This window comes from Euleptes europaea, chromosome 2 (genome assembly GCF_029931775.1).
Source record: "Euleptes europaea isolate rEulEur1 chromosome 2, rEulEur1.hap1, whole genome shotgun sequence".
In the NCBI taxonomy this organism is placed as follows: domain Eukaryota; kingdom Metazoa; phylum Chordata; class Lepidosauria; order Squamata; family Sphaerodactylidae; genus Euleptes; species Euleptes europaea.
Window position 1 is genome coordinate 110890379 of NC_079313.1, and position 144179 is coordinate 111034557.

Below are 144179 nucleotides of genomic sequence, written 5' to 3' on the forward strand. Positions count from 1 at the left end.
GACCAAATCTAAAATAGGTTCTACCTCATTCCTTGCCTAGTTCCCTTTTGGTTTAGATGTCTCACTGTACAATCATAAGCAGATATAGATGCATCTTTCTAAATTCTAAGCCCTTTCAATGGACTTACAAGGATGTATCTCTTTTTAGGATTGCATCGGTATGCACTTAGTAGCATCTTTAGTGTTTGGGATGAGGTCACTCATATCCCCAACCTTATGCCACAATGTATTTGTTCATCATTTTGCTGTTTTTACTACAACAGAGTATTATGCCTATCCTTCAGGAATTCATATTTCTTTCCTTTTCACCATTTTTAAATAATGAGATTTTGACACTGAAGACAGTGTTTGGGGAGGGGCTGTGGCTCAGTGGTAGAGCCTCTGCTTTGCATGCAGAAAGTCCCAGGTTCAATCCCCGGCATCTCCAGTTCAAGGGACTAGGCAAGTAGGTGATGTGAAATACCTCTGCCTGAGACCCTGGAAAGCCACTGTCAGTCTGAGTAGATGATACTGACTTTGATGGACTAAGGATCTGATCCAATATAAGTCAGCTTCATGTGTTCAAGACATTTTAGTGAGCGCATGGAATCTCAGATGATATTCTGAAACAAAATGGGTTATGTTTCAGGGACACTATGATGGAAGTGGCTTTGGGTGGCCAACCTCTAGCATGGATTCCATGGGGGAGACAGACAATAGGACAGAAACATGGGAACTGTGGGCCTGATAGTAGCTACAGCTTACAACCATCATATAAATACATGAAGCTGCCTCGTACTGAGTCAGACCATTGGTCTATCAGGCTCAGTGTTGTTTACTCTGATTGGCAGTGGCTCTCCAGGATGTCTTCCAAATCCCTAAGGTGATGCCAGAAACTGAATCTGTGACCTTTTGTGCACAAGGCAGATGCTCACCCATAGAACTGCAGCACTTCTGCCACTTCTGCCAAACTGACCTTTCTGTTTGTTTCTCTAGTTGCTGGTGTAATACAGAAGCAAAACCAACCAAAAAATGGGGGGGGGGGCCTGCATATGTGCCAAGGATTCTTCTGGATAGCCCTATCACATATGGTAGACTTGACCTTTGATACACTTGCCAAAATATTGGGCACAGCTTATTTTATTTATTTATTTGCAAAAATGTGTATAATGCCTTTCTGCCCAACCAGGACCACCAAGACAGCTATCAGAGAAAACAAAACAGTAGAAAAATATTTAACACCAATACTAAAATGCATGTGAAAAGCACATCAAACAGTAATTAAAACATAGGGCAGGAAGGAGGGAACATTGAGGAAATTCCAGGAAAAATGAAAGAAAGTCTTCTCCCACTGGCAGAAGATAGTGACAGAAAGGGAGAGACATAAAATACACAGGGCCCTTTTCTAATCCAAGCCAACTGAAGGAGAATGGATTGGGGGGCGGGAAGCACCTCCTACTCAGACACCCCACCCCTATTCAGGGCTGCCTAGAGCCACCATGGGCCCCTGGACAAAGATTCCATCTGGGCCCTTCATATGACCCTGATCCAAACCAAGTATCATAACCAAACAAATCACTTGGCTGGCTGTTCCAATGTGTGTGTGTGTGTGTTAAGTGCCATCAAGTTTCTTCCAACTCATGGTGACCCTATGAATCAATGTCGTCCAAAATGTCCTATCTTTGACAGCCTTGCTCAGATCTTGCAAATTGAGGGCTGTGGCTTCCTTTATAGGCCTTCCATCTCTTGTTGGGTCTTCCTCTTTTCCTGCTGGAGAGCCGCTGCCGGTCAGAGTAGACAATACCTTGATGGACCAAGGGTCTGATTCAGTATAAGGTAGCTTCATGTGTTCATAATGACCTTCTTAGTAGGCTTCATCCTGGCATTGACTGTAGCTTGTCCTGGCTGGTCTTGCCTTGCTCCAATGCTGGCTTAACTGATGGATTTAGTGGGGGGGGGGGGTTGCAATTACAGGGATGCATTACTTACATTTTTCTTCCATTGTAGTGCCCACTCCTTGGCCTGGAAAATAGGACTCAGTAGCACTCTCTACGATTGTTCTCTTTCAGCAACATGATGATTTCTCCACAGTTCCCCAGATGTCTACTAATACGGCCACATTTCTATCTGGAATTCATTGCTGTCTGATGACTAGATTGGGGGATCTGGATTCAGTTAGGGAACTTATGGATGGCTTATGGCAAGTGTCCACATGTCCCTGTGTTTTCCCGTCTCTAAAAAAATGGAAACTATGGAGACAAAATCTCTTAAAACGATTGTAAGGGGGAAATGAGATAAACAATGTTTTGAACATAAGTAATCATTAGGGAGAAAGAGACAGGTTTTTCATGTTATAAAGAAAAAAATTAAAATGTCCATCACACAGCAAAACCTTGAAATCTCATGTTATTATAGTACTTTATTATTTTATTATTGTGTTTATCTTGATCAGTGTTTCCCCAACACATACATTCTTGCTGTTGCCTGGCTCTCACCAGGGAAAAGACTGCAAGATGACATATACACTGTGTTGCATATGCACAACATAATTCTGAGTTCAGTCTATTCAACAAGTTACTTTATGATGGGCAAGGGAAGAAGTCAGCCTGGTGTAGTGGTTAAGCAGCCAGCATGGTGTAGTGGTTGGGAGCGGTGGACTCTAAGCTGGAGAACCGGGTTTGCTTCCCCACTCTTCCACATGAAGCCTGTTGGGCGACCTTGGGTCAGTCACAGTTCTCTCAGAACTCTCTCAGTCCCACCTACCTCACAAGGTATCTGTTGTGGGGAGAGTAAGGGATTGTGGTTGTAAGCTACTTTGAGACTCCTTATGGTAGAGAAAAGTGGGGTATAAAAACCAACTCTTCTTCCAAAAGTTGGAAGCGAAGTGTGAGTTGATGAGTTACAGCAGCTCTTCAAAAGATTAACCTCACCGAACGTCATGGAAGAGTCCTAACAATCCAAAAGGGACTGCCTGCCTGCCTTGAACAAGTCTCTGGAGAGGTAACATATACATTTTCTAAATATATAAATAAGATCTGATCTTCAGGGTCAGGTAAGCAGTATCACAGTAATATCCGCAGTGATGCAGAATACAGTAGAGTCATAGTCCTAGAGTAGGAAGGAGTATTATAGACCAGGGCAGAAAACCCAGTACTGGTGCATTCCTGACAGATGGCTGTCCAGTCTCTTCTTGAAGACCTCCAGCAAGATAAAGCCTGCCCACCTTCAGGTAATTGATTTCATTGTTGAATTGCCCCTACCATTAGGAAATTGATCCCCACGTTCAACCAAACTCTACCCACCTATAAATAAAGCCCATTAGCACTAATCTTGCCCTCTGGAGCAGCAGAGAATGATTCTTTGCCCTCTTCCGTGTGACGGTCCTTCGGGTATTTGAAGTCTCCCTTCAGTCATGTCTTCTCCAGGCTTGTGGCCATGATGAAGGTCTGTAAGGATAAACCTTCTGGGATTTCACATCCAAGCACTAGGAAAAGAGGTGAAGTGGTTATGATTGGACAACAGAACTGGATGGAGGAATAAGACACTTGTATCACTGGTAGCAGTCCCACCAAAAATAAACACATAGAACAAGGTTCTTTCTCTGCTTCCCCCCCCCCCCCCCGCTCATCTTTCACTTTGTCATTCAATTCCCTATTGGCCAGATGCAGTCTGTTTCGTTCTCTTTTTCCATTACACACTTGACTGAGCGGAGGATGAAAAAGGCCCCCGGATTCCAGTGAGAAGGTAATTAATTGACTTTCTGCGCTCGTTGCTATGCGGCAAAGGTTGAAGCCGCAGCGGCTACAGTTCATTTTCAATCCTGGAAAATTAGCCCTGAATGGCATCATTATGGAGATGATCACCTGCCCACCGCAAGAGCTGTGATGTCGACCCTGGGTGGTCTCGGGCAAGGCTACTAGACGGGAGATTTGCAAGCCGCTCACACAAATGCCTTCAGACTGCCAATCAGGCACCAGTGAGTCATCGCAGCCTTTCTCTTTTCTGTAAGCTCTCTTTTCCTCCCACTTGATTCTCCGTAAGGCTGCTGGCTGTGTGCAAACAGGCATGCCCTGTGCATACATGGGTGCATGCACTCACATGCACATATGAATTCCAAATCCACAATTTACTGTCCTCATGCCCCCCCCAATCCAACCATTTTCAAATGAAATAATGTTGGCATCGCCAAACATAGATCACATCATGGCACCAAGCGCCTCTGTGTTCATCTCCCTTCTTATGTTATTGTTTGTAGAATGAGAGTCACTGAATTCCAGCACAAATCCATTGGGCAGGTGATATTTGGGACCTGGCAGGGAGCAGCTGCACAGAAGAGGGGAAAAGCAATGGGCAGGGAAAGGGTTAAGCACCCACTCTCCCTGTGACATAGAATCATAGAGTTGGAAGAGGCCATTCAGGCCATCATCTTAATGGCTTAATGCAGGATCAGCCTAGAGCATCCCTGACAAGTGCTTGTCCAGCCTCTGCTTAAAGGCTGCCAGGGAGGGGGAGCTCACCACCTCCCTAGGTAGTTGATTCCACTGTCGAACAACTCTTACTGTAAAAACAAAAAAAATTCCTAATATCCAGCCTGTACATTTCTGTCAGCAATTTAAGCCCATTATTGAAAGTCCTATCCTCTGCTGCCCACAGGAACAGCTCCCTGCCCTCCTCTAAGTGACAGCCCTTCAAATACTTAAAGAGAGCAATCATGTCCCCCTCAACCTCCTCTTCTCCAGACTAAACGTTCCCAACTCCCTCAGCCTTTCCTCACAGGGCTTGGTCTCCAGTGTCACTTCTTCACTCAAAATAACACACAGGCATATGTACTGAACCTTCTTCTGCCCTGTTGTTGGCCCTCGAAACTTTTTGGCCACTGTGTAAGACAGTATGCTGGATCAGATGGATCACTTGTCTGATCCAGCAGGGCTCTTCTTCTTTGCTTAGGTTTTTGTATTTATAAAACAAATGGCGTTGGGCTTCTGCCTTATGCTATTGCATGTAAAGCCTAGTTGGGCCCATGATTTGGGACCATTTGTATTTTCAACTTGTCTTGGCTGAGTGCTGATCTTAAGAGCCAGCTGACCCACAAAGCCCACCCTGAAAACATCTGCCATATGTACTTCCTTGGTTCAAGTCACCACGTTAAAAATAAGCAAGTGTTCCTAATAAAACACACAAAGATGTGGTGGAAGATATCCCAGTTGTTCCCAGGACATGGTATGTGAAGAAAGGGAGGTGAAAACGTAACAGATAAAACAACAACAAAATGCTTTGTAGTCTAGCATCCTGTTTCACACAAGGGTCAGCCAAAGGCAGTAACTCTTCTCTGCTGTGTGCTCTATCCTCTTGTTCATCTCCATCACCGGTACCTGGAGGATTACTGCCTCTGAACATGGAGGTTCCCTTTAAGTATAATACCCAAGAACTGTTAATAATATAGCCTCTGTGAGTTTGGCTACTGCCATCTAAGCCAGTGGCCACCATCACAGTGAATTATGTGGATCAATTATGCGCTTTGTGAAGAAGTGCTTTCTCTTATCTATCCAGAATCTACTACCCATCTACTTTACCAGGTGACTTCAAATTCTAGTCTTATGAAAGAGGGAGAAAAAATGTTTCTCTATCTGCTTTTCCCACACCATGTCTGATTTTATAAACCTCTGTTCATCCCCACTTAGCCATCTTTCTTCTAAACTAAACCAAACCAAGCCCCAAAGCCCCAAACTCTTCAGCCTTTTGCAGAGGAGAAGCTGTTCTCTAAGATGCTTGAAGATCCCATTGCAGCAACTGCTAATAAATGGAGGATAAAGAGATCCAACGGAAGGAAAGCAGCATGGTATACCCCGATCTTGTCTGATCTCAGAAGCTAAGCAGGGTCAACCCTGCGTAGTATTTGGTTGGGAGACCACCAAGGAAAGTCTAGGGTCTCTACCCAGAGGAAGGCACTGGCAAACCACCTCTGTTAGTCTTTTGCCTTGGAAACCCCATAAGGGGTCGCCATAAGTTGGCTTCAACTTGATGGCACTTTACACACACACACACACACACACACAAAGAGGTCAAAGGGTTACTTGGCAGAGAATGGGAGGGAGGGCAAAGTGTGAAACAAAATTGTAATATAATAGACCCTGCCATAGGGCCTCGACATTAAACAGAGAAATCCAGTAACCATTAGGAATGCCGGAACACCCACCAGTTCGGAATGCATCCTGTTCACGGGTCATGAACAGGGACCTGATTTTTCAATGACTGGTTATATAGTTCATTGATCTGTTCCTTATTATTTGACGGGTTGCTGGACTTAATACTTCACTGTATTCCTTCCTTAGTCAGCGCAATTGATTTTCTCTGCATTCACATTCTCACACTGCCTGATCAAGTTTTTCTAATTCCTCATCCTTGCTGCATAAGTGCTCCGCTCTGCAATTGTCTACTCTTTAAGATCGCTCAGAAACCATATAAATCAGTCATGAATAAATGTTGTGTTACCCTTTGGTGTTTGTCTAAGTAGTCCCAAGTAATCAGTTTGAATCAGCAACCTCTGTGTGCACGCACAGTTTTGCAAGAACCTGATGCAAACCAGTTCAGCAGGCATTCACTGCTGTTCGACATGAAGTGAACACACCAGTCGTGATCGAGTCGTGTCTGATCAACCCCTCTGAACATGGTAAATTTGACTGCCAAACATGTTCATGGCGAAATTCACAGCATCCCTAGTAACGATGAATCTCCTAACTATGTTAATATAGTAATAGTGGGTATGTCCTTGAAGAAGAGATAAAGACAGAGTCCTTGAAGAAGACAGACCTGTAGGACACTGAATCTTTGACCACTCAACGAGAATCTAAAGACCGCGTAGTTTAACCCATTGCTATGAAGTAGGGCCATCAATATCATAAATTCCAAGTGATCTCCAACATGGTGCTGAAAAGTGCCGTGGCATCTGCCAATGTCTTTCCTGGCATCTGATTGCTTCTTGAATCTTGGGGATAATTGAAAGGATCTTGATCATTCCCTACCAACTAGCTGCCCAGCTAAACGTTAAGCACATCCTGGGCAGGTGCAGGTGACAGCCTGCACACTCTTAGGCAATATTTTGGTGGGTCTTAATAAATGATACTACATGGCTTTTGTTTTTGGATTTTGCTTTGAATTGACACACATCCTTTGTTAAACTAGAATTAGAGAGTTATTTTTATTATTTATTTTATTCAACTTATACCCCACACTTCCCTAACACAAGTCATGCTCAGGACGGCTTCCAACCATGAACCCATACAATATTTACATATCGGACACATTGACAATAATAACACATTATCTATTCCATTATCTTCTGGTGCCCCTATAGTTGTATTCAGGCATGGCTGGAGAAAAGATAAAAATGTGGGACCCAGGCTAAGGAAAAAAGAAGGGGGAGGCAAGGAGGGAGGCCAGCTAAATATATAGACTGTCACTGCCCTCAACCATAGGCCAGCAGATCATCTCCGTCTTGCAGGCCCTGAGGAACATCTTGCAGGGCCCTGGTCTCACTAGACAGACAGTTTCACTAGGCTAGGGGCAGAGCCGAAAAAGCCCTGGCCCTGGTCAAGGATAGCCGGATAGCTCTGGGACCAGGAACCATCAGGCAGCTTCTTCCTGACAGCATAACAGTAATTGGGAAGTATACCAGGAAAGGCAGTCCTGTGGCTCAAGGGTCCCATCGTTTCGAGGGTCCCAGACCATTTAGGGCTTTAAAAGTCAATACAAAGGCCTTGAACCTGATCCAGTACTCAATCTGGAGCAAGTGCAGCTGGCAGAGCACAGATGTTACGTGAGCTCTCCATGGGGTCCCCACACCACTGGAGGACCTACACCACTGCATTCTGGACTAATTGTAAATTTCTGGCACTGCCTCAAGGGAAGCCCTGCATAGAGCAAGTTACAGTAGTCTAACTGGAGGTGACCATTGTGTGGATCACTGCAGCTAGGTCCAAGTGGGTCAGATAAGGGGCCAAGTGCTGGATCTGGCAAAGGTGGAAAAATGCTGTCTTGGCAGCATTTGTGATCTGGGCCTCGAAAGACAGGGAGGCATCCAGAATCACACCCAGACTCCTGACCAAGAAGGCAGGTGTTAGCACAACTCCATCAAGGATTGGAAGCTCCTCGATCTGGACCACCTCCATGCAGCCACAGGACCTCTGTCTTTGCTGGGTTCAATTTCAAGTGACTCTGTTGTAACCACCTTCCCATGGCACCCAGGCAATTGGCCACATTTTCTGTGACAGTGCCCAGCCATTCGTCCATCAACAGAGACAGCTGGGTGTCATCAACATACTGGTGACATCCCAGCCCAAACCTCCTAACCAGCTGGTAAAAAAAAATATTGGGGCGAGGATTACCCCTTGCAGGACCCCACACACCAAAAGGTATTGTGGTGAAATGCTCTCCCCTAGTGATACCCTCTGTCACCCACCTGGAATTAAACAGGTATAGAATCAGTGCTGAACAAAAATCCCAGAGCAGTAAAGTTCATCCCATGGCCTGACAGCCCTGATTTCTTAGTGGGGGAAGAAAGCTTAATTTCAGCTACTACTCCTCATCTCCGAAATAGGCCATCAGTGCTGACCTGTGCTGTTCAAAATGGCCCGCTGTTTGACACAGAGTTCATAGCATGAACGTGGCGGCAATCATTCCATATGGAAGCCCAGATGTTAGACCCATGATACAATTGTGCACCTAAAGCTCAAAGCAGGCGTTCGCTAGAAGAACTGTCAAGAATGTTGGCATCCCAGTCAGGAAAAGGTTGACTTTGTTTGGACAGATGTTAGATGAAAAATCCAAGGCTTTTATTTAGCCATATTCACTGGGATAATGGCTTTTCAGAGTGCTGCCAGTTGGGGAATTTGTTATAGCCCCTCCGGGCAATCTGCTGTTCCCTTCCAACCCTTTCTCACCTTCTTTATGATTTCTCACTTCCCTGAAGTGCAAAGCCGCCAGCTCCATCACAGCGTAATGCACTATTTGCTGAAGAAGGTCAGTTGGAGAATAAATATTTGCCCCTCCTGTGTCTGTGTCAGGGTTTTATAAGAATTAAAGTTTTATTTCACAATCTAAATCTACAACAGCCACGAGGGAGGGGTGGGGGATGACTGTCTTGTTAGAGTTGGACAATTGCCTTCTTTTTCTAATTGCACGTCACTGTCAAAACTTTGCTATTTATACAAGGATAGACACATAAGTGTGATAACTTGCTTGAACACTGGCGGACATCCAGAAGTATTATTCATAGTTTATCATTCATTGCTATCACTGCTGTCTAACACTTTGCTTCTGGAAATAATGGCCATGAGAAATCAATATTTGCTTTTTGAAAGTACTTCCAGCATGGTGTAGTGGTTAAGAGTGGTGGACTCTAATCTGAAGAACTGGGTTTGATTCCCCACTCCTACACATGAAGAAGAAGAAGAGTTGGTTTTTATATGCCGACTTTCTCTACCACTTAAGGGAGACTCAAACTGGCTTACAATCACCTTCTCTTCCCCTCCCCACAACAGACACCCTGTGAGGTAGGTGGGGCTGAGAGAGCTCTAACAGAGCTGTAACTTGGCCAAGGTCACCTTGGCTTCGTGTGTAGGAGTGGGGAAACAAATCCACTTCACCAGATTAGCCTCCGCTGCTCATGTGGAGGAGTGGGGAATCAAGCCTGGTTCTCCAGATCAAACTCCACCGCTCCAAGCCACCACTCTTAACCACTACACCATGCTAGCGGACTCTAATCTGAAGAACTAGGTTCATTTCCCCACTCCTCCACATGAGTGGCAGACTGTAATCTGGAGAACCGGGTTGGTTTCCCCACTCCTCCACATGCAGCCTGCAGGGGGACTTTGGGCTAGTCACAGTTCTCTTAGAGCTCTCTCAGCCCCACCCACCTCACAAGGTGTCTGTTGTGGAGAGAGGAAGGGAAGGAGGTTGTAAACTGGTTTGATTCTTCTTAAAAGGTAGAGAAAGTTGGCATATAAAAACTAACTCTTCTTCTTTTGGGGGAGGTAGTTGTGAAATTCCTGCATTGTGCAGGGGGTCGGACTAGAGGACCCTGGTGGTCCCTTCCAACTCTATGATTCTATGATTCTTCTTCCCCCAAAATTAAATCACAAAGAGGGTTCTATTTAACATGTAAGAAAAAAGGAGATCAGTAGATCAATCTGTGTTGCTGCACACAATGCACTGAATCAGAAACCAAAGCCGTATAACATCCCACTGCCTTTTATTAGGACCAAACAAAATAACACCGAGAAGTATGTAAATTTTTGAGCTCTCTAGAATTCTTAATCAGGCTGGATTAAGAGTGGGGAGAGAATGTTTCAGGACCGGTTCACAAGTTACAAAGTCTATGTGGCCTGCCTTGAGGATTTTGTGCACTGAGAGTTCCGTGTCTTCCAGGTGCTGGAGGAGCATATTCTGATTGACACACATGGAGAAGGGGCTTCAGCCTTCCCCCCGCCCCCCGTGCCATTTTCACAAACTGAAACAGCCCTGAGGAACTTCTGCTCGCTCCATTTGGGAAGTTAAGTGCAGTCAGTACTGTTGTTGTTGTTGTTAATCCAGGCGATTGTACTGTCATGCCTTTTCCTCCCCTGTTTTTGATACGATACTAAAAAAGAAAGCTCAGATGCAATGTCCCTTTGGAGAAAGGAACGATTGACACGTGTCGCTCTCCGCGGCAACCAAGATGGCACATTTTGTTCTGAAGCTGATATGATGCATGCTTCTTATTGTGACGAACTGCCAGACATACAGAAGCAAAGGGGCTGTGCGATGATGTAGATTGCAAGTCACGAGCGGCTGAGAGCCAAGGGGAATAATTTCCTTGCCCGTATCTCTTTGCTTTATGCAACTCAGACCGTCGTCGCTGTTTTATTGAGCTCTGGAAGCTCCCAGAAGGACCCAGCACTGTCATCATCATAGATAAGAAACACCATCAAACCAGCCCTTTTGTGAGGTTGCTTTTCTTCACCTCTCTGCACAACCAATAGCCACTGCCTATGACCACAAGAGCTGGAAGTAAATCCAGCAACAGAAATCAGGGTTCGGAATATGGAAAGTAATCATGGGAAGGATTTCCCTCCCTGGAATTTTAGAAAGAATTTTTACAAAGAGTCCCTGTTATCATAGCAGGATACTTGCTAAGGCAGTAATGGTGTACAGCGGTTATATATTCAGATACAGTTATAAGAAACGGATATTGACAGCCATGAGAATTTTGCTGGTGCAACGCTGGAGGCAAAGAAATTGTGACAGCAAGGTATCAAAATGTACCAAATATAGAAGCATAGCAAAATAAAGTATGGCATATGCCAGAACAAGGGTTCTGGCAGGAATACACTGGACAAACTACATCATTATCAGTGCTACAACAGTTACACCGGTTGTCTCGGCTACTTGAATGTTGTGAATGTTTTAAATGGCTAATAATTGGATTTCAGTTTCGTTAGTATGTGGTAAAGTATTGCATGGTTTTCTTTGCTGTAAGCCACTTCAAGATCTATTATGCTGGAAATGTGACTTAGGCGCTTTCACACATGCCGAATAAGGCACTTTCATTCCACTTTCAATGCACTTTAACGATCATTTGCAAGTGGATTTTGCCATTTCACACAGTAAAATCAAGCTACAAAGTGCATTGAAAGTGGATTGAAAGTGCATTATTCAGCACGTGTAAAAGCGCCCTTAGACTTGTCCTGTGTAAATGAAAGTAATAAAACCATTCAGATAGAAATTAAGCCTCACGTTACAAGGGAGCCTGGTGGCCACTCGAGGTGATAGAATTCAGGGTGTTCAGAGGGCCAGAATATACAATACGCATAGATGGAATCTTCCAATAAGCATGTAGTTAATGCCACAACTATCAGCAGTGATCACTGTCCTGTTTGTCCACTTTCAGTTCCATGGTGGAAGAAATGGTGGCATAGAAATGCAACAAACCAATCTGTCCAAACTGTTCATGCAACTTCCCTGAGCAGCCTTATTCTCACTATAATTTCAGATGCGATGGCCACATGCCATGGGTTTTCAGTGAAGCACAGCATGCTGGCTCCCCTGCTAAGAATAGTTCACCTGTTCAAAAACAATAACAACGACAGATGTTCCCATTTGTTCTATTTTGGCAGGAGCAATGAGTCACAGCCTGTCAGCACTCTGCAGCAGAGACTTTCTGATCTCCTAGTGGATTGTAGATTACCCTGATGCAGTGTGGGGATTGGAATGTGGGCCACCAACGGCAACATTCATACATATGTGGAGGCCTTCAATGAACCTTCTCTATTGCCCAAATCCTCACCTGCATCATCAGCATTATGCACCAATCAGTTTTATCCTTTGAACTAGATGCCAATGCTCTGACTGCTAGTGATTTTCATGAGCTCTCTGGATCTAATCTCCCATTGTTTTTCTTCCTCAACATAAACTTTCTGGATGATTTGCTCGCCTACTAATATCTTCAGCTGGGTGAAGATCGATGCAATAACGCTGTCTCACTGGGAGACGGCAGGAGGTAGCTTTTCATGTTCTTTGACCTCAAGTCAACGCCATTTGCTGCCTATCTGACTAGCTAGTGAAGCAGAAAATGCACATCGTACTGCAGAGTTAAGGGGCATGGTTTGAAAAATACACCAGGTCCCAACAGAGCATATAAAATTAGCCTTTTCTACATTGGTGAGGGTGAGGTTTGCTGATGGTGTGTGTGTGTGCTTATGCACTAGTAGATTTTTTAAAATGACAGAGCACACTCAAATGACACACCTGTACCCATGCAAATCAAACACACACATATATACATATAAAAACAGGGTCCCTTCTTTTGTGACGTCACTGAAGTATGGGCCAGAATACAACCTATCTGATTTGTGATATCTGAGTTATGAATGGACCGCAATCCCCCAAAGTTCTTTGTGGTTTAGAACTGAAAAAGAAATTCCATATGTACATTGTCATTATCTGATTTGTGATATCTGGGTTATGAATGGACCACAATCCCCCAAAGTTCTTTTGTGGTTTAGAATTTAAGAGATTCCATATGCACATTGTCATTATTTCTTCAGCAGCTCTGGCATCAGCTGCTTCTTTGGGACATGTGTAAAAGTTCCTGAATATCAGACCCTTTACCATCACTATCCTTTACCCTTCCGAGAAAGCCTTATAGGTACGAGGCAATGTAGAAATGACCTAAGTATAAATAAATAAGTAAATTCTACCATATAAGCTAATGGAGACCATCTACCACCATCCCTTGAAACTCTGAAAAATCTGCAAAGAAATCAGCATAGATCTGGTCTGAATTTTAAATAATTTTAATGAAGTGTCTTTGTTACAATGGAATTTGTTATAGAACAAACAGAGACAAAACATATAATGGCTAAACCTGTGACAAAAAAAGGTTGTTACCCCAGGGAGACATTTCTTTGCCACCATGACATCAAGTTCTCTATTTTTATTTTCTAGTAAAATGCAGACATCCAAGTGCAAAATACACATACCTTTTATGAAGTATGACAATTCATTCACAAGAATCAACTTAAATCAGCAATTGCAATCTTACAGCTGTCCTAAACAGTACACAAAATATAGTGGAAGACTGAGGTAGTAGAATTCTTGAAGGGGGTCATATTTTTTAATCGTTCCCTCATTTCAAAACTCCTTAAGGAGTAAATCAACACATCCAATGGAGAGGTTCAGCATAGCCCTTTCTTGGAAATATTGATCTACAACATGCTGAGAAGTTTTCATCAGGAAAAGCCATGAAAAGTATGACATCCCCTCTATCTGCTACTTGAACTGAGACATTTCAGGATCCTACCAACTCAAGTCCACCCTCTCATTCTGAACAATGTGGGAGAAGGAGCAGGAACAATGACCTGTGTGGTTCCTTGTGCATTCTGGGACATGGTCAAAAGACAGTCGCTCGGCACATCCATGAGTTTAATAAGTGTACCCTGAGAATGACAACTCTGCTTAACCTCTATTTTCACCATCAAGAAGGAGTGAGAAATGCTCTGCACGTTGGAAGCAACCTCACTTCTTTTTTTCTCACAGCAAAAAAGACTAAATATTTTCTCTGTCAGCCGTGATTTTTTTTAAAGCATGGCAGACATGTACAGAGTCACACAGGCATATATTGAATTTTATCTGGTATTTGTAAGATGCAGCCACTGGATTATATGAAATTGTTCACCCCCAAATGGGCTTGTAGACTATTTTCCACCTTGTGAGATTTGAACAGAGAGCTTTTTGGTTCACAGCCCAGTCATTTAGTCAGTATGCTACAGTTAGTAAATGAAGAAAGGCCCGAGAAGCCCTGTAATAGATTGTGAAAAGCTACACTAATGTGTAAGGCTGTAATCCTAAAACATGCAAGCATTTATCTGTACAGAGCCTGAGTACAGAGCCTAACAATTCAATTAGTTTGAGGAAAAAATTAAATTTGGATGCATCCACAAAAGAAGATTTTTTTTTTGTTCTGAATGAAGTAATATAGAATAAATGCAATGTGGTGAGCCATAAACATAAATTATAATTTCCAGTCTAAACTTTAAGAATGACTCAAGATCAATCCACCTACCCTTTCATTTAATATTTTTATTATAAATGTTTTACTAAATACGTTAAATACATCTAAGCTAAATGACCTATTTCGCAGGATGGCATTTTCACATTTGACCTGTGTGTTTTGCTAATATTCAGCACCAAGGACAGTTCACAACACCAAAATACTGCAGCAGCACAAAAAACAGTTCAATGAACTTCCCAATTAAAACGTGTTAAACCTATGAAGATCCCTCAAAGAACCATCACCACAATGCATGGAGATGAGGTACCAACTTGGCAATTACTTAACACTTATTTCCTACAACATGTTCCTAAGTGATGATAAACAGCCACAACAGACTTTGTAAATGGCTTGTAAAGTGATGTTTAAAAGCTTTCTGTCTTTCATCCTTCTTAGGACAATGACTTTTAAACATCCAAAAGGACCTTCTTCTTTTTTATAAATATTTTTTATTGATTTTTGAAATTATATGGGTATACAGGAAGGGAAAAAGGGTAAGGGAAGGCATTAACAAAAGGACCTTCTGAAGGTTTCTTTGGATTTTAATTTGACATGGTAATTAGCTGGTATCCATAGGGTGGGGTCTGATGACACATAACCTCTTGTTCAATATTAATGTTAACAATTAAGAAATGAAAAGAGCTAATTGCCTAGCCCCCAGACTTTTAATGAAGAGTCACTGTTCATAGCAAAATTTGGACAAGGAAATTGAAGACCAATCACTATGGGCCCAGACTCAGTTCTTGTCACATGAATGGCTTACTACTAGCTTTCAAGACTCCAGTTACAGTAGCAAGAGCCCAAAAGGAGGACTTGCACTGACCGCCAGCATGGTGTAGTGGTTAAGAGTGGTGGACTCCAATCTGGAGAGCTGGGTTTGATTCCCCACTCCACCACAAGAAGCCAGCTGGGTGACCTTGGGCTAGTCACAGTTCTCTCAGAACTCTCTCAGCCCCATCTACCTCACAAGGTGCCCGCTGTGTGTACATGTGTGTGTGTGTGGGGGGGTGATAGTAAGCTGCTTTGAGACTCCTTAAGGTAGAGAAAAGCGGGGTATAAAAACCAACGCTTCTTCTTTAAGTGGATTTATCTGCACCAGCAGCAATGCAAGTCAGTTTGTATCCTGAAGGCATGTACTCTGCTACATTTATCCAACTATCCTACACAGTTATGGATACTGTGGACTGTCAAAAAAACAAATCAGTGAGTTATAGATCAAATCAAGCCTGAACTGACCCTAGAAGCTAAAATGACTAAAATGAGGCTGTCATACTTTGATCACATTATGAGAAGACAATACTGGAAAAGACAATCATGCTAGGAAAAGTTGAAGGCAGCAGGAAACGAGAAAGACCCAACAAGAGATGGACTGACTCTATAAAGGAAGCCACAGCCCTCAGTTTGCAAGACCTCAGCAAGGCTGTTAAGGATAGGACGTTTTGGAGGACATTGATTCATAGGTTGCCATGAGTCAGAAGCGACTTGACAGCACTTAATACCCACACACACATCCTACATAACTCCAACCGAAACATACACAGGGAAAGCAAGAAGCGTCCAGAAACCAAAAGACACCCCCCCAGAGTGAAATTGACCCTCTGGCTATTTATATGCCTCCCTTCTCAACGATCTTAGTGATAAAAGGAAGAGTTAAGTGGCTTTATCTATATTCAGTGCATTGGTCCTTCAGGGACACTTGACTGTGATTGCATCATTTTCAGTGTCAGCCTTGATAACACACTGGTTGTGTTTCTTTCTGACTCTTTTCCTTGCCTCCAGTGGCAGAAGGAATTCCCTAGGTAGCCTGAGCCGTTAATTCAAACTGACCGACTTACCACAGCAGTCCATGCTGCTTCTTTATGCATCTAGCTGTAGTGCATTACACAACAAATTAACATTCTAATTGCCTTTTAACTATTTATCAATGGGGGGGAGACCACAGGCAAGAAAGCACCAGGAGAAAAATATCCCAGACTGTTGTGCCCAGTCTATATCTCTTTCTATTTATATCCAGCCATTGAGCTATGCTAACAGTCTTTTGCAAGTCATTGACATTGGCTTATACTTGGATGTTGAAAACTCTAAGTCACAATCTAGTGGGCACTTTTATTGTGCTAGAGGTGTTAAGGAAATAGAATAATCTCTTTGACTAGAATCAATGAGAGCCAGTATGGTATACTGGTAAGAGAGTTGACTAAGGTATGGCAGGTAAAGGTCCCTGGCGCAAACACCGGGTCATTCTTGACCCATGGGGTGACGTAACATCCCAATGTTTTCAAGGCAGACTTTGTTTTTGGGGTGGTTTGCCAGTGCCTTCCCCGGTCATCTTCCCTTTACCCCCAGCAAGCTGGGTACTCATTTTACCGACCTCAGAAGGATGGAAGGCTGAGTCAACCTGGAGCCGGCTACCTGAAACCAACTTCCGTTGGGATTGAACTCAGGTTGTGAGCAAAGTTTGGATTGCAATACTGCAGTTTACCACTCTACGCCACGGGGCAGACCCAGGTTCAAATCCCAGCTCTGCCTTGGAAGCTGACTGGGTGACCTTCAGCCAGTCACACACTCCCAGCTTAACCTACCTCACAAGGTTGTTGTCAGGATAAAATGGGAGAGAAGAGAACAATGTAAGCTTTTTTTGGGATCCCACTGGTGAGAAAGGTGGAGTATAAATGAAGTAAATATATCCTGGCTTTGAGTGACCTATATTTATCTCTTGGCTGAGCCCCACTGATTTCAGCAGGTGGACTTGAGAAAATCATTATGCCCCAATGCAGCAAAAGGAGGTGTTGTGCATATTAAGTACCATCAAGTCGCTTCCAACTTATGGCGACCCTATGAATTAAAGTCCTCCAAAATGTCCTATCATTAACAGCCTTCCTCAGGACTTGCAAACTGAGGGCTGTGGCTTCCTTGATTAAGTCAACCCATCCCATATTGGGTCTTCCTCTTTTCCTGCATGGTTGTCTTTTCTAGTTTTGTCTTCTCATAATGTGATCAAAGTACGACAGCCTCAGTTTAATCATTTTCGCTTCTAGGGACAGCTCAGGCTCGATTTGAACTAGAACTCACTGATTTGTCTTTTTTGGTGGTCCATAGTATCTGTAAAACTCTCCTCCAACACCACATTTCAGAGGAATCTACTTTCTTCCTGTCAGTTTTCATTGTTCAACGTTTACACTCATACTTAGTAATGGGGAATACTATGGCATTAATTAACTTGATCTTGGTGGCCCGTGACACATCCTTACACTTAAGAATCTTTTCTAGCTTCTTCATAGCTGCCCTCCCCAGTCTCAATATAAAAGGAAGTGTTACCATGGAATAATGTGTACATCTACTGTAGTGTATACCTAACTTATGTATGAGATCTCTGAACCTATGAATACCCATGCAGGTATGGAAATGATGACTTAGAAAGGAAGAGGAGACAGTTCTGAAATTGACTCAGTTGGATTGGTTACATATATAGTTTTAAAGATAGAAAAGAGAGAGTTTTAATAGCAATGCACATAAATAAACAGCCCAGACTGAAAATATCAAAGACACGTAACCGGAGCCACTTGCCCCAGAGGACACTTGCTGTGGGGAGAAGGAATTGAAATTATCCTCCCCGTGTGCAGTTGCATGTGAAATGTCCACAAGGGGGGGAGTGGGAGACAGGGAATGGATAGAGAAGCCACCAAAGCTGGAGCCATTGGCATGGGAATTTGGGGAGAGAGAACAGAGTCAGCTGGGAGACAGAAGGAAGGATGTAAGGACTACAGGCTGCTCTAGAATCTTTAGAGGGAATGTCTTGGGAAGAAGGAGATGCCGAGGATTGAACCTGGGACCTTCTGTATGCCAAGCAGATGCTCTACTACTGAGCCACTGGCAGGAGGTTTTTGGGGCGGAGCCTGAGGAGGGCGGAGTTTGGGAGGGGAGGGACTTCAATGCCATAGAGCCCAATCACCAAAGAGGCCATTTTCTCCAGGGGGACTGATCTCTATCGGCTGGAGATGAGTTGTAACAGCAGGAGATCTCCAGTTGGTACCTGAAGGTTGGCAACCCTACTCGGCACTCAGGTCTGCTAGTGTAAGGATGGAGGCCTTTCTTGGGGTCCAGTGACCTAACTGGGTGGGGGAGGTGACAGTCTTCCTTTTAGGCCCAATTTCATGGTTTTTTGGTCCTGTGGTTTGAGAGGAAGTGTTGGGGTTGCACCACTGAGGGCCGGGCCCCATCTATGACAGGAGATAGCCTAATCTTTTGTTATTTAACTCCGGCAACAACTTGAATGTCTCACTAGTCCACAGGCACCAGTCATCATAACTCTTTCTTTATCCTCCGGTGTGCAAAGTGGGAAACATAAGCAAAAAATGGGCAAATTGCTAGGAACGGAAGGGATTCACTACAGGGCATCCTTGATTCTTCATATGTAAAATGGGAACAATATCAGTCTGTCTCACAGGGATGCTATGAAATCGGAAGCATAAGAATACGCTATTGCTAGTACTGGCCTTCAGGGCATCTTGTCGGGTATCCATCTTGAAGGAAACAATTAATTGACATTAGGCCTACCCAGGGCTTTATTGCAAATTCAAACAAAATGACCAATATAAATGATTCAATAAAGAATTTTAATTTGGTCATCTAAAATCACGATGGCAAAGAGGACCGATTCACTTCAGCCTTGCAAAGAGAAGATTAACCGAGGAGGAAAAACTCATTTATCAAAATAAACGTACGCTGCAGCTGCTATCCACATCTCCATATTGCCATTCCAGGAGGGGCCTATTTCTTCATCCACACTGAACCGCAGCGCAGTCAACAGAATTTTCAGACACACACATTCAAAGCAGGTCAGAAACGTATTATGCAGAATGAGGTGGCAGAATTCCAGACTGGAGCGCTTGGTGATTGTGTATATTTGGGAAGTTCCACCCTGAGTAAAAAACCTCCCTACATGTAGTAACCTAGAACACATCTGATAGCACACTCATATGCTAGTGCAATACATTCTGGGAGCTTGCTTGTTTAGGGATGTCAGCCTTATGACATCACACCTGAATTGGTGCAGACCAAAATGCAGCCCTCAGGTTAACAAAAGATACATAAAAGATATCACCTCAGGGAAACAAAAGATACACAGGAGATCCATAACTGGATATTCACGCTAGTTTTGAAATAGAAATAGTAGCCATGTAGGACCCTAATTCAAACTGGAGCGGCACTGGAGGGAGATGGGGGTTCCACCCCATATGGTTTCCCAATTTTTGTGTTACTTGCCTTGATAATAACACCACAAATAATAAGATTGATTTCATCTGGAGAAACCATGCATAGATTGAAGAGTTAAAGCCCTTCTCCTCCCCGCCCCACAGCCTGATCTGAATTGGAGCCCCACACAGCTACTACAGAAATAAAAACACTAGGAAGATCTAGTTATGGATCTTTCAGCATCTCCTCTGGTTTGACTTCTGGTCCACCTTCTCATTTCACATAATTTGTAGAATTGCTTTGTGACTGAGGGCTGGTTTCCACACTATCTTACCTGTGTGGCAGGAAGCTCTCATGTAATGCCTCTGCCCTCTCCTTCATCACTGCAATGCCTTGTGGAACTCGCCTTATGGACCATCCAACGATGTACAGTTTCCATGCCAACAATGGATGTTCTTGGAGTTCTGTTCCTCCAAGTACAGAAGCATGGTCCTAAGCATCCTGCTGGCAAGCTGTTATAGAAGTTTTAGAGACATTAATGAGAAACACCTCATAGAAGCTTTGACACGTGGCTCACATTGTACTGGTTCAAACCTCACTGAAAGTGAAGGGATGGTTTGCTATTGTGCTAAATAAATTGTATCATGGCTCTCTGGCTTTATCAGGAGGCCTGCAATGGTATGGTAATATTGAAACTCCTACGGATGGATGGATGGATGGATGGATGGATGGATGGATGGATGGATGGATGGATGGATGGATGGATGGATGGATGGATAGATGGATAGATGGATAGATAGATAGATAGATAGATAGATAGATAGATAGATAGATAGATAGATAGATAGATAGATAGATAGAAACTCGTAGGAAAATTCCATTCTAAATTCTTTTTTTCAGAATCTGAAGCTGATTTCTATGAAAGGATAAGAACTGATGATGAAACATGTTGAATAACTTTATGTATTTCCTTGTTACTGCTTGCAGACCTTGTTGCTGAATTGTATGTGTATATGTGTGTATGTTCACTGCAGTTCATATTGTTGACCTTTGTTCCCATCTCATACAAAGGCCCACATCTTTCCACAGATTATCACTCAGTGTCTTCTCTCACAGGAGGTTTGACATCCTCGTTTCATGATTTTATATTCCTGATTATCTTTTGTTTTCTAAAAGATCAACGGCTGAGGGGTATGAATGTGAAGATTCTGAATAAATACTAGTTTGGTTGCAATCATACTTGAAAGAAGCAATGGAGCACTTCTATATTTATCCCTGTATACCTTGCTTAAGTAATAAAATGTAAAGTTTGTAAAATAAGTGCTCTTTGAGACCCCCCAAATCTTTTATAACAAAATGAATCATCAGATACTTTGTGCCCCATGCCTGAGGATTTTTGCATCGGTGTCATTCACTTCTGTATGTACACTCTAACTTCGGGACAGAACATAAGAAAAGAGTAGAACTTGCACCAAAGTTAGGGCTGTTCATTTGAAAAGAAATGCATAAATAAAAACGTGTGTCTTTGTCTGGTTACTGTTTTTAAAAGGTTTAAAATAAACCAATACATTATTTGTTAAATAAAATGAGATGGGCAGCAAGCACCCTAAAATAACTATTGATTAAGAGATTTCATCTAAGCCAGCCATTTAACAGCTATACAAGCATACCTGAAGAAATTGCGGGTTCCAGACCATGCAATAAAGCAAATATCATAATAAAGCGAGTCGCATAATTGTTTTCAGTTTCCCAGTGCATATAAAAGTTATGTTTACACTATACTGTAGTCTATTAAGTGTGCAATAGCATTTTGTCTTTAAAAAACAATACACTGTAATAATAATGAAAAAGTCTGAAATATTGCAAGAATTACCAAAATGTGACAGAGTCATGAAGTGAGCACATGCTGTTGGAAAAATGGCGCCGATAGACTTGCTCAAAAATGCAATATCCGCATGGCGCAATAAAGTGAAGCACAATACAATGAGGTATGGCTGTATTCCCATGGGGGACATACAGAGGTTCCTGCCTTGGTGCTTGCGCTGCTGTATGGAATGGGGTGCCCATAGAGTTCCACAGGGCTACGCCTGCCTTTTTGCAGATGTAACTCGGCGCCTGCAAAAAAAGGGCATTCGCAGGCCGAAAGGGCTTAGGGAGCTGACCAGTGTCAGCTCTGCCCCCGGGAATGCCCCCTTTGACACTGGTGCAAGTCCCTGCACTGGGAAAACACTGCTGGTGAGGCTGCGCCAGTGTCCGTGGCTCATGCTGCAGTATGGCTCCCTAGAGCCAGTGTGAGTGCCCCTGCGCTGGTGTTAGCACCACTTTAGCCAGCATAAGTGTCACTAACACTAACGCCAGCGCAGAGGTGACGGTGACACCGATCCCCTTCTCTCCCCCCCATCACGTTAGGATTGCTCTGTAAATGCCTAAACGCAAAAAATAAATGGGGCTTTCAATACGCAGATTTACTAAGCATGGCTTATCTGAGCAATTAGATTAAGAAGGAATTAACTGCCTCTCCACGCTACTATATATTGTTGGGTCCTGCGAAGTATCTCTTAAAATCTTTGCCTCAGCAGCTCTTATGGCTGGCTTCCTTGCTGTTATTGTCATTCCCACCCCCCAGGTAAGAATCAGAAGGTTGTGTACCCATTTTCATTGGTGGGCCTGCCTTAGAGTTAAGTTCCAAGGAAAGTCTGCCATGACCCAATGTTAAGGGCCCCTTGAAATCACTGGGAAATATCGTTGCGCAGGAAAACTTTTGGAGGCTACAGTGATGGTATTCTAAAGCTATTTGTATTTTTTAATGTCCATTACGTTTTGTGGCATTTACAATTTAATATGGGGGCTTTAGGTTTAACTTCCAATCTGGGAGGAGGAGGAGGAGGAAAAGGAAAAGAGAAAGAGAAAGAGAGTTGGTTTTTATATGCCGACTTTCTCTACCACTTAAGGAAGAATCAAACCAGCTTACAATCAACTTCCCTTCCACACAACAGACACCCTGTGAGGTAGGTGGCGCTGAGAGTGTGTGACTAGCCCAAGGTCACCCAGCTGTGTAGGAGTTGGGAAAGAAATCCAGTTCACCAGATTAGCCTCTGCCGCTCGTGTGGAGGAGTGGGGAATCAAACCCGCTTCTCCAGATCAGACTCCACTGCTCCAAACCACTGCTCTTAACCACTACACCATGCTGGCTCTCCGTGATGAAAAGTATATTTTCTTACCCTTGCAAAGGATGCTTCTAAATAAAGGGGTTTCTAATCCACTTTAGTGGGGGCAAGTGCAGAAGCCAGGAAGCAGAATTCCTTCTGTTAATCAACACAGAGTCCAAGTCTACGGTCTTCTGTCTGTAGCACAAGGCTAATGCAGGACTTAAAGGACTCCAAATCCTTCCCTCCCCATCTCCCCGAATTAACATCCAGTCTACATGTATCAAACAAGCAGCAGCCACTGGCTCCCCAGTGTATCTAATATTCCCATAGGCCTCTTTGTGTTTCCCTCCCTCCACAGGCACATGCTGTCTGATGAATAGAGGGGTATTTTGTAGTCATTAAATTTTCACTTTATTTTTAAACAGACACGCTGCCGTTTGAAATGCTCCCTGGTGAGAGAGGAGATTGGTAGCTCTGTGGATGCAAAAAAAAAAAAAGCAGAGAAAGGGAGGGGAACTTGATGCGAGATGGAAGGCAGGCAATTAAGTACAATTATTTTAAAAGCGCTGGGTAGAAAGGGGAGCCCGCCTATTGAAAGCTCACCACTGTCACTTTGCAAAGGGGAAGGGGGGGTTAGAAAGCATAGCTAATAACCTCAATTACAGCCTGCGTCCTCCCAAGACGGTTCGTTCTTGGCACCTCTGTTTGTTTGGCTCTCCAAACGCGGAGGCAAAGAAAGACTGCTTCATCGGCATATGTCGCCCAGGCAGCAGCAAAGTCAACAGACCAGGCTGGAGTGCAGGCAAATACCAAGGTCTCCTCTCCCCGAAAGCCGAGGCTTCCCAAACATGCTTGAGGTTCTGGCAGTCTAAATGGCAACCTTAAGGCTCCCAACTGTTCCAGTTTTGTTGCCAGGGGCCAGCCGGACGCAGCTGAGCCTGTGGAAGTGCAGCATTGCGCTCTTGACAACCACAAAACGTGAATCCATATTTACAAGGCAATACACGTTCTAAAAACAATGTGGCATAGTGGTTACAGTCGTCTACAGTCTGTAAGGTTGCCAACCTCCAGGTGGAGGCTGGAGATCTCCTGCTATTACAACTGAGCCGATAGAGATCAGTTCACCTGGAGAAAATGGCCGCTTTGGCAATTGGACTCTATGGCATTGAAGTCCCTCCCCAAACCCTGCCCTCCTCAGGCTCTGCCCCCAAAACCTCCAGGTATTTCCCAACCCAGAGCTGGCAACCCTAACAATCTGGGAGAACAAGGTACAAATTCCCCTTTATCACTGGTTGATGGTATACTCATTCGTACAACATTAGAAATACATTACAAGACTTCTGTGTGAGCCAATTCAAATGGTAAAATATCCATGGTATACAACAATAAGTGACAACAGGCTACACAATATATATGGTTATTGTTTTATAAAGGTAAAGGTCCCCTGTGCAAGCACTGGGTCATTCCTGACCCATGGGGTGACGTCACATCCTGACGTTTACTAGGCAGACTTTGTTTATGGGGTGGTTTGCCAGTGCCTTCCCCAGTCATCTTCCCTTTACCCCCAGCAAGCTGGGTACTCATTTCACCGACCTCGGAAAGATGGAAGGCTGAGTCAACCTTGAGCCGGCTACCTGAAACCGACTTCCGTTGGGATCAAACTCAGGTTGTGAGCAGAGCTTGGACTGCAGTACTGCAGCTTACCACTCTGCGCCACAGGGCGCCTTACTGCTTTATAGCTCACCTTTTATATGTATTTCCAAATGTGTCTGTATAATTGTGTATGTGACCACTGAAGGCGGCCATACAGGCCGAAATGCGTCTGGTTATTTATTGGTCATTTACCGGTACATTGGTTTTTATCATCAACAATGTTGGAAAGTTAGTAATTATATATTCTTTTAATTGATTAGTGTACACCGTAAATTAAATACTATTATTTTGTTATAACTTTCAGCTTCTTTTTTTAGTTCAGGTTGAGTTTTTTCTTTTTCTTCCCTTTTCATTTGTTCCACAAATCCCCCCTCTCCCAGGGAAGCTGAGTTCATTTTAAGCTGGTCACTCGCTCTCAGCCTACCCTACCTCACAAGGTTGTTGTTATTGTTGTAAAGATAAAGCAAAGGAGGAGCAGATGATGTTGTAAGCCACTTTAGGACAGCTCTGAGAAGTGAAGCAGAGTATAAATATAAAAAAAAAACAAATAAATATTCTGGGTCTGCTCAGATGTTTTGGCAGTGGGAAGTGATGGAATGTAGAGTCATCAGTAAGGTTGCTGGGTGACAATCCAGACAGCCATCATTATGCCAGGGTTGCTCTGCCTTCATATAGATTTGACCCCACAACCAGAGGAGACAGAAGAGGCCACAAGAACCCAACCAACCAAAGTCACTGGGTTTTCCTCCAACTTCGGATTCTACAGGCTGTACCTCCTTCTGCCAGAAGCACAACCCAAATGTCTGGCATGTGAGCAACTCTAAACTGGCAGCTGTGCTACATTCTACATTCGCCCGCACATACAGGCTTGAACTATGCAAAACTGTGTACATTAGAGCATTGGAAGTCCCAGCTTTCCAAACATAACCGACTTGGCCATTAGCCTATCGGAGTTCATTAAGCCAGAGCGGACGTGTGGGACAGCATAAAGAACTAACAGCTTATGGATAAACTGCAGGGAAGGCAGAGGAACACTATTACTCTTGCAAGATAACAGTGTCTTCTGCTGCCATCATACTTAACAGGTTTCTCCTGCAAGGCAAATCAGAGAAAAGTAAGGCCTCTCCATGGGTGCAGATTTACTCTGGAATCTGGCTGCAAACTCTGTACCAGAAGAAGGTTAAGCCTAATGGGGATACTGGGGGGGGGATTCACTGAGCAAATACTTACTGTGAAACACTGAGTTCATTTAAGAGCCTGCTATTTGTTTATTGTCCCTGATTCCCCTCCTTAATTAAATTACTGGTTTATTCAGGATGAGGGTTATATGTCAGTCATATCCCAGAGGTTGCAGAAGGTGGGAGATATTAAGCGAATTCACACAGGCTGTTAGCAGAGCCACAGTGCTGAAGAACCAGAAGCTGACTGAATCTGGTTCAAGTGGAATGGGAGCATTAGAGTGCAATCCTAAACTGAGTTAACCTTGATGGATTTTCAAGGAGCCCCATGGCGCAGAGTGGTAAGCTGCAGTACTGCAGTCCAAGCTCTGCTCACAACCTGAGTTCGATCCCGACGGAAGTTGGTTTCAGGTAGCCGGCTCAGGGTTGACTCAGCCTTCCATCCTTCCAAGGTCGGTAAAATGAGTACCCAGCTTTCTGGGGGTAAAGGGAAGATGATTGGGGAAGGCATTGGCAAACCACCCTGCAAACCAAGTCTGCCTAGGAAACATCGGGATGTGACGCCACCCTATGGGTCAGGAATGACCCGGTGCTTGCACAAGGGACCTTTACCTTTACCTCAGTTTAGGATTACATGGCTAGAGTTGTATATTATCATATATGGGTAGGGGTTTCCATGTTCCTGGACTTAAATAATAACAAGGAATGGAAAGGAATTGTTGAATTGTTTCAGACTCCCACCAGTCACACAGTAATTTCTTGCACAGACATACACAATTTCCCCCTTGCATTACTCAATACAACACAAAGTGTACCTTGACAGGGACCCCTAAACTGAGAGAACCACATTCAATAATGATCAGTAAATAATTAGAAGTTCCTGTAAGATCCACGTAGCGTCACTGTATGAAACACTGGGTTGGATCCAGAAGTTCTGGTGCTGGTTTTTTGTGTGGTTTGCCTCTATTCTAGCCTAGCTGACAGAGATACCTGGAAACCATAGTTCAACCCAATCTTAGTTCTGGGCATGCTCGAAAATTCCCTTTGTTTTAGCAGCACATGGTCATCGCTGTCATTGAAAAAGGAGCTACTGTCTGAGATGGCGCCATGTCTGAAGCACTTAGCTAAGGAAGATGAAGGAACCACCTTTCTATCCCTTTCATTCTTCCCCCTCCCCAATGGTAAAGAACTTGCCTTCCCTGTTCTCCTTTGGTCACTTGACCATTTGTTTTCCAAGTCTCTGTAGTTGAAGTGTGACTTTCACTACTCCTTTTGTTCCTTCTTAGGCTGGTTTATCTGCATGTCTAAAGAGCTAGTTAGCTCTTCTGCTAGAAGATGAGTTATTCCCCCCTTCCCATTTAGCCAGGGGAAAAGGGCATTTAGAAACCTCTGAGCACAGGTAAAATACAGAAAAGTTTAGAGTAAACTTTGATGGGAATTCTGTGGTGAAGGACATTTCTTCACAGGTTCCTAGAGAGGTTTTATTCCTCTGTCCCATCAAAGATTGGTCTCTCCTGTGTGTGTACATTTGTGAAAGGATGGACAGATGCAATATTTCTCCAAGGGGCATTGGTGGTTCTTAGCAGCCCTAAGAATGCCCTTCCTCTTGACCATGTTACAATTGGTGTCTCATGGAAGCCCCAAACCTGATTTTTCTTAAGTAGAATAACAGGCACAATGCTTATGGTAAATATCAGGGAGTTGCATTAATCTGCAAAAATTAAACTGCCTAGGCAGACATGGTTTTGATTAGAACCATGAAGGGAGAGGGGATTTAATCCTCATATCCCCACATGCTTTTGCTAAATGTAACTACAACACTGCCCAGAATCATCTGTAGTGTTTAGGGCAGGGGTATCATGCATAAGGCCCGCAGGCCGGATCCAGCCCCTTGAGAGTTCTTATCTAGCCCACAAGCCAGCCAAGGAAGCCACCTCCCTCAGTCCCAATCTGGGCTGGTGAGGCATGGCCCTGCCCAGCCAAGTGACATTTAAGTCAAATCCACTGGCAGGAGGTTTTTGGGGGTGAAGCCTGAGGAGGATGGGGTTTGGGGAGGGACTTTAATGCCATAGAGTCCAATTGCCAAAGCAGCCATTTTCTCCAGGTGATCTCTATCGGCTGGAGATCAGTTGAAATAGCAGGAGATCTCCAGCTAGTATCTGGAGGATGGCAACCGTACATATCCTGCCCTCATAACAATTGAATTCAACACCCCTGGTTTAGGGGTTCCATCTGCAGCAAAGTTAGGATGGAAATAAGTGGCTGAAAGTAGGTAGTGTCAGGTGATTTGAGAAACTGGCCAAAATAAAACTCTCCTGTGATGATTTGGGAGTAAAATCCTTCCCTACCCTGATTGTAAAGTTGTACAGCTACTAGGCTAAAAAAATAAACAAGAAAAGCAGGAATGGTTTTAAAATCCTAACTTTTTAGAAAACAACAACAACACCATGAATATATCCAAAGACATTGTTTGCAAGTCAGTCTAGAATTCTATCTGAAATCTTTATGGTAACATGGATGCAGCCATTGTTAATGTTTCTCAAAGGGCTTACAGATCCTTCACCGATTAACGATTGATACTGACCTTTCTATGCTACTGAAAGATAAGCCCAAATCACCACTTCTGCAGGCCCCTGATAGCAGCAATTCCCAAAGCAAGACATTGGGCCTGCAGGGAGGGGGAACAGTCAAGACTTCCATCTGCTATTATGAAAATGTGAATGCAAAAATGACATCTAAGCTGATCCAGGTACAAAGCTGGTATACCTTTTAATGGCCACATTAAAAGGTATACCTTTTAATGGCCACATTTTCCAGATGTTCCTAACTGGACAGCCTCTGTTTTCTAGTTCCTGTTCTCAGTAAATCACTCTCCCAGTTTGAGGAAAACTTTGGAAAGATATTTAATATTATTTGTGCATAATGTCAGGCATAGGCCTGAGAATGGTATGCTGTGGTTACACCAGGTGCCGGCCAAGGCCGGCTCCCAGATTGTTTTGGCTTTCTCCAGTGGGAACTCTTCCAGAGCTCCTGACAACTCTAGGGAGGGAGGTTGCCATGGTACCCAGACTTATAACCTGTTTGCCCATCTATTTATGCCATGTATGAACTTATGATCTTTACTAGTATTCTCTTGACTCCTGGCTTCTGCTACCTGTAGATTTTCTAATAAATCAGCTTTCTTTGGACTGCCTGTCTGCTGAAGTCTGTTTATGGGATTATCACGGGACTAGAACTCACACATACACACACGCTACAGAGTCCAGTAGCTTCTCCTAACATAGGGTTACCAACATGCCTCGAGAAAAATGTCCTGTCTCTTTAATAGAAGTTGAAGATTTTCATGGCATGGAGGTAAATTAACATCACCTAGTAAATAATATCCCATTAAGCATCTGTTAAAGAGACAGGGTATTTTTGTCCATGACTGTTGGCAATCCTACCTAAAAAGCCTGTCCCAATAGCAAATGTTGCTGAATGTTTGAGCAGCAGTTATTACAATACAACCAGATATATCCTATAGATCATTACCATGGCTTCCGTGCAGTGGGGAGCAGTTGCTGGTCTTGACTAAAAAGATAATGGAAGATGCTTCTTCAGGCCAGAATATGGGCAGGGCTGGTTTTTCAGTCAAACACCAGGTCCTACAAAGTAGGATATCCAGAATCTCAGAAGCGCCTCGGAGAGGGACACAGATGCTACAAAATATTACTGCCTCTAGTAGATTATAAACAGTTTAATTCTTACCAACATATATGTGTTGGGATCCAGGGGAAGAAGCATGTAAAGAATGGCAAAAAATATCCAGCCAAGGGCAGAAATGAACCTAAAATGCAAAGATGGAGCATATTGGTTGAGGGCCAGCATATGTATGAGAAACTTGTAATCACTATTTAAAAAAAAAATTTTTGTTATGATTAAAAATTGCAAGAATGTACTAACACAGGTTTTATGTAATTTTTGAAAGATGTGTGAGTTACGAGATAATTTGTTAGTCAAGAAAGATCACATACAAGGAGCTTCCTCCAAGAAAAAGCTGATAATTCAGCCTCTCATATTTATAGCAACATCTCCAGTAATGAGTACCCAGCTTACTAGGGGTAAAGTGTAGACGACTTGGCAAGGCAATGGCAAACCACCCCTTAAACATAGTCTGCCTACTAAACGTTGGGATGTAATATCACCCCATGGGTCAGTAATGGGCCAGTGTCTCTTGTGTGATAGTTGAGGTACCCTACTTTCCTTTTATCACAACCACACCTACTTCATTCGTCAGTGCAAGATGAGACCCACAGGTGAACTGCCTCAGCTGGAGCAGCGATTTGCCTCACCTAAGAATCTTCTGAGAAACAGACGTTTTAATTTGTGACTTTATTTCTTTCAATTAAGAAGATTGTTTCTTTCTTTTTTAAGAACAGGAACATTTCTGCTTTAAAGACATCATCAGTGATAGCTGATTCTGTGCCACACCACCCAATGTGATAATGGTCCAGGCAGAACCCACTGCACCCGTGATTCCCCCCTTTGCTGCCTGGAAAAAAAAATCTTGCTCTCACACACCTTGCCCTTGCTTTTTTCTGTCAGAGCATTTAGCATTGTCACCTTTTAAATGGGTATTTCTGCACCACAGGCAGAAATTCAATACAAGTATCTTTCCCCTTCACTGCATCACCTTGCTGGAAAAAGCATCATCTGCTCAGAACCTCTGTCCATTTAAAAAAAAATGCTATCCTAAAAGCATTGCAGGGACATCAGAGTGATGCAGGCTCTCAGTGGGGGGTGCTTAAGAGCCATTTCTTATGATACCTTTGAAGCTTCTTATCAAGTTACTCTCCCATACAGAGTTAGGACTGTCGTGTTTTTGTCTTTTCCAGTGGTCCAGCTGGTGTCCATTTCCATAAATGGAAGCCCTGCTCTGTGTTACCTTGACTTCATCCACTCCAAATTTTGTCAGACTATTTGCAAAGAAAACAGCCTCCACAGTTTGAGCTTTTAAAAATTATCTTCATCACCCAGGGAAAATTAATTATCTGCAGACTACTAACATGGGGTTCCAGAGCTGTCCATGAAGTCAGAATGAAGTCATAGGGAGAGGACCGGAGCAGCAAAGATGGAAACCCCACTGCCAGACCAATAGAAATTTTATTCAGCTAAGATACTCCCTGGCCTTCCCTTGGGATTATTTTCTCATATACTTTTAAACAGTCTATTTTCACAAACACAAGGTCTAGAAACTTGGATTTGCCAAATAAAAGAAGAATTTTGAGAAAGCTGAATATTAATTCCAGACACCTGGTGGGTTTTTCCCCTGAATTGGTATAGCAGAATTGCTAGATATACCCAGCCAGCTTGCGTGGTAACAACCTTCCTAAAACCAGACAGCTAGAGTAAGCAAGCAAAAGAGCATTTCCAGTCTTTTTTTAGCCCCCACCACTCACTCCACTTGCAATCTCTGCCATTCTCTTCCCTCACCCATTATCTCTAATCAGAAGAATAATGGAGGTTCCATTTAAGCTCTGTCCTGCCTTTCCTTCCCTCTTGCTCACAACGCAGTAATTTTTCTTGTAATAAACAATTTTCCCCTGCGCTTTTTTTCAGCATCGATCTCTCCTGGATGTTCAAAGAGTCCTTTTGGAAAATAATTTTTGTGCATTATTATGTGGAAGCCCCCGGCTGGTAATGAAGTTTTTTTTTTTTTTTTTTAAAGCCAGGGTTCTTAACCAGAGCATTAAACTGTGCAAGGCCATAATCGGGGACTGATGGGTTTCTTTGTTCTCTTTCAGATGCAGGCACTGGCAAATGATGGTAATCATTTGCAGCTATTTGTTGTCACAATTCCTTGTCTGTCCTGGAAAGGCACACCATTGTATATACTGGACTAGGTTTTAAACCCATGACCCACACATCCCCGATCCATTGCTGGCCAATATACACACTCACCAAGAAAACTGAGGACCTACAGTGGTTACGTGAATGTTAAAGCTACATTGAATATTCTCTAGCTTTGATTTGCAGATTATTCTGGTTGTGAGGAACTACTTCAGAAAAAAAGGGGGGCTTTTTTCAATATTTTGCAGAATTCTTTGTTTTGGTTTCTGCTTCTTCAATGACATTTCCTGCCTCCGTTCCGACATGGACTCTGCACTAGCGGTGACAGGGTCAGATGGCCCCAGGGTGCCAACTTGTCCATTTGTGTGGGGTACCTTTTAGATGGTTAAGTTTGAGGATGTGGACAGTATTCTTGGAAGTTTGAGACCTTCCACCTGCTTATTTGACCCTTGCCCCTCCTGGCTGATTAAATCTACCAGAGAGGAAGCTTGGACCTTGGTCCAGAAGAGAGTAAAGCCTCCCAGAGAGATGGGGTTGAAGCAGGAAGTGGTGTGTTTACTCATAAAGAAACTTGCCCCGGAGAGTTGAATAACTACCACCCACTCTCAGATGTATTATTCTTGAGCAAGGTGATTGAACAAGCAATGGCTAGACAACTTCAGCGATACCTGAATGAGACAGATTGTTTGGATCCATTCCAGTCTGGTTTCAGGCCTGGTTATGGGACTGAACTGGCCATAGTCGCCCTGGTGGATGACATGTACCAAGAGATGGACATGGGGCGTGTGATCCTGTTAATTCTCCTGGACCTCCCAGTGGCTTTAGATTCCATTGATCATGGTATCCCTCTGGATCACCTTTACAGACTGGGACTGAGAGGCACTGTTTTGCAGTGGTTTCAGTCCTACCTCAAAAGTAGGCATTAGAGTGTGGTGCTGGCAGTCCACTGCTTGGCCCCTTGGCCTTTGAGACCTTGCAATGTTCCATTTTATCCTCCATGTTTTTTAACATCTATGTTAAGCAGCTGGGAGAAGTCACCTGGAGATTTGGGCCAAGTTGCCACCAATATGTGAATGATATTCAGCTCTGTCTTATGCTTCCAGTAGATCCCAGAGAGGTCTGGGTGAATTTTAACTTGGCATAAGCAGAGCCATCTGTATTGTCTGCAAGGTTTCTCTGGCTGAAAATGAGCCTTTGTAGCCTGACAAGTTTTTATGCTGGCTTTGCAATTCTAAAAGGACTATTGTCAAAGAAAACAAGGCCTCCATCCTTGGGCACTGATAAGATGGTGCAGCGTAGAATTTTGAGTTACCCTTCCTGTAGCCACAAGAAGCTAGAAAGGGGCACCCAGCTGGTAAGAACCTAAAATGAAACATTGGCAAAAAGTCCCTTGGTAAGGATAGAAAAATAATAAAAAGTCAGTCTTGTAAATAGGACATGATATATTTCATATAAGTGTATCCCCATTAAATTTTGTGGGATCATACACACACAAACCAGGGAACTGCAAAATGAAAGCCACCATTTAATTTCACATTCTTTGTAAAACACTTCTTTTCTGGAAGAATACATTTCAAAATTAAATATTCAGATTAAGATTATCCTCTCACAAACAGTGATCTGAATTATTACTCTATGTTCCATTTCACTCCTCGCTTACTGCCTTTGATTGATTATTTGTATTGGCTGGGTTATAAACAAGTTGCACATCACTCCTCAAATGGAAAGGCTGTTTTGATTCAGAGAACATTATATTATTTGGGTCTGGTGATTGATTGAATTTTGTGAGAATGACTTAAACGCAAGTCCATCTCAGCTCACACAATATGTATCTGTTGAACATAATCATTCATCAGAGTAACCCTCTATATCCTGTATTCAATCATCCCCATATTTTCTCCTGATATTATTAGTATTATTACTATTAGCCTGGAGGGCTGTAGTTTCATTGGTTCGGTCTGAATTAACCATGTGCATCAATCTTGAAAGCACACAGATTATGAGTTTAAAACCTGGACTCACCTCAAGTCTAATTTGGGTCCTATAGGATTATTAAAACAGAAGGAGGATATTTTTTGTTAAACGGTCAATATGATTTTCATGCAAGCTTTGTGGCATTAATATTTTAAGAGACTGTGAAGCTGAGGTTCCCCCCCCCCCTGATTAGAAGAGAAAGTCTTAGGATGATACATCAAAAGGGAAAAGTTCTTTTTCCTAAGATGCTTCTGGTTTGCCCAGTTCCTCAATGTCCCAGGCCCAAGTCATTTTAATCCTACCCTTCCTCCAAGTATTTTAGGACAAAATCTGTGAGACCGGTTAGGCTGAGAGGGTGTGACTGGCATTCATGACCAGCAATACATAAGTGGAGTTTTAACAGAAGGAGGCTCTCATTACATGATACATGTAACACAGGTTGGGTCAGGGGTTCCCCACTCATGTTATATATGTTGACCAGAGATTCACCTTAAATATTGCCTGAGGGCCCAATTCTGCTGTGGAACATGATGCGACAGGAGGAGGGGAAGGGATGGGGTGGAAGGCTGAAGCCCACACCATAACAGAATTGGGCCCCAAGCAATTTTTAAGGTGAGTCCCCAGTCACATACGTAACACAAGTGGAAGCCTGATTGTAACAAATTGTTTATACCCCATAAGAACTATAACAATGTTGTTGAACACAGGCTGAAGATTGAGCTTTGTTCCCAAAGCCAGGAGATTTGTGCTTTCAGGAGGCTTTTTTCTTCTTCTTTAAATTTATTGGAGAACAACAATAACAATAAACAATAACAGCAACTAAAAGAAGCAGAGGGGGGGGGAAAGGCGATCTTCATGATTTAAAATACAATATATCTATATACACACTAAAATAACAATAGGATTCCTATGCTACACCTTATTTCTTTGTCTTCATATTCATCGTTCCGTCCTGACTGAGCACAACTCATTCCCCTTTCTCGCCCTTATTTATAAAATTCCCTATTTCATTTATAATTTGTGACCATAACTCACCTAAACTTATTGTATCTCTATTTTTCTGAAATGTTGTTAGCTTAATTAAAACATATACCATATTTCTTTAACCTGGAATTGACATAAGAGTTTCCAGCAACTCCTAGAGCTACCCTTTATCACCTCTGGGTTTTCCCCAGAAGTGATGCAGCACTGCAGATGATGTTGCTGCTTATTTGTATTTTTATTTGCAGACTACATACATAAGCACATGGTTATTTCCCTTCAGTATGATACTTCCTTTCCTTTTGTCAGATAACTGACAGCATTGACTTATAAAAGCTTATGCCCCGGCAAAAAAATCAGCTACTGGATTCTTACATGGCTACCCACCTGAAACTCTTTCAGTTATAAATACTATCACTAGGACAGCCTTTGGTTCTGCTGAGCAGGTGATTGTGAATCCCCAAGGACATCTGACTTTCACAGGCCTGTCCTACATCACTTCTTTACTATCCCCTTACTCTTTTTCAAGCCAAATCAGAAATAACAACCAGCCCACACCTGTGACCCCTCCTGGTGTCCTATTTATCTACTCATACAGTTACTAGCCATTCTGCAAGAAATCTCCCTGGAACATGTCCTGCCTATATATTTTTGCTTCCTGAATTTTGCTGAAACTTAATTCAGCTCCACAAATCCACTTTCAGAGGAATTGCTTTCCACCTTATTTAATGAATGATATCACCCCTATGGAAACTCATCATGAGCCATAGTCCATGATATTTTTGGGGAGGCTGGGCTGTTATTTCTTTAGCCATAGCAGTGGTGTTCATAATGGCGCTAACACAAGTGGGAGACCTGAGCTACAGCATTGTCAGCTAGTTCCTTGGTAGAAATATGGTAGTCATGTCCTGCTCCCCCCTCTGGATTCCTTTCAAATTCCCTGAAAACACATTATTCTGGCCATTCCCTGCAGTGACCATAGGGTTGCCAACCTCCAGGTACTAGCTGTAGATCTCCTGCTATTGCAACTGATCTCCAGCTGATAGAGATCTGTTCACCTGGAGAAAATGGCTGCTTTGGCAATTGGACCCTATGGTATTGAAAGTCCCTCCCCTCCCCAACCCCGCCCTCCTCAGGCTCTGCCCCAAAAACCTCCCCTGCCCGTGGCAAAGAGGGACCTGGCAACCCTAAGTGATTATTATGTCCTTCCGCAATGCTTATCATTATCATAAATGTCATCTAGGGTATGAAATGCTTTCCATGCCTGATTAGTACGAAATATTCTCCAATAAGAGAACAGAGCTTCTGTATTCTCTGAAACTTGCCTTTGAACAAGACACTGGCCCTTTAACTCATACGTGGTTAAAAGAAAACAACTCAGCAACAATCCCCTGATGTGGCAGTTGGAGGGTATCCCTTCATGCTGTGCTGTGCTCCAGCGTTTTAAATATAGCCACGATGCCCTGCAGCCTCACTCATCTAGCGATGACTCACAGGACGCGTTGACTGCAGAGACACCCTCCAGGACCAAGGAGAAGGCAAGGAGGGTAGATATGTTCCTTGCTCATGTATTCCATCACAGTTGAAAAGACATCCGTGAGAAGATTTTATTTTATTTTATTTTGCGGACAAACTGCAACAATAACCTTGGCTATATTTGAAGGTCTCCTGCAACAGTCCTATTGAAACAAATTCCCATTTGTTTCAATGGGGCTGGAGAAGGAGAACTTCCCAAGGGACTGCCATATGTATACTGGTTAAAAAACCCCAAAACACCTCCCTGTTCATGCAGAAAAATTAAAAAGCATGCCTGGAGTGATGCATGAAAGCAAGAGGGGCTAAATCCAAGGTGAATTATTTTTTTCCATCTCATTAGCCTACCAGCTGTAGCCCTTTCATATGGACGCAGATAGATGCCAAAAGTTCTGATTTATTCAGTCATGGAGATCATAGTGCTTAATGACGGCACAAGCAGACAGTCGGAAACAAAGATTTGTCCTTTTTTTTGGGGGGGTACTCCTTTTTAAAAGCCAGGCCAACCCCTATTCTATTTATTTACACTTTATCTTCTTTGTACCCAGCAGTTCAAAAAGGCTAGCAAGATTTATATTAACAAAGCATGCCATGCCATTTCCCAAAAACAACAAACTGAAAATCTAATGCATTTTTGAAACAGTGCTTCCCCTAAAAGAATCCTGTCCTCATTCTTAGCCACTAATTGGATCCAAAGGATTTAAAAAAAAAAACTCTTATGTTGCTTCCGGAAGATCCCCAAACTTGGACACAGTGGAAGATAGTGGTGGACCCTTAGGGAATCCTCTGTACATACATATATTTAATCTCAGAGTAAGAGCCAAATGAGAGTGTGAGCTCAGATGTTAAGCCTTTCCCAACACATATCTTGTCCCCACAATCAGGGCAAATGGGAGGCAAGAAGCTCACCCCTTTTAATGTTTTATAAGTTTTGCAACCAGTTTTTGTGCCCATTACGTGTCATCATTTTTCTATTTTATTATGGCTGGGGGCCTCAGCCTGGAAGTAGCCCAGGCTTCTCTGGATCTCTTAGAAGGTCTGCCCAGAACAAGGTAAAAGCATCTGGTGGGATGAGTTTTGATGAGGCAAGTTGGGGAATGAGGTAGGGCTGTTGAAAAAAAAATTCGGTATAGTTCAGATTCGGCAGAATTCGGCCCATTTTGATTCAGGATATGCTGAAGTCCAAACTCCCCCGATTCGGATCCATGGAATTTGGCACCTAGTTCGAGAGAAAATTCGGCTGAATAAAAAACGCATCCGCGCCTTTCTGCGGCTCCGGGAGGGCATTTTTGGGGGTAGAGGTCTCAAACTTTCAGGATAGCTTGAGGGGACGCTTCTTGCAAGAACGCCCAAGTTTTGTAAAGATTGGGTAAGGGGGTCCTGAGATATGGGGCCTGGAAGAGGTTGCCCCCCCAAAAAAAACTGCCCATAGTGACAGGAATAAAGCCACTTAAAGCACATTGGGGCTTTTCCGCGGCTCCGAGGGGGCATTTTTGGGGGTGGAGGTCTCAAACTTTCAGGGTAGCTTCAGATAAGCCTTCTTGCAAGAACACCCAAGTTTTGTAAAGATTGGGTCAGGGGGTCTCGAGATATGGGGCCCGAAAGGGGTCCCCCCCTTAATGTGCATTTTTATTCCATTTACAGCACACATTCGAGCCACTCTGTGGCTGCAGGGGGCGCATTTTTGGGGGTGCAGCCCCCAAACTTTCAGCGTAGGTTCAGATGAGGCTTCTTGCAAGAACTTCCAAGTTTTGTAAAGATGGGATCAGGGGGTCCAGAGATATGGGTTTTCCCCCTTTTCCCTATTGGGATGAATGGGATCAGCTGATCCTATGCATCTAGAGAGCGGCAAATCCAAGGCAAAACCTCCCGTGCTAACCATTGCAATGCAAAGCAACACGCGAGCGACCAGGGAAAGGAACAGAGGCGCACTAGGCTAGCTATAGCAAAAAGGGGAAAAGGAGCAGGTGACTTGGACCGTGAAAATGTATTGTGAAAGTCAGATTTTGCAAAAACATTTTTGAGTGAGCAGCAAAACAGACAGTGCAAAAAAAAAACCCAGAGTTTGTATTTTCTGCCCTGCTCCTTCTTCTCATGGTGGAGGGACGCTCCCCCACCAAACTCAAGCAAGTCTCACCAGCACCACCCCCCACCTCTCCAACCAATACGGCGCCACGGTGCACCCCCCAAACGGGGAAAAAATCCAAGATGCAGGGGATCTCACGCAAGCCGCCCCATTGCACTCAACCCCAGGCTAGAGGCAAAAACAGTGAAAAACACCAAGGAGGAGGCGAGGCCTGGGTGCCGAGCGGAGAGAGACTCGCTAGCCGCTGCACAGACTCAACTTTAAACTTTAAAAAAGTAGTACACACACTCCCACAGAGGTGAGCGGTCACACACCCCTTGGCAGAATGGGCGAAAGCCTCCTTTGGCTTCGCCCCCCCACAGAAACTGCCCCCCCCACACAGACTCTGCTTCCCCCCCCCCACATACACACGGGAAAAAATTATAGATTAAAGCCCCAAAAGGGGTCTTACTGTGGATGTCTTCTGTTCCATCAGGAGGGACTGGGTAATCCAATACGATTCCATTTAAGCTCGGGAGGTTTTGCCTTGGATTTGCCACTCTCTAGATGCATAGGATCGGCTGATCCCATTCATACCAATAGGGAAAGGGGGAAACCCATATCTCTGGACCCCCTGATCCCATCTTTACAAAACTTGGGGGTTCTTGCAAGAAGCCTCATCTGAAGCTACGCTGAAAGTTTGGGGGCTGCACCCCCAAAAATACACCCCCTGCAGCCACGGAATGGTTTGAATGTGTGCTGTAAATGGAATAAAAATGCACATTAAGGGGGGACCCCTTTTGGGCCCCATATCTCGGGACCCCAACCCAATCTTTACAAAACTTGGGGGTTCTTGCAAGAAGCCTCATCTGAAGCTACGCTGAAAGTTTGGGGGCTGTATCCCCAAAAATGCGCCCCCTGCAGCCACGGAAAGGCGCGAATGTGCACACGCACCCCCCCACTTGGGGATTTCTCTCTCACACAAACAGATACTCTCTTTCTCTCCCCAGGCCACGCAGCAGCTGGGCTCACGTGCTCAGTCGCGACTGATTGGCCAGAAGAAGACCCTGCTTGGCCACCAATTGCCCGGGGGAGAATGCTGCTTACTAACTGACGGTTATGCTGCTGTGCCGAACCCCAAATTTGCCGAATTTATTCACTGAACACCCCGAACTCACGAATTCGGGTCCCCGTTTTCCAGCCTTTTTTGAGTTCGGTTCCATCCGAACTAAAAACCGCCGAATCGGGGGAAATTCGGCTGTTTTTCGGTTCGGGACGAACCGAATCGACTGCCCTAGAATGAGGGAGGGTTCCATAAGCCACACCCCTTTTGCTCTTTCACACTGTTGACAAGTTACAGTGGACACATGTACTGTACTGTATACACTTGATTTTTCTTAAAATGTGTTTTGTGTAATTCTCATGTTACATTCAACAGCTGATCATGTGTTTGACAGTGTACATTTATCCAGGTACTGGTCACCAGTTTCATTTGTAAAGAGAACATATGTTGGATCTTCCTTACAAATAGATATATGCATATCCATGCAGGATGTATGTGCATTCACTGTAACCCATGAGCAGGGCTTTTACCATACCTGTCCCTAACTGACTGTAGCCATGAGTGAGTGAGGCAAATTTTACCAGGCCCTCTGCTGAACATCTTCTGTGTGTGTGAAAAGTTCCGTCAAATGGCAGCCCTTTGGGGTTTTCATGGCAAGAGACTAACAGAGGTGGTTTTGCCAGTGCCTTCCTCTGCACAGCAACCCTGGTATTCTTTGGTGGTCTCCCATCCAAATACTAACCAGGGCTGACCCTGCTTAGCTTCTGAGATCTGACGAGATCAGGCTAGCCTGGGCCATCCAGGTCAGGGCATCTGCTGAACATCTTAGTATGCACAAAACACTGGAGAGATCTTCCTCCATACGACCTAGTCCAGAGTATTTTCACAAAAGTGTAGTTTCATGGATATTTTGCAAGAATACTGATAATTTTCCTGCAAACTCTGCTGCAAGGATATTACATTTTCCCACATTCAAATGACGGTGTTTTAGTGGTAGGGAAATGCAACTCTTCCCTTTATGCAGCTCTTCATTTTGTGATCTTTTTAAAAGTTCTTTTTTTCTGAAGAGAGAGTTCCTTTAGTGGTTGGGTGCATTCTTCTTGAGTCCTTACAGCACCCCAGAAGGTTATTCCATCCTCTGGCAGAAATGCCATTTCATGAATATTTGCAATTTACATTTCATTCTTTGCAGGCTCTGCAAGCTCTCAGAAGATAAAATAAAAAATTCTACTAAAACTCACACACTTGTAAATCAGCAACAGGTTGTTTTCAAATTATCACACATTATTGAGCATCAAAATCTGAATACTTACTGCAAAAAAAATTCAACTCAGAACTTGAGGTATTTGCATCTATATCCATTCCTAATCTCCAAATGAATATCTTTGATTATTCAGGCTAAATCTTCTACCCATGTATTCTTTTCCTAGTTAGTGAAATGAACAAACTTGCATGGTAAACTGAAACCTTGGTTCTTTCCCTGAAAACCCAACAATGCGTACAAAACCTTCCATCAAATAAATATATTTATTATTGACCCGTCAGACTTTGGAAATGTAGCTCAAAATAAATGAGTCTGAATGCCTCTGACTCCAGAGTTATTATTAAACTGTTTGGCATTGAGGAAATTGCTTTTCATAAACATCCTGGGCTCTTCCTGTTTTTTTAAAATGTCTGATACACACAGAATCATAGTTAATGTGTATGAATCCACAAACTGCATCACTAATGAGACAGGGAAATCTATCATTTCTGGGAAATGAAATACTGGAGGAGAGAAGGGGACTAAAGACATGGCACTCTGCTTTTAGATTCCGCTTCAAATGTGGCATTAATTCTAATGCAATTTTGAGTCTGACTTCTGCCCAATTCTGAAAGCTTGAGATAGGTCACATGGGTTTCTTTCCTAAAGAAAAAAACCCACAACAATCCCCTTCCTTTGCTGTTTAGCGATAGCGACTAAATGCATGTTCAAAGAGCTCACATTGCCAAAGCATGTAAGGAAAGCAGAGAGGGGCTAGATTGTGGACGCCAGACTATATAGGGCCAAAAGCATGTGGTCACTATATCCATCCATAGGTTCTAAGGGAAAACAGTAGCATGTCTGGAACATCTGGGACCCCATTTGGGGATGGGGTCCTGGCTCAGTGACAGCAAATGCAGAGAATGCACCCTTTCCCCTATACTATTGAATTGATGGGGGGCCTGGCTTTGACATGATGCCTATGTTTTTCTATGAGTGCCGCTTGTTGTTTTAACTGTATTTCAATTGTTAAATTCCTTATTACTATTATTAGTATGTAGTCTGTGAGATTGTATTGTACTTATATTGTTTTATTGTATCTTACATGTTAATGAGCCGCCCTGAGCCCGGCCTTGGCTGGGGAGTGCGGGTGGGATACAAAACTAAATAAATAAATGTCCCAGGTTCCATCTCTGGCATCACCAGCTTAAAAAGATCAGGTAGTAGGTGACGTGAAAGACCTCTACCTCAGACCCTGGAGAGTTGCCACCAATCAGACTGGATAATACTGACCTTGATAGATCAACTGTCTGACTTAGTATTTGGCAGCTTCCTGTGTTCACCTTATAAAGGTCTGGTGCGCACATGCTGCAAATAATACTATGGAACACCCCCATTTTGACTGTAAAAAGGGAACTGTTAAAAATAATGCCCCTCTGTCTTAAAAACTTTCTCTGTGCGTGTGTGTTAAGTGCTGTCAAGTCGCTTCCGACGCATGGCGACCCTATGAATCAATGTCCTCCCAAATGTCCTAACATTAACAGCCTTGCTCAGCAAATACACAAACTAGGGAGGTTTTAGGCTGATTCTTTGCCTTTTAACGCCGGTTTACTATTTTGTAGGAGTGTTTTTCTTTCTTTTTTTAAGGATCCAAAAAGCCTTTAGCCTGAACTGGTACAGGACATTCTGTTACCTTATTTTGCAGCACATATAGAACACGCTAGGTAACAGCACTATAAAACATAGCCTGAATAAGAAAAGAAAAATCACCAGCCTTGTCTTCAGCCTCAGGAGCACAGCACCCACTTTAGACAATGGCTAGTACAAACTGGAAGAATAGTACTGAAAGAGGACAGAAAGAGATAGGTGTGAAGTACTAGCAGTACAATATGAAATTCTGGAAAACTATTTCTCCACATTTGCTGAGCTCAGCATTCCAGGTTGAACACAGTCAAATTTGAAATCTAATTTTAACACTAGAGTGGCCAACCTCCAGGTACTAGCTGGAGATCTCCTGCTATTACAACTGATCTCCAGCCAATAGAGATCAGTTCACCTGGAGGAAATGGCTGCTTTGGCAATTGAACACTATGGCATTGAAGTCCCTCCCCTCCTCAAATCCCGCCCTGCTCAGGCTCCACCCCAAAAATCTCCAGGTATTTCCCAGCCCAGAACTGGCAACCCTATTTAACACTGCTGAAGGCAAGCCCCCGGCTCCATAGTCGTACCTGGAGGCACTCCCAGCTTCGGAAAATAGCAGATGGTCTTGTCATGTTGACTGTTTTTTGTTTGTTTGTTTTGAGGTGTTGTTATGTACTGGTTTTATGCTTAAGACCTTTGGTCATAATAAGCTTAATAATAAAGAAAAGGAAAACAGCAGGTAATTAATAGACTGAAATCATTGCATCAGAAAAAAAGAGGGAGTTTTCCAGGTAGAGGGATTTTTAAAGCAGGGGCTATAAGCTCAGTGGTAAAGTGCTTACTTTGCAATGCTCTGAAGGACCTCTGCCAGTCGGAGCAGACAACACTGTTGACCTTGGTATGAGGTAGTTTCAATTGCTCGTATATACTTTAGCATCAGGGAATATCTGCAAAGTATAGTGAAGTCCTATATAAATTGTGCCAATTCCTATGGTCACTTTCAGTATAAAATGCAAATGCCAGACTGTGGGATACTAGTTATCCCTTTCTTCGGGTAAATACATCCCTCTGGCACAGACATATACACACATTTCTAGTTTAGCTTGGGAAAGCAATCTTCAACTAAAAGACTTTAGACATTCACAGAGGATAGGCTACTGGCCATGATAGAAAACGGAAGCCTCATACTGAGAATATATATACTTAATACCCCATTTTTTTCTACTACTAGTAAAATGGATACTAGTCATTATACATACCTATTCTTTCCAGGATCAGAGAAACATGCCTATTATATCAGGTGCTTTGAAACACTGGCAGGATGGTGCTGCTGCAGTTGTCTTGTTTGTGGACTTCCTAGAGGCACCTGGTTGGACCACTGTGTGAACAGACTGCTGGACTTGATGGGCCTTGGTCTGATCCAGCATGACCTTTCTTATCTTCTCCCCAGTTGGGACCCAGAGCAGCTTACAACATCATCCTCCACTCCTCCATTTTATCTAACCACCACCCTGTGAGGCAGGTTAGGCTGAGAGAGTCTGGCCAGCCCAAGGTCACCCAGCAAGCTTCCATGGTAGAGAGAACATTTGAATCTGCATCTCCCAGATCCTAGTTCAATACTCTTAACCACTACACCTCCAAATACCTGAAGGGGACAGAGCACAGACGGGGCTGTTCATAACCTACTTGCAAGTTGGACTACACAGAACTTTGGTTGGGCCCATCATTACCTTCTTTATTAGTCTCAAAGAGCCCAAGGCCAGGGACGTCAAGCTGAGAAGATGTATCCAGTTAGCAGTGTTTTACGTAAAGGCCTAGGGCTGGGTTAGATTTAGGGTTGCCAACCTCCAGGTACTAACTGGAGATCTTCCACTATTACAACTGATCTCCAGCCGATAGGTATCAGTTAACCTGGAGAAAATGGCTGTTTTGGCAATTGGACTCTATGGCATTGAAGTCCCTCCCCTCCCCAAACCACGCCCTAAAACCTCCCGCCGGTGGCAAAGAGGGACCGGGCAACCCTAGCTAGATTTGATCGTGTAAACAAACAGAGAGTGGTCCCAGTCTCTCTTTCTGTGGACCAAATATGGTCTCTGAAAGATATTTAAGGTGACACACCTATATGAGTACACAAAAATGTTTTTGGGGGAAAGCAGAATATTCTGTTCCACTTTATGATCTAAATGTAGAAATGCAGCCAAGATTGCGCAACAGGGTTTCCCTAAACCTGCCTTCCCAAAATGTTCAAAGGGAATGATATCATTTCTAGCAGGCATCAGACAGGGGATCAGTTAGTAAGCATATAAGGATGTGAGGTTAAAAATAGCACCAAAATAGTCCAAGACAGATTGGGGGAGGGCTTACTGAATTTCAAAAGATACTGATGCGTGTTAACAGCTAGGATTTTAAGCAAAAGAAGCCCAGAGCCTGTGGCATCGTATGTTGAAAAGATAAAACCGATCAATCTGTAACTATGGATAAACTCTTATTTGCATTGCGGCTCAATTGAAGAAAATTATGAGTATTTTCCTCATTCCTCCCAGAAAAAAAAAAAGGGAGATGTAGCCCAATCTGGGTTGCTAGGCAACTGAGGCCTGCACATGGCTGATAACACTCAAGGCATTATTTGTCTGCCTGACTGCACCCAGTCAGAACAAAGGCCAGCTAATGAAGCTTTCAAACGCTGTTGGCTCTCGCCTTTGACGGCTCAACACCGGTTCCCCTTGCATTTATGCGACAGTTACAGCAGCCATGCAACTTCCCCCTCCAAAACACAAATGCCTCCCACGTTTGGGCAGAAAAAGCCCAATGGCAAGTGACAGACAAACAAGATTGTACATGAGCAGCAAAATGTCTGACGGATTCACAGTAGCAGGTTTCCAAAATGGAGGGCAGCTGGGATGAGACGGAGAAAAACACACGTGGCCAAAGAAGGCACAGAGCTGTACATGGAATCGGTCCTTTAAATCCAACAACGATCCTTGCTTCCTTTTTACCCCAGAACAGGAATTTGTTCATCAAAGTCAATGAATTATATATTCTTAATTCCATATATTCTCAATGCCAGATTATAGAAGTTCATGACAGAAATGTGGTCTACTTAAGGGAAAGAAATATATTTTTTTTCTGGATTTTGCCTGTTTTCAAATTTAAGTTGAAAACTTTACGTATAGTCTTCTAAATGGTGACTCCCCTCAGCCCAACTGTAGGGTTGCCAACCTCCAGGTACTAGACAAAACTAACAGTAAAGGGCCCCGAGGTACTATGACAATCAGTTCAAACAAACCTTTGAGCCCTTTACTGTTAGTTTTGTCTAGCATTCATTGTACAGTATTGGTGAATATTTTGCTTAACCTCCAGGTACTAGCTCGAGATCTCCTGCTATTACAGTGGATCTCCAGCCAATAGAGATGTTTACCTGGAGAAAATGGCCACTTTGTCAATTGGACTCTATGGAAGCCCCTCCCCTCCCCAAACCCTACTCTCCTCAGACTCCGCCGGTGGCAAAGGGGGACCTGGCCATCCTACCCAATCAGCAATGGTGTGCTACTGAACCAAAAGTGTGACATTACTGCTGTGATGGTATAAATTCACCACATTGGTTATTTTTGTGCCTGCCAAGCCAAATAAGTTTTGGAAAGCAATTGCAGCTGACCCAACAGTTGTAAATTTAGAGTGGGCTTGCTTTGTAGCTTATTTGATCAATCAGTGAAACACTGGAAGGTCACGTTTTGCCATCTTCCCAATTAGGGTTGCCAACCTCCAGGTGGTGGCTGGAGTTCCCCCACTATTACAACTGATCTCCAGGCAATAAAAATCAGTTTCCCTGTAGAAAATGGCTGCTTTGGCAATTGGACTTTCTGGCATTGAGGTCTCTCCCTTCCCCAAACCCCGCCCTCCTCAGACTCCACCCCCAAAATCTCCAAGTATTTCCCAACCCGGAGCTGGCAACCCTATTCCCAATGCTGTCACCCAAGTCTGCAGTATATTATTTTTCTTTTACCCATCCTTTCCTTTCCAAAGACCTTCTAGCACTGATGCCAGCATCCTTTACCTTTTTAATAGCATTATATTATTTTCATTGTATTTCCCCCCAGCCATGTCCTACCTGATGTTCATTTCTCTTTAGCTGAGATAATGCCATAGTAGCTAGAGAACTCTAGGCAGTTATCTGGTCCTTACTGCATCCCCAGTTGCTAGCCCAGTGGAAAAAGAAATGGCAGCTGTAGTAAGAGGTCTTATCGGGCCATTTGAGGTGGGGTTCTCAGTGTCATGGAGTTCGAAGGGGCCTCACAAGCCATCTAGTAATCTAGTTATACTCAGTTCTTCAAAATAGGCCCCCAAGAAATCTAAAGTGGAACTTTAAAGCATGTAAAAAGGAAGAGGAAACTAAGATCCTAATCATTGGTGTTCTTTCTAGGACTAGCTAAGCTAATAATACAGTTCAGGAGCCTGTTTACCAGGCTGGGATTCCCACATTTCATTCAAGGAAAACCAATTGTGCAAAAAAAAAAAAATTTTTTTTTTTTAACATTAGAAATACAGCCTTGGAAAAGCAGTGTGCAAACAGAAACAGAAATTGACTTAGTGCAGTTCTGCTCGTGCAAGTTCTTGTGCAACCCCTAACACTTTTCTCCCTATATATTATAGTGCGCCGATCATAAATACATAAGAGCATCCCTGCCAGATCAGACCAGTGATCTTTCTAGTCCAGCTTCTTGTCTCACACAATGGCCAACCAGACTCAGGAGAGCCAACAACTGGGTGCAGAGGCCGAGGTTGACTGCCTGTGAACATGGAGATTCCCTTTAGTCACCATGGCTAGCAGCCAATGGTAGACCTCTCTTCCATGAATCTGTCTAATCCCACTTGGTAATCTTTCTACGTCTGTGGCCATCACTACATGCTGGCAGCAAATTCCTTATTTTAGTCACTGGTTGTATTCATTCTGAATCTACTGCCCATCAACTTCTACCCTCAAGCTCTAGTATTTTGGGAGAGGAAGAAAAATCCTCTTTCCATGCTTTCTACCCCATGCATAATTTTATAAACCTGTATCATGCCCCCCTTAGACATCTCTTGTTTAAACTGATAAGTCCCAGACTCTTCAGGCTCTCCCCATAGGAAACATGCTCCAACCCCCTCTTCTGTACTTTTTCCAGCTCTACAGTGCTCTTTTTGAGATACAGTAACCAGAACTGCACACAGTATTTCAAATGAGACAGCAACATAGATCCATACTGGGACATTGTAATATTGGCCATTGTATTTTCAGCCCCTTTCTTAATAACCCCCAGCATAGGTTTGCCTTTGTTACTGCTAAGATACGCTGGGTTTCACTTTCATTGAGCTATCTACTATGACCCCAAGATCTTTTCCCCTCTCAGTCTCAGCATGTTCAGACCCCATTGGGATATACCTGAAACTGGGATTCATTGTTCCAAAGTGCATCGCCATACATTAACATATATTGAACTTCATTTGCCAGATTGTTGCCCACTCACCCAATTTGTGGTTATCTTCCTGGAGCTCTTCACTGTCAGCCCCGTTTTTCACCATCCTAAATAGTTTTATATCATCTGCAAACTACGCCACTACACTGACAACACCTAGTTCAAAGATGATTTATGAACAAATTAAATAGTACTGGGCCCAATACCAATCCCTGTGGGACCTCACTGCTTACTTACTTCCATTGCAAGAACTGTCCATTTATTTCTACTCTTTGCTTCCTGTCATTTAACCAATTTTTAATCCATAAGAAGATCCATCCTCCTAGCCCATGACTGCTAAGCTTCATCAGGAGTTTTTGGTGAGATACTTTGTTGCACAACTGGTGGCAAAAGATCTTGTACAAGCAAAAAGCACAAGCAAGAACACAATGTTTGACTTAGCAAGGCGGCTACCATGGTCTTTTTCTTGCATTTCTGCTTGTACAAGAGCTCTAGAGCAAGCAGAAATTTTGTGCTGGATCCAACCCACAGAATGGACAAATTACATGAGAAATTTTCATTGGGCTAGTCACCATTCTTTAGCCTCATGTTCCTGACAGGGCTGTGAGAATCATATATCCTTCCAAAGAGCTTGAGTGGTAAAGTCGGAATAATAAAAAAAGTGACTGCAAGGACTGGAAAACATGTTAAAGACTTACAATGATCACTAATTCCCCTTTACACATCATTACAGAACTCCTAATATTCCATGTACAGAAAGAATTGGGAATATTGTAGAAAACAAGAGGCTCCCAAAGAACATAGAACTAAGACAAGGTAACACAATTAGCCTTACAGGTGTAACTAATACCTTTTCTTCTTCATTCATGTTATTGCCATACACACACGCACACACAAAAAAAGGATGCATCTACTAGTACTTATGATCCATGACCTCTAAACAGAACTGCCATGTTCTGAGATTATGCACCTCTACATATCCTGGATCCTGGGGAAAATCAGGATGGCTTTTATTTCCATTGGGAAGAAGCCATGGCTCAGTGGTACAGCACATGCTTGGCATGCAGAAGATCCCAGGTTTGAGCCCCACCATTTCCAGTTAAAGGACCTCCAGAGACAAGTGTTGGAAAAGAGCCTTATTTGCCAGGGGAGCCTCTGCCAATCAGTGTTGACAGAAGTGAGCTAGATGGACCAAGTCAGTATAAGGCAGCTTAATTCACACCGGTGCAAGTTGCCAAAGGCAACTGGTTGGCAAGAGCTTGATTTAGGGGCATTTTCTCCTCTATTTGGAAAACTGTATTTGAGTATACACAAAGTAATAAGAACCAACACATGTTCACAAATATACTGCTTTTTTGACATTTAATCTTGAACAGGGCTTTGAAATTTGCCATAAATCTTATCCGCTCCACTACTTACACTTCAAAATGAGCTGCCTGCTGGTGACAAAAGGCTGGATCAGTTCCAATTCATATGCTGGCTTGTACAATAACTTGCCAACTTGAGGAGATGCTACTGCTACATGTTACAAACAGAGCTTCCCCCCTTACTCTTGTATTCCAGTACAATTTCTGAGAAATGTTACAAGGTGCCCTGGATGAAGGCATAATAACCAAATTAGAGAAAAAAATATGTGCAGTTCTGCCAGTCTTGTTGTTCCAAGGAAGCTTTATCTGTACACCACTTTTGTCCGTCCTGAAATTTACTGCCTTCCCTGCCTTGAGGTCGCTTAAGCCGCCCCCATTTTTGTCCCTTTGTTTTGTCCCAAGTCAGTCGAACAACTACCGGGATTGATCAGTTTGCTAATTGCAGTAATTTTACCTTAAATGCAGGCAGCTGAGTATTCATCAAGCCACAAATTTGGCTGTTTAGTAAGAGACCTCCCCCCAAGGAAAATAATTAGGGATAATAACAAGTGGATCATAATAAATGCAACACAACAACAAATGTACGCTAAGGACACGAAGCAGAGTCAGAAGGGCTATTAGGGAACCCCTGTGACTCCCCTCCACCCTTTTCGGAAAAAAACAATGCAATATCCTTGATTGTCTCTTGTAAACTGGATTCTCGCTCATCAACCACCACTGTTGGCTTGTTATAAATAATACCCAATTATTTCCCTTTTAGGCAGCCTCTTGTGTCCGGAGAACAGCTCACCGGTGTCATCAGCACAGGCGAGAACTGCCACCTCAATTTACATCAATGCATAAAACGGCTGTAATGGAAGGCAGTAGGAGACATGTACTTAGGTTAATTATAGGATTCTACAGCCCCGCACCTGACAGACACCAATTTGCTGCAACTCCTCTTAGTCTTCATGTGGTTCTCCGAGGCACTGTTTTGCATCCCTTATCAATTCCACACAAAGAACCAAGAATCCTGTGATTTCAGCCTTGCAGTTTATGTGTGCGTACATGATTTGACTTATTTTTTTAACTGTAGGGCCGTGGTCCGAAACAGCCACCCACACAGCCAGTCAGGAGTCTGTAGGGCTGACTAAATGGATTTTTTTTTAATTCAGAGAGATACCTTGGGCTTCAACACTGAATACATATAGTTGGCTCTATGTTTACAAACCGATGGACCATTTCAGACAGTATATGGATCACTCTCCCTGACAGAGCGAATGCTCTACAGCAGTGGTAATCCATGTTAGAAGGTAGTCACAGGCCATCTTGGGAAATTCATTGAATGCTTCTAGTAGATGCTGACCTGGTAAATCACTCAGGTTGGAAACAGAAGTAGACTGACTTTGAAACAACCTGGACGGTGGCCACAAGCTCATCAGCTGCAGGTCCAAACCATAAGGGAAGTGGAACCTTGATACCCACCTTTAATTGCTTGGACATCTTTGAGGGGTTGGGACCCCAAGGAACAGCAGTTTGGAGATCATTTTGGGCTGCAGTGAGACCAGGAGGCGAGAAAGTAATACTTTAGAGGTGGAAGTATTTCTGCTCACAGGAATGCTCTGGTAGATCAAAGCCACGGGTACCTATGGGCTACCCAGTCACAACCAAACTTAGGGCAACCTCAGCAAGTGGCTTTCAAGGCAAGCGAGAAGCAGAGGTGGTTTCACCAGTGCCTTCCTCTGCAGAGTCTTCTGCGGTGCTCTCCCATCCAAGTAGGGGAGGGGCTTTGCCTTTGCTTGGTATGCAAAAGGTCCCAGGCTCAAACCCAGGCATCTCCAGTTAAAGGGACTAGGCAAGTAGGTGATGTGAAAGACCTCAGTCTGAGACCCTGGAAAGCTGCTGCCGGTCTAAGTAGACAATACTGACTTGGATGAACCAAGGGTCTGATTCAGTAGAAGGCAGCTTCATGTGTTATCCTGCTCAGCTTCCGAGACCTGGGAGACCAAGCTATGCTGCCTTCCCTCCAGACCAAAGCCATACTCATGTTAAAAAAAAAAAAAACCAGGTAGGAAGCGGAGACATGAAGAAATGTTAAGCAATGTTTTGCAATGCTCTCGCATGCCATTTCTTATTGTGCGTGTATATCTCAAAGCAAACAGATGACAAACATCTGGGCTTTTTAGCTAAAGCAGCAGAATGGCTGTACGAAGAATCCGTTACAGATGTCCTTGGAATGGGGTGTGTGTGAGAACCCTAATAATACAAGATACAAAAGGCTTTTCTACATGTAAATTAGGACAATCCCACTAGGTTTTTAATTACAAATTCACAGAACTGCGTGAAGAACATATTTCCCACCCTCCATTTCTGCAGCTCTTTTCACCACTCAAAAAGCTACTTGGGGTTCAGAGAACCCTCATCAAAAGCATAGAATGCACCATGGGGGGCTGTAGCTCAAATGGGAGGCCTATGGAAAGGAAACCCCTTCTCATCACTTAAGAAGGAGGTTGGTTTTCATGTGCCAACTTTCTCTACCTTTTAAGGAGAATCAAACCAGTTTACAATCTCCTTCCTCTCCCCACAACAGACACCTTGCGAGGTAGGTGAGGCTGAGAGAGTTCAGAGAAACCCGTGACTAGCCCAAGGTTGCCCAGCAAGCTTCACGTGGCAGAGTGGGGAAACCAACCCTTTTCGCCAGATTAGAGTCTACCGCTCTTAACCACTACACAACGCTGTGTCTCCCCTTCTCTCCATTCAAGAAGTGCCTTTGGCTCACGTAACTTTTGAATCTAACCCTATCTCAGTTCAGGATTGTTTGTGCAAAGCGTTTGTGGTTTTCATTTTCTTTTCCCATGCTGCACAATTGCATGCCACATAACGTATAACTCAATCATTCAGTATTCAAAAGAAAATGCTCACCCGGCAGGAAGCACCAGTACTTAACATCAGTTTTACCCTACCAAAAAGCAGTGTTTTGTCATTGGCTTCAAATGAGAATTACAGCAAGAAAATGAGAGTGAAAACAAAGAACTCATGTAAAAGCAGACTAAGAGACAAATGGGCATTTAAATCAGCTTCTCATATTCAAAATTCATGTATTCGAAAAGTTTTTGAAGTGAATGCATCACTGGTGCAAGCAGCTCACCAATTCCAAGAACTCCTCACTCTTTCTTCAGACACCACCTTCAGCCACTCTTTATGTATTAGATCAAGAAGCTGACTCACCTCAGACTCCAGGAGCACCTGTGACCTTTGGTCAACCTCTCAAGCGACTGCTTAAGGCCTTATGCGTTTGCTGACCTCCTTGCTGATTCAACCAGTCTAGGGGGGTTACCGAACTTGTATTCCCAGTGATGCATTAAGAGTTTGAAAATGTTATAAAAAATACTGTTCACACTTTGTTTGGCCCCTTTAGCTGTGAAGACGTCTTCCAACCATTTATAAGCTGTGGTATCCAAAAAACCCTTTAAAGCAATGTTTTTTTATAACATTTTCAAACTCTTAATACGTCACTGGGAATACAAAGTGTGATAACCCCCTAGGATTGCTCTTTGGGCCAAGTTCAAAACCAGTTCTTTTTCTTCTGGTTTAACACAATGGAAACTTTCATTGCCAAAGAAATCCAGCCACTGACAACGAACAGTGATACATGACAGGAAGGAAGACATTTTGGAAATATATCTATTTCTTTATTGATATGCTGTTTTAAATACCACATTAAAACGTTAATATAAACTGTTTATTTAAAAAAAGCATATGCGAGCTAGCTTTACATTTTGTGCCTCCCTGCTTTAACTTCTCGACAAAATTTCTCTTATGTAGAGAAACACATTCAAAGAACATCAATATTATGGACAGGAGTGGGGTTGCACAGTCCTTTATGTCAAGTGCTATAGCTCTAGTCCCTTTATTGATCCCCTTGTATCAATTGTCACAATGCTCACTCGCTGTTGTTTTGTTAGCATCCATGGAGTTTACTGAAGTCGTCTTTGTTCGTTCCCATTGCTTTATTCAGGCTGAACATGATCACAGACCTTTAAAAAAGAACGCTGACAGTACAAGGTGGTCCTCCTACTTCAGAAAGCAATGATCTGACCCATGACTTTGCTCTTGCTCTAATTATGAGCACTAACATATTAGATTTTATTCCTCACTGCCTGGTCAGGGCACGTTGCACACTCTTTCATACTGGGCAAAAATATGTCCTCTGCTATGCTGATCTTCACGCACCACACAAAGTCACAACTTTAGTGCAGATTACTTCGTACTGAATGCATTGGCTTAGATTACTTTTGTTTGGTATACCTAGAGTGAGCTGTATCTACATCATGTTGACAGGATTTCATGGGCAACTCAATTGACAGTTAAGATTTGACATACAGGTGCATACATTAGAAATCACACCTTAGAACAGATGGATACAAGAATCCTGCAGATTATTAGTCTATGTCAACCAGCCTACACACTATCTCTGCTGTGTTCTAATTGGCTACAGGATCCCTGTACCAATCCATTCCATGGTATAACAGGGAAGAAGGGAGGCAGAAAAATGGTTTACTTCCTCCCCATACCTTTACCTGTCTACCGTTTTCCTGCTCCAAACCTATCTGTAGTCAATTCCTCCCTGCCCCCCAGTGGAATTTTAAATCATGTTGTGCTTCTCAGCTTTCCGTCACACATTCTCAAAGCTCCTTTTTAAGGGAAAAAGGGACACTTGGACTTCTAAAACATGCCCCTAGTTTTCCATTAGGATAGTGAGAAAGAACATTAACCCCAAACAACAATCCCTTTTCCTTGAATAGTCTTGTCTTCAATTTCCCTACATTGTAGATGGCTGTATCTTAAGAGTGTTTAACTGTTCTGTTAAAAATTAAGTGGAAGAAGATGCAAAAAGTCTTTCTCACAACCTAAAGAAAGGATCTGAATATGTGCGTTAATGCTTAGTTGCCCTAGCCCCAAGCCTGGAAACCTTTGTTAATTGGGCTCTGCAAAATCCGACGCCACGCAAAAGAACATGCTTCCAGCAGTGGCACACTCTGATTTTGTCCTTCTGACAACATCAGCAGCAATCCACAGCTGATACTCTATTTTGAAGAGGGGTGGAGTTTTTGTAAGCACATCAGTCAGTAAGTAGTTGACATAACAGAAGACATAAGAAGGTGTCACATACTGACCTTTCAAAAGCAAAATAGACTCACTTAAGATTTCAGATGCTGAGCACCTAGAACTGTAACTTTTTGACAAACAATCTACACATTTAAATGTTTATTTTGACTATTTTTTAAAAAAAGACATAAAAGGTAAGGAAATGGGAGAAAGGATATTAAACTCCAAATAAAGCAACATTCACAACATATTTTCTGGAACCACCTATGCAAACGGGTTTTTGATAAATATACTGTCAAAAACAGCATTTTAAAAAATTCAATATCAAAGTAATATGAAAGATATGAAAAAATAAGATGAACATATGGCTCAGGTGTTTACAAATTATCTTTTATGCACTGAAAACTTAAGGGTATGACGAAAGGGGAAAAAGCCTCTACTTGGAATTTTGTTAGAAAAAATTTATTACAAGTAGTAACTAAATAAAGGTTAAATATTCACCTAGGAAGCCAGACGGGATGTAAAATCCAGTTTGAAACTAGAGATGTTTAAAGAGTAATAATACTGAGGTGGTTTAGTGTGGCCAAGTAGAAAAGTAATATTAGAATCTATCATAGAAGATGACGTTCCACATCTATTGTTGTGTTTAATACTTCAACACCACTAACCTGGACAGCGGCATTCTGAAGGCAAATTTCCCAGAACTATTTCCCTGCTCTGGGCAGCATGATTGTCATCTAAGACCCCACCCCCCACCCCGTAACAAAGCAAAATGGAAAATTGCAGACATCCTACAGGTCCTATTCCTTCAGGAAGCAGGCAACTTCATAAAAAAATACCACCAGCTGTTAACTATGAGCGCAATATCTTCTTCAACCAATATGAAGTCTCTCCAGTGGATTAATCAAATCTCAAAAGTTAGATGATTCCTGTCAGTTTCTTCAAGGATGTGCCTCTCTTTATCCCCCCCTCTACTGCTTCTTCTTGGAAATCAATTTTTACAAGTTATAAATGCCACATATATCCTGTTAACCAAAAGTTCTCTGGGACTGCCTACAAGCTGATATGGAAGTTTGAACAAACTGCTACTTTCCCCACACAGTCAACTAGCCCATTTAAAAGATCTCAAGCATATGCTATGCCTGATATTTTCCTTGGGCACTGGGTTCAATAGGACAGTGTCTCTCGATTCCTTTCTCCAGACGTGTTCCCTAGAGTGTTCGTGGAAAGGACGGGTTTTGCCTTATAATCCATTCTGCGTGGGGATTCACATGGTACAGGTCTAAGAGGTACGTGTCTGGGTCCAGGCAATGCTCACCTGATGAAGAAAAACACATTTTGAAGAATTATTCCCCAAGCTGGAAGCTGAGCAAGCCATCTTGTACCTAAAAATGCTTTAATTGCTTTCAAATTTTTCCACCTTTCAAGAGTGTACAGGTGAAGCAAAATGTTACTGTGGTATGTAGGTGAAGAAGGAAAAAAGAGAATCAATGTGAACAATTTTAGTCAAAGTCCTCCAAACTCCTCACACCTTGTCTCGTATCAGTCTGGGCAGCTGTTGGAAGACAGTAAGGCATGGACTCCTGGTGGAGCCACATCAGGTTCTGGAAGGATTTGTGAACAGCTAGGAATGGGTGTGAGGAATACATCCTAAGCATCTCTTCTCAGGGACAAAAACAGATGAAATGAAGCTCACAGATCTCTGTTAGTCTGTAAAAAGTAAATTGCAAATGCAACCACAATTCAAAATCAGGACCATGCAGGAAGGGAAGGAGACATCTGAACCCACAATCACATAAAAGCGCTGGTCTATCGAGGTCCGCACTGTCTGTTCTCATTGGCAGTGGCTCTCCAGGGTCCCAAGCAGAAGTCTTTTGTACCACCTATGACCTGATCTTTTTGAACTAGAGATTGAACCTTCTGCAAATGCCCTACCACTCAGTGAATGCCCCTAATTACTTTTAACCCTTCAAGCCAGATTCGTTTTGCTAACTGAAACCAGACTTCATTCATGGTTAGCAGTAGGAGTATTTTTCCTTTGATATGCAAACAGTGTAGGAAAGCTGGTTTCAATTAACAAAACCAGGTAAGGGTTGAAGGGATAAACTCCCTCCTTCCTTCCCACATGGCCCCGATCTGAGCCATGCATGCACAGCTTACATTTTGCTCTGTGGTTGAGATCTATGATGTTAGCCATGTTTGTTTCAACCATCAGGAATGCCATATATTGGATACTTTTGTGGGGGGAAATAGAGAGCCCTAGAAACACAATCATACTGAGAATCAATCAGATTGTTAAAACTGAGGCTCCTGATAACAAATTTGTCTGGTTGATGAGCAGCAGAATACCCACCCAGCCACCCTCCATTCCTACACCATTTAAATACATTTCATGGAGTTTAACACATTATTGGGAAGCTCCTGCTGTCCAGGCCAGCTCTAACATGAGGATTAGAATCATAGAGTTGGAAGGGGGCATACAGATCATCTAGTCCAACCCCCTGCTCAATGCAGGATCAGCCCAAAGAATCCCTGACAAGTGTTCATCCAACCGCTGCTTGAAGACTGCCAGTGAAGGGGAGCTCACCACTTCCCTAGGCAGCCGATTCCACCGCTGAACTACTCTTACTGTAAAAAAAATGTTGCTAATATCCAGCCAGTACCTTTCCACCCATAATTTAAACCCATTATTGCAAGTTCTATCTTCTGCTGCCAACAGGAACAGCTCCCTTCCCTCCTCTAAATGACAGCCCTTCAAATACTTAAAGAGAGCAATCATATTTCCCATTAGCCTCCTCTTTTCCAGACTGAACATTCCCAAGCCCCTCAGCCTTTCCTCGTAGGGCTTGGTCTCCAGGTTCATCCAAAGAGATTTTTTTTAAAGTGCTGAACAGAAAAATCTACCCCCCTCCCCACACGCACACATTTCACTCATTCCTCCGCCCTTATGAAATTATTTCCCTCTCCTGTGCTGATGAACACAGATTTCAGGGAGAGAGAAACCACAGCAAGGGGGAAGCCCTCTTTATGTGTGATCACATGGAAATATACACTGCAATCTCCATGGTCCTAAATCCAAGGCTGGACATTCCTGTGCTGCTCATCAGATTCATTCCAACCGGAGCAGCTCTTGCCTTTAACCAGCCAACTGCCCTTTTGACCCACTAGAATAACGCCCCCCACTTAAAATGCCAGCAATCAAAATCACGTACTTATATTGCCACCAACTTCGTACAGGAGCAAATTCATGGACTCTACCGACCCATTGCTGCAAAAAAAGAAGAACACGGTTATAATCAATACCATGGCCCAAATCCTCCAGTATTATAAATATTAACCTGAATTTACAGATGAGCCAGTCTGTTAGAGAGACACATTCATAAATAGGGTACATGTCAGTAGTGTTCTGGTGAGCAACCTTATGGGAGGCTTCAGTATAATCATCATGCACAAGAATGGAGACTAGGCCTATAGTCCTCTCTGCTATACAGATCAGAGACACATCTATGACTACAAACTTATTTTTATTGTATACTAGTTAATGCTCCTGTTATGATGAAACTGGATCAAAAATTTTAACACCTATCTTGGTAAACAAGACTTGATTATCTGGTCCTGTAAAGGTGTCTTTTCCTTTGAGTAATCGCTCTCCCACCACACTTGAGAAAGTGGCCAAATTCTTTCTGAGTGTCATAAAAGCACGGCATGACAAAACTCAGGGATAAATATTGTATACGATTTTAACATTATTTGAGCTACATGTAATATTTTATTGTTTAAGTTTTTTTATACCATCAAAGGTTTTGGTATACTAGTTTAGCCCTGACCTGGATGGCCCAGGCTAGCCTGATCTCGTCAGACCTCAGAAGCTGAGCAGGGTCAGCCCTGGTTAGTATTTGGATGGGAAACCACCAAGGAATACCAGGAGTAAAGAGAACCCAGTTCTCCCTCCCCTTCCCATGTGGGGGTGGCTCTCAGCCACCTCCCTCTTCACCAAACTACAATTCCCAGGATTCCCTGGGGAGAAGGAATGATCATTAACTGTTTAGGCATTTGCTGTAACATATGTCACCATTCTCTCAAGCTCTGGCAAAGGGCTAATTTGTCAAGAGGAAAATAAAAGCACAGCGAAGAATCAATATCCAGCAGCGGCGCAACTCAGCAAGAAGCTAATTCAGGTGATGCTCAACTTGCCAATGAAGACTGCAGGCCTAAGTAGAGGCAGGAGCTGTTAATAGAGTATTAGCACTAATGCTTGCAAATCCACTGCGACATTCCCAATAGTCTCTTCCTTCTAACCTTCTGCTAGGCAGATTTATACCTATTTACTGACGAAAGAAACCACCACCCTTGTGTATAGGTGAACAAAAGGATGTAGAAACAGAATCTCTCTTTCTGAAGCAGTCAGTATTCAGGCCATAATTATGAAGCACGGCTACAACATAATTGCCCTTTATTTACTACACATATTCTGCTCTTTCTCCCAAGAGCTCAGAGATGCTTATATTCAGCTTCCAGGCATGTAATATCCCATTGGCTAAACTGGCTTAGCTGCAGCAGCAGACTCATTAGTCTTGTAGCAATGGCTGTAGCATAGAGGCTATGGTGTCAGACTAGGAGCTGGAAGACCAAGGTTCAAATCCCCAGTCAGCCATGAAGCTCATTGAGAGATCTCATACCAACCATGGTCTTTTGTCCTAACTGACGTCACAGGGCTGTCGTCAGCATAAAAAGGAAGAGGGGGAAATCACGTAACGCTGTCCGGAGCACCTCAGGGGAAAGGCAAGATTATATACGAAAAAGTTGAAAAGGGGATGAGACAAATTTCACAGGAAGATGGGCCTAGCAGCAGCCATAAGCTGTAAAGAAACCTCCATGTCCAGACACAGTGTACCTCTGAGCGGCGACTGCGGGGGGTGAACAACTGAGCGAACATTATCTTGATATTTACAGGACAATGATTAGCACATTACCTTTGATACTTTTTGCAGGACAATGATTCAGCTCAACCCAACCCCTTTCTGACTATATATTACTCTTCCTACACACTTGACACTGAGAGACACTGTCCTTCAGCTTAGTGACTTTTACCATTTGATGAGGTTGACGGCGTTGACAATATTCCAGCCGTTCTGACAGAGGTGCTTCTGGAACTGCCGCAGAACATCGGCCGCTTTAGTGCCACTGTTTAAGTGAACCTCCATAGAGTCCTTCAGGAACAGGGAAGCTTGGACTTTCACTACTTTGGACGGCTGAAAAACGAAGGAGACAGCATGGGGGAGGGGGGAAGAAACACACATTGGTAAGGAAGTTATGAGCAAGTGGAAATATCACATCGTACTGGGAAAACTGACGCTCAACCCTGAGTATCCACTATGTGTATACAGCCTCCTCCAGAGTCGACATGATGGACGCAAAGTAATGATTAATGTCAAATGATTCCTTTCATCGTAAAGCTGGACGCTAGGACTAGAATGGAGAAAGAGAAGCAGGGGTGCCCCCTGGTGTTTACAGATGAGAAAATTCTCCACAAGCAAAACGTGCTTGTTTTAAGGGGACTTGACAGCACTTGACACACACAACATACAGGTGCGTTTCAGGCACTTCAAACAAAAGTGAGAAGGCAGGTAGTTGGTCCAGTTCACCCTGAGCAAAGAACCAGAAGGCTGTGGGGATCTGGGATCCCAAAACGTTCCAGTGAAAGAAACTCAGGAAAGCACTAGATTTGTGAAAATAAAAAATGAAGAAGACGGCCTTACTGCCCCTTCATCTCAATGCCAACATATGCAGGGGATGTCCAGTTCCTTCTATTTCCCTAATTGAGGAAAGTGCAAGGAACAGGTTGGCCATGCCACGCTTGGTCCAATCACGACTCTGTAAAATATGGGGGTAGGAGACCTTAAGGAGGATCTCGCTCATACAGCCAAAAGCCGTAATTGCCTCTGTTACGAAGGCCTTCTTCACGGCCGGATCACCTTAAATGTTATTACAACTGTTCCATTCCAGCTCACTACTAGCTATTGAGAACCTCAATTTGCTTGCTTCTCCTTGGTTTTTCTGTCCCTCTTCCTTTTATATGATACATATATTATATTGCAGGTGTCATTTTAAATCATAAGCCCACCTTGAAGGCAATGGCAGACAGGCAGTACACGAACGGTATCAAACGAATCAAATATTTTGACCTGAATTTGAGCTCTGAGGTCGAACAGGACAGTGCTGTGATGAATCCAAATAGAGGGCTGAACCCACCAGAGTATTTTGCCTGATGGGAAGGTTTCTTTCAGCACAACATCACTTTCTCGCCTCCCACTGCAGCTGCAGACCACTGCCCTCCAGGAGCAGCACTGGGAGGGAGGGAGGGAGGGGTGAAAAAACTGCACTCTGCCGGCAGAAATCCTTCTGTGCTCAGTGGGATCCAAGCCACCACGCAGAGATCAAAGTGATGTGCTCCCATTACAATAGAACTCACAACATTGGTTTCTTCTAGAACATCAAGTAGCCACGCAACACAGATTAATACCGTAAAGGTGCTGTGATCACTTTATGGCTCAGGCAACCATTTAGTTACACTGAAATTTCAGGATCCACCTCTTATGAAAAAGAATATATATATCTGGGACAGTCAAACCGTACTAACAGCTCAAACTGCTTCACCTTATCTCAGAACTCCTTACAACAGTCATCGTAAAGATGGGTGATAGAAACAGATGCCTACAGTCAGACAGAGAATTCCTCACCAAGCAAAGGTTTCCAAAGGGAAAGTCCAGCTTTGAGTCCCTGGAGGTCTGGAGAAGAGAAGGTTAAGGGGTGACATGATAGCCATGTTTAAATATTTGAAGGGATGCCATGTTAATGAGGGAACTAGCTTGTTTTCTGTTGCTTCAGAGATTAGGACACGGAGTAATGGATTTAAACTAAAAGAAAAACGATTCCACCTAAACATTAGGAAGAACTTTCTGACAGTGAGGGCAGTTCGACGGTGGAACGCGCTGCCTCTGGGGTGGGGGTGGAGTCCCCGTCTTTGGAAGTCTTTAAGCAGAGGTTGGAATGCAATCTGTTGGGAGTGCTTTGATTGTGGGATCCTGCATGGCAGGGGATTGGACTGGATGGCCTTTGTGGTCTCTTCCAACCTTGTGTGATTTTGAGGTCATCTCAGATGGTCTGCATCTTAGACATACATCTCTAGAATGGTTACGAAATTTGCTTAACTGACTTGCTTCTAAAATGGCATTAGTGGGCACAGGATGGATCTATGGTCACTGTCACCTGTAGTCTGGCCCTAAATCACAGACATTCGCATGTGAGATCTTGAACATGTGCCGGTTCAGTATGCGGCTACCGTGAACCTCAGTCCCACCCTTTAATAAGGCAGGAATTAAATGGTGGTGGCAGAAAGTAGAAGGCGTAGGCTCTCACTCACTTCCGCATGGTTCTTTTCTGCCTTTTCCTTGTCCGTGTGAATCTTCCTCAGCAGGTTTTTGATCCTCCTGTCATAGAACTGGTACTTTCGGCTGCTACTCTCGTTTAGTTTTCGCACTTGAGTGACCAGGAAAGACGCTATCTAAAACAAATGACAAATTATGAGAGCTGAGATGTGACACGGGTTTACTGATGTTGCAACACCCTCACCACCCTTAAACAGAACAGTTCTGGGAAACTCGTGTGAAAATGTCCAATGAAGATGGGAAGGGAAATAGAAGATATCCACAACAGAGATTAAAAGAATCCACCTGATTCTGAACAGAGGGATAATACCATTAGCAGGCCAGTGATTTCGTTCCTGCTAAGCCTAGATCTCTGTTTCAATCCATCTCTACCCACAGCAACACACTCCTGTGGTATTGCTGCTTTTGTAGTGTTCAGCCTCCTCCATCTTTAATTTTAAGGCTCTCTTCTTGCTTCCAATGCTCCTCTAATTAGGCTTCTGCATATCGGTAAACCCAAGCTGAAAATAAACCCCCAAATCACCGTTTTGGCCAATTTTGGTGTTTAGGTTTACCAGGAAAAAAACCTGCGGGAATTAGCCGAGCCAAATAGGCGACTTTCAAATAAGCCGAATAATTATTTGGCTTTTTGGGTTCGGCTGGGGGAGGCATTTTTGGAGGTAGAGTCCCCAAATTTGCAGCATAGTTTGAAGGGATTCTCCTTGTATGACCCCTGAAGTTTGGTTAGGAATGGGTAAGGGGGTCCAATTTTATGGGGTCCGGGTAGCCCCCCGCCCTCCATAGAGAAACATTGCAAATATTTTCCGGTATGGGTATTCAGCTTATTTCAGGTTTACTGAAAAAATCAGGCCTGATAAACACGAACCTGAATTATTATTATTATTTTTTTGCACAAACCAACCTCTAATACTGAGCTCCTTTTTGCTCTCCTGCTGTGGGATTGCTGCTTTTGTTATACTCAGCCTCCTCAATCTTTAATTTTAAGGCTCTCTCCTTGCTTCAAATGCTCCTCTAATACTGGGCTCCTTTTCGCCCTCCTGCTCCTTTCCCTTCTTCTCTTTCATGCTATTATTCAAAACCCTTGTTCTTTGTGTTCTGGTCTATTAGTTTACTGTCCAAACATTGCTGTCATTGAACAAGGGCCCACTGGCTCCAAGCTTGGACCAGGAATCAAAACTCCTTTAGGGGCTTTGTGCTCTTCTGTTTCCAAACTTCTGTCAGCTACCAAGTTACCCACTGAACACTTGTAATGCACAAGTGACCTCCAGTCTCTGCTTTACAGATTTTCAGATTTATTTTTTTTGTGGATACTGTGAATGGAAAACATTAAAAGTGAAGGGCTGCCAGTTTAAAAATGAAAGTTCCATTTGTGCCAACCGTCTGTTTACAGGTGCAGGTAACTCAAATGCTCTAAATTCAGAGTCATTCGGGCCTAACTTACAGTCCAGAGCAAATCCTGATAGTGGATCATCATCCGCACAATATCTGCCGCCCCTTCTGCCAGCTGTTTTTCCTTTCCCTCTGGGATCTTGTTCCGCAGCCCCTTGTGCATGAAGAGGTTTGGAGCGATGACTGTGGAAACATTCCAGAGAGACATCTTGTTCTTTTTCTCTCTGGAAACCACCAGCCTCAGGAATTCCAACAGGGCCTGAAAATGGGAAAGAGGGACATTCATGGTCAAATTGATAGCAAGCAAAAACTAGCCAGCTTGAGCTTAAAAAAAAAAAAAAGACAACATCTTTTCCACCAGGAATATTTGCATCAGCATGAGATTCATGTGTCCTGTATGGTATTACCATCTCTTTTTAGACTGCAGAACACTTGGCACATTAAGAGTGTCCTAGTGTCAGGGCACTGCAGTTCCTTAATACAGACCCCTAGGCCATGGGGAATTGTCGACCTGATCACCCCCCATCTGCATAGGCAGCTTTTTATTCTACAGCCATAGCAGTGGTACAAGGGATGACCAACGACCATTTTAATCTAACTAAATGTACTGATAATGATTCAAGGTCTCCCAGACTTACACTGATGCTGCAAGTCTGATCATAGTGCTACGAAGAGGCAACATCCATCTGCCCTACTGAATTATAAACCTACCTGCTAGGTAGCCTGTGTTTTTATTTAGCATGCTTACTCCAAGCCTACTTCCTTGTCTTCATACACTACGGATCACTTACCTGGTTCATTTAGCAGCTTGCCTCTCAGATCCTATCTGTATTCTTTCCCTTGGCTACAGCTGCTCAAAACTGACATTTCCCACCTGTGTACTGGCACCTCCCGTTTGGTCTGCAGATTCCAGCCCAGTGGTCTTCAAGTCATGGGCTGTGATCCTCGGATCACAGATATACACTTGCCGGGTTGTAAGCTGCTATAAGAACTGCCTGTTATTTCTGCAGGGTTTTTTAGACAGACCTGTTGCACATGGCAACAGCGCCGTGCCTCTCTTTGCACACAGCTGAGAGGAGCAGCAGGATGGGGGCATCAGGTCACTTGGTAGTAAAGAAGATGCTTTTTAGCACAGGAACCTTCAAAGACCACCCCTCCTCTTTGCCCAGGGAACACTCTCCCTTGATCACCTCTCTTCTCAATGTCTAGCTCACCAATTCAGCCTGTAATCTGGGCAAAGGGGGAGTATCCTGGTTCTTGGGACTTAAGAGGTTTTAACCATGTTTTAATGTGTTGTTTTCACATTGCCCTTGGGATCTGGGATGCCTGAGAGAAAGGAGGGCATATAAATATTTTCAATAAATAACATAAATAATGCTCTGCATGTGTGTGGAAGCTATCCTTTGCCTTCATTTTCTGCCCCTCAACCAGTCCTAACCCAGCCATGCTCAGCCCACACCAGCTGGTTCATATCTGCTCCATGAGCATTTGAGGTGCCGAGCTTCTCTCACTCCGCCAATGAGGTCACAACTCTGGCTCCTCCTTTCCCGTATGCTTTCCTGTCACTTGCTTGCAATCAGAAAGTCCCATTCTGTCACTTGAGGATTAAGGGTGGTTTCCCAGGTCTGGAAAGGTTGAAGAGCTTTCTGCATGCATGCATGCATGCACTCTACCACTGAGTTTTGGCCGCCTTCCTAATTTGGAGACACAGAAACTGACTGAGCCACAGCTATACAAATAGTTGCAGATAATGTTTCCAAGAAAATGGATTCTGTAGGCTGCTTATTACCTTCAGGGTGTTTCGGTTTGGCTCTGGTAAAATCAGAATAAGCAGATTTAGAGCTTGCAACCTCTGTTTCAAGTCTGGGATATCTGTGGTGAAGAGAAGAATCCAAATTATAAATCAACATGATTTTTGCTCCTACAGATAGCTAAACATTCCAGACTTACAACAAAGAACTACAAGGAAAATATAGGAAATACAATAAGATTTAATTTTAGATTACTGAATTTTCTGGGCAACACAAAAGAGATGAAGTTGTGCTAGCCAAGCTATTTCTGATGGTACTGTGCATGTCCAAATTCATCTCCACGGATGTAAAGATCTGCCAGTTTTAAAGCAATTATCCCAGCAACCATGTTAATTCCAGGATCTGGCGTTGTGGTGGTGGAAAGTGCCATCAAGTCACAGCTGACTTATGTGAACCTCGTAGAGTTTTCAAGACAAGAGACATTCAGAGGCGGTTTGCCATTGCCTGCCTCCACATGGGCTGAGAGAGTTCTGAGAGAACTGTGACTGGCCCAAGGTTACCCAGCAGGCTTCATGTGGAGGACTGGGGAATCAAACCAGGTGCTCTAGATTAGAGTCTGCCGCTCTTAAACACTACACCACGCTGGCTCCATTTGGGGAGTTACAACACCCCACATTTTGGCACCCTTAGCCTGGACGAGGCAGGACATGCTAACTGAGAATTCTCACATGCTGCCTGCAATCTTCCTGGAGTGCTCTATGCAAAGGGAAACGGCTCTCTTTGGAGCCTTTCATAGCCAATAACAACTAAAGACAGCACCATGTAAGCAAGAAAGTTGGTGCACCTCACATTCATTTCCTGTAAGAGTAATCTTGTATATGCACAGCTGGTCTGGTTCATGCAACGTTCATTTGTCACATGATACATGAAGCTGCCTTATACTGAATGAGACCATTGGTCCATCAAGGTTAGTACTGTCTGCTCAGTATATCAACCACTCTACAGGGCCTCAGCTAGAAGTCTTTCACACAACCGACTGCCTGGTATTAACTGTAGATGCCAGGGACTGAACCTGGGACCTTCTACGTGCCCAGCAGGTGTTAATACTGTTAGCTACAGTTAATACTGCTAAGCCACAGCCCCTCCCCAATGTTGTTATTGTTGAAAGGAATAAATCCTTGTTGTGCACCAATCTTACAGTGACTAAATTGTAGAAAGCATGAAGGGTCTATTTAAAATTAACATCGCTTTTGTGTGGCACTCACTACAGTTAGGAATCCACTTTTGACAAAGCTGGAGCTTCGTGGGGGAAAGTGCAATGTGGAGATTCCAGCAAAAAACTCAGAGGGTGCAGATTCAGGAAAGAGCCCCCTATAAGTAACGGGCAGCATATTTTGCCTAGGTAATATAGGATGCAAACTCCTGACACCGTATGAACAGTTGTGAATATTCCAGCAGTGAAATATGCATGGACAGCGCCATGCACAAAAGTCTACTTCAATGGGAGCATCAACCACATCTCTCTTACTTTTTTCCCCTATAGAGCTGATGGTGGAGTATGCAGATTTAGGCTTAGAAATATTTACTTCTCCTTCACGGTCAGGCAAGGACTTTACCCTTTCCAGCCACCACACCACAATGACCCTCAAACAAATCAGAAAAGTAAAACAAGGCACTCATGGTCAAGATAACAGAGGCCAGTCTCTGTGGCCAAGAGCTCACTCTGCACAGCTGCAAAGGCAGGCAAGTATTCCGCTGTCAGCAGGGGAGTTGGAAGTTCCCGAATAAACCTCTTCAGCAAGCCGGACACGTCATTCTGATGGACCTCATCCCATTGGAAAAAACCAGAATAGAAGCTGCTTTCTAGCTTTTGTTCCAGACTCTAAAGAGGAAAAAATAAAGGGGAAAGATAAAGAGACCTCCGGGTGGTGAGGAGATGGCAGAGTTGGTGTGAAAATTTAAAAAATAATACAGCTCTGGCAAGGCAAAACAAAAGACAGTTTCCGTAGAATATACTTTTGCGTTCCCACCTCAACCTACCAATGGGCCAGGACTGGTGAAGTAGCAGTGAGAAAATGCTGTAGTTTAAGAACTGGGAAAGATGAGATCTCCAGCACAAGAAAGGCTACCTTGAGGAAAGCCTTCTGAAGTCCCACTGGACCAACCCTGCATTCATTGTATTGTGGGAGTGAGGAACACTTTGGAAATGTCCTTAATACTTCCCGTGCTAAAGCAACTTCTGCCCTTTGAGTCAGACACACAAACAAAAAAGTGCTTCAAGCCACTCCACTACAGTTTAGCTAGGGTCAATGCGCTTTTTTAAAGCGACTTTTCCTAAGCAGTTGAAGTTATATGAAACCTGCACTTTTCTTTATGGAGAAAATAAAACTGTACCTTAATGCGAGTCTGTGATCCTGAGACTCTCAGGATTCCTTCTGTGTCCAGCCCCCTCTTTTCCAAACACGACAGCAACTGGGAAGCAAAATACCAGAAGGTCATTGCATCCCCTCTCAAAAGAAAGGCTTTGCAATGAAGTCCAAAATAAAGAAGCATTCTGACAGCACCAACAATACGAGGTATAGGAATTAACTTACTGCCTGCAGAATCAATGGAACTTTGGTATTTGGGAGGAGTTTCTGATCATTTTCTAGCAGAGTGCCAAGTGAAACCCCAAAGAGCTTGTTCTCTGCAAAAGAGAATATGGTGTTACGTCAGTCAAGCAAACTCAATCTCAAATAAGTGATCTGCAGTATGACAGAACAGTGCAGCACCAAAGTGATCATTAGGGTGAATTGGCACGGTCATTATATTGCGAAGAAAGAAAAAAAATCTATGGGTGGTGGTTCCCAAATTGTGCTCACTTGGCATTCTTAACCGCACACCTTACAGTCGACCAGTCTACCAGCACTTCCAAAAAGTAGTTTCTCAAAAAACTACTGATGTGAAAGACCCTGAAACCTGGAGATCCGCCACCAGTCAGATTAGTCCAAACTGCCCTTGATAGGTGGTCTGACTCACCAGAAGGCAGCTTTGTGGGTTTGTGTGTTGGCAATGAATACAAGGCCTCATTGGCCTCTAAGTCCTGCTTTGTTAGCCACCCTCAGCAGGGCTTCCAAGGGGCAGCCTATAAAATCTTTTAAATGATTTAATGGTGACAAGCAGGAAAACCACTGCAGATTCAATTAATTGTACATGTGTGGTATATTGCCAACAGATATGCTGGAATGGGCCCACCTGCACTTTAAAGAAGACTACAGCCTAAAGAAGAGCCCCATGACACAGAGTGATAAGGTGCAGTACTGCAGTCAAAAACTCTGCTCATGACCTGAGTTCGATCCTGACGGAAGTCGGTTTCAGGTAGCCGGCTCAAGGTTGACTCAGCCTTCCATCCTTCCAAGGTTGGTCAAATGAATACCCAGCTTGTTGGGGGTTAAGTGTAGATGACTAGGGAAGGCAATGGCAAACCACCCCGTAAACAAAGTCTGCCTAGTAAACATCAGGATGTGACGTCACCCCATGGGTCAGAATGACCCAGTGCTTGCACAGGGGACCTTCCTTTACCCTTTTACAGCTTTTACTTTCAAACCTGATGGTCTACCAAATTTCCTTCTTGCTAGTTCAATCCATGATGAGATGCCAAGAATCCAACTAAAAGGAATAGGGAAAATGGAGGTACCTGTTGCCTTCCATTTTGCTGCCTTGTTCCTCTTCAGCTCTAAGCCTAGGACATCACAAAGCGCAGTTAGCTCGATGAGTGCTAACGTGGGGATCTTCTTCATATCCTGTGGTGATAAATCTCCTATCCTGGTCACTCCCAGCCTGCCCTTGGGGATCTTAAACTTCTAACCCAAAAGAAAGAAAGAAGAGCTCAGCACGACACTTTAAAGTTAGCATTGGTAACACTCTCATTTCTGAAGCTGCCAGGCAGTTATCCAAAATGCGTGAACATCCAGATAGTCACACATTTCAAGGAGGTGTAAGAAGAAGTCTTACAGTTAAAGAACTCTCGTCCTTGATCCGTCTGGATTCCCTTGGGAATGAGCCTTTCAGCAGGATAGCTGCTTGCTCCGAATAAGCAATTTCGGTGCTGAATATCTCTTCTTTTCCAGAGCCCCTCAAAGGAGAAGGGAAATCTGGGACTCCTGTTGCATCTGCTAACACAGTAGTTTAGAAAAGGAAGAAAAACACAAATCACGTGAGATAAACTCATATATACACAACAACACAACACCAATCTGCATATAGTATCAACAGCTGAAATACATCGCCACCCTCGTTCTCAGCTTATACCTGTCAGCCAAGGGATCACAGCCCAGATCAGTCCATTTCGAGAGCCTGTGCCACTGCAAGCAGCTTACACATTTTATTCATATACACACAGACTATCATAGAATCATAGAGCTGAAAGGAGCCATATAGGCCATCTAGTACAACCCCCTACTCAATGCAGGATCAGCCTAGAGCATCCCTGACAAGGGTTTGTCCAGCCTCTACTTAAAGACTGCCGGTGAGGGGGAGCTCACCACCTTCCTAGGTAGCTGATTCCACTGTCGAACAATTCTTACTGTCAAAAATTTTCCCCCTAATATCCAGACGGCACCTTTCCTCCAGCAATTTAAACCCATTATCGTGAGTCCTATCTCTGCTGACAATGTTTGTGCAGAACACAATTATTGCAATTTCTTTCACATAGCCATAAAGTATTTTGGAAGGAAGAACTACTTTTGCATGGGATCTCAAGCTGCTTTCTAAATAATGCATTTCCTCTCTTTAACCACAGGAAAGCTACTGAAGCGGGTCATGCTGTTCTGATGACTAGTTCTTAGAATGGACCACTTCCTGAGAAGTGATATGTTATCTTATTCAGCCAGTCATCTACTAAGCAGGACTTTACTCACTTAAAAAAGCAAGTCTTTTTATTGATATACTTCCAGTAAATATGTGTAAATGCAAGTTACAAAGTCTTTATGTTCAATAACAATGTATGTAACAATGTATACTGTAAAGCAAGCAAGATCTACATACTAATCAGAGTCATAATCCAACAATTTAAATATAACAGTTAAATAACTCTGATTTAGTTTAAAGTATCTAATTCGCACTCTAGAATAATATATTTGTAAAACCATACATACCAATCAGCCTCTTCTTGAGACCCTCTGAAAGAGGTCTGAAGTACTAGCCTTTCTGTGTCTGTATTTATACTATTTCAGTCACCTTGTGGCTGTTGGGTTATGTCAAGGCATGTGATACCCTTTTTCAAGGTAGGTTTCACTGTCCTTGTATCAAGAAGCTAAAGGCAGGTGAAGGACTGACTATCCCTCAATCAAGTTCCCTTTTCCATAACCTTGTATGGCTTTCTCCTTACTGGAGTCTCTGCTGCTAATTATAAACAACCATAAACAATCAGTTTTAAGCTTTATCCTTATTCAATATATTCAATATTAGTATCATTCTCATCTACAGAAAAAGACCTTTCATTTGATACCATTCATTAAGTTTAAGACCTAGCATTCATATTTACATCATAAAACACAATTATTGTTTACATTTCAACTTTTGTAGCACAGGAGTAGATCTGCAGCTTATCTGCAGTAGCCCTTGAAGCTTTGCCAGTGAAGTCTGTAGCAGTAAAGGACTGTGTAAAGCTTCCCTGTTTTAGAAGTCAGGTAAAGGGCAAAGACAGTATCTCAGTCTAGAGGACACTCCAGATGACATACAGTCTAGAGGGCACTCTCTCTGAGAAGGTCCTTAGCATGGACATGTCATTTGAAAGTTACTGCAGCCTCTGTTAGAGTGTTAGAGACAGAAGCTTTTTGCTTTTAACATTCTTCCCCCTCTGTTTAAGGGAATATAAAGTTCTTCATGTATGCAAAGTGTGTGTAGTTGTGTTATTGTCTGAATGATTCTGCATATGTACAACTTTAATATTATGTTCATGTGCTCTAATATGTCAAAGCCTGTAACACTTCCTCCTTACATTTCTGATTATTGTTGGATGATGTAGATCTGTGTTGCAATCGATCAATTTCTGAGCCCAGCTCTGGTGCAGTCTCCTAGACAGGGGACAGAGAAAAAACACACGTGAAATCATACGCTGAGGAGTCTATATTGTAGGGACTGAGTAACTACATCCTACTAGACGTGGAAACCACAACAATGAAACATCAGGAAGGCCTACCACTTGTAAATAGGGGGGAAAGCCCTGTGGATACACAAATATTTATTATGCATAAATCACTCTGGTGAAACACAGTGCCTATTAACATTACGTTGGATAATAAGGGATCTGTTTGAACACACTTGAAGCTGCCTTATACTGAGACAGATCGTTGGTCTATCACGGTCAGTATTGTCTACTCTGACTAACAGTGACTCTCCAGAGTCTCAGGTGGAGGTCTTTCAAAACACTCGCTACACGATACCTTTAAATAAAATATCTGGGGACTGAACCTGGGACCTTCCACATATAAAACAGACACTCCACCATTGAGCCACAGCCACTTGCCATGATCCTAATTCAGTCAATGATAGGTCATTCACACATGCATGGACATCATCAGACCGCAAAGCTCAAATAATACCACTGATGTATGAACAAATCTTTAAGCTGCAATCCTAAAAATGCTTTCATGGGAGTAAGCCCTACTTTACTTCTGAGCAGACTTGCTCAGGTGGCTAACTCAGGGGAAATAAACTATCATCTGGGAGAATCAAGGTGCATCTGAACTAAGCTTCCTGCCGCTTCACTGTTTTGCTGCTGCTCACGTGAGGCTTTGCATGGGCAAACTCAGCACAACCCATATCTTTGTTTCTATTAAACACCTGCTTTTGGGGAGAGGACAATTCTAACCCCCACTGACAAAACTGCTTCTGGTTGTCAGTTACAATGATTGTCAGGCCAAGGTTAACAATTAAGGTAAACAGCTACACTAGAATTTTATGACACAGCAGCGTCGAGGCACCATTTCCCATTAAAAATGGGGCTAGAATATCCAGCCTTCTTGAAAAAGTCACCAGGAAATCCCTCATTCCTAATTTCAACATAGAGTTGCCCCAAGGCTAATAAAAAACCAGTCTGTACATTCTTGGGTATTCCCACTATTATTATTAGTAGTAGGGGCTTAACCCAAAGAGCCCCGTGACGCAGAGTGGTAAGCTGCAGTACTGCAGTCCAAGCTCTGCTCATGACTTGAGTTTGATCCTGACCGAAGTCGGTTTCAGGTAGCCGGCTCAAGGTTGACTCAGCCTTCCATCCTTCCGAGGTTGGTAAAATGAGCACCCAGCTTGCTGGGGGTAAAGGGAAGATGGCTGGGGAAGGCACTGCCAAACCACCCCGCAAACAAAGTCTGCCTTGGAAACGTCGGGATGTGACGTCACCCCATGGGTCAGGAATGACCCGGTGCTTGCACAGGGGACCTTGACCTTTTAGGAGCTTAACCCAGGAATTCAGAACAAGATTTCTGCTTAAATTCCAGTTCAGATGCAATACTAAGTTGAACTCAGCACAAGAGAGTAGCTATATCTATTTATTCACCATTTGTGTCTCACAACATGAGAAGGGAGGCTCTCCTTTTTACAAAAGTTGCCCGGGTCAGAGGAACCGAATGCTCCCCTGCTTTAGCTCCCTATGCACCATTTTCTTGCCAGTCTGCCTCACTTCTGCTATTAAAGACTAGCCAGGGTATGGGCAGGGTTTGCCCCACCCATACAATTTAGCCCTTTCCATGTAAAAGGTAGATCTCCACCTTCTATGTGAAAGGGACAGACACAGGAACAATGAACACAGCTTCTCCCATTGCATCTAGCTTGGCCGGCACTCTGCTGTGTGGCTGACGTCACCTCCAGAGTGAAAAGCTGATTCAGTAGAAGTGAAGTGGAACTGTGTGATTTAGAGGAACATTCCACTACTTCTTTTCCTTAAACAAGATCTGCAGAAATGCCCCAGCAGCTTAGCAGTCACGGGCTCCTGCAAAACAGTCATGCTGCGCAATGCACAGGCTTTCCGGCAAGCTCTGAGCAATCGGGGTGTGTGCAAGGGTAGGAAAGGCTAAGCTAGACCCATCAGGTTGCTTTGACAGGTAAAAAATAGATTGGGGGAGCGGGAAGGGAACAAAGGAGGGGTGCACAGCTGTGAGGAATAAAGCCAAGCCACAGACCAGGATACTACTGTGATTAACACAGAGCGAACCTTTGAGGTGTTTTGATGGCATGTAGGTTTCAGATCACAGCTGCAGCCAAATGGATCAGAATTCGATTCTGAGAAAACAGCTCACACCACCAGCTCACATCAGCAAAAAATAAACTTAAAGTAGGTGGGGCTGCAGCTATAAGGATACGTGTTTCTTTTCTAAAGATAACTTTGATTCAGGTATATGAGCAAAGGAGCACACAAGGATTCAAGACGAGTTTCCCCTGCAACACTAGAGCGGCAGCTTTTGTTTTAAGGAAGTCGTCTTGTACTTATTTCAGTACCAAGGGTTTGGTACTGTACATATTTCTGTAAACTTAATCACTTAATTGATCCATTCGACAGCAGCTGTTTAATCAGCTAAAAATTCTCGGAATTGGTTCAGTCCTAATTCATATATTTCCATTTCACTCTATCACATCTACACTTTCTTTGACAGCAAAGTCCTCCGGTCCCTTCTCCAAGCGGTATTTCTCAAAAACCCTTTGAGACAGAAAAACTGAATCTCCTTGTATGAACATATGAAGCCACCTTATGCAGAGGCTGACCACCGGCTCACTTTGTACAGTAGTGTCTGCTCTAACAGTGACTCTAAGGTCTCAGACAAAGATCTTTCCCAGCCTTGCTGTCACAGATACCCAACACAGAGTTTGGCCTTGAGCTACTTGAGTCCCCAATCAAGTCTGACAGCCCGGCATCTTGCAGCCATTCGGCTTCTGCTTCCCCCTTTGAAAGGCAAGGTCAGGAAATACCAGTGCCTCAAACAGAAGTCTCGTCAAGCATTACTACTCAAGACCCTAGCAGAGGAAGATGCCAGGGATTAAAACCTGGGATATTTTGCGAAGTACGTGTGCTACTGCTGAGCTATGACCTCTCCCCGGCCTTTTCGTGTTCTATGACTGACAATATTTAAGTATAAAATTATGAACTCCTGAAATTCCCCCTTATATCAGCTAGAATATTAGGCAATTGGTTACAATCGTTAGCTACACCTTCTGGTTTTCCAAGGATAATATACACATCATTTTTTCCTGGTCTGTGCTTCTGCTTTTTTATGTAAAAATCTTAAGCATTCTTATGGAGTTTCAATTAATTGTTAAAACAGTGATGGGGAAAGAGAAGCAAGGGAAGATAGCCTATGCTCACTCCGGTTAACCTATAATATGAACCACCTCTAATTGTGGATATTGGACAAGACAACAGCATTTAATAAGATGCTTTATGAGAGCTTATTTTGTTAATTCAGGATAAAATATCTCCACAGAACAAGGAAGCTGGTGTGTGTGTGTGTGGGGAGCTATTATGGACAGAACTCACAAAAGTAACATACCCCAGAGCCAACCACTCCAAAGATGTCTCGGACATCACGGACAGGCTGCTTGTTCTTCTTTCGCCGAGAGCGGGTGTAAGTATCCAGCCGTCGTTGCACAGCCGCAGCCTGGGTCTTGGTCAAAGTGGAAAGCAGAACGATGTTGCCATTCTCTGTGGCGCAGTCCCCAATCAAGTCTGACAGCCCAGCATCTTGCAGCCATTCGGCTTCTGCTTCCCCCTCTGAAAGGCAAGGTCAGAAAATACCATGAGACACAGAGTGGATCAGAGAGGCAAATTAACGACCCAGGTCTTGAACAAACCACACATGCAGAACCTCTGCTTATTTCCAAGGACTGGAAACTTGGAAGGGCCTAGTGAGCCCAGCCGTCCTGTCCAGCTCCCAGTCCTAAGGCAGAGTTCTGCCTTGACCTTGGGAAGGGTGTCATTTATCTTTTGCTGTCCTGTCTGTTTGGCAGCTACATGTCATACTCAGTTTCCATAGGTGAAACTTTTCCAAGCATAGAGATGAAGCAATGGAAGCATGCTCAAGTTCCATCCATCATGTGGCTGCTAAAAACCAAGGGTGACAAAACATATAAGAAGCATGAAGCTATTCTACTGGGCCAGGAGACAGCACCATCTCCTCCAATCCACAGCTGCTCTCCAAAGTCTCAGCCCTGGTATGCAAAATCATCTGTAACTGGAGATGCAGTGTTTTCGCTCCCCCCCCCACACAACTAGCACCAGTCCCTTGGATAGATGGATGGATGGATGGAAGGAAGGAAGAAGCAGGAAAAGCTCTAATATCCCACAGCCTAGCTAGTACAAGATACCTGGGACAACTTGCAGAACCACCTCCTTGGGAGATGATCAAAGGCAACTGAGCAGTCACTGCGGACAATTCATATGAGGAACAGATACAACATGGGGAGGGCCCCATGGCTCAGTGGTAGAGCATCTGCTTGGAATGCAGAAGGTCCCAAGTTCAATCCCTGGCATCTCCAGTTAAAGGGACTAGGCAAGTAGGCGATGTGAAAGACCTCTGCCTGAGACCCTGGAGAGCCACTCCCAATCTGAGTAGACAATACTGACTTTGATGGACCGAGGGTCTGGTTCAGTATAAGGCAGCTTCATGTGCCCTTGCAAAAATAACACATGCAAAAGATGTCTCAACTGTACAGGCTACCAAATTGTATGTCTCTAGTTGGAAACTTCACCTGGGAAGGAAGCAAACCTTTCCAGGAACAAAACTCTCCAAGGAAAGCCAGTGCTGCAAAAAGGTACTACCTGGGTAGTCAAAGGAGCAGAAAATATCCCATCTTTACTTTAATGATACTGTTCATACGGCCAATTCGGCCCTGAACAATGTCACACGAAGATCGAAAATTAAGGAAAAAGAAAAAGACCTATCTAGATCAGCTTCTTAAACTGTGGGTCGCGACCCATATGGGGTTGCATAACTGAATGTGGGGGTCATGAAAAAATTGGCAACAGTAAATAGGAAATTATATGTATACCAATTAATTGTTTTTAAATAAATTTATTTATGATTTATTATCAGTAAATGTTTGATTTGTATATACCTATTTTATATACCTATATACCCGGGGTCACGTAAAAATTTCTCGGGCGAAAAGGGGTCATGAGTGGAAAGTTTAAGAAGCCCTGATCTAGATAACCCATAAGAAAATTAGTATTTTTTTTTCTTGATTGACTGGGGGGAAAGTTGGCAACTGCCAATGTAGTATTAAAATCCACCCCTGCTAAAAAAAAAAAAACCCTCAAATTACCCAATTCACAGGCAAGGTGAAGGAGTTCATTGGAATGGAGGGAAAGAAAGGAAAGTTATCAGTTAAAAACCAACAAGAAACTAAAGAAATAACTACATTAAATTTGACCACAGATTCTGCTAACACTGGCTAATAGATCTAAGGATTTAGTGGCTATTTCAGCTTTATACTCAATAGAATTAGATTTGGTTCTTGTAGGTTATCCGGGCTGTGTGACCATGATCTTGGTATTTTCTTTTCTGACGTTTTGCCAGCAGCTGTGGCAGGCATCTTCAGAGGAGTAACACTGAAGGACACAGTGTTACTCCTCTGAAGATGCCTGCCACAGCTGCTGGCGAAACATCAGGAAAGAAAATACCAAGACCACGGTCACACAGCCCGGATAACCTACAAGAACCAATGAACTCTGACCGTGAAAGCCTTCGACACAATTAAATTTGTTTTCATCTTTTTCCAACCCTGACCTACAAGAACAGGGCAATATGATAAAATGTTTTCAATTCCTGCAACAGGAACTAGAAGAACTGCATGAACTCACCTTTAAAGAACAGCATAAATCAGAAACGCAAATTCCTGTAGAAATATACTCCACTCCAGTTGCCCATGTAATCCCTCAATTTAATGTTCTTAGCGACCTCAATGTTTGTGAAATGGAACATGGTGATAATGACCCAGTGCCCCTTGAACCTGAGATTGTAGTTAGAAAACCCAGTTGGCTGCATTGTACAGAATGTAGATGGCATTTTGCCAGCAAAATATTCCATCAATAAATAACCAACACATTCCCAGGAAAGAAGAATGGACAATTTTTACCCCAGAAGAGTCTAAAAGGAGATGGTGCTGCATAACCTAAGAGCCTGAATTACAAATCGCCATCCCCTGTTGAAACCTTCCCTCTATCATGAGCTTACAAGCCAGCCTTATGCAAACTGTGCCATCTCAGCCTCATTTGTCCATCTGAAATGTGGACACAGTTCAAATGACTGACTTTACAGAGTAGTACTCTATTGCTCCCCTCAATCCCTCCTTGCTCTGCTGTGGAAGTGGAAAACCTGCCGTGATGAACTTCCTCTGCTAGATGATGATGAAGCTGCTGATGAAGAGACTATTTTCCCCTTTCTCCCCTGAGTCATATGGCATTCGTTTACAGCACTCCCCTGATCCCCAGCATTGGTTTTTGGAGGGCACACAGGGTCGTGGTGGTGGGGAGTAGTAAATAATGGAATAAAATAAAATAAGGCAGGAGCAACTGTTTCAATACAATTGTTGCCACAAGGGCAAAGCCTGTCAGACAGAGGGATTTTCCAAAATCTACCTTCGAGTAGCGCAGAGTAGTAAATATCTTCCTTTGCAAACTGCTTGCAGTTCACAGGATCCATCGACCAAGATATGCAAAGCATTTTTTAAATATTTTCCCCCTCTGAACTACTGCTGACATGTTTGAGGTTCTGCTTATTGATATAGTGTGCCCTCATTTTTTCCAGTCAACAGGAGACAATGTAGGATAATGGTTGTGTGGGCTTATGTACGTACTCATCTCTTTTGAGAATGGAATTTCATTCCTCCAAACTGTTTTCCACCTGCCATGTCAGTTTTGAACAGCTGATTACCAATATATGACTCCGCACCTCCCTGCAGATTAGCTATTGCTCCTGCAAATACTTCAATTGCACTCATAGGCACTTGTCGATCTGCAAAATATTTCTTAAGGGAGACACCGGAATTAAGATACTGAACTATCTGGAGTGCCACCTAGCGGTCCCAAACAAGAACTAGGCAAACACATCCTGCCACGTCTCTCTCCTGCATGCGCTGGCCACAAGTCATAAGAGAAATCCCAAGCAAGCTGCTATTTCTCACTTCCTTCTACAACCAATAAGAGACAGCAACCACCTGGAACCATTTTAATTTCCTCTCATCTTCTGTGTAGCCAGCCACACAGCACCCCTTCGGGCATTAGAGCCTCAGACAATGGCCTCTCGACAACCTGCAACTCTTCCTGCTGAGGAAGCAAATCAGACACAACCTGTGAATTGTGTGTGTGTGTAAAGTGCCGTCAAGTCACAGCCGACTTATGGCGCCCCTTTTGGGGTTTTCATGGCAAGAGACAGAGGTGGTTTGCCAGTGCCTTCCTCTGCACAGCAACCCTGGTATTCCTTGGTAGTCTCCCATCCAAATACTAACCAGGGCTGACCCTGCTCAGCTTCTGAGATCTGACGAGATCAGGCCAGCCTGGGCCATCCAGGTCAGGGCACCTGTGAATTAGTGACTGCTTAAAAGACGGGGTCAGGTTTTTCTTTAAAACAAACCAACAAAAAGGAGTGATCACAAGACTGCATGCCAGAGCTTCACAAGTACAAATCTGACAAGTTACACCCAAGAACAGCTTTTGCATATCCGGCTTATGTCTACAGAGGCTATACAGGATAGCCCTGACAGTTAATGAAAGGTATGAACTTCAACAGAAATGATTAAGAGAATCCTGTGAGAGAGGGGGAGCTTTTTAGGAGGCAGAGCGCTACCCCTAGAAGAAGAAGCACCACACGGGGAAGTGCACGTGGCTGGAGAGCCAGCGTGGTATAGTGGTTAAGAGAGGCGGTTTGGAACAGTGGAGTCTGGTCTGGAGAACAGGGTTTGATTCCCCACTCCTCCACATGAGCGGAGGAGGCTAATCTGGTGAACTGGATTTGTTTCCTCATTCCTCCACGTGAAGCCAGCTGGGTGACCTTGGGCTAGTCACACTCTCTCAGCCCCCCCTACCTCACAGGGTCTCTGTTGGGGGGAGGGGAAGGGAAGGTGACTGAAAGCCGGTTTGATTCTTCCTGAAGTGGTAGAGAAAGTTGGCATATAAAAACCAACTCTTCTTCTTTAGATCCCAGCTAGTATTTGCAATTGACTAGAGGCAGGGCATTGACACATTTACATATCTTGTTTAGAAAAGAAGATTGCAACCCACCTTTTCTGTTGTTCACTACAGCCACCACCGCCACTACGGTCCCCCATTTCGTAGAAGAGAAAGAGAGGCTAAAATTACAGTTCAGTGGGTGCAACGCATACCTTGGAACCACCAATTTGTGCCTGGAGCTCCATGCTCCACGGAGCTTTGCCTTCCCTCATATGAATTGTGGAAGAGAGCACACATTAAGAGATCACTGCATGCAGAAACTGTGCCTGATAGAAAGAATGGATAAAGCCAATGGAAATCTGTGTGTACATTCAAATCTTGCAGAACTTTGGCCAGCAAATCCAGGGAAGAGTCGGAAACCAAAAGTAGTTTCCCCCTCATTAAACACGCTATCTGCATCCACTCTCACAAGAACTCCCTTTATATTCAAAACCCAGATTCGTCCACAGAACATGCCACTTCCTAAAAAGTTATCTCGGCACTTAAGTAGACATGATCCAGGAGACCTGTGTTAAGAAGCTGCCTGTTAAAAAAAGGAGTTAATGTAACAGGAGGGTAGGGTAGAAGATATGGGCCACAGTGGTGGGGGGATATAACACTTTTCTCCTGCTGTTTTCCTGTCCCCATTTGCCCCGTGGAAGAAATCCTAGATACACCATATGGGTACCAATGGGTTCTTTTTCTACCATGAAAGGTGGAAAGTTCATTGAAAGGAAGCGATTTGCACAGGTAAAACAGTACAGGGGGGGGAGTAACCACGGCTCCAATCCTCCCCCTGCTCACCAATCTCCTGGGCCATGTCTCGTTTGTATCAAGCCCAATAACCTTAAAAAAAATTAATCCCACACCACACCCCCCCCCACGAGCTACAGAAACTTCTTACCTTCTTGGGGTTTGACTTCCATAAGATTGCACTCTTCAGGCTCAGATTCGGTGCTCTCTTTGATGCTTTCCACCTCCAGCCAAAAGGTATCCATTGATAAATTGCTTGCCGAATCTGACCTGGAATGCCGAAGCTCAGACTGCAGCGGCTCCAAGGAGCTCTTCCGAGCGAAGCGGCTCATTTTGCAAGGGCAGTTTCTGATGCTGAGAGAGAGAGAGAGAGAACAAAACAAGACACAATGTTACATGCTCCAATATCTGGCTTGACAATCACAGTTGCAGCTAGTACGTCAACAGTCTCCAAACCCAATTAAACAGGCAACAATCAGGAGAGAGACAGAGAGATAAATGTCCTATTTTCTGATTCTGTTTGAGCGATAATGCAGGCTGAAGTCTGAAAACGAGCCCAACGCATGACGTGAGCAGAGCCAGCAACAAAGCAATTTTCCTCCTTGTACTGTCCTTTCTGTGACCTAAAAGGGAACACCCTTCAGAGCGTGCAGGGGAGCATCTCAGATTCAGAGGTAAATCAGTTCCGACACAGTAAGAGCTTCCCAAACACCTGGAGGGCAACCTGTTAAAGCAGTCAGGCCTGGTTTGATCCTTCACCCCCCCCCCTTTTTTTTTTTGCTTCCAGTAAAACTGCACATAACGTTATGAAGGCACACGTCTACACAAAAAGAGTCTGGGGGCATCTTAAAGACTACCAGATTTATTGTAAGATTTGATAGGTGAGAGCCCATTTCATCAGATGCATGATCGTCCAACATCCTGCCTCTGATGAAATGGGCTCTAGCCCAGGGGCGTCAAACATACGGCCCGGGGAGCGGATCTGGCCCCTTGAGGGCTCTTATCCAACCCGCAAGCCAGCTGAGGCGACCACCCACCCAGGCCCGAGGTGTCAATGATCAAAACTGGTAAATAAAAGAAAATACTGTGTTATTGTTTTAAACATGTTTGTATTTTAAGGAAAAAATAAAGAGAGCCAGTGTGGTGGATAGGTTAAGCGTGGTGGTTTGGAGGAGTGGACTTTAATCTGGAGAACTGGGTTTGATTCCCCACTCCTCCACATGAGCAGCGGATGCTAATCTGGTGAACTGGATTTGTTTCCCCACTCTTACACATGAAGCCAGCTGGGTGACCTTGGGCTGGTCACAGTTCTCTCTGAACCCTCTCAACCCCACCTACCTCACAGGGTGTCTGTTGTGGGTAAGGGAAGGTGATTGTAAGCAGGTTTAATTCTCCCTTAAGTGGTAGAGGAAGTTGGCATATAAAAACCAACTCTTCTTCTGAAATAATAATATCATTAATTGGCTTTGCCTGTGTGTTTTATAAAGTTTGTATCTCCAGTACCTGGCATTACATTTTATGATACACATGGTCCGGCCCGACCAAGTGACATTTATGTCATATCCAGCTCTCGTAGCAAATGAGTTTGACACCCCTACTCTAGCCCATAAGAGCTAAGGTACGACAAACTTTTAATATGCCACCTGACCAGACTCCTCTTTTATTTTCTCTGCAACAGCCTGGAATTCAAAATGAGACATCACTCGTTCACATTTTGTAGCACTTCTAGACAGAGAAACCTGCCCCTTTTCTATGTTTTTGACCAGCAGAGAGAGTTAATGCTGACATTTACAAGTACCATAGCTGTCATTAGATTGAACTGTACTTCCAGTGTTACAGACTGAATGGTCAACTTACATCCTTGTTACTGCTGGCTGCCAGTAAAGCATCCTTGCTATAGCTTCTCTGATCTTTTAAAGTAGATAAGACTTGGACATTCTCCATCTGCCTCTTCTCCTCCTCCTCCTGTGCACACATGCACCCTTGCTCTGGATTGGAAAGGAGCATCCTACTGAACCTTTCCCTCTGAACCAAAGCTGCTCTTTGCCAAAGAAAACATCTACATAACTGTATCCTTACTGAAAAAGTTACAAGGTGAAGTGTTGGTTCGCTTTCGGAAAACAACAGAGGAGAAGTTTCCCTGCCCAAGCACTTAAAAATAATTTTTGTACAGGCTGCCATTTTGTCTTGTCAGGATCAAGTTTCAGCTTGTTCCCCTTCATCCAGACCACTATTGACTCCAAGCACCCCGTTCAAAACATCAACAGGATTAGGTGGAAAAGAAAGGTAGAGCTGGGCATCATCCACATATTGATGACATTCCCGCCCATACCTCTTGATGACTTCTTCCAGTAGCTTCATAGAGATATTAAATAGCATGGGAGATAAAATAGATCCCCGCAGCACCCCACTGGTCAACAGCCATGGGGCAGAGAAGGAATCCCCCAACACTATCTTCTGAGACTGACCCCCCCCCCAGGTAGGACTTACACTACCATAATACGGTGCCCCATAGTCCCAGTGCTGAGAAGCGGCTCAGTAGGATGCTATTATCGATAGTATCAAAGACTGCTGAAAGATCCAGCAGAACTAGCAGGGTCACATTCCCCCTGCCTAGCTCTTGATAGAGATAATCAACCAAGGCGACCAAATTCTGGCCTAAAGCCAGACTGAAACAGGTCTAGAAAACCAGTTTCTTCCAAGAACACCTGGAGCTGAGAGGCAACAACCCACTCTAGCACCTTGCCCAAGAATGAAAGACTGGAGACCAGCTGAAAATTTGGCTTCAAAATTCCTGGAAATTTCACATCTCTACACACATCCAATCTGAAATGGTACATCCCCAGGCAGGCAGGCCTTCAAGATTCTTCTGAATGTGTAAACTATGCTTCAAGGCTACAAAAGAGGGAAGGGTGGGTTCTGAGGGGCATGACCTATGGCACAATTTGATTCAGATTTTGACAACTGGGATTTTGCTTGAGGTTAACAGTAAATTAACCAATTTCAACTTTCCCTATGAAAAATTGGATAGGGGGGCAAAACCAACCAGTGGAAAGCATGGGTGTCTAACTAGGGCTGCCAACCTCCAGGTACTAGGTGGAGATTTCCTGCTATTACAACGGATCTCCAGCTGATAGAGATCAGTTCGCCTGGAGAAAATGGCCACTTTGGCAATTGAACTCTATGGTATTGAAGTCCCTCCCCTCCCCAAACCCCGCCCTCCTCAGGCTCCACCCAAAAAAACCTCCCACCAGTAGTGAAGAGAGACCTGGCAACCCTATGTTACCTTTTGAACAACAGAGTGGACAAAGACAGCTAGACTCAATGCAAGGAAGGACACAGCACATACAAAGATGACCCAATTTACAAAGTTCTCGACCAACAGTTTTGGGTTTAAGGCTAGAGGTGGCATAATATTTTGAAGCTGGGATTTAACAGATAATGATTCCAGAGGGATATCCATATTAGCCTGAAGCAGCAAAACAAAACAGGAGACTGGGGGCATCTTAAAGACAAACAAAATTTATTCCAGCATAAGCTCTCCTGAGTCAGAGGTTTCTCTGACAGCTATATTGCATGTACACCTCATGCATACGATTACATGAGCTCTGACTCACAAAAGCGCATGCTGGAATAAGTTGCAGACTCCTGCTTAAAGAGTCAGCTGGTTAGCTTAATCTCCATCCTGTATGTGTCTTAATTTTGAAGTCACCATTAGTCATTGACAGTAAATTCACTATCTGGTACCATGCATCCTCCACTGATTCAAGATTCTACGTATTCGCTCAGGAGGGGGGGAGAAGAGTTGTATATTTAGGAAGTTCCAGCCAAATGGGAATACATGTCTGCTTGGAAACTATCTTACAAAAAGAGGAATTAAGAATGATGTGGTGGGGGATTACGGACAGGAAAACTTTGTGAAGGTGAAGTTATATTTCCAGCTACTCAGCATCACTTCTCTTTGGCATTCTCCTCAGGTCACATGTCACAACCTCTCTTGATATTATCTGTTTATACTTCTGCAAGGATCACTGGTTTTAGCACTGGGAAAGAAACCAATTTAAAAGCCTCATTTTTTTTACAAAGGGGAATTAAGCTGAAGTAACAGCAAAAAAAGGTCTCTTGCTTGTATGCACACAGATGCACATAAATATCTGTAGAATTGTTTAAATATTAACGCCAGTAAGTACAGGAAACCAGGATAAACTTGAATTTTATCTGGAAAAAAGAAAACTACACAATTTGCAAACGTAACAATGCAGTCCCCTCTTTGCTGTCAAGGTCATCTTGGAACCAGACTGGTCTGTGCTTTACTTGCATCATGCAAAAAACTGCTCAGAACAGCCTCCATGCAGTCTTCTCCCAAGGAACAGAACATCATCACAGGGTGCATTTCTCCACCAGCTCTGGCCACTGCCAAGAAAGTTGGACACTAATGGAGGAAAACGGAGCCTTGATTACTTACTGAGAGGGCTCCTTCTCTTCTGACGCGAAAGGCATCTTGAGCTGTGGGTTATTTTCCTTGCTCCACCCGGGGAGGCAGGACCAAAATTTTAGTTTAATTTTTTGTCTGCGCTTGGCGGGAAAATATCCTGCCGAGACTCAGTTACAGTCTTGCCTAGCTTAATAAGACAGGATTGAGGAACCATTTGAAAAAACATAAACACCAACAACGTTGAGCACGGAACACAGGAATCAGAGTAAATTGGTAGTATCCTGAAGGAACTCGCAAACTACGTAACTTTGAACATGTATAATGTAACTTTGAACCTGCGTAAACGGTCTCCTGCTCATTGATGGAAGGTTCGACTGTGATTTTATATCTAGGGTGGGCAAGACGCCTTTCGCCTCAGAAGAGAAGGAGCCCTCATGGTAAGTAATCAAGGATCCGTTCTCCTCTGAGGTTCAGGCGTCTTGAGCTGTGGGACCTACAAGAGCTCCCATGTGGGTGGGGTTATGAACTTTCTTCCACCACCTGTTGTAACACCCTGCGACCAAAGGCCGCCTGAGCAGAAGACCACGTATGAATCTTATAATGTTTGATAAATGTTGACACAGATGACCAGGTGGCAGCCCGGCATATCTCTTTGATGGGGGCTTGCCTGTCAAACGCCGCTTTAGCGGCCGCACTATACAGAGAATGTGCGGTGATGCCGTCAGGGACGGCGACTCTAGTGGCCTTGTAGGCCTCTATGATACACTGTTTAAGTGTATAGCTAATTGCCGCTATTGTCATACGTTTCCCTTTGTTATGATTGTTGATCCCAACAAACATGTAGACTGATTGCCTTATAGCTGCAGTTCTGTTTATGAAAATGCGTACGGCTCTACGCATATCCAGTGAGTGCCAGGAACGTTCCCTGGGACAGGATGGCTTGGGGCAAAAGGAAGGAAGACTGATCTCCTGAGACCTATGGAAGTGGGAATTGACCTTTGGGCAGAAGGTGGGGTCAGGTGTAAGGACCACCTTATCTTTATGGAAAATCCCTTGCAGATTGGGAGGGCCCTGAGCTCCGAAACCCTTCGGGCTGAGGTGATAGCGATCAAGAATAACACCTTCATGCACAGGTATTTTAGAGATACTGAGCGGAGGGGTTCGAACAGGGGCTTAGTGAGTGCCTTGAGAACCAGATTGAGGTTCCATGAAGGGAATCAATAAACCACTGGCGGTCGGATTTGGGAAACCCATTTTAAGAAGGCGACAATGTGTGTCTGGATGTAGGTACACCCTCTATTACTGGGATGACTGTGGATAATGCCGCAACCTGTCGCCTTAGGATGGAGGTGGACAGATTAAGCCGCACGCCCTCCTGGAGGAACTGTAGGATTTTGTTCAGCCCCGAATGAAGGGGATCAACTCCCTTTCTCCTAGCCCGTCTGACAAATGCCTTCCACGACGTGTTGTATATGTGCTTGGTAGCGGGCCTACGAGCCTCTAACATGGTGGTAACCACGTCTGTGGAGTAGCCTAATTCTAGTAGCGATCGCTTTTCAAGTGCCAGGTGGTCAAGCAGAACCATTGGGGGTCTGCATGGACTAGGGGACCTTGGCGGAGGGTTCCCCACTGAGATGGGATTGTCCAAGGTTCCTGGCAAGACAACTGGCGCAGTGTCGTAAACCAGGGTCGGCGGGGCCAGAATGGTGCCACCAGGAGAACACTGGCTCTTTCTAATTGTATTTTCTCAGTACCTTGGGTAGGATAGGTGGGGGGGAAGGTGTATAGCAGCCCCTGGGGCCATGGACTCAGGAGGGCATCGGTGCCCTCTGCCAAAGGGTAGTGATATCTTGTGAAGAACCTTGGAACTTTGAAGTTTGAGCCGGAGGCGAATGACCTTTGGTAAGAAGGTGGGGTCCGGCCGCAGGACCAGCTTCTCTTTGTGGAAGACGCACAAGCCTTTGTTAATAGACAGAGCCCGGAGCTCCGATACGCGGCGAGCTGAGGTGATCACAGTTAAGAACAGGACCTTTATGCGAAGAAACCTTAAGGGAGCAGTTCTCAGGGGCTCTAAGGGTTCTGAGGTAAGGGCTTTCAGAACTACATTAAGTTTCCAAGTGGGGAAACGATGTATCGTGCGTGGCCTCATTTGAGTAACCCCTTTCAGGAAGGCTGCGACGTCTCGGTGCTGAGAAGTAGGAACACCTTGTGAGAATGGAACAACTGTGGATATAGCCGCAACTTGTCTTCTGAGAGCGGAGGCAGACAGTTTCAATCGCACTCCCTCTTGTAGGCACTCTAAGATTTTGTCGATCCCCGGGTTGAGGGGGTCAACCTTTTTTCTGCGGCCCCATCTCACGAAGGCCTTCTAGGATGTCGTATAAATGCGTCCAGTTGATGGCTTTCGTGCCTCCAGGATGGTGTTGGCAACTTCCTCTGAATAACCACAATCTAGGAGTCTCCCCCGTTCAAGACCCATACGGTCAAACAGAACCATTGGGGATCTGGGTGCACCAGAGGACCTTGTTGAAGCATGTTCCGTGTAGTCGGAATTTTCCAGGGCTCCTGAACCAATAGTCTGCATAGTGTTGTGAACCATGGTCTGCATGGCCAGAATGGGGCTATGACCAGGACCTTGGCCTTTTCTTGTTGAATCTTGCAGAGCACTCTGGGAAGTATGGGGAGCGGTGGGAAGGCGTACAAGAACTCCTGAGGCCAGGGTTGTAGAAGGGCATTCGCTCCCTCTGCCCGCGGATGGAAATACCTGGTGAAGAAGCGTGGAGTCTTGTGATTTGTGACTGATGCAAATAAGTCGATTGTTGGGCGGCCAGATTTGCGTGTGATGGTCTGGAAGGTGTTCTGATCCAAGGACCATTCGCCCTCCTCTATGGTCTGGCGACTTAGCGATTCCGCCTGGGGAATGAGGACTCCCCTGATGTGTTCTGCCTTTAGTGACAGTATGTTGACTTGGGCCCATCAGAATATCTGTGAGGTTTCTTGATGAAGGGCAGACGACCTTGTGCCTCCCTGCTTGTTGAGGTATGCCTTGGTCACCATGTTGTCCGATCTTATTAGGACGTGGTGGTGTTTGATGTCTTCCGAGAACGCCCATAGAGCGTTTCACCGCTCGAAGCTCCAGAAGGTTGATGTGGAGCTTTTTTTCTGTATTGACGATAGCCCTTGGGCTACTTTCGCACTGAGGGTGGCTCCCAAGCCTTCGAGGCATGCGTCCGTGCAGATTTGGAGGGGGTCGCTGTGGATATACTGTTGGCTCTTTCCCAGGTTGGGGGGCTGGTCCACCAGCGAAGGCTGTGCTTCACCTTGGGTGTCACGTGAATTAGCCTGTCCCTCTTGTGTGTGATGTCTTTTTGAAAGGGGCAAAGGAGCCACTGTAGTGGTCTTGAATGAAACCTTGACTATGGCTATGCAGGAGACCATGTGTCCCATGAGCTTTGCTAAGGACATTAGTCGGGATTTCCTGTTCAGAATTATGGTGGTTGCCAGGTAGACTATTTTGGTTACCCTTTCTTGGGGTAGGGACAGGGAGTTCTCTAAGGAGTTTATCCGAACTCCCAGGTGGGTTACAATCTGGGATGGCTCCAAGGAGCTCTTTTGGAAGTTCAACAGATATCCGTGTTCCTGTAGTGTCTGAATGACCCTCGTGGTGTGTGTAAGGGATTGCTCCCGTGGTGTTGCACAGATCAGGATATCGTCCAGCTAAGGGTGCACCTGAATCAATTCCTGTCTGAGAGCCGCTATTATAGTGACCAGGACCTTCGAAAAGACTCGGGGAGCTGAGGAAAGCCCAAAGGGGAGGGCTGAATTGGAAGTGTTCCTGTGCATAAGCAAAGCGGAGGAACCGTCTGTGTATGTGGTGTATGGGTATGTGCAGATAGGCCTCTTTGAGGTCCACCGCCGTCATGAAGGTTCCAGGGAGGAGGGATTCTACTATGGACCGAAGAGTTTCCATCCGGAAGTGTTTTTTCTGCATTCTGCGGTTTACATATTTTAAGTCTAGAATTGCCATCCAGTCCCCATTTCTTTTGGGGACCGTAAAGACTATGGAATATACTCCTTGGAACCTTTCTTGTCGTGGTACTGGTTCTATGGCGGCCAACTGCTGTAGATGTGAAATTGCCTGGATGGTTCGTGAATGTTTCAGTTTCTTTGAGGGTAGGGGGGAAGGAAGGAATCTGTCTGGTGGTGGTGTGATCAGCTCTAAGAGGTATCCCTTGGAGATTATCTGGAACATCCAATTGTCTGGGTTGGATCTCTGCCACCTGCTTAAAAAGGCCTGTAGCCTCCCCCCCAGTGGAAGTGACCTGGAGTCACTGGGTATTAGGTTTTGAGAATTTGTCGGGCTTATCCGATCTGGGTTGCTGGCCCTGCCTTTGCGAAAAGGTCTGTGGCTGTTGGTATTGGTCCAGGCTCCCTTTCTGGATTCAGTTCTGTATCTAAAGGGTGTCCTGGGGGGGGCGAAAGGACTGGTATCCGGTTGGTCGGTTGTCCTTTCTAAGTTGTCTGGGCATGACATGCTTCTTGTCCCTAGTTTCAATTAATATTTTGTCGAGTTTGTCCCCAAACAGTCTTCCCTCCTGAATGGGGTAGGCCATTAATGTTGTCTTGGCTTTGAAATCTGCTGGCCAGGCTCTTAGCCATAGGGCTCTTCTTACCGAGGTGACTGATGCATGGACTTTGCCGTAAAGGAGACAGAATCAAATGAGGTATCTGCCATTAGCATGGTGGCTTTGAAGACCCTTTCTAGGCTGGCTGAGACCCGGTGGTTCTCCTCTGGCACGAGGTGGATCAACTTCTTGAGCCAGAGGTAGGATGCCCTTGCAAAGATGGACACGGTGGTACTCGCCTGTATTGCCAGGGCGGAAGCCTCATGAGCCTTTCTGGTTAGAGACTCAGTCTTCCTATCCAATTGGTCCCTTATGGAACCTACTCCATCCTCTGGTACCAGGCTGGGGTTCTGGAGGTCAATTATTGGGGCCTCCGCCACTAGCACCTTGAGCAGGTTCATGGCATGAGGTGTCAAGGTGTACAACTTCTTGACACTGTTGGGGACTTGTTTCCCTGAGGTGGGATTGTCCCACTCGTCTTTAACTGCCCACAGGAAAAATTCAGGAAAGGGTACAGAATTACTTTGGGTTTGTTTCCTAGGGAAACATCCCTTAACCCCTTGTTTACGCTTTGGGGTGGTCTCATCGGTGGTTTCCTGATCTTCATTAAGGTCTAATGCTAATACGGCCTTAGCCAGGAGACCCTGAAAGTCATCCCCTGAGAAGAGTCTGGGTTGCTGCTCATCTGAAGGGAAGAGTTCCTCATTAGAGTCGAACTCACCCTCCTCGCGTTCCTCTGGATCAGATCCCTGGTCAGAGGAGTGGGGTTCTGCTTGCATTACAGTAGTGTGAGGGGTGGACTTTCTAGCTGCTTTAGTGGGCCATTGGCTGGTGGAGGGTTGGGGTAAGGATTCCTCCTGCCCCAAGCTAAGGGGATGAGATGAGGAGGAATTTGGTGATGAGTCATCCAAGGAAAGGGGGGGAGCCTCATTTGAAAAGCCTGGAAGGCTTGCCATTGTCTCTGGAGAGCCAAATTAATCAAGTCGTTGGTCTCTTCAGTACTATAGACCCGCCCCCCAGCCATATCGTTCGAAGGGGGGTTGCCACCTCCCGCTGGAATGTGACTACCGGTACCTCTCCCGTGTTCAAAGGCTGCGAGTAGTTTGCAGGCTGAAGCGTGGCCGTCCTTTTTGGAGGCGCCGAGTAGACGGGTCCAGAGGAGCCAGCTCTCGGAGGATTGGAAGGCTTGTTGGAGCATCTTTTCCGTTTGTGCGCCGGCAGCGGCGCAGCTCTCGGCGCCTTTTGCGCCCTTTTCTTCATCGCCGCGGGAGCGAGTTTTTCCTCCCCCGCGGCTTGTGCCAACTCTCCCTTTTCCTTCCCTAATGCCCCGCTGGTGCGGTCATTGGGTGGGCTGTCCTTCTGGGCGGAATGGACCAGCCCGCCTGACTGGTGGTCCTCCAGCGAGAGATCGTCCTCTCTCCCTACCACGGCGTCGGCCATGTCGGCTTCTACAAGCCGATGCCAGCTGTGGGAGTGGGGGGGGGAAGGGAGGACGGGGGAACGAGATGACGGGGAACAGTGAACTGAACTAGACTCATGGAGGAATATTGGGGTCACAAGCGATCAAGACGAACACAAGGCAGGGTAAGGTAGACTATAATAAGAATAAGCCGGAGCTGTACGAAGTCACTGCTCTCCAGTTAAAGGCAGGACGGAAACTGGGATCATGGGCGGTCTTCCCACCAAGGAGACAGGAAGTTTTAATTGGTCCTCCCTCCTGGAAAGAGCAGGAAAACACCCGCTGCTACAGATGCCGTTGCCTCGGAGGAGAACGTCCTCTCTTTCCAAAATGGTGTCCGCCATTTTGAAGAACTCCGGAGAGGGGTTTTAGGACGAGACGGACACACACAAAAGGAAGGTAAGGAGGAGGGATAAGGTAAGGTAGACCAACCAGACGGTCGGAGCACGAACACAAAGCCTGCTCTAACTTTCTAGCACAGAGCTGTGCCAGCAGCCTGCGTCCCCTTTGAGAGGCAGGACGGAACTGGGTCTCTGCTGGCTACTTTCCCGCCAAGCAGAGACAGGAAATTAAATTAAAATTTTGGTCCTGCCTCCCCGGATGGAGCAAGGAAAATAACCCACAGCTCAAGACACCTGAGCCTCAGAGAACACTTCACATGATCTCAACTGTGCCACATGGTATGGCTTTCAAGCTGATCTTCAGGGAATTCCTTGTTACACAGAAAAGATGGGGGCGCATTCCAGAGAGCTCACCCCCATTCGTGCCTATGACTCCTGGGCCTCCCCATCTCTCCTCGTGACCCAAGTGTGCAACCAAGAACACATCTTCCCTCAACTTCAGCTGCATATTGGAAAGGGAAATCCGTAGTAGTGAGCAAACTATCTTCTAGGGAAATGTATCATTTCTGATGTCATCCTGCGAAGCTTTGAAGAGACTGGAATCTTGGATGCTCACCCGGAAGATGCCTCCTCTCTGAAACTTGAGGACAACAGTCTGAAAGTTGGGCAGCAATGATGGGAAAGGTTCCCAACATTCAAAATGATGAGAAAGCCACCATGTTATGGTAGCAGAAGGCCAATTCAAACAGCAGCCATGTGAGCAAGGTAGTATAGGCACCCTCACACATTTTCCCAAACAGACCTAGGAAATATCAGCCTTCTCTTCCTAACAGCAGGGATAAGCTGCAGACACGTTCTTCAAGCACAGCAAACAACAGGCCTACGCCAGAAACATCAGGGGAGGAGGCCGGGCAATAGGCAAAAGGGAGACCGCTTCCACCCCTCTTTTCTCGACTCTCCCTACAGGTGACCTCGGTCTATAAATCCAACTAAAAGCAACATACCAAGAATAGCATCAAGTCTAGACTGTCACATTCTTCTATCATATGGTATACTGACAGGCATGGCTAAGTGACTTCTCGGTACAGGCAAAAACGATACAGTAACAGACCAATATTTACTACATCCTGCGGACCACTTTAGTTTGTTATTGATCCAGGGGACGCCACAAACCTCGGATCTCATACACTTGCCACATGAAAAGGATGGTTAATAGAAATAATTTCATGCTTACTCAAGGGCATGGAAAAATTCACACTAAAACTGAGGAGACTGAAATGGCAGGACGGGGGAAGGGCACGGCCCTTTATTGCTGGCAAGTCAAAAATAAACAGACTAGTCGTATAAAATATTTGTATACTGCCTTTCCACCAAGGTGCTCAATGCGGATCACAATTACAAAAATCAATGAACAGCCCATTAAATGCTATCATCGGGGGGGGGGGGGGAGATGATACAATCTACTAGGCCTACTAAAATCTTCTATTAAAAGAACCATACATTTAACGAACAGCAGTAACACCAACTAGCTAAAACACACAACCAAATTGAACAGAGAAGAAACAAAATCTTAACCTGGCATCAAAATATACATAGCAGTGCTGCCAGACATGGGGAGAGGGGGGCAAGTACATTCCATATCCAGGGGCAGCCACTGAAAAGGCCCTAACCCTCATGGCTAACATCTCATCAGAAAACGAAACAGAGAAGGGCCCAAGATGAAGGCTGAAATGTCTGGGCAAGACTATATAGAGCAGTTCTTTAAATATGCAGGTCCTGGGCCTAAGTCAGGGGTCTGCAAACTGCGGCTCCCGAGCCGCATGCGGCTCTTTGGCCCGTTGAGTGCGGCTCTCCGAACTTGGTTCGGAGCCCCTGCTCTCGTGCCAGCTCGCACCGGCAGCCGGGCTGCGGAGCCGGCGCGCCTGAGAGAGAGCGAGAGAGAGCAGGCGAGCGGGCGCGCTGTCTCTCCCCCCCCCCCCGCCGTGGAGAATGGCCAGGTCCCCCTTTCTCTTGCCCTCAATGGTTGGGAGGCTAAAGCCTCCCCTCCCCTCTAGCCGCGCGATTGCTGGGCGGGCGGCTTGGCGGTTCCTGCCCCCCCCGCCCGCCTATCAGCTGTTGGGTGGGGCGGGCTTCCTTTGGTAGACCTGACCTCCGGCTGAGTCCCATTGGGAGGCCATGTTTACCCACTGGCTTTATTGGCTGTGGACCTGGACTCCGAGGAGGGGAAAAAGTCCCCCTTCAGAGGCCAGGTCTACCAATTGGCTTCTATGGGCCTCCGGAGGCCAGGTCTACTGCCAAAAAAGCCAATGGGTAGACCTGGCCTCCCAATGGGACTCAGCCGGAGGCCAGGTCTACCAATAGGCTTTTATGGCGGTAGACCAGGCCTCCAGACGAGGACTCCGGACGAGGACTCTGGAGGGAGGGGGAAATGGCAGGGACTTACAATTTAATTTTTATCAATAAATAAGATCACTATTAAGTATGATATCAAGTTTTATTCAGTGTACCTATAGTTTAATTAAGACTTAAAACTTTAATTAAAGTTTATTAAGTTAATAAACAGTGTACCTACCTATATAGTTTAAGTTTAAGAAATCTGGCTCTCAGAAGAAATCTCAATCGTTGTACTGTTGATATTTGGCTCTTTTGACTAATGAGTTTGCCGACCCCTGGCCTAAGTAATACTCTGTGGTTTGTTTTCAACTTCATGTACTCTAATTTACTGGAACATTTTGAGCAGGAGAATGAATATTGCAGGTATATCATAATGTATGCATTTTTAAAATAAAACCAGTTATACAGTTTGGTACAACATCACCTACTGTGGCAATGAATTCCCAAGGTCCAGTCATATATGTGTGTATAAAGTGCCGCCAAGTCGCAGCTGAGTTATGGTGACCCCATAGGTTTTCCAAGGCAAGAGACTAACAAAGGTGCTTTGCCATTGCCTCCCCCTATATAGTGATCCCGGTATTCCTTGGTGGTCTCCCATCCAATTACTAACCAGGGTCGACCCTGCTCAGCTTCTGAGATCTGATGAGATCAGGCTAGCCTGGGCCATCCAGGTCAGGGCCCAGTCATATATAGTACAAGTTAAACTTGAGACACATTGTTGCCTGCCCTTCTAACAACAGAATTATTGGAATTGCTTTGTGCTAAGTTTTGAACGTCTGATCAGTCTGAATAAAATCAAAAGACACTGCAAAGATGTCATTTCTGAAAGAAACTGGAATCTATTACATCCTGTGAAGGCATGATGATTTTGAATCCAAGAAATCCTTCCAAAATAAGCAACATCTGGCAACACTAGGGCCAACACACAAACATGTGCGTCAGTATACTTACCGAGCCATTTCCTTTTGAGGACAGCAAGGAAGGAACATTGAGTGACCTTTGTAGGCAGGAGCAATTTAGATACAAGCACAGATTATATGCTGTACGTATTCATTGGGCAGCTGAAACAGCACAGTGAACAGAGGGATTGGGGAAAGGTGGATAATTCAGTCAGAAACCTCAATTTAAGCTCCTGTGTTGTGCTTAGGACTGGGTGCCACACAATGAGCAGAAGAGAGAGCAACTCTATGCATTGCAATGGTTGTGGGGAAACCCCAGTCAGGTTTCCAAGATTTGCACACAGAGATCTTATAAGAGGAGCATGCACGAATATTTAATCCCACACTTAATGCATTTGCTGCAGGAATTTCTTCAGGAGTCAATCTGCAGCAGTGCCCCCAAGTTTCATTTACTTCAACAGAACTGACTAGCATTTTATGGGCTTAAGGATCCTAAACACCAGATGGCTCGCTGCTGATTTTCTATACAAGCTGCTCTTTTTCGTACTATGTTCATGGATCATTCAGCTGTCCTACCAGAGACAGAAATCACAATCACAATTTCTTTCTTCCCTTCTTTCAGGCTCCCTTGATCCAAAGGTCTTGAGCAGTAAAAAGGGAGCCTCTATTTCTTTAAGGAAAATATAGTGGATAGATACTTGTCTATCACCAATGTTGTTCTTGGGTCTCTATCCACCAGCAAAAATGGGACTGTTTAATCTTTTGTTACAGTGGCAGGTAATTTGATTAAGATAGGAGCGGGTAATCCATTTATTGCGATAAGCATTGTATTGGGGGCATTCCAGCATCATATTGGACAATCACAATTTAATGCTCTATTGTGAAAAGTGACCCAAAGAGCAGGGTGTAGTGCACTGAGGGTAACTACCCTGGAGGTATGGCTAGCTGTTACCCTTGTGACCCACTAAGAATAGAAAGGTTACGATAGATACAAGGTCATAGGGCTATATTATACCAAAATGGCTCAGAAAGGTGCTTTGGTAAAGGGAACAGGGCTGTGAACTATACCAGTGGTAGGCAAACTCATTAGTCAACAGAGCCAAATATTAACAGTACAACGGTTGAGATTTCTTTTGAGAGCCAAATTTCTTAAACTTAAACTATATAGGTAGGTACACTGTTAACTTAATAAACTTTGATTAATAATAATTATAATAATAAAGCCAACACAAAATAATTACAATTTTTAAATTGATGACCAAAAAAAAATACCTCTCCTCTGAGCTGGCCAGCTTGGTATCCCTGACACAGAGATCTGAGCAAGTAGGCAGCCAGCCAGCTTCCTCCTCGGCCTCCACCCTTGTACTGCTTTATACTCCTTCCCCTTTGTTCTCCGACCCCATCCACCCCAAGCCGAGGCTATAAACACCCCCTTCCTGTCCCTCTTCCTCTCCTTGTTGGGAGAGTCTCTGTAGAGGGCGGGGGTTGCGCTTTAGACCTACCCTGGCTCTTCCACCCGCCCTGCGCGTGCTGGGCTCGAGGCAAGGGCTTCCCTTCTTAGGCATGCTTTCCTCGCGCCTGTTCTCTCCCCCCCTCCCCACCAGTTTACCCACGGCTGCTGGGGCTGGTGCCTCTCCGGCCTGCCAGCCGTCCAGGAATAGCCCCCCTCCGTCGCGGCTCCCTCCCGCCAACCAGCTGAGGGGCGGGCTTGTCCACCACCACCCCGAGGTTCCGGCTTGGGGACTGTGGGCCATTGTGGCCTACGCGGTGCCTCGTTTACTGGGCGGGCTCTGCCCGGGCCGCTTCCCCCGCTCGCCAGCTGACGAGCGGGCCTTTTTGCGGCGGCTGGGGCTTCCGGAGGGTTCGCTGTGCTGCGGGGCGGCGATTGTGGTGGGTCCCCGCTTGTTGCCTCCAAGAGCCCCCTTCCAGGTAAGTGGGGGTGTGAGGGTTCCTCCCCCCTCCCCTGGAGGCTGCTGTCGGGAGTGGGGCCTGACGAGGCATCCCGAGTGAAACTTGCCGTCGCCTATCCTGCCCAAGCAGCAGCGTGATGCGACCCCGGAGCCGGATGGGCGCAAGGGCAGGAAGTGACTGCGGTCGCAGCAGGCCCGGGGCAGCACAGCGCACATGCGCTGCACCCGGCTTTTCCCTCCCTCCCCCCGCTCAGAGAGCGCACACAGGTGCCGGCTGCCGCCTTCCTGCCGGGGAATAAAAAGTTGGCCGGCCCGTAGAGCGCATGGGCGTGCGCCGCAGCACCGCGAACTCTTGCCGGCCCGCCCGCTTGTGTGGGCGCCACCGCAACGCTTTCGAGCGGCAGGAGCTGCGTGGTGGAGCTTGGCGCTCCCAGCTCGTGCTGGATCCGGGGTTGCTCTTTTCCTGCTGCGGCCCCTAATAAAACCATCCCGCAGTTGGCAGTTTCTGAGGGGAAGGCTGCTGCCTTCCCACCAGGGAATAGAAAGTTGGGCCGCTGTGGAAGGTGCTGCGGCGCTCCCGGCTCGCACTGGCAGAGCCGCACTCAAGGGGCCAAAGAGCCGCATGTGGCTCGGGAGCCGCGGTTTGCTGACCACTGAACTATACCAATGAGCAGTATGTTATTATCTGTTTGCTATATGTACTACCTTACCCTCACTGCTTTGTGTTTCTACTTATGTAATGCCATTTTCTGTACTGTTTAACATATCATGTCTAATACGTATGCTTTGTTTCAGATTGCTGTAACCTTAGTCCCAAGTCTGGAGATAGCTCCGGACTGGGGGCTGCCTCCAACACCCAAGGTGCAGAAGCCTTTCCTGGAGTCTGGAGAAAGCCTTTCCAGAGTCTGGAGAAAGGGGGTGGAACGGATCTTAGCACGGATCTTAGCCACATCCATGTGGTCTTACCCAGCAAGCAGCATGGATAGGAAGGCAGGGGCATTCTTATCCCCGCTGAGTTGGGCCTCCTCGTGGAAGGCAGGTGGGTGTGGATATGAGACAGCCAGCAAGTAAGAGGGGAGTGGAGGGTTTTCTGGATTTTTCAAAAAAATTCCGGGTTTGATAAACCTAACCTGAAAAATACCGGGACAAAAATTGGTGCACGGTCCTAACAAAAGTGTTCTGTTGACAGAACCCTGCTCCCCATATTTATAACAGAGCAAGCCAGTACAGAGAGACTTGAGGCTGCCTGCCAAATGGAGGAGCTCCCAGGTAGCTCACTAGAGTGAGTACCAGCTGCCAGTTCCTGGTTCTACAGGTCTCCTGTGCCTTTTCCCACATAGAAACCTGAACAGGTGCTCCGTCCACTAACTTTTGAGGTACTAGGGAAAATGTAGCTTATATAGCAGAGTTTGCCCAGTTGTAGAAGTGTGCTAATGCAGGCAGTAAATAAAACTCCCAAGAAGTATACTGCAAAAGTGAAACTTACATTTATTGGGGTTAGATCACAATGGGTAGCCATGATAGTCTGTCACTAGCAGTAGAAAAGAGTAGGAGTCCAGTAGCACCTTAAAGACTAACAAAATTTCTGGCAGGGTATGACCTTTCCCCATCATCATTTATTGGGGTTGATTCAGTTCACAGCCATGTTGCAGTCGAAAGGAGAGAGAGAGAAGCCTAAATTAAAGAATACTAATCCCTATCACAAGTGGCCTGATAATCTGGCATCAGGTATGTGGGAGTATGAGGGCATTGTTTCTGCAGGAGAGAGCTGTATATATGACTCTGACATGAAGGGCCATGTGAAGAAATGGTAGAGAACAAAGAGCATAGGTCAAGAAGAGGGGTCAGAGAGCAGCTCCCAGGTTAAGACAAAGAGAAGGATCCCATTAAGGAGATCACTTATACACTCTTGGAGCTATGTGGTGCCCCCCAATGTCCAGGCATGCTGAATTGCTTACTCCAACTCTCCAACAGTATTACTTCAGTCCCCTGCCCAACACCCAGATAACGTGTTTGGGTAAGCATGCCTATTATCTTGGGTGCTGTGGAACACAGGCAGGATGGTGCTGCTGCAGTCGTCTTGTTTGGGGGCTTCCTAGAGGCACCTGGTTGGCCACTGTGTGAGCAGACTGCTGGACTTGATGGGCCTTGGTCTGATCCAGCACCAGTTTTCTTATGTAGCTTGACACGAATAAGTCAAGGACTTATAACCCTTTTCTCTTTTGCACTGCCTTCTCCACCTTAGATCTCAGCCTGGACTGGTCAGAACTCTTTGGGCTTCCAGCTCTTCCCAGTAACCCACTCCTGCTCCCACCACCCCGATTTTAGAAATATTAAGGGATTTTTTCGCTAGGATTTTTTAAAAAGCAGGTCATGTTTATGCAACACTGTAAAGCACGCTACTACTGAACTGAGCAAAATTCGAAACCTTCCTCCAGTCTTTCTCCGGAGCCGCATAAATTGGAGGTCACCTCCTTAGGATAGAGGAGCTTCTTCAAAGCCTAAAGGTAAGACGGAATGCCATTAGCATGAGAAACATTAAGCCCTATGTAACTACCACAACACACTTACACACACATCAAAAGCATCGTTGTACTTCACCTGCATACCCGATTAGAAAACACAAATGTTGTTATGTAGTCAGAAGCTCCAAGGGCGAATTGTTCCATCCAAGGAACTGCTCTCCCCACATGGCACATGAAATCAAAACAGCCTCTCTTATCCACCAGCTGCATTAATGAAGCGCATTTCCTCTTATTGTTCTCAACAGGTTTAAAGGGCAGGCTTGCTTGCCCCGAGTAGAAACACAACAGAAATAGGGCCCACTTTACAGAGGTTAATGCTTTATTTGGAACAATGGGAAGTTGCTGAGCATCTAGCGACCAGAAAAAACACACACAAGAGTCATTTTTTTAATTGCAAACAATATAGCAGCTTAAAGAGATGAGACAGGAAGGGTGGATACATAAAATGAAAAGAGAAGCCTTGCAAATTACAGTTGGCTCCATACTCCACTCATGGTGTAACTCCCACCAAACCTTGGCTCCTTCTCCCCCACCAAACTTCCCCAATAAGATTTCCCAGTACGATTTCCCCTTCACATTTCTATCCGGAGGAGCGGGCTTTGACTTGCAGAGGCCCATACTGAAGTAAGCGTTCGTCTTTAAGGTGCCACTGGGCTTTGGTTTTATTCTGCATAATCAAGCATACTTCAAGCTCCTCCACCGCACAGCCAGACTGGTTTTCAGACTTTTATGCAGCACCGTCCAAGTCACATGACTCAGGCCTTACATTTACATACAAGGCATGCACACCATCAAACAACAAACAAGCATTTCCTGGATGGGAGAAGTTGGGCTGATCTTTGGGTATTCTTTGGGCAGTACTAGAAATTTGGTGTAGTGCCATGATTAGTGTATTTGGCAAAGACTGAGGTGGGGTTGCCAGGTCCTTCTTCGCCACCAGCGGGAGGTTTTTGGGGTGGCGCCTGAGAAGGGCGGGGTTTGGGGAGGGGAAGGACTTCAATGCCATAGAGTCCAATTGCCAAAGCGGCCATTTTCTCCAGGTGAACTGATCTTTATCCAGTTGGTATCTGGAGGTTGGCAACCCTAGACTCATGTAATCCAGGTTCAAATCTCCACTCAGCCATGGACCTCACTGGCTGACCTTGGGCCAGCCATTCGCAAGAACTTCATGAAGATGAAATACAGAAGGGAGGCACCACATATGCCCCCTTGAACTCCTTGAAAATAGGGTAGGATAAAAATGTGAGGGAAAGGAAGAATAAACTAGTAACAGCTTCAAGAAATGCAGCTCAGCCTTCAATTCATTTCTCAAGGTCAAACAATCAGTTGGTAGAGAGATCATGGATGAAAGGGATTTAAAAAAAACCTGGAGAGAATGGGGTTTAAATGCACTGGGAAACAAAGCCCCCTTTTAATTGGCTTCCTAGTTTTTGCCTGAAGCACACACATTCCAGTAATGGATTGTACCAAGCAATCCTTCAACCTACGTGGCCCAGATCAACTGATATATGGCCTCCCCTGGAGTGCAGGAACTTCGTGTGGCCTGAGTAAACAAAAGAGATGGGAAAGTGGCCAGATCCAACTAGCAGAAAACTGCTCCAGCATGGAAGAACCAGCAGGACTAAGCAGCACAATCACTTAGCACGCATGGAGGTACCAAAGAAGTACAGAAAAGGGAGCCTAGAAACTCTTCAGCATCCCTTGTTTAGCTGTGACCCGATCAATGAGGCTAGAGACAGATGGATAAAGCCTTTTATCTGGGAATCTGTCTATGAACTGGATAATTTTAGGATTCTTTTAGCAGGGGTGGATTTTAATACTACATTGACAGTTGCCAAGTCCCTCTCCACAGTCAGTTAAGATAAAAATTACTAATTTTCTTATTGATTATTTAGATATCTGATTAAATATATATGGTTCTTTCCCCCAAATTTTGATCTTAGTGTGACACTGTTCAGGGCTGAATTGGCCATATGAACAGTATGATTAAAGTGAGAAAAAATATACACTACAGAATTGTGTATGGTTTCCCCTTCTAGAATGCTAGTTACTCAGCTTAAGCAAGAACAACTTCCTCCAAACCAATGAGAGCCATGAACTACAACTAATTCTTGATGGCCCATTGATGTGTACCCAATTCACAGGATTACTATCCACAAAACTTTAGTTAGATATAACTCTAGAAAGGATGTTACTTTTCTGAAAGTACGCTGCCATTTTTGAGCCCACACATTCCATAATCTTTTCATACACATCATCACTTTCACAGAAATCTAGCTGGTTCCTGTTGATGGCACAAGCCGCAAAACCAAGCCATCCACAGAAAAGGCTTCAGGTATCTACCTACTTGGGGGACTTTTCCAGTTCTGCAGAAAAGTAGAACTTTCTAAATTTACCAAAGGATGAGGACTAAATATGCTTTGGAAAGGAGGGAATGTGGAAAACAGTCAAGTACTGATTTGAAAGAAAAAGAGAGGCCAGGAAAGTCACCCTGCTCAAACCACTGAATGTTCCTGGGGTTTGAGGGTGGGGTGGGGACTTCCAAATCACTGAGCTCCGATTTCTGGAAGGCCCACAGCTTTTGCTACAACTGATAGTAAAGTGGCTGGACCCCATTATAATGGAAGCAGAAAAGCTTGACCACCAGAAGACAATGGAGGGAGATCTTGCATGCTTGGGAGCAGGGTGAATAAAAACTAATGATTTTTTTTTTTAAAACAGATTTTTAAAATTGAAATTGGATTTATTTAAATCAGATTTTTAAAATAAAATGCTTTTTTGAGGAAAAAAATCTATCTAAAGATAGTTTTCTATTTAAAATGCACTATAGGTCAAAGGTTATTAATTAGTTTTAATTATGTATGAGGCTGTACATTCATGCAATGCTTAATCTTTTTTTGGGTAAATGAATTCCATTAATCCATTCACAATGTCATGCTCTTCTAGAGGTTTCTGTAAGATTATTTTGGGCAATTTTTCTATCTAGAAGATATTATTGCAGATTCTTGGTTTTGCACTTCTCAAAACTGAATTTGTGTCTGCAGAGATAACATGCCTCTTTTTCATAGCAAACATGTTATAAAATAAACAGTTGAGAAAAAAAACTATTGAGAAAACTATTGAGAAAAAAATCCTATTGTACCTTTGCAAATCTATGTACACAGAATCAACCCCTTAACCCTTAAGTGCTAAGTTTCAAGAAGTTCAATGAATCGAAGGTTGTTTGGAGTGGAATAGATCTGCACAAGGAGCTAAGTGTGAGGAGGGAGGGGCAAGCAGTAAAAATGAAAGTGAAACCTTTTGAGAGAGCAGCTTTTGTGCGAAATACTCCACAAGTCTTGGGATCTTTGTGTGAATAGCCTGAGGTTTTTCATATTATTCTCTCCCTGGAGGAAAAAACCTATAATGGCAGCAGGCCATAAAAGAATGTAGAAAACCATGATTTAAATGGAGACTTACTGAGTAGTAATTTAAATCATGATTTAAATCAAATCCACCCTGTTTGGGAGAATTCCCATGTAGGCAGAATAGGACTTCGTACATTAATCAAAAGAAGACTGTTTTGCCAACCTATACTTTGATTCAGCCTGATAGCCATCAACCTTAGCGGTGTCATGGGTTTAATTAAGCGTATTCACATGTTACAGTGAACACATGTATACCCTGCATGTTCACTTTACAAATGAAACAAGAGATAAATGTGGGGTTTAAATCACACATATATCTGCATGTGTTGAATGTATCATAAGAATTATTCAGTGAATGTATAAAAAATCAAGTGTACACTGTTCATTGATAGTACATGTGTTCACTAACTTGTGAACAAGGCTATTGTCATTGATCTTACAATTTCCAAAATTAAAAAACCCCAGCTGACTATATAAATGTTAGGGCAACAAGACTGCATCAACAGCTAGCATTATAGAGGTAGGATTATATCTTCATGTTCCTGTCTGGATGCAAAGACAAGATCAGAACCAAGGCCTGCTTGGATCACAACTCACTCTCTTAGCTGCTACACTACATCTGCTCCCATTGCACCCAGCACAACTTTACATGTTCACAAAGGCCTTCTAACTCATTCTTATTTGATGCTACTTGTTTGGTCAGGCAACCCCAGCAGGTCAAGTTATTTCCGAGATTCAACTCTTGAAAGAAAGAGACATACCAAAGCAGGGCTTGGCAGTGTTCCAGTAATGCCAATTCAGTTCTAACACACATGGAAACAGTATACAGATACTTATTAGGAGACGGAGTCATTGTGCCACAGGGCAGTTCTCACCACTCCCAGCTGCTTCTTCCCTTTGCCCATAAGGATGGTAGCTGCCTGCACAAGCACAAGAGGCCGTTTTTCAACAGCAGTCGTACACCTACTTAACAAATTCATGGACCAAGCCAGATATAAAAGAGAAACTAGGCAAGATTACGTGTGCTTCTCCATTAGGGTTGCCAGGTCCCTCTTTGCCACCGGCATGACGTTTTTGGGGTGGAGCCTGAGGAGGGCGGGGTTTGGGGGAGGGGAGGGACTTCAATGCCATAGAGTCCAATGGCCAAAGCGGCCATTTTCTCCAGGTGAACTAATCTCTATCGGCTGGAGATCAGTTGTAATAGCAGGAGATCTCCAACTAGTACCCTGGAGGTTGCTGCTTGGCTATGCAACACAACACAACGCTGCTACCCCCATTATACTTAGCCCTGGCAGGCTACTACTAGCCGATATATTATGCGATGGCCTTCTTAGGGACTGCATCCATGTTTCCCTGTTTGGAGATCCAAGAGGTGAATGATTACAATGCCATAATAAGAACAAAAGGAAAGCCATGCTGGATCAGGCCAAGGCCCATCATGTCCAGCAGTCTGTTCACACAGTGGCCAACCAGGTACTTCTAGGAAGGTCACAAGACGACAGCTGCAGCAGCATTATCCTACTGTGTTCCACAGCACCTAATACAAAACAATGTGTAGACTCTTCCAGAGCTAAGGCTTTGGTGGCCCAGTCACTTGGTAACAGCTCTAAGAGCCACTCCTGGCCTTTTAAGCGCTCCTTAATTCAACCAGGAACTGGTGCTAAGTGAGCGGCAGCCCTCATTTCCAGCTATATTTATTGACCGGTATCACTGCCAATAACTGAAACCACTTAAATTTATTTAGGACATTTCTACCCTGCCTTCCTCCAGTTAAGGACCCAGGCAATTAACATGGCTAAAAACAAGATTCACAGTACGAAAAAGACCTAAGACTATTGATCTTTAATAATATTCTGGCCATAAACTCTTATAAACCATTCTGCTTTGCATGATCTTCTTAAATTGGAAAGAACGGGTGCTCTCCTGAAAAATTCAGAGAAGACGTTCCAGAGGGCAGCGCTGCCTAAAAACCTCCAGGCCCTGCAGTGATGGTTTTACCACCCAGCCTGCAGGACAGACGGTCAGAAAAGAGTGACGCAGAAAACACCCTATAGATATGTATGTTCCAGGGCATGGCAGGCTCTTACTACGCGCATTGCTTTCTGCTTCTGGGCACTGAAGAGCCTGGTAGGCGTGTGGTGCTGTTCTGCCACTTTTTGCCTTTCCCTAAGCGGTGCACAACTTGCTTCAACTTTCACGCTTCGGGAGGGTTCAGAAGTTTCTCTCAATTTCTATTTAGGGAGCTACATTAGGAGCGGCTCAGAATTTTGTCCAAAGGCCGAGGATGTATACTTCAAAACTTATTAGAATCCTACAACACCATTCAATGGATGAGAAACACTGGACGTAGAGATGAAAGCTGAGGCTTGGATCCAAACCCCCTTTCAGCTCAAAATAGGCATTCGCACATGTGAAGAATTCACCAGTTCTCCCCTCTCATTGGGTATGGAAGACTGCAGGAAGAGGAGGAGGAGGAAGCTGCCTTTATGTTGTGCGGCTCTGCTTACATTACATATGATCCAAGAGCCTATGGACCATATTCTAGCTTAAACTATTCTGCCTGGATGGGCTGTGACAAGCCACTGTATCTAAGCCACCACCCTCTGCCCTCCACATTTGAAAGAAATAAAGGGGTCTCATTTGGTAATTGAGAATGCCTTTTCAGCAATTCCAATACTCACAGTTCCAGCCTTATGGGGTGCTTTAACCCAGGCTGGTTCACGTGCAGCCCATTCCTGGGGGAAGGGGGTAGATCTGCAATGGCTGGGAATGGCGCAGCTATGCCACCTCCTCAGAGGCTTCCCAGCCACCATGGAGGGGGGAAGCTGTTTTTTAAAAAAAAAATAAAGGGGAAAATTCCCCTTTGCAAACAGCGAGGCTGTATGCCGCAGCCAAAGGGGGCGTTCCCTGGGCAAAAGGAGTTAGGAAGCTGACTAACGTCAGCGCCGCCCCTTGGAACACCCCAGGAATGCCCCCCTGATGCCAGCATGGCCTGCCACTTCTGGGATTTAGGTCCCGGCACAGCGGTTCAGGCCCACGCCGCTCCGGAATATCCAGGCACCAGCGTGTGCGCCACCCAGGATGGCGTAAGTGCCCGTTAGCTCAGGTTAAACGGGCACTCACGCTGGTGCGGGGTCACACTGGCTCCTATGGATCTTTGCCCGCCCCCCAGGAATGCGCTCTAAATGTGGAACCAACACAGACAGAGCAATTTGTGTGACAAGGCTTTCCCCAAAGAGTAAGCCAGCTGATTTGGAAGTGGGCAGGGAGAGACAGACAGACAAGAAAGAACAGAACAGGTGCTGCTGTTCCTGAGAGGCTTGCCAAGTTCTTGACTGAGTACAACAGGAGGAAGCACAAGAAGCCAGAATGGGAACTGCTTTCAAAACCACGAATGTTGAAGAGCTGTGCTGGTCTATGACTGTTTTAAATAAAGATTGATTGACCAGGAATGTTCATGATGACCACCACCCCCCTCCAAAAAAAGAAACGCAACCTACACACCTTCAGAAGGGCAAATATCTTTGTCAACTGTGTTTCAGGTGGCATGTATTGATATTTCTTGTGCAGCTCCAGTTTTTGGAGGTGGATACATTTTGGTCATGTACTTTATTGATACATGCCTGAACCTTTCGAAAGACGCTAGGAGCAAGACGCAGAAATATTGTTCTGTTTTATTCGCTTTACTAGATAGGCCACGGGCCCTCTTAGCCATCATAGCATTTAACTATGGTAGAAACTAGATAGGATCAAATCAGCTCTTGAGATGCCACCATCTTTAAGAGGTGACCAACTTCCTGTTGAACAAAAACCATGCTTGGCGAGCAATTAGCAAGGAGCAAGCTAAACAGGAATAAACTATTTTCAACCCCGCTAGAAAAAAGCCCAAGAAGGATCCACTCGAGCTGCATACTTAAGAGATTTAGGGGCAGAGGAAATTAAAAGCACAGATACATAAGCTCCTTACAGTTTCCCCTTTCCCCCCTTCCTCCAACTCCCAGATAATAGTCAGTCTGGCTTTGTACACTTAAAAACAATGCATCCTTCAAACGTTACCACCCGCCCTTAAGAGTCTTTCTTGACCCGTGGCGCTCAGTTCAGAGTCACACACACACACAGAGAAAAACTGAAATCACCTATCGTAATGCTGATCTTGAAACAAAAACCTGCTGAGGACAGGTTAACCTCTGCAATTGTTCACTGTGCATAAATAGTTCCTGCATGCCGCTTGGTCATCTTGTGGAATGTCACCAAGTCAGTTTCAGAGCTTAGAGAGAAAGCAGGGCAGCTGGCACCCAGCCTGCAGAATGGGGAACTCGTTGATACTCGAAATACCAGAACTTGAACAAGTTAAGGGTTTGGGGGCAGGGGATGAAATGCAAAGAAGCCTGGATCTCTACCAGTTAAGAATTCTTGGAAAGCGCAGCAAGGTGTGTTTTAAGAGGTTAAGCATCTTAATGGCTATATACCCCAATATACCTTTTGTGGTACCAATGCCACTGAACAAACAGGTGATCATGTAAAGGTAATTAAAAAAATACTATTGGGATTTTCTATCTATCATTTCCTAAGCAACAGCGTCACAGGCATAGTCAATCGTGACTACAAATATAGAACACAGGATTCATTAGGCAAACGCTAAGTGACTTACCTGCTGGTTAGAACTGGATGCATGATTAAAGTTAAGCAGTACATTTGAATGCCAGTTATCAGACAGGGCCAACTTAACAGCATTATGGGCCCCTGGGCAAACCAGTATGCTGGGGCCCCTACGGCAACCACTCACAGGAATAAAAAGTAAATGGTCGATAATAGTATTTATTTATGGCAAGTCAACATACACATATTAGAATAGGGCCCCTATGCTTGTGGGGGCCCCCGGGCAAGTGCCCATTGGGCCCATGCGTTAAGATGGCCCTGTTATCAGATCCTTTTTTTTAAAGCAAGAGATACTATTCATATTCAAAACTCAACAAATTCAGTATGCAATGTCATAAAGACAGTAAGAGGTCCCAGACATTTTAGAGAAAAGCCACCACAACCAATTCAAATAGGGCAATTTATCTGACGTCTTCTGCCAATATCATTTTGAAAAACCAATTCAGATGTAGCACTCAGCTCAAAGTTTTTTGTCCAAATTGATATTTTCGTATAAAATAACTTTACTTTTGCACTGTTAGAAGTCTCCATAAATTAAGAGAAACTAATCAAACAGAAAGAAAAAACCTAGTTAGTTGAATAGGCAGTCATTCATCACACAAAAACTAGGTAAGAAACCTTGACAAATAGACCTCTTGGAAATAGGAGCCTTCACAACAAAGCCCTACAGAAATTGATAACTGCTAGCCTGAAAAACCCATTAGCCTTTATAATATTACAAATGAAAATCAGAACTAGGCTAACTGAATATTGATACTATTGCAAGAGAACAATCCTTTCACTAGGCAATCCAAAATACAAGTACATGGAAGTTACCCTATTGATTTGCCCGAAACTTGTGTGTCATGAATGCTTGATGCTGTAGCCTAAATGTATAGAAAAGCCCTAAACTCCTGCCTTTGAGTCTAGTTAAATGAACACTTTTTAAAAAAAACTACCTTTCCAAATTTTGGATGAGATGCATTTTTCAACCCATTACTTTGTGTTTCCTTTTACTTCCTCCATAAACACCACAGATCATTGGACAGGTTACAGTCTATTTAATTTACTTAATTCAGACTGAAACTCCAGCCATGTTTACAAAATTATTAACTTCAGAGCCCCACGATGAACAACATTTCTGCACATTTATTTCCCAAGCAGTCCTTTCGCCTGACGTTTCTTCTCTAACACGCCTCAACGCCTGCATTCTGGCAGAATTACAAGACCGGCCCTTCCACGCCATGCCGCTATCTGTCACAGACTGCCCCAAAGGAGACATCCCAAACAAATCAATACCTGCAAACACCTGCATAGCCAGAAGACGGGATTGGCTGCGATACGACCTGGGGTCTAGGAATCCGAGTCCTGACAAGTCCAGACTTGCTGCGCTTCCCAAACTGATCCATTTTGTTAAGCGGGGGAAAAACTAAGAGGTTTCTCTCCACCGACTGAATCTGTCACCGGTCCATCGGTGTCCTCTTTCACACAGTGTAAGTCACAGGAGCACCTTAGGATTGTTCTGCAGCTGACGGCACCAAGCGCAAGGTTGCAGCGCCACCCACTCATGCCACAGGAATGTTACTAATTGGGCTGCAAATCTTCCTCTCTCTCTTTTTTTTTTCTTTCTCACACACCCAGTGAGAACAGAGATAAAAATCTAGTCAACGTACCCATGACTTCAAATACGCAGCCATCCTCTCCTTCCAGGAGTTGTAACCAACTGTCTTGCGCTTAGAATGTCAAGAATACCCCGGGTTTCATTTGTCAAGGGTTAATTCATTGCGAGGAGAAGCCACTTGGTTGCAAAGTTTCAATCTCGGTGTTCTTGTTTAATGGGAGACGAATTGGGGAATGCCTGCCAACACGAGGCCAATCCACATTTGACACTTTGCCTGTACAAAAGCCAACTGGGGTAGACACTCTTCTTTTTTGGGCAGCCATAAAGGGAGGGAGGGATACCTCTCAAGTTACTTTTTTTTCAAGTTCTGATATACCTCCAGTAATGCTAATCAGCAGAAGATCCAGAAACACCAAGTTGAAAACACACCTGTGAGCACGCATGCATAGTCAGTCTTGAAAGAGCACATGGTACTACTGGACTTTGGTCCTGCCCACATTTTTTGTCCAGGTTAAATATATACCATTTCAGATACGGCATGTTTTCATCTTTGAAGAGAAGCATGATTTCAAGAAAAATTGCCCGTGCCTTTCACAAAAGAGGTGGCTCTCGATTATTCTAAATATTGATGGCGCCTGCTGCTTACATCAGCTCCTGCACAAGTGAATACCAGGTGTCAAAGTATATCTGACTTCACCACATGAAATGGAAGGGGAACTAAGAAAAACTGGGCTTTTCTGCATGGGGTTGTCTGGATTTTTTTGGCATCAGTTGTGGCCCCATTCTGCTTCAGTTTATTCCCTGATTTTCACACACATTTTTGTGCCTTCCGTTTTTACTGTGGGTTTTTGTATTTTGTTCCCCCACCCCCACTTTTCCCCCCAATTCTTTTGAGATAACTTTTACCCCGATGTTTTTCTGGCAGCTGATTTTGAGTCGTTTTTTTCCCTAGTGCATAATGTTTCTATTGGGTTTTTTGGTCCCGCCTACTCCCACCCACCTCCAGCCCACTTTTCTATGATTGGACTGTCATCGTTAAGCCACTCCTCCTGCCCAAGGTAGTGATTTCAATTTTTAAGGGCCCTAAAATATCAATATGACACTGTAGTGTTGTAACGATAGTTAAAGCAGGTTCCCAGAATTCCCAACTTTCATTAAAACAACAACAACAACAGAGTAAGTCTCAAGCCTTCATAGAGATACATGTTTTTCCTTATATCTCCAGGAGGGAAAGGGATAGAACCTTACTTTTGTTTGTTTTTTTAATAAAAATTGGGTATTCTGGGAACCTGCTTAAACTATCATTGCAACACTACGTTGCTATAGCAATACTTGAGGACTTTTTTTAAAAAAAAGAGGGGGGTGCTGTGATGCCACTGATAATACGGAGGATGACAGCACCTTGCCATGAAAATCCTCATTATTTAAGCCATGGGTGGAAGAAAATAAACTGACTCCACAACTGTAAAAAGGCACAGGGAGGGCAGATGTGCAGAACCCTGCCCAAGCCGATCCCAACGCTTGTGGATTGACTCCCAAGAAAATCAGGAGTAACTCAAGTATGCGGAAAAGATGAGTGCGTAGACGTCTTATTTTGAACGCTTCAGAACACTTGTATTATTTACAAGGGGCATCATTTCCGGGAGTAATGACCACACCCACAGCCAAACCAGACATTCTGTGCAATGCAAGTCAGGACACAGGTGCTTGACCCAACTCACTGTCACACATACAAACTGAGTGTTCTCACCTTAAAGGTGCTGCATTGGGCTATGGAGCACTGTAAAGGGGAGAAGGGGCTTCCAACTTCCCTCCTGCACCACTTTTGCCAGCAGAAATGGCTGTGGGGAGGGCCTGAAAGGAGGGACATGGCCATTTCCACTAGCAAAAACAGAACGGAAGGGGAGCTAGAAGCCCTTCCTCTCCTCCCCCAAGGCCAACTTTTAAGACAAATAAGTCCACTTCATACAAGTTGCTATATGTGACACCCATACAGGTCAGGCACCTGCGTCCTGACTCGGGTCACACATAAAGTCCAGTCTGTCCATAAGAGTATCTTGTGCACTTTCTGCTTGAAGAACTGCCTATCCAGAATGGGGCCTGCTGGTTAATAAGAGGTTAATAACGGTTTCACATACAAGATTCATCATTTGGCACTGCATTCATAAACCACCACAGACCACACAATTTCATAGCCCCCATTATGTCAGCAAAGTCACAGTTCTCATCCAAGGAGCCAATTTGCACATTCATACAGTGCTGAATAACCAATTGATGTACATGCACGTATGTATTCGCCTTATGAGACAGCGAGCATGGTATCATGTTTAAGAGTGTCGGACTAAGATCTCGGAAACCCAGGTTTAAATTCTTGCTCTGCCAGGGAAGCTTGCTGGGTGACTATGGGCCAGCTGAAAACTCTCAGGATAACCTATCTCACAGGGTTATCATAAGGATAAAATGGAAAATGTTGAAAGCCACTTGGATCACCATTGCGGGGGGGAGTGGAATATAACTGAATTAAATACATAAAGGACAAATGCAAGAGACCCTATGGCCAGGGGCCTCCAACTTTTTTGAGCATGAGGGCAATTTTGGAATTCTGACTCAGTATGGTGGTCTTTGTGCTTTAGTGGCAGCTGCTGCCAAAGAAACATTTATAAGAATCTGCACAGCCAATCAAATCTCCGATAGCCAATGAGAAGCCTTGCTGGGCAAAAGCCCCACCTGGTCCTGCCCACTTTCTAAAAACACTTGGTTGAGCACCATGTTGGGGACCCCTGCTCTATGCAACCACCTCCTGCAAAGGTAGCCTCAACTTTCCATAACTCAGAGAATTAAAGAGAAGAGTAGTACCAGAAGTGAACAAAAAAGCCTATATGAACTGGATCAGATGCCCATTCAGCCTTCTCTGTCACAATCCCAAGCACGTTTCATGCAAAGCCTAAGAAACAGACCCCAGGGACAAGTGCTCATGATGTGGCTCAATCACATCCATATTTAGAACTAAGCCCCACTGTATTCAATGAAGCTTATGTGCAGGTTAAAATGTACTCTCATGCGCCAGTAAAAATGTGCTCTCAAGACTGAAAGCAGCGTCTACTCAATGAAGAGATGGAATATTTCATTAAGGTAAGAACAGAATCTCTGTTATCTTTTATGAGGATGAACCAAATTGACACATAACATTGTGCAAGCTTCTGAGCTCACCAGAACTCTACCTCAGGCTTGATGTTACAAAATTTAAAAGGGAAAGCAAGGGAGGGAAGCAGATTTTTCAAGCCATGATGTGTACAAGCTGATCTTACAGGCATCTTTTGTGAAATGCATGCAGGCACAAATGGATCGACTTTTGACATTTTAATCAAAACATTGTTTGGTGTGGCTACGATCTCAGCTCAGATCCAAACTAAACAAGAGATTGGAGATTTATAACTAGATCTCCTGCCTGCTCACATTTCTATAAAATGGCACCTATGGGTTGTGGTCCCAAGCCAATGGAGAGGGCATGGCAACTATTTATAGTAATGGAAAGAGATGAGAGATCTGAACACAGATCTCTTGTACCCCCTGTATCTCCAATACTGTTGGAGGAAGGCGAGGAAAAGGAAGAGGGGCGACTCAACACCATTCATTTCTTTCAGAAGGGAAGAGTCCATTGATTCTGTTCAACTACACTTCTAAGCCTTTTATCCTTAAAAAAAGTCTTTTGAAATATTTAAAATTTAACAAGCCCAGCAGGAGCCACAATCAATTTTAATAACCCTGAAACATGCAAGAACAAGAGTTACGGGTGCCTTGATGTTATCTAATTGAAACTTTCACAATAGTAAGAATGGTAGAGGCCCACGTTAGTGGGAAAAGAAATCCAATTAAAATATTTGTGAGACTTTTGATATTACTAGCTCAAATTTTAAAAGAGCAGCAAATAATACACAGAAGGGACAAACAGTTAATGTCTTCAATATACTGCCAGGCACAAGCAGCATTTTCTTTTTTAATCTTTGCAAAACTGATTCCAAACGATTCCAGCTATAATTCGCAACTAATAATAGCGCAGTATGTTAAAACCTTGCATTTTCATGGAGAACATACAAAAGGCGGCAGCTAAATTGGGTAAGGTTAGAAATGAGAATCACCCTAAACTGTGCCTGCATTGGCAATGCAAAATTCCAATTAAAAACAAATACATATACATGCCTTTGCCCCTCTCCAACTATATATCAGTTCAACGTCTATACCATTTTATTAATATCTAGACCCGCTTGCTGTCCTTACAGAAGAACAATTAAACTGTACATCTTTAAAAGGTATACATAGGAAGTTAAAAAAAGATTATTCTTCTCTCCAAGCACATGATAAGGTTAATCTTTACCTAGGTCACTAAAATTTGCTGAAGAACAACCTGGCCAGCCTCCAGGTGGGACTGGAGATCCCCCGGAATTAACTGTTCATCTCCAGACTACAGATATCAGTTCTCCTGGAGAAAATGTAAGTTTTGGAGGATGCACTCTATAGCATTGTACCCCACTGAGGTCCCTATCCTCCAGAGGCTCCAACCCCAAATCTCCAGGAGTTTCCCAGCCTGGATCAGGCAACCCTGCCCCCTCCCACCCCCCACTGGTGGCCGGGGGGAACCTGGCAACCCTACCTGGTACACCCATGCTATTATGTTATTAACTGCACCCATAACAACATAATTGCAATTATGTTATTAATTGTCAGCCAAACCTACCGGTTTTACAGACATGGACCCCATGCCACATTGCCACAGCACCTAGAAGTTTCATTGTGGCACCAATAGGGTTGCCAGCTCCAGGTTGGAAAATACCTGGATATTTTTGGGGCAGAGCCTGAGGATTGCAGGGTTTGGGGAGGGGAGGGACTTCATTGTCATAGAGTCCAATTGCCAAAGCAGCCATTTTCCCCAGGTGAACTGATCTCTATCGGCTATAGTTCAGTTAGAATTGCAGGAGGTCTCCAGCTAGTACCTGGAGGTTGGCAACCCTAGGCACCAAGTAATTTGTCACAGTAGAAATAGGGCCATAAATAATCCTGAAATATGAGTTTGGTTCCTAAAATTGGGAGCCAAAGAATATTTATCAAGGCCTGGCTTATATCATTGCCACTGGTCTGGGGGTTGTCACACTCTCACAGAATATTCTAGAAGCCTCATGCAAAACATGAAATGTCCAGAGGCAACCACGCATATGGGACCAGTGTGACTTTTTAAGAATGCAGGAGGAAGGGGGGAAATGGACAAACTCGGAGCCACTTCAGGTCTGAAGCAGGCAACTCAAAAGAGCTTCCCAATATATCTTTGCATGGCCTCAAGATCTCATTCAAACTGTGCTGCAATCCTTGCAAAGCAGCTATGCGTGCTTAGTTTGCATTCCTTGTGGATATTTTGCTGGCATGCTAACAAAGCAGGTGTGGCTACTTTGCACAGGTTGTAGCACAGCTTGGATGCAATCTACAAACAATGCAGAGTCACATGGAGAAACTCTCTGCCTTGCCAGCTAAATTGGGCTTCAAACAGCTCTTTTGAGACTGAAAAGTCACCACAATGCACAACACATACACACACCACACTATACCTAATGGTGATCCCCCCCACTTCTCTCTTCCATTCATGGGTGACTAGGGTGGTGTGCAAAAAGCATTTGTCAGAATTAGCTTTTTACAAAATAGGTCAAGAGGCTGAGCGAGAAATATTCTCACTTAAGGTCAAGGAGCTGATTCTCACACATTTTTGAAGTAAAAGAGAAACCCCCAAATTATCTCTCCTTTCCGACAATGTAGTCATTTTATGAAAGCCCAATTGCACGCAAAATAAATAAAAATAGAGCATGGTATCATGTGCTCTTTAAAAAAATCACCTGTTTCTTTTTTAGACTAAGCAAGCTCCATCAAACAGTGATACTTAAAGCTTCAGGGAAACTAAGGAGCCTTAAGGAAAAACCAACTTGAAGGCTGCTCTACCCTGTGCTATTCAGACTGGCTTAGAATCTGCTATTATGGTCACTCCAGCAAAATTGGTTTTTATAATCCGGTTTTATTAATATTCTACATCCAATTATTAGGGTGTTGTTTTTTTTATTTATATGATTTTTTTAAACTTGTTGATAGCTGCTCTGAGCCCCACCTTGGTGGGGGGGGGGGGAGCTGGATATAAAATGAATGAATACATAAATAAGTCTATAGGACATGGAAACGTGTGATTTTGTCACACAGCTGAACTTTCACAAGACCAGTGTACCACCTGAATAATGGAAGGGAGGCAGAAGGATCCCACATCTGGGGGCTCTTCCATCTGAAACAGAGCTGTGCCCACCAGCCCCTTCACTTACTTCTTGAAAGTGTAAACTATTTATTCAGCAAAAATTATACTCCACCTTTTTGGCCCTCGTAAGGGCCACCGCAACAGTTAACAAATTAAAAACATGCATATTCGTCCATCTTAACGGGAGGTGGGACTAACCTTAGCCATGAGAGGTAGAAAAGAATATAGGGATACACCTAGGGAACAGAATGTCAGAACACCCCAACCTACTCCCGTGCCACAGATCTCTCCACAATGATACCAAAGCATGCAAGGGCAAGCTCAGTCCATACTGCCACTTTTGAACATTTCCATGTTCAAAAAGCATCATCAGCGTCGCTACACTGCGAAGTAATTTACCTTTCATCTGATGGATGCCACCACGTCGAGAAGTCCAGCAGTAGTGCTCATTCCAAACAATGTAACCATGCACGTAGAGAACAAATGTTCAAATGCTACAGTCATCCAGGCTTTTTTGTTCCCTCAATCCAATTACGGAAGGGACTCGGCTTTCCTGAGTGCATAAAACCTAATCAGATCACAGCTGGGGCAGTATGTCAGAGAGCCTTAATACCCTATCCATTTGGAGGCTCATAAGCAGCTTTAAAAGGACCAAAGTGTTATGCGGCAAACAGAGGATTAGGCCTTCAGGTGGGGACGAAGCACGCCAGGAGGGGATCATGCTGCAGAAGCAGCCTCTGTATTTATGTTATAAGCAAACTACCAGCAGATGGTGGCAGGGTGAAGCAGGAACTACCTGCAGAACGAAGAACCGGCATAATCCGCTACCCATTGGTACCCAGCTGGGTGCCACAGCTCTACAGCTCAGCTGAGAGCCTCTTCCCAACTGGCGATGGGAAAATTCAGCCCACAAAGCAAGTTTTATCTCATTCCCAGAGGCCCTATCCAATTTATTCAGGGTGTGGTAAGAGATTTTCACCCACAGTTTCACTTGTAAGGAAGAGAAAGTTGTTAGATAAGTTTTCCATACTTTCGCGTTACGTCTCTTTAGATTTGATATACACGCGGCACTCTTGCCAATAGCTAAGCAAGGACACACCTTGTATTTCATATAAGAACTTGAACTACTTATCATATTGCTACCCAAAATGGAAAAAAAAAAAAGGTCACTGCCAATCTACTCTTGAGGGGAGACCATATTTGTTGACTCAGGCTAGAAAAGTGTTTGATTCAAACCGGTGAATTTATTTTGCTCTACAGCTGAAGCCCAAACACCCGTAACGGGATTGGGTGGCAAACACACACGCTTAAGGCTGCCACACTACGCCCTAGTAGGGATATATAATATCATGGCTAATATCATAATATCATGTATTTCTAGTAGGGATGTATAATATCATGGCTTTGGATCCTATTACCATATTCTGCACTCAATTCGATCTGGCTGCAATGTATCTCACTTCCTCTGCCGCTAGTACCTCCATTTGTGCAAGACCAGTGGCTTTCGATGGGTCCTTGGGCAAACGGAATTGCTAGTGGCAGAGGAAGCCTATGGGTGCTGGCTGGTTACTGGGACAGTAGGCCTGTGAAATACAGGTTTTGCTAGTGCGGCTAATGGCCGCCTTTGACATAGATTTGCCTTTATTCGGTGGAGAAATGTTAATGAACAGGACTAGGAAAGAAGGCTTGCTACAGACTTAACCACAAATGCTAATTCTCCCTCTAAGGCAGGAAGAGAACTGGATATCAGAGGGCGGTCCTAGCAAATGTGACAGGAAGCAAAGGTTTTTGGGATCCTGCCTCCCTGAGCATAGGAACGACAAAACCCGCTGATGAAGACGTACTCCAAACTCAGTGGGAGAACTAAGAGGTCGATCTGTATTCTGTCTTCCTGGACCACAGAAAAGCAGCCCTCTCCTATAAAATCAGGACTGTGGATTGCTGGCCTGGAACCCAGGATGTGTGACGCTCTTGCTATTTTACCATGCCCAGACTTCCAGTGCGCCTGTCCAAATATAATCCCCATCAAAAATAAATCCATGCTGCGTCACTTTGGTAAACATCAAAAACAGAACCGCAAAAGACATTTTTAATGCCTGGGGTAGAGCTTAATAAGAGGAAGCTCTGAGGTGTTAAAGGAACAGCTTTTATGTTTCTTGTTCCATCTACATTCTTTGTGCTTAAAGCACACTCCTTCCTCCATTGCTGAAGTTAGTTAATAACCTAGCGGCAGAGTATTTCTGCTTCTTTGCCAGAACAGCATAAAAATGTGGCTTTTAAGTGAACCGGTGATTCTTAGGAGTGCTGAGCCAAATTAGCAGTGGGAGGGGGAGGAAGAAGGTCAAGGTACATGAAACAGTTTTCCCCAAGGGAAGCCCTTTGCTCGGTTTTCAGCACTCCCCCCATAGGTACCCGGAAAGCACAAAAGGATTCACAACCGTTTAAATCTAGACATTTATACATACCAGCATAAAGGAAGAGGGGCAGAGAGAAATACTGCTTCAAGTTTAAAAAGGAAGAGTCAACAAGGTAGCAGCAGGTCGAAAAAGAACAGGCAAGAACCGATCTGTGTAACAATGTAAGGTAGCTCTGGCCCCTTTCACATCCTCTAAAACTGGGGTCCCCAACTAGGATCAGAGGGGCATGCCTATTATATTAGGTGCTGTGGAAGACAGGCACGCTAATGCTGCTGCAGTTGTCTTGTTTGTGGACTTCCTAGAGGCACGTGGTTGGCCACTGTGTGTGAGAAGATTGCTGGACTTGATGGACCCTGGTCTGATCCAGCATTGCCTTTCTTATGAATTTGCTGGCATCTTTGGAATCCTGCCACAGCAGGCGTAGCCAACCACAACACGGCTGCCATAGGAGGCGGAGTAGGGTTACCAACCTCTAGGTAGTAGCTGGAGATCTCCTGGGATTACAACTGATCTCCAGGCGACAGAGGTCAGTTATCCTGAAAAAAATGGCCACTTTGGAGGGTGTGCTCTATGGCATTATACCCCACTGAAGTCCCTCCCCTCCCCAAACCCCACCCTCCTAAGTCTTCACCCCCAAAATCTCCAAGTATTTCCCAGCTCAGAGCTGGCAACCCTAACTGGTGGAGCCAGCCACAGAACATCAGGGAGTGAGGTTATGCATAACTCTAATACCAACTTTTCAGGCAGAAACTTAGTTGAACAGGACGCCTTTCAAAATGAACACATCATTTAAAAACATTTCCTTCTATACACACAGCTTACCTTCAGTCATGAAGGGAAGATCCTTGTGTCAGAATGGCAGCTGCTGCCAAAGAAACATTTTTAAAGATCTACATGGCCGATCAGATCTCCAGTGGCCAGATAGAAGCCCTGCGGACTAAAGCCCCATCTGGCCCTCCCGCTTTATAAAAACACTTAGTGAAATGTTGGCATGGGAAAAATCATGAAGGGCAATGAAAACGCTTTCTGTATTGTAAAGGCACAGTGGATTGTCCCATATTTGGGAAAGATCTTCAGTGCCCACACCAGGTTAACACAATGCTTGACTAAAAACCCAGAACTGCTGCTAGCTGCTTCTCCTTGATCATTTGAGAGACTCTAGGGCACACGTGGTCAACAGCAACTACTCCTGTGGATCACAACATTGAAAACTGAAAGGCAACTCTGGTGGTCCCTACCAACTCTACGACCCTGGCAGTCCCTTCCAACTCTATGATTCTATGAACTCTGCAGTGACTAGAGTGACCAACTAGAATCTGGGAGACCCAGGTTCAAATCCCCACTCTGCCGTAGAAGTTGCCAGGTGAGCTTGGGCCAATCATTCTGCCTCAGCCCAGCCTGCCTTGCATGGTTGTTGTGAGGATGAAATGGAGGAGAGCACACCAATATAAGCCGCATTGGGTCCCCACTGGGAGGAAAGGTGGGGTATAAATGAAGCAAATAATAAACAATGGTCCAGCTATGTTCCTTTATTATTTATATGTTCGTTTAACCAAAATTCTTGAACGCAAAACCAATACAATAGAATAAAATGGAACACATGACAAGATAAAATACTAAAATATATACAACTGTGCCATAAAAAGTCAACAATCTAAAACCCATATTAGTAGCGTTTTAAGGAGATCACTATTGCCAAAAATTTGACAACAGGCTGAGTTATTTCTGAATCAGAATTTGCTAACAAATGAGAGATCACCCAGGATTCAGCAGGAAGTTGATAACTAGCCAGGACCGGACTAATCCAAAAATCTCAGGGAACAGTCCATTGGTCACCAAATAGTAAAAGATGGTCTATAGTCTGTATTGGCAATGTCCCTACATAATAGAATGAACAAGGGACCACTGACACCCACAAAGAAACCCTCCCAAGTCAAAGAAGATAAAAAGCTTTGTTGGCAAGCCTAGCATCACCACTGTAAACAAAATATACATTTAGCCCATTTCTTTAAACAAAAGTGGGTTTATTTTCATGCAAAGGGTATATATAAACATCACAGGCAATTAGCTTCCAGCTTATCCTGGGTTTAAAAGAGAGACTGTATTAGTTTCTCTTGGAATTAAATGTCACCCTACAGGTTTGTGTTTTGAATACCAGCCAGCTTCTTTAGCGTGGGAAGGATGCGTCTCTCCAAAATCAGACAGGCTGATATAAAGAAAATAGTAGCCATCAAGCCATGACTTCCCACACAATACACAGACAGTACAAAATGAGTTTTCCACTGCGGTGGCATGTGAAATGATATTGAAGGCTTTGGCTTATGCAATAGAGAGTGCATGAGCTGCTATTGGAATTAAATGTCACCCTACAGGTTAGAGAAAGAAGAAAAGTATCTTGCTTACTTATCAACAGTGGCTGAAAACAAATGAAGTTGCAGGTAGCCACCATGGTCCAAAGCAAAATAAATAAAAATAATTTAAATAGCTACATATTACTTTTTTAAAAGGCCAAACAAAATGACAAAAACTGTGCAAATGATGAGTTCTAGGGAGCTTGATCATCAGGCTGGATGTTAATTTTTTAAAAAAAATAAAGGATGAGAAAAACACATCTTTCAAATCATGGTGTTAAAGCCCCTAAGTCCACAGAAAGCAAATTGAATAACATTACCTTGAATTGTGGTGGGAAACCCATAAGCAAAGTTCCTAGGTTCGTTTTCCACTTGTTGAGGAATCCCACATTTTACTAGATGCATTCAGAAATTCTTAAAGCAGAAAGATGTTGCAGGTAGTTTTGCTGGTCCAAAGCAATGTTTAAGGACAAAATCCATGGCATGCCTTTCCTTTGTTCTTTAACTTACAGCCTGATGAGGCGTTCTAAAGTTTGCACACAGCATGTGCCAATTTAGTTGGTCTTAATAAAAAGCTACTAAACGATTTTTGTTTTTGAAAACCAATGATCTACTTAGCAGAAGAACTGCTGTGTGATGAAAACATTTCTTCTTAAGAGAATATCCTATCTGAATAAATTTTATTTATGCCCTACCTTTGAGCTGTGCCAAACTAGAAGGTACATCATGATTCTAATCAGTAATTACATTCAACAGTAACAAAAATAAGGAACAGACAAAACAGTAAATCAAAAGCCTGAAATATAGGATATTGTAATAAAAAACTGGTGATCCACCCCACTTCCTTAGCTGCAGGAAATTCCAGGGGATATGCCTCTGTAAAGGATCTGTTGTTTCCTTGTAATAAGAATATAGCTGAGACACATAGGGTGTGTGTGATGTCAGTTTAGAAGCCTGTATATTGAAGCAGAACACATTGAAAACAAAGCCTTACTACTCTGTCTCATCGGCTAATGAAGAAGAAGAAGAAGAGTTGGTTTTTATATGCTGACTTTCTCTACCACTTAAGGGAGACTCGAACTGGCTTACAATCACCTTCCCTTCCCCTCCCCACAACAGACACCCTGTGAGGTAGGTGGGGCTGAGAGAACTGTGACTAGCCCAAGGTCACCCAGCTGGCTTCGTGTGTAGAAATGGGGAAACCAACCCAGTTCACCAGATTAGCATCTGCCCCTCATGTGGAGGAGTGGGGAATCAAACCCGGTTGTCTGGATCAGAGTCCCCCACTCCAAACCACCGCTCTTAACCACTACACCATGCTGGCTCTCCTCAATCAATTTAACTGAAACTGGCCAGCAGTTCCTTGACACAATGAATATAGACAGAATATAGTTTCTGTGGCCCTTGTAAAATTCTGGCTCTTCTCTCATCGTCTTCACTTTGCAGACCAGACTACCCCTCAAGCTAAAAGGGTGTAAGACCACAAGCTTATGCTTCCTAACAGCATTCTTCCAAAGTCACACCATCCTGGTTGCCTCAAGGTCTAGCTTGCTTGCCTTCTCCTTCAGGAAATGTCTGAACAGCACGTTGCCAGGCCTCGGGCACACTCATCGGATATACTCAAGCCAGCGTAGTCCAAAGACTTGGGCTCCAAATCACTATGCTACCATGAAGCTCACCAGATAACCGTGGGCCGGTTGCAAAGCCCAACCTACTTCACAGCGCCGTCGTGAAAATAAAATGGGGAAGGAAGAACCACATATGTCACCCTGAGCTTCTTGTAAGGAGGGCAGGATAGAAAGTATACTACACACGTGTGATCCCAGAAAGACACAATATGTAACCTGGTGCAAACTCTTCAACTTTAGACGTTCAACATATGCCATTTCCATCAGAACAGGAACCCTATCATTAAAGCCAGGGCTTTTTTATTTTATGCATTTATTTATTTTTGGTGGCAGAATTCACCAGTACTGAGGGGGGAATTGGTGGAAACTGGTGTGAAGTATATATGAGCACTGACACTTTTTCACAAACTAAAATATATATATATATTAATGACTAAAGCTATTTCTATGAATTAGTCCTGGAGCAGCAGAATGACCCAGAACCAAAACACCAGTTTCAAGGAGGGAGGGGGGACATTTCATGGTTTAATGCTTTTCTACATAGAGGCAGTCTCACTGATGAGCTAAGTTGTCCAGTGGCACTAAGTTTTGCTTCCCTTCTCCCCTTTTTTAACATGAGGGATCATTCGAAATAGCATCTCCCACCTGCGCTCCAAAGTAGCACGGTACATTCACCACTTAATTCTGACCCAGTGGAGCATTAAGGCCAATCCAGAGACTTTTAGCCCTGTTTACATAGCCAGGCTTTTCTTACTACCATCCTCTTTCTTAAATGGTAGGAAGGTGGGGGCTGTTGAGCCGGGCCACATGACTACAACCCATGTCACTCCTGACATGGCCTGTGGAAATGGGCTTCGGGGAGGGGCCGTGGCTCAGTGGTAGAGCATCTGCTTGGCATGCAGAAGGTCCCAGGTTCAATGCCCGGCATCTCCAGTTAAAGGGACTAGGCAAGTACATAAGAACATAAGAAAGGCCCTGCTGGATCAGACCAAGGCCCATCAAGTCCAGCAGTCTGTTCACACAGTGGCCAACCAGGTACCTCTAGGAAGCCACAAACAAGAGGTGATGTGAAAGACCCCTGCCTGAGTCCTTGGAGAGCCGCTGCCAGTCTGAGTAGGCAATACTGACTCTGAAGGACCAAGGGTCTGATTCAGCATAAGGCAGCTTCATGTGTTCAAAAGCAGAATGTGGGCAAGATGGGCACAAACAGGGCTCCGCAGAAATCAAAAGAAAGCCTTGGGCAGCTTCTTCAGCATCTGCAACCTTAGGTATGGTTTTAGAAAAGCAATTTTAAAATTGAAATAATGATCCGAATCTCCAGTCCAGAACTGGACAGAGTATCGTATTTGTCCAAAGTGATTTGCACTGTTACCACCATTCCAAACACAGGCAGGTTTCACAACATGCTTGTAAGTGTACGAGAAAGCAGCAGTTGCAGGCTCACTCACTTACCTGGGCACTACAGCACATTATGTTCTAGCTCCTGTGCTACTGCAGCAATTGGTATACTCAGGTATCGCAGTTACAGTTTAGATACACTTTAAACACACAGCTGCACCAAGCAAAACAGTCGCACAGATTGGCTCCTACCATATGAAGGTCAGTTCTTATTTAAAAACAAAAGCTACTAATAAACTATGAATTCAAGCCAGCCATTGTCTCTGCTTTTAAAAAGCCAGACACTTACCAACAAAATCTCTCCAACTAATATTCTTTTTTTGTATCTGCAAGGCTTGAGTGCTAGCGTCAACTTCAAATTAAACTAATAAAAGCCTTAAGAGATGTGTTTATCTACATTCACAGCTGTCTTACCCTGAAGCCAAAACTTTTGTTTCCTGGTTCCCTGAAAAAGCTTCCTTTTTCCTTTGCCTTCCTCATTCGCTTTCTGCTGTGCAGTGAGCTCTCAATGCTTGGCTTTCTGAGTAAACAAAGCATAGACCTGGAAAAGGCATTCTTTTTGTCCTGCTGAATATTTCTGGTATTTCACTTAATCTCTTATCTACCACTGTTGCTCAGCAATAAAACCTTTAATGGTGAAGACGTTTCTTTTTGGTGAGGCCAAAGGTTTAGTTAAAGACCCCAGGCACAGCCCAAAGATACCAACAAGCAGCAGGATGCTGCAGGTGCCTTGTGGTAGTGACTTCATACAAATCTATAGTTTGCAGCTGATAGTTGTCCCATGTCTATCCTGTGTTAGTTCCCCCTGTGAAAAGGCACGAAAGGATGCCCTGCATATGACAAAAGGGCATCCTTTCGTGCCTTTTCACATCTTGCAGATTTAGGGTTGCCAGCTCTGGGTTGGGAAATTCCTGGAGATTCGGAGGTGGAGCCTGGGGAGGGTCACGTCTGAGGTAGGAAAGCACCTCAGTGCCATAGAGTCCACCCTCCAAAGCAGCCATTTTCTCCAGGGGAACTGATTTCTGTCGTCTGGAGATCAGTTGTAATTCTTAGAGGAGATTGCCTGCCTGGAGGTTGGCAATCCTAGGCAAATTCGTATCATCTACATTTTACGTGGATGAAGCTGTACACAGTAGGCTCCAGCATGGTTAGAAATGAAATGGATGTTCTACACATGTGGAGCCCCATATGTCATTTTGGAAAAATGTCTACCTTTTTATTAATCCATTTTTACCCTGCCATCCCTTCACAGAAGAGGGAAGGTGGCATAGTATAGCCCAATCTCATCAGATCTCAGCTGCTAAGTAGGGTCAGTAGTTGGAAGGGAGACCACTAAGGAAGACTGCAGAGGAAGGTAATTGCAAACCACCTCTGCTTCTCATGTGCTTTGAAAGCCCATTGCTGGAGTTGCCATAGGTTGGTTGCAACTTCACTGCACTTATGTATGTACTCTTTTGTGGAGCTTAGGGAGGCATACATTGCTCTCCCCTTCCCAATATAATGCTCAAAACAACTCTTCTGGAACAGGAGAGGCTGGCAGATAATGACAAGCCCAAGTTTACATAATGAGCTAGCTTCCTGAGAGCCTGCATAGGGTAGTTGTTAGAATACCCACGAGGAGAGTTCAAATGACTATTCAGTAATGAAGCTCACTAGGTAACCTTGGGCCAGTCATACACACTCAGCCAAGCTCTACCTCACAAGGTTTTCAAGGGAACAAGGAACTGCCAGATTTAATTATGTGGAGCACGGGTAGAACACAAAATGGTTAGATGGACAAGAGCACAAGAATTTGAACCTAGGTATCACCTATCCTAATACAACCCTCTTACCACAACAACTTCACAACTGGTTCTTCCCTCAGGAACATACTCAGCAGACAGCTAACAAGATGCTTAAGAACATGCACATATAGCAGTTATGACCAACAGGTAATGCTTTTTTTTATACTGCCCAAATATAGCCTTTGAAAATCTCTTTCTATTGGAAGCAAATGTCTCACTACTGGTTTGGGGTGTAGGACTCAGCTCAGTATTCTGTAGTAAGGGAAAGCTGACAGAATGGTCCATGCATAATGGGCCCAAGGAGATATATCAGAACACACTATTCAGCCAAGTCAGATGTTATCCCCCCACCCCTTTCCTGGTTAGACAGTAAGAAGAGCAAATGGAAAGGCCAAACAATGTACTCACTCCCCCTCATCCTGGGTACAAGCAGTGATGTCTGGCCAGGTCTTTGGGAACAGTGTGAGAGCAGTCTCCTATCTTTTCTGATGGATGTAGAAATTCTGAACAGACACACCACTACATTGTGCTTTCAGTGCATGTCACAAAATCCATTCCTTGTCCAAGCAGATGCTTTTAAAATCAGCTGCTAAGGATGTGTGCGCGCCAGCCCCATTCCCCAATTCTTACACAGCCGACAGGATTTCCTTCAACTGTGATAAGGGTGTAATGTGCAAAACCAACTCACTTTTGAGATTCAGCTTGGCTGGGAAAACACAGCTTAAGCAAATGTGTTTATCCGTTCTCCACCAAAAGGATATCCTTCCATTGCTATGATACAAGGATACCACCTGCTAATGAGCTAATAGGACTTAAAATACAGGTACCCTTCGTACTCAAGGGCTTTTACACTTTAGCCACAAAGAAACAACATCTTGCCTTTTTTTGCAATGACTCTTGGCCCAGAAAAGGTACTGTACTTAAAATAGCAATGCTGAAAGGAACCTCTTAGAGTCTCATCTGATTAAGTAGACTCCACCACGTGCAAACTTATGCTGGAATAAAATTGTGCTAAGTCTCTAAAGTGCCTCAAGTCCACTGTTTATTTTTGTTGCAAAATACTAACAGGGCTATTCTTCTGGAATTATTGTCAATTATATTAAATTGATCATTGTAAACTTCTGAAAATAACCCAGATTACAAGGCGATGGACAATAATTAAGGGCTAGTTCAGGCATAGAAGAGATTATTAGAAATTGAAGGTGTAAACCACAAGCCTATGCATACACATATCGTATCGATAGCTGCTGGGAATTTGTAGGAAGAAGAGAACAGACTTAAATTCTAACTCCGTAAATCACCTACAGATAGCAACAGGGGAAATCTACAACCTCAGTACAGTTAATTTTACGAAGTCAGCAAGCAGCTTCTTACCCAGTGATTTACCCACTGCACTTGGAGTATAACCCATTTTTTAAAATCAATGTCATGGGGTTTTACAGTGTTATGATCATAAATTGAGGAGAAGAGTTGGACTTTCTAAAATCTGAGCAGGTCCACCCTTTGGAATCTGTTTTTCTTAAAGAGATTTTCCACACAAGGAATATAACTTCAGTAATTACAAATCTATTCAAAAATGCAGAATAGTTCCCTCCTTGACCCAAAGCACTTAAAAAAAATTACGTCGCTTCTCACTTAGAGGAAAAAGCAGAATTACCAGAGGGCCACACGTCTCTGCTTCCTCGGATTATCTCTGTTGATCTGTCTGTTCCTTCACCCCAATCTGGTGGCCAGATGCCCTTTACAGTGACTCTGCCCTTTATTCCACAACATCTTTGTTTAACAGCACGAAAGGGTTGTCCTGTTGCCCACACAGCTACACATACTTTTAACACAGGTATACAATGGACTTTCGGATCTACGGTAATAACTGAGGCAGATATGGTTTAGGAAACTTTACCAATACAGTTCCGAGGAAGGAGTAGCTAGTTAACCCTGGCTGCTGCTCTCGGTACCAAGAGCATGAATCAGAAACACACAGGAGAAAAGTTTGGGATTCAGAAAACTATACTTTTTAGCCAACAATCAACAACAGCTGAATCTAGCCATTAATGGAAACTCCACATTCTTAGGAAAGTTTATAAGAGGCGCAGGCAGAAAATATATATATATATATACAAAGGCCTTAAAGGGGAAAAATGAAGATACTTGTTTTTTAATGTGAGAAGCTTTCTTCCTCAAAAATATAACTTCCTCATAAGTCTCTTATCAGGCTGCTTCACATATAAAAGACTACGCTGGTTTAAAGAAACCAAATACATACTCCTGAGGAATAAAACTGACTTCCTCACATCTTGGTTCGCCACACAGTCATGAAATGACTACCCCAACATATATCTATATTTAGGAAAGGGAGCGGAGAATTCTCAATTGAAAGATGACTGCACCTCACCATAGAATACAATGCCAAGGAATGCCTGAAGAAATTATTGTTAAATCAGTTTAACTGTTTTATAGTTGTGTTAGCTGTATAGTATGCATTTTGTATCAAAACATTTCCCATCTTTTTTTTTCCATTTTCTTTCTTGGTAGGCTTCCCCCTTGTATTGATTTCAGTTCTTCACTAAAATATCCTTCTTGCTACATTCAGAGCGAGCTAGAGTTGCCAGATCCCACCTCGCCACCAGCGGGGGGGGGGGGGGGAATAGGGTTGCCAGATCCTGATTGGGAAACCCCTGGAGATTTGGGGATGGAGCCTGGGGAGGACAGGGACTTCAAATGGGGTACAACGCCATAGAGTCCACCCTCCAAAGCACCCATTTTCTCCAGGGGAACTGATCTCTGGAGTCTGGAGAGGATTCTGGGGGATCCCTAGGTCCCACCTGGAGGCTGGCATCTTTAGAGAGAACAATCCTAAATGGGTCTGCTCAGAATCCTACTCAGATCTATTCAATGGGCCTTACTCCAAGAGAAGTCCTATTAGGATTGCACTGTCAGTTAATATTCTAGTAGTAGAGTTTAAGGTACACTTTCTTACAGAAACGTACCCGGAGTCTATTTTATAGTCAGGTGACGTGGCCAGGTGGTCATATGTCCCAATGAATTACATAAACATTTAAGTGGCTGGCCAGTCGGGTATGTTGGCCTACAATTAGGCTGACATGTGATAGTTGCAAAATGACAAACAACTGCAGGTGCTTAGTAGCCACTGATAGAGAAGCAGAAGTATTTAGCCACATGCATCACAGCAAACCCATGTTCTGAATCATTCTGCTACAGAGACTCAAGTAACCAAAAGAGACTTAAGAAGACAGGCTGCATGTGGCTCAACTTTTCAACGCCTCGAGGAGGGACTGAGTCAATCCTTCCAGTATGCTAATACATAATCTGGATTATTTACTAATGATATTTACATCACGTCCTCTAAGAGAACTCATTTTACAAGTTGGAAAACTGGGGCACAAAAGGCAGTGGGAGCAACTGTGAGAACCCACTCATATTTGATTGAAAGATTCCAGTTTCTATCACACCTCTTCTCCAAGCTCGAAGTAGTTTGCAATACAGTTCTGACAGAGAGACAGAAAGACAGGGAGAGGGAGAAGCGTAGTTTAGACAATTAGAACAGAAAACTAATGATTGTCCTTCATCCATTGAATCCCATCCACGCCCAGCTTGTACACAATACCCTACAAAACACACAAAAGTGGTTTTCTACTCACAGCTTTCAATTTTTTCCTACTTCTCAGACAGCAAAAATTAAGTTATGTGTGCTAAGTTAGCAAGGTTTGAAGCAGTTTGCCGCTCTCTCAAGTACGGTGCAAATTTGCAATTTTTCTTGTAGAAAAATAAGGCATTTGTACTTCTAAATTACATAAATATGCTAAGTAGTACAATTTTACATGCTAAAATATAAATGATGTATTTTTGTTGGTAATGCAATAAAAGAAGTTTATGCTGATTCTATGAAGCAATGCTGATTCTATGAACTCAGACAGTTAATGAGAGGGAGGGCATCTTGGCCATCTCCTGGGTATGGAGTAGGGGTCACTGTGTGTGTGTGGGGGGGGAGGTAGTTGTGAATTTCCTGCATTGTGCAGGGGGACTAGATGACCCTGGTGGGCCCTTCCAACTCTATGATTCTATGCTTAAGTATTGTATATACCTCAATTTCACCCCAAATTTCTGTTCTGCCACCATCCAAAAGAGGATCGGGAACCCATGGCTTTAAAACTTCCAGACATTTTACATCCCTAGACGTTATAGATAATGCTTTTAAAAGCACTTTCTAGGTGATGGGAGGCTTTTTTGTTAGAAATCAGGGTTTGCAAAATTTAAATGGGACTGACCAGTTACTTATATTTGATACCTGTTGACATTGCTAGCTGCCCGTACCACTGTGAAGAGCTTTTGTTGTACAACACACAAGCGTGCAGGATGTACACAAACGTCTGGCATGAGGTTTGTTTAAAGATTCTTTTTCTACTGCAAGGATCTTAGTAGGAAAATATTTGTGTACTGCTTAATGCAAACACACAGGTGTACAATGTCTGAACAACACCACATACTTTCTATGGGATAGTCTAACGTCATGTAACGAAAAACCTTTCAACGGAAGAGTACTATGAAAGTCACAAGTGATTCCATCCTGCTTCAAAATAACTGCTCAGAAAAGTATACCACCACTGTAGACATACAATTACTCCATCGCTTGACTGTCTCTGACAACTGGGGGGAAAAGAAGGGGGAATAGCGTGGCAAACAAAATATTTAGTGTTTGAGATTCTTATGATGCCAGTGTGGTGTAGTGGTCAGAGTGTCTGATTGGAATGTGGGAGACCCAAGTTCAAATCCCCACCCTGGAATGGAACCTTGCTGGGTGACCTTGGGCCATTTATACACTCTCAGCCTAACCCAATCCTTTAACAGGGTTGTTGCGAGGATAAAATGGAGAAGATAACAATGTAAGTTGCTTTGGGTCCCCAACGAGGAGAGATAGGGGGTATAAATGCAGTAAATAAATAAATCTACCTTTTCATTAAGAGGAAACTACTAGGGGTTGTAGGAAAGACCTATATTTTCTCACACCAAACACACACATCATAGCAGAAAATGGCCACAAGATGGAGCAGCTGTCTACTTACAGGAAGCAAATCAAGGCCAAACTCAAGGTTGATTAAGAAGGGTGAGTGACCCATAGACAAAGGAGTGAAAAGTTGTTCGGGATGTTCAAAGAAAGCCCAAGGCATTCTGTAGCCCATGATAACAGACTTTTTAGCTTTTTAAATAACTCTTTATTTTAAGTTTAGTTTATAACAACAACAAACAAAAGTAGTAGGTTAAACATCCTTCTATAGTTGAGATATGTTCCAATACTTGATATATTGTACATCAGTGCTTTTTACAGAAATCATACCATTTGCTGTATTCACTTAGCAGAAATTAATAAATTCAAATCATACGATCGTTTCATGGGCATCATTTACGTCATCATTTTTAGCTTTTTAATCTGTCCAGTGTGGTGCAATGAGGAACGGATTGAGCGAGGACCAGAACAACCAACATTCAAACCCTCATACTGTTATGAAGCAAATTTGATTACGTAAAAGTCCATAACTATATCTCAGCCCATCCAATAAGGTAAGAATAAAATAAGGGGGAGGGGAAGCCATGCTCATCACCTTGGAAGTAGGGAAGAATAAAAATGTTAAGCAATAATTTTCTATGGTCATAGAACCAGCAGAATAAAACATACATTACCAAAACTGTTGTAAGAATATATATACAATACAATCTGCCCTAAAGAGAGAGAGAGATATAAAAAAACAACGATGTGTCACTAAATCAATACTGTACCTCAATAAGCTCTGTTTCAGATTCAAGGTCTGCAACCAGGAAACTAACAGCCCTCCATAATCTATTGCCTGTGACAGTCTGGACTCACCATGCCTAATGACAGGGCCCCAATAGGTAGGGTTCCCAACTGCCCGGTTGTGGCGGGCAATTGCCCGCCAATCAACCAGGATGCCTGCTGACCAGAAGCATGAAGGGGAGAGCGCACGCACACTCCCGGCACAATATTGCCACTTCTGGATTAACCCCAGATGTTTTGGGATTACGTGGGATGTTCTAGCATAACTAGGGTTGCCAGGTCCCTCTTCACCACCGGCGGAAGGTTTTGGGGGCAGAGCCTGAGGAGGGCGGGGCTTGGGGAGGGACTTCAATGCCATAGACTCCAATCGCCAAAGCAGCCATTTTCTCCAGGGGAACTGATCTCTATCGGCTGGAGATCAGTTGTAATAGCAGGAGATCTCCTGTCACCACCTGGAGGTTGACAACCCTAAGCATAACATCTGAAAATTATATGGTAAGAAGAATCTCTTCTCTCCCCCCCAAATGCCCGCCAGAAAAAACCTCCTGCCAGAGGTAAGAGGGGACCTGGCAAAACTACCAATAAGAGATTCTTTGATCCATGAGCCACAGCAGGCTTTCTCCCTTCCCCCGAACACTGCCCATACCATTTTTTCCTGCTGCTTGCCAACACCCAGGATCAGCAGCCATGCTTCCTTAAGGCAGTACACCATAGACCCTGCAGGTATGCTATCAAAGGAAACAGAGTTAGGGGTGCCAGCATGCGCATAAAACAGATGCTTGTCCTCCCAGGTCATCGGGTCAGACAGAAAGATTGCTTACTCACAATTTAAATTAGCAAAACTGGAGTACGATTTGGCATTCAGACAATGCACAAACAGGAAGGCTGTGTGGATTCATGGAATGGGAACAGAACATACCTGTCCACCACGGCCAGTTCTGGCTGCCATTCTCCCTGACTTCAGACAAAGTAAAGGAAGGGAAAATGAATCTTTCAAAGTCAACCGCTCTCATAATAGCACCTTGAATGATGTATTTGCTTAACCATTCAGAGGAGGAAGTGAAGGGTTATAGCTGCATATATAGGAGAAAGAATATCAGTACGATTTGCCAGGTTCTCACATAACCATCAAAGCATGAACTGGTTCACACAAGGATTCTCTTCTCTTGTGAGAATATATAACTGGCAGCAAGCCACATGTTCCTGGAGAGACTTACTCAGACCCATAGGATTAGCTGGTTTTTATACTGGATGGCTTCCGGTTTTTTATCCTTCTTTCCAGAATGCCACAGGTACTAACTACATGAGCAGAGGTCACCTGTGCATTCTACACAACTTGCAAACACAGGAAGCTTAGGTTCATGGCCTCAAAGATCCTTCCTTCACCTCCATTTTGTTGTTTTTGAACAACCAACCTGATGAAACGTTCTGGAGAGCTTGAAAGCTTATATACTGTATTCTGTTTTGGAGGGCTGCTCTTAATAAAAAGGTAGTGCATGGTTTGGGTAGTTGCAATAATTGGGTTTTTTTTTTTAAGTGATGGGCCATTTTTGGTGTAATGTTCAGCGGCTAACAAGAGCAAGCTTGCTTTTCCATCACTTAAATCCAGATACCACTATTTAAACATAGTGTAGTGGTTAAAGTGTTGGACTAGGATTTGGGAAACCCAGGTTTGAATCCCCACTGTGCCATGGGAGCTTGCTGGATGATCTTAGGCCATTCACACACACTCAGCCCAACCTTCTTCACAGGGTTGCTGTGAGGGTAAAATGGAGGACTGGAGAATGATGTAAGCCGCTTTGGGTCATCCTTGGGGACAAAGGTGGGATAAAAATAATAATCAATATAATTAATTTTTTTAAAACCAGAGAGTTGCATGGTTCTCCCCCACAGCCTGCTTTTTAAGAATAGATTGTGTGTGTGTGTGTGTGTGTAAAGTGCCGTCAAGTCGCAGCCAACTTATGGCGACCTCTTTTGGGGTTTTCATGGCAAGAGACTAACAGAGGTGGTTTGCCAGTGCCTTCCTCTGCACAGCAACCCTGGACTTGCTTGGTGGTCTCCCATCCAAATACTAACCAGGGCTGACCCTGCTTAGCTTCTGAGATCTGACGAGATCAGGCTAGCCTGGGCCATCCAGGTCAGGGCCTGGATTAATAGATTATATTCATGTAAATTGGGGATCTTGCAACCAGTATAAGAGATGCATAGTGTTTTCCAGATGAAGGACACTGAACATCCTGTTGTTTTCACAGCTAATACAGAAGTTTCATAATATTGCTCTTACTCAGACAAAACATGTCCTTCTGCTGGGATATTAGATGCAGCCTTCTTTTGGGGGGGGGGGGGAGAAACAGGCCAACTAAGTGCATTCTGGCCCAGGAAAGCCAATGCCACGATTAACCTTTAAGGAGCCACAAGGCTTTCTTATTGTTTTTGTATTTTTTTAGCAATTTAACCACTTGCAGTGCCGTTCTATGCAGAATTATACTGAAGTCAGTGGGCTTCGAAGGGTGTAATTCTGCTGAAGCTGGCAGTGTTGGAGATGAATAGCCCACCCCTTTGACTTCAAGGGCACATTTGCAAAGATGATTTCTTGCTCCTACACAAATGCAATAAAAAATATTTGCATCATTTTGACTGGAATCCCTAACACTATTTGCAAAATGCATACCAGTACAGCTTACATCACCCATGGCTAATGTCTCCAAGGACCATGCAGATGGGGAAACAAGCATAGCATCATAGAATCATAGAGTTGGAAGAGACCGCCAGGGTCATCTAGTCCAACCCCCTGCACAATGCAGGAAACACACAACCACCTCCCCCATACACCCCCAGTAACCCCCACTCTATGTCCAGAAGATGGCCAAGATGCCCTCCCTCTCATCATCTGCCTAAGCAGTTTGGGTTGAACAGCTTTAAGCATGTGGTCTACAGGGAAAGAAGATGAATGAGTACCCCTGTGAGTACTCTAAAGAGTACATTCCTTAAAGCCTAGGAAAAGGGTCATGGCTCCGTGGAAGAGCAACTGCTCGGCAGGAAGAAAGTCCCAGGTTCAACTTCCTGCATCTCTACTTAAAAGAATCAGGTGGTGGGTGATGTGAAAAACCTCTACCCAAGACCCTGGAAAGCCACTGCCAGTCAGAGCAAACAATACTGCTGACCTGAACAGACCAATTCAGCTTCATGTGTTCATGCCATCACATGTTCAGCCAAAACAATGGTCCTTACAACTTTCCAAAATGGAGTGCCAGCATTCTGTGCTGTTTGTTCTTTGTAGATTACCACATTTTCTTACATTTTATTTATCGTATTGGAAAACCGTTGACAAGCTTTTGAATAAATACTCAGCTGCTGTATAAATCCTTTGTAATAGCACTCTAATGAACTATACAGACACAGATAGCAGAATTATGTGTACAGCCTGGAGGGGAGCAAATAAAACTGCCATGGCAGCAACAGAAAGTGTGGGAAGTTCCCACTGCAGCCACTTGTATGCCCCCTCTCCTCAAAGATTAAAAAAGAAAGAAGGACAAGATGCCGTTCATTTAGATTTTAAAAATTAACTAGAATTTAACTCTTCTATATTCGGGGACAATCTTGAACAAACCTCTTCCACATTTGGTGGAAACCTTGGACAAACCACTGGCACTTCAACATTTTCTTATAATATTTATGGAATCGCCGTACTGGCTGTCAGGTGTAGTTATTACAACAGAATACCCACATTCTAAGATTCCAGCTTCCTCCCGGCTTTGCAGTCCACACTGCAAACAGCAATTCCAATGTTGGTTCAGACAGCAGTCTGAAATCTAGACACACACTGCACACAGAGTCTGGGCCACAGTTATTTTCCTGGCTTCAAAATTTCTGGCATTCTTATATCTCTACCAGCAAATGTCCAGACTCTGTTACATCCCAGACTGCAGCCAGTCAGCTTGTCCCACAGACCTCTGAACCAATGAGAATGATTTGACCTCTGTCATAATTAAGTGTGACAGAATTTGGGGGTAAAGGCAGAGTTCGTATCAGAAGCCCACTTGTGTAGCACCTATTCCACTAAGGCGTCGCATCACGACCAGCATTGCTAGATGTAAGAATGGCAAAATGAAAATCTTTCAATATCAAAGGAAATTCCTCCTGAACTTTGAGATTGCAAAAGACTGGAGCACGTTCAACTCTTTAGCATGAAAAGACTATTTTACAATAGTGTTTTAAACTGAGCTAGAAAAGTATTCCTATAGATCTTTCGCTGATTTAAGAGTAGCAGTTCTCTTACAAAGGGATTTTGAAGGGAGATTAGAGAGGCAGCTGAATTACAACTAATAATGAAGCGCAAGACAATGCATTCTCCTGGATTGAATAGGGGCCTGGGATTCCTGTCTCATTCCACACCTGCTACCCCTTTGCATATCACAGCCTGCTATTGTCATTTACCTGGTACTGACATTTACATGCTATTGCCACTGGGTGTGTGAATTCACTCTTCTCTACTTAAGGATAGATGAACTCGCATTCTGGCTGTACCTGAAGAAGTGAGCCATGACTCAAAAAACCTCATACCCTGCCAGAAATTTTGTTAGTCTTTAAGGTGCTACTGGGCTCTTTTCTACTTCTAGTCTGGCTACATGAAGCATGCAGATGCAGACCACTCACTCTAATGCAGAATCCGGCCCTGTTACTCTCCCCCCGCCCCCTTGTGGATAGAAAGCAATCTTTGTGTTTGTAAAAAGAAAATCCTCCAGCATTGTATTGCCTCTTGGCAGAAACGATCTTTCCAGATCAGAAACACTGGGGAAGACTCCCCCGTTCAAACAATAACAGCATGTGTTTCTCATGAGAAGCTGGCGCTTGCTGAGTAGTCACAACAGCCAACGGTTCATTCATTCATTTGCAGGCTCGCACTCAACCCCCCCCCCCCACATTACAAGGCCGTTGTCAGCTGACTGACACCATTAAAATGCTGGCTTGTTACACAGAGAAAACAACGAAGGGGAAGCACCGCTTTATCTTTGCTGTATATACATCTGCTCCGTTCCAAAACCGTCTAGTCTGTTCTGCGTTCAACCCTCAAAAGAACTTTGCTTTGCATATCACAGCTTAACTCAGATACAAACCGTAAAGCAACCCCCCCAATAAAACCCCTCTGTGTTTTATTATTATACCTTTTCTCCAAAGTAGCAGTGCATGAAGTACGCTACAATTGCTTAAAGCTCCAACATGGCACTTCAGGTTGTGTGTGCGCATTTTTAAATTCCGACCTGAGTTTGCAGGGCAAAAACGCATGGGACGTTTTGCATTTGATTTGCCACTCTAAATGCACATTTTCCCCAGCCAAATTCTCAGAACTCAAAAATAAGCCCCCATGCAGAGTTTTGAGAATTCAGATGGGGAAAGTGTGCATCTAGAGAGTGGCAAACCCAAGGCAAAACCTTCCATGCGTTTTCGCCCTAATCAAGGGAGGATTCATGGGCTGGACTGAGCAACAGGCGAGTATCCTCACCTCCAACAGGCGAGAGACACTGTCCTTCAGTGTTACTCCTCTGAAGATGCCGGCCACAGCTGCTGGCGAAACGTCAGGAAAGAAAATACCAAGACCACGGTCACTCAGCCCGGATAACCGACAAGAACCGACAGGCGAGTATTCTGTTCCAGCACTTTGGGATAAAGGGCAAACGTGTAAAAGAAGGAAAATTCCAGCATCAGCTAGACTTCTAGCTTCATCCGTTACTCCCTGCCCCCCACTCCCTATCCTATTTACATGCACTAGTAGCAAACACGCTTCTCACGTTGTATCAGTCCTTCAAATGCACACACACACCCCGTAAAAGGGGAATCGATCAAAAAGGAGCAAAGACCCTGGTCTGCAGGAGCAGAGACGCACCGATAGGGATCTCTCTGGAACAACAGTAGTGTCTGATCTCAACACATACAGCTTTGGAAAACTTTTTTCCAGGGTGAGATTTATTCCGGATGCTTAAGGAAGCAATGGAAAAAGCTTGCTCCTCTCGCCCTTGGGTCGCTCTTTTGCCAGATGTCCCGGCAATAAATTACCACTCCCGCGCCCACAACACATGAAAACCACCAGCCTCCCTTGGCAGCTGCAAGTCCAGAGATCTAAGATGGCAAGGTCGGCGAATTAAAAGCAGCCCCTAGGGTACGAGCTTATGCACGCTTACTTAGAAATACACCATATTGGGCTGGCGCTCCTGGGAGAAAATGCAAAGGGATCGAGAGGTGCAATTCTCTCGCGCGCACATATGCGCACCCACCCAGGGCCGGCACCATTAAGCGAACTAGGGGGTCGCCTAGGGCGCAGACCTCAGAGGGGCGCAGAACTGGTCTGAGGGGGTCTGATTTTAAACAGATTAGTTTCTTTAAAAAAAAGGCCACGGACAATTTATATATTTGAAGCTAAGCAGGGTCAGCCCTGGTTAGCATTTGGATGGGAGACCACCAAGGAACACCAGGGTTGCTGTGCAGAGGAAGGCACTGGCAAACCACCTGTTAGTCCCTTGCCTTGAACATAAGGGGTCGCCATAAGTCGGCTGCGACTTGACGGCGCTTTTTACACACACACACACACACGCACTATGGAGTGCTATGGAATATAATTAACGATGACATCTTTATATAAGTAGTCAAAAAGGGCAAGAGTCCAGTAGCACCTTCAAGACTAACAACAATATTTTCTGGTAGGGTAGGAGCTTTCGTGAGCCACAGCTCACTTCTTCAGAAAGCTCATACCCTACCAGAAAATATTTTTGTTAGCCTTTAAGGTGCCACTGGACTCTTGCCCTTTTTGACTACTGCAAACAGACTAACACGGCGACCCACTGTGAATTATCTTTATATAAAAAAGTTTTGCGCTTTTATTTTTTTCCACAAGACATCTGTTTTTGAAAATTGGTTAGCAATGGGTGTGTGTGTGTGTGTGTGTGTGTGTGTGCAAAAACAGTTAGCCTTGCCTAGGAAGCAACAACGACCTGCACCCACCCCAAATAAATCCCTTTCATCTCCTGGAAGAACAAAAGGACGCCTACCTGCTGCGGGACGCGAGGAGACCACGGAGGAGCTGCAAGGAGCGCCTCGTCGCCGCCCCTCCAGTGGATTCAAAGCGCCTGGACTGGAACGAGCCGCGGGGAGAGGGAGGGTTCGAATGGGGCGGGGTCTCGCGAAGCGCCGCCCCCGACCCGCCGCCAAAGCGCATTGATTAAGAACGCTCGTGATCTTCTGTAAGCCAATCGGCGGCTCGGAAAAGTTTGCTATTTGAAGGGTTGGCGTGGGAGAGCGTTTAACCCTTTGCTTCCGCGGCTTGAGGAGTCCCTTTAAAGCGGCAGCCGGGGAAGGGCGCTGGTACAGCTCTTACGCGTGACGCACGTGTGTTTGGCCGTTTGCGCCTGGGAGGTGGTTGCCCCGGATTTGCCGCTCCCTAGATGCACGTTTTCCCCATTTGAATTTTCAAAACTCTGCAGGGGGGGGGATTATTTTTGAGAATTTGCATGGGGGAAAATGTGCATCTAGAGAGGGGCAAATCCGAGGCAAAACCTCCCTTGCATAAATGGCCTGTGTGTTAAGGGCCGTCAAGTCGCTTCCGACTCATGGCGACCCTATGAATGAAAGTCCTCCAAAATGGCCTGTCTTTGACAGCCTTGCTCAGATCCTGCAAATTGAGGGCTGTGGCTTCCTTTATTCTCTTGTTGGGTCTTCCTCTTTTCCTGCTGCCCTCCACTTTTCCTAGCACGACTGTCTTTTCCAGTGACTCTTGTCGTCTCATGATGGGACCAAAATACGACAGCCTCAGTTGAGTCATTTTAGCTTCTAGGAGGGAGGGCAAGGATTGCGTGCCCTGCTGCCCCACTCCCTTCCCGGCTAAGCTTGCAAAACTCCAGAACTGCGATTGGGGAACCTTTTTAAAAAAAAAATAATTTATTTTTCTTCATTTAATATATCCATAAAAAACAATATAGTAATGATAATAAAGAAAAAAAACCAAATATGATTCTAATTTAACAATCAAATGACTTCCCCCTCTCCCTCTTCCGTCTAAAATTAAATTGCATAATCTGTTGCTAACAGGACTTATCCCAATATTTTAATTTATCCTTATCACATCCAACATTATGAAATCAATACCTAATATAAAAGTTAACACAAAATATGAATAAGGGATTAGATCAATGAGTATCCTTTAAATGGTCCCGTTAAAAAGTAATTTTCTCAATACATTCTCCAAGCCTCCCATTCCCCCCAAAAAAAACTGCTCATTATCCTTCTGATTTATCAAAGCTGTAAGTTTCGCCATCCATGTCAGTTCCAGCATCTTTTTTTATCCAGTCTTTTTTTATCTGGTATCTCAACTGTCTTCCATTTAGCTGCATATATCAATCGAGCAGCCATGGTGGCATAAATCAAGGAAGTTCTACGAGTAAAAATAGTGTCTGGTGCAAAGCTACACCGGTTGCTATAGCAGCGGGTTTTAAAGAGACCGTTGGAAACATCAGGGAGTAATTAGGGGCCTGGCTTGCCTTAAACCAGCTCTGGCCTGTTCCTTGTTGCAAAGGATGAAGGCGCGCGCACGAGAGTGACCTCTTGCAGATTCAATATGTTTGGAACAAAGGAGAGCTCCCAAGTGTTTGGGTGTTGGAATGCCTTTCCTTTTATCCCTTAGAAGCTCCTTGATCTTGAGCAGCATATACGCAGTGCTGGAGGGATATAAGGACTGAAACAAATCTTGCCACTGACAATGTAGCCTTGGGGTCCCTATCGCTTAGTAAAAAAGGCATTATGTCCGTCACAGAGGCATTGGATTTGTATATTAAAAAGGGGGGAAATATAGTGCGATCGAAGTTCCTCGTAAAAGCGGCATTCCAAAAGGGCATGGGCGAATGAGTCAATAGAGCCGGGAGGTGTTGGGATACCTGCAGTCAGTCTTCCTTGACACCTACACGTTTGCAGAGCTTTCACAGAGGTCGCCCTGTGAGTCTGTTAGAGCAAAACTGAACAAAAGTCCCCTTGCCATTTCGTAGAATCATAGTTGGGACCACCAGGGTCATCTAAGTCCAACCCCCTGCACAATGCTGATTTCAAGACTAACATAATGTATTCCAGCACAAGCTTTTGGGAGTCAGAGCCCACTTTATCAGATGCCTTAATTCATTATTTACTTACTTACTTAAAACAGTGTAAACCAGACTTAGTTTCAAAAGAGCTTCTGACAAGGACATGGTAGTTGTTTGAACTACAAGCTAAACAATAAAAAGATAAAGGTCCCCTGTGCAAGCTCCGGGTCATTCCTGACCCATGGGGTAACGTCACATCCCGACGTTTACTAGGCAGACTTTGTTTACGGGGTGGTTTGCCAGTGCCTTCCCCGGTCATCTTCCCTTTACCCTGGGGTAACTGGGGACTCATTTTACTGACATCAGAAGGATGGCTGAGTCAACCTTGAGCTGGCTACCTGAAACCAACTTCCGTTGGGATTGAACTCGGGTCATGAGCAGAGCTTGGACTGCAGTAGTGCAGCTTACCACTCTGTGCCACAATTGCTAAACAATAAATAGATTTACATACAAAGAGCCTCAAAATTCCGCTTGCAGATCAGTCTTGGGTTTCTTAAACCAAATTAAGATGCTCCAGTGGAACTGGTGATAGAGAAATCTCTCCCACTTTCATGAAGATGGCTTCCTGTGGGACTCACAAGATGGGACCTGTGGGCAGGATACCTAGCCTTTGGTCCTTAGGGGCGTGTTCTCAGGGCAGTAGGTTGAAATCTCAGGGCAGTCGAGTAGCCCACACACTGGATGATTTATTTGAAGACTTGAGCACATGCCTATCTGTGGTAACTTCTGCATGTAGACTGGAAATGGGAGGCGGTAATCTGGCACTTACTCTAATCTATATCAGATAGGATCCAGCCAGATTTTTTTAAAGTTTCATTTCTTTTATAAACAATGCTATCAGGAATGCTATCTCTGCACCAGTTTAAGGGGGGTTAAGTATATGCTACATCTTTTTTTGTCTTTATTTTGAATGGATTTTTTCTTTTGCAAATTTAGCTACCAGGATTGCTTTATCAAAGAGGAGACCAGTGAGAGGGAAACCTGAACTCTTTCATCCCCTGCTGTTTTCTTGCTGGAGAAATCAACTACTTTGAGCTCCTTTTATCTCTGATGGTGAAACAATATGGGCACCCATAAGTTTCAGCTCCCTAAGAAAGATGTTGGTCTGAAAAGCTCATTTTAAAATTTTAGTAGCATATCTGACAGATTATGCAAGAGTACTCCTGGGAATTACTAGAAACATTGGGCAGGAGCATGGATGCTTTATAGCAACTGTATATTCTTGATCTATTCTTCCCCACCCAGACAGGTGACAGCTAGGACTTGGCTGAGGAAGGCAAGAAGTTCAACTACCATTGATTCACTTTGCGGGGGGGGGGGGGCGAATTGGCAGACAATGTTTTTAAATGCATTTGTCTTACATATTGCAAGGGGGGGGGAGTCAAAATGAAGCAATGAAGAGTGTTAGGCTGATGTGTGCCAGAACATGATCTCTCCCCTCCCATGGAGATATATACCTGAGCCATTATTTAGCAAGTATGAGCCAAGAACTCAAGAACCACTTAATGTTTTGATTCTAGCACTGATTGTGGAAAATCTGAGCTCCCTATAGAAATAGTCCCACCATCAGGCAAAACACTTTCCAGCTGTCTCCCTACAAAACAGTGACTCCAATCACTCTTGTTTTACTCAAAAGCAAGTAAATGACTTTAACAGGCATGATTGGATTAGGTGTGATATGCAGAGGAGTACTAGGCGTGGAAAAATTAGCATTGGTAGACAGGAATTCCAGATCTCTATTAAGTCCAGGAAGAATGTATTGTCTTGAGCTTCATTATTAGTTGTAATTCAGCAGTCTATTCTCCCTTTGAAATCCCTTTGTAAGAAACTACTACTCTTAAATCAGCAACTTTTCAGCAACCCATTGTGATCACTCTTGTTTGTTTTTATTTGTTTGCTGGAGCGGCTGTATTTTAAATACATCTTGCATGTAGCATTAGCCTTTAGCCCCAGAGAGTACTTTCTTTCTCTTTCCTCTCATGGAAATAGATAGATCACAGATTTCGTGCTTTAGGGAAACCAGAATCTTCACAGCCTTCTCGTTCAGCCAGGAAGAAAGTTGATAAGTGCGAATAATCGGAGATGGAAGTAGCAGCTGGAGTCGAATAACACTGCAGAGATCAAGCAGCTGGTAGAGAAGACCGGTGGGGAGCGCGATCACCACAGTGCACAGTGACTAAGGAAGAACAACATCCACGTAAAAAATGCATTCTTTAGAATCGTTATGAGTTTTATTTGATCTATCACCCATACAGTATACCTCCTGTAAATCTCTGCTAGAAGTTTCACCGTCATTACCACCTGCATCGTTGGACAGTTACAAGAAATGTGTGCCTTCTACATCTTCAGATGCATTGTGTTATACACATTGAGTTTGTTTGGCATTTGGATGCCTGCAGTCAAGGGAACTGCATAATGTTTGTTCTGTGTGCTTCAATATAGCCAAGGATCATATTAGAACAGTGATGGCGAACCTTTTAGAGACCGAGTACCCAAACTGCAACCCAAAACCCACTTATTTATCGCCGAGTGCCAATGCGGCAATTTAACCTGAATACTGAGGTTTAAGTTTAGAACAGGGGTGGGGAACCTTTTTTCTGCCAAGGGCCATTTGCATATTTATAACATCGTTCGGGGGCCATACCGGGCGTAGATCTCCTGGTGTGTGTGTGTGTGGGGAAGCTAGGGTTGACAGGTCCTCTTCACCACTGGCGGGAGGTTTTGGGGGTGAAGCCTGAGGAGGGCGGGGTTTGGGGAGGAAGACTGCACAGCCATAGAGCCCAATGGCCAAAGTGGCCATTTTCTCCAGGGGAACTGATCTCTATTGGCTGGAGATCAGTTGTAATAGCAGGAGATCTCCAGCCACCACCTGGAGGTTGGCAACCTTAGGGGAGGCTATGCAGAGAAGGCTTGGAGGGTGTCTCAGCTCCCCCAGGTCTTCCCCCTCCTCCCAGGTGGGAAGGCAGCCAGCGGTGGGCCCAGGCAACCAAGGTGCCAGGGGGGCGCAGCTTGCAGCCTGCGGTCGATCTGCAAGGAAGGAAAGAAGGAAGGAAGGAAAGAAAGAAGGAAAGAAGGAAGGAAGGACAGAAAGAAGGAAAGAAAGGGAAGAAGGAAGGAAGGAAAGAAGCAAGGAAAGAAGGAAGGAAGGAAAGAATGAAGGACAGAAAGAAGGAAGGAATGAAGGACAGAAAGAAGGAAGGAAGGAATGAAGGACAGAAAGAAGGAAAGGAGGAAGGAAGGGAAGAAAGGACAGAAAGAAGGAAGGAATGAAGGACAGAAAGAAGGAAAGGAGGAAGGAAGGGAAGAAAGGACAGAAAGAAGGAAGGAAGGACAGAAAGAAGTAAGGAAAGAAGGAAGGAAGGAATGAAGGACAGAAAGAAGGAAGGAAGGAAGGAAGGAAAGAAGGACGGAAAGGAGGAAGGAAGGGAAGAAAGGAGGACAGATAGAAGGAAGGAAGGAATAAAGGACAGAAAGAAGGAAGGAAGGAAAGAATGAAGGACAGAAAGAAGGCAGAAAGGAAGCATGGAAAGGAGAGGGGGGGGAGGGGGAGGGAGGGAGAGGGAAAGGGAGGGAGAGAGAGGGAAAGAGAGGGAAAGAGAGAGAGAGAGAAGGGGAAAGAGAGAGAGAAGGGGAAGGGGAAAGAGAAAGAGAAGGGGAAGGGGAAAGAGAAGGGGAAGGGGAAAGAGAAGGGGAAGGGGAAAGAGAAGGGGAAGGGGAAAGAGAAGGGGAAGGGGAAAGAGAAGGGGAAGGGGAAGGGGAAGGGGAAGGGGAAGGGGAAGGGGAAGGGGAAGGGGAAGGGGAAGGGGAAGGGGAAAGAGAAAGAGAAGGGGAAAGAGAAAGAGAAGGGGAAAGAGAAGGGGAAGGGGAAAGAGAAGGGGAAGGGGAAAGAGAAGGGGAAGGGGAAAGAGAAGGGGAAGGGGAAAGAGAAGGGGAAGGGGAAAGAGAAGGGGAAGGGGAAAGAGAAGGGGAAGGGGAAAGAGAAGGGGAAGGGGAAGGGGAAAGAGAAAGAGAAAGAGAAGGGGAAAGAGAAAGAGAAGGGGAAGGGGAAAGAGAAGGGGAAGGGGAAAGAGAAGGGGAAGGGGAAAGAGAAAGAGAAGGGGAAAGAGAAAGAGAAGGGGAAGGGGAAAGAGAAAGAGAAGGGGAAGGGGAAAGAGAAAGAGAAAGAGAAGGGGAAGGGGAAAGAGAAAGAGAAGGGGAAGGGGAAAGAGAAAGAGAAGGGGAAGGGGAAAGAGAAAGAGAAGGGGAAGGGGAAAGAGAAAGAGAAGGGGAAGGGGAAAGAGAAAGAGAAGGGGAAGGGGAAAGAGAAAGAGAAGGGGAAGGGGAAAGAGAAAGAGAAGGGGAAGGGGAAAGAGAAAGGGAAGGGGAAGGGGAAAGAGAAAGGGAAGGGGAAGGGGAAAGAGAAAGAGAAGGGGAAAGAGAAAGAGAAGGGGAAAGAGAAAGAGAAGGGGAAAGAGAAAGAGAAGGGGAAGGGGAAAGAGAAAGAGAAGGGGAAAGAAAGAGAAGGGGAAAGAAAGAGAAGGGGAAAGAAAGAGAAGGGGAAAGAAAGAGAAGGGGAAAGAAAGAGAAGGGGAAAGAAAGAGAAGGGGAAAGAGAAAGAGAAGGGGAAAGAGAAAGAGAAGGGGAAGGGGAAAGAGAAAGAGAAGGGGAAGGGGAAAGAGAAAGAGAAGGGGAAGGGGAAAGAGAAAGAGAAGGGGAAGGGGAAAGAGAAAGAGAAGGGGAAGGGGAAAGAGAAAGGGAAGGGGAAGGGGAAGGGGAAAGAGAAAGGGAAGGGGAAAGAGAAAGGGAAGGGGAAAGAGAAAGAGAAGGAGAAGGGGAAAGAGAAAGAGAAGGGGAAAGAGAAGGGGAAGGGGAAAGAGAAAGAGAAGGGGAAGGGGAAAGAGAAAGAGAAGGGGAAAGAGAAAGAGAAGGGGAAAGAGAAAGAGAAGGGGAGAAAGAGAAGGGGAAAGAGAAAGAGAAGGGGAAAGAGAAAGAGAAGGGGAAAGAGAAAGAGAAAGAGAAGGGGAAAGAGACGGGGAAAGAGGAGAGAAAGAATAGGAGAGTGACTGAAAAAGGAAGAGAGAAAAGCCTTCACACACACACACAGCCGGCTCCCTGCGACCGGGCTTCAGCCTTCCCACCTCTCTCCCCCCCCACCCACCCCCAAGTCCACAAAAGTCCTCCACCTGATCGGCTCCCACGCGGATGCTCCGGCCCCGGGAGGGAGCGATTGGCTTTTTCCTCTTCTTCCCCCCTCCCTCCCTCCCTCCGCGGCGGCCGAGAGAGGTTTTCAACCCCTGTGCCGCGCGGCGTGCAGGAACGCTTCGCCTTCCCGGCTTGGGGGAAGCGTCTTCCTCCCTCCCACCTCCTCTTGCCGATGGCGAGAGGGGGTTTAAAGGGGCCGCAGCGTTCCTGCACGCTGCGGCTTCAGAGAGGGCCGTGCTGCGCTGCGTTTCTCTGGCAGCTGCAGCGGAGCCCAGTCTGGGCCAGGAGCCTTCGTACTCCTCCTCCCAGAGGCTCCGGGGGCTGCTTGGGCGCAAATCCCGCCGGCCGCCACCGCAGCACGCCCCCCCCCACCGCACGGGCCGCTCCCCGGCTCCGCTTCGCAGGCCGCTCGGCTGGGCTGCGCGCTGGGCAGAACCGGGGCGGCGGCTCCTCTTGGCC

General features: G+C 44.4%; 1 protein-coding gene across 2 annotated transcripts; it reads right to left on the reverse strand.

The window, feature by feature from the left end:
* Positions 1-55170: 55170 nt before the first annotated feature.
* ARHGAP40 (Rho GTPase activating protein 40) lies at positions 55171-107535 on the reverse strand. Of its 2 annotated transcripts, none has more exons than XM_056844273.1 (15): positions 107426-107535; positions 79645-79847; positions 74086-74306; positions 70545-70620; positions 68558-68715; positions 68241-68406; positions 67159-67250; positions 66959-67036; positions 66287-66446; positions 64603-64685; positions 62866-63072; positions 61400-61540; positions 59068-59228; positions 57189-57244; positions 55171-55294 (listed from the first exon to the last, which is right to left on the reverse strand). In XM_056844273.1, exons 1-15 carry the CDS (start codon positions 107533-107535, stop codon positions 55188-55190), a joined length of 2019 nt encoding a protein of 672 aa, XP_056700251.1. In that variant the 3' UTR covers positions 55171-55187. The 2 variants fall into 2 exon arrangements, with proteins under 2 accessions (XP_056700251.1, XP_056700250.1); XM_056844272.1 differs by having other exon boundaries at positions 68558-68718.
* Between the last annotated feature and the right edge of the window lie 36644 nt (positions 107536-144179).

Bases quoted from the DNA above. Each gene is read 5' to 3' on its own strand.
- ARHGAP40 (XM_056844272.1), bottom strand. From the start codon at position 107,535: ATGGATCAGTTTGGGAAGCGCAGCAAGTCTGGACTTGTCAGGACTCGG. The intron at 79,848-107,425 runs GTATTGATTTGT...TCTCTCTCTCAG, and splicing joins GGCTATGCAGGTGTTTGCAG to CATCAGAAACTGCCCTTGCA. The intron at 68,407-68,557 runs GTAAGACTTCTT...CTTTTGGGTTAG, and splicing joins AGGACGAGAGTTCTTTAACT to AAGTTTAAGATCCCCAAGGG.